Raw genomic sequence first — 124,712 nt, forward strand, 5'->3', positions numbered from 1 at the left:
ATGATCTACAGAGCTAAGATAAATAAGCCACAGTTGCCAGTACTTATTTTAAATTGGATTCCAGTAAACAAATAGCTATTAAAAATGTGTGGTCTCATTTTAAATCAATTTTTTAAAAAGCCTTTGGCAAGTATTTGAATTGAAAGTTTCGAAACACTTGGAGTTTAATCTAGAATGCTGTCTTTCCCGATGAAAATGTTTTATTTAAAGCTAATTATGGCAGCTTTACTAATGATTTCTGCTGCTTTAACGGATTCCTAATTTCTAAGCAAGCTTTGAAGGCACCAAGACTTGGGAAAAAATTTCTGATATGGGGAAAGATTAAAAAAATTACGCGAAGTCACATAATGACATCAGGCCTTCTTAGAAACCGGCAAAGAAGTTAACCCTTTCCATTGACAGCTGTTTTATACTGGATATTATTCATTTGGGTTTCTTAATAAAAGAAATGAAAAAGCAAGGATGGCAGCCAGAAAACTCACCTGACAGAGGAAATGCTGGAATAGTCAGAATAAGAATAGATAATCAAACAAAACAAAGTCAAGAGTTAGAAGCTAAGATAAATAAGCTGGAAGAGATAAAAGATAGTGCAGTGCACAGCCGTAGCAAAAAATGCAAAAATTGGAATTCCTCAAGCAGGGGATGTTTACAGACGGGCTAGGAGAAGCCCAGCAAAAATAATTAAGTTGGGATTTAGAGTGCAGGATGAAACTTTGGAGTGGGCAGAACACATAGAGGAGTTAAAGTCAGAACAACGGGAGAAGGTAGCTAAAATAACAGCAGTTATGTTAGCAGCAGAGACGAAGGGGGAGGAGACACACCCCTGCGCAGCTCCCCTGATATGTTTTAGCTGCAATAAGGGAGGAGGCGCAGGAAGGCAAGGCCCCCAACAGGCAAAGAAGGGAGCACCCTTCTGCAGTATATGAATGATATCCTGATTGCCTCCAGTACAGAACAACAACACGTACTAGCTTTAATTACAGTGCTAGGAGCTCTACAGAGCGCAGGATTAAAAATAAATCTTAGGCCGATGCAGGTGGGAAGGAGCGAAGTAACATCTAGGATACATAATTTCACAAGGGAAGAGACAGATGCCTAAGGACAGAAAGGAAGCAATTCAATCAATGCCCAGGCCAGGAACCATGAAAGGGGTCAGGCGGGTACGAGGACTATTCAACTACTGCAGAAATGCCGAGATCGGGAAATTGTGGTTGTAAGATTAAAACAAGCTTTCACAAGTGCTCCAGCCCTGGGATTACCCGACCAGAATAGGCCCTTCCACATCTATACCAACCACAGTAAAGATCATTACACGGAGAATAGGCATAGGCCAGTGGCATAGTAATGTTGGGACACATACACAGCATACCTTAATAGAATTGCTTAACGCAGGAAGGCTAAAAACGGTATCCGATGTACGAAGGGCAAGGTGGGAAGCAATGCTTTTATCCCCTAACGGGACGGTAACAATAATAAAAGACAACTGTACCAACCTTGCAGGGTGGATCATTATGGAGGGAAAAGAGCATCAGTGTAGCCCAACAGGAGAAGACGAGGGAAGTAGTCAGGCTAGTGAAACCCCACTTGAGGAGGCAGACATGGATCTATATGTAGATGGGTCTCGGCGCTATATCAACGGGACACCACAGACGGCATGGGCCGTGGTAGATAGCAGCGGACAGGTCAAAAGGGAAGGAAGGTGAGAAGGGGGCCTATCAGCTCCAGTGGCTGAATTAGTGGCTCTCACTGAGGCTCTGAGGCTGGCTAGGGGAAAACGAGTAAACATCTATACAGACAATCGATATGCTTTTGGAGTAGTGCATGGGGATACATGACCTCAGGAGGAGGGCCAATTAAACATGAGGAGATTGTTAAAAAATTAGTGGAAGCCTCCCTCCTACCCCGGGAGTGTGCGATAATAAAGGTCAAAGCGCACATAAAAATTACCGATCAATATCAACAAGGAAATGCATGGGCAGACGAAGCAGCCAAGCGGGTGGTGGAGACAGGTACACTGGCCGGGGTAGCCCAGGTCGGAGCATGTACAATACAAGTAGAACCAACATGATAAGCTTGATGTCCAGATGCTGGTGGTAGAAGGGAATGGGTAGAGATATAGAGGACCAATGTAGAAGCTGCGTGATATGCGCAAAATACAACCTAGGGGGGAAATTAAAGGTCAGAATGGGACCTTTCGTAATAAGGTGGATGAAGTTATTGCGCAGATAGTTGGTAACGGATATGATGTAATTGGGATTACGGAGACATGGCTCCAGGGTGACCAAGGCTGGGAATTTAACATCCAGCGGTATTCAATATTCAAGAAGGATAGACAGAAAGGAAAAGGAGGTGGGGTAGCTTTGCTGGTTAAAGAGGAGATTAACGCAGTAGTAAGGAAGGATAGTAGCTTGGATGATATGGAATCTGTATGGGTAGAGCTGCGGAATACCAAAGGGAAGAAAACGCTAGTGGGAGTTGTGTACAGACCACCAAACAGTAGTAGTGAGGTTGGGGACAGCATCAAACAAGAAATTAGGGATACGTGCAATAAAGGTACAGCAGTTATCATGGGTGACTTTAATCTACATATAGATTGGGCTAACTGTTATGTATGGAGAAAGAGTCAGACGAACACTGTGAGCTCAAAGTAAAGTGTGACCTTAGTCTTTTATTGCAGGTCTCCAAAGTGCCCCTCCAACCTGTGAGGCCTCTTTAAATATCTGTGCTCCCACGAGTTTATGGGATCCCTTGGGACTCCAGGGGATGAGCCCTCTGGTGGTTGTACAGAGTAAATACAAGTTTACATATATAACAACACTCCCACACAAAGTCAATAGTGTAACTATTTACAATTCGTGAGTCGATCTGGGGCCCTTCTTGCCCTGGTTGATCGTCTCGGTGTGAAAGCTGGTATTGTTGAATCATTTGTTGGGCCCTCGCTGGGCTGCTGTGCAGCTAGCCTTGCTGGGCCTGGTGTGTTGGGCCCTGCTGGGCTGCTGTGGATGATGGGTTCTGCGTCCTGGTCAACTGTGGTGCTGGTTGCCACTGGTGTGCATGTTGGGGGATCAAAACAGGTAGGGTCCAAGGTGAGTTGTTCAGGATAGTCCGTCAATCTGAGTTTGATTTGGTCCAAGTGTTTCCGGTGAATGAGTCCATTTGAAAGTTTGACCCGAAACGCCCTGCTCCCCTCTTTGGCCACGACAGTGCCGGGAAGCCACTTGGGACCTTGTCCATAATTTAATACAAATATAGGATCATTGATTTCAATCTCGCGTGACACATTTGCGCTATCATGGTATGTTCTTTGTTGAAGCCGCCTGCTCTCTACCTGTTCATGTAGATCAGGGTGAACTAACGAGAGCCTTGTCTTAAGTGCTCTTTTCATGAGTAGTTCAGCAGGTGGGATCCCAGTGAGCGAGTGGGGTCTCGTGCGGTAACTAAGCAGGATTCGGGATAGGCGAGTCTGCAGTGAGCCTTCAGTTACCCTCTTCAAGCCTTCCTTGATGGTTTGCACTACTCTCTCTGCCTGACTATTGGACGCTGGTTTAATTGGGGCAGATATGACATGTTTGATCCTGTTATGGGTCATGAATTCTTTGAACTTAGCACTGGTAAAACATGGCTCATTGTCGCTTACCAGGACATCGGGTCAGCTATGTGTGGCAAACATGGCCCGCAGGTGTTCAGTAGTGGTAGTGGACGTGCTAGCTGATATTATCTCACATTCAATCCACTTGGAGTACGCATCTACAACCACAAGGAACATTTTACCCAAGAACGGGCCTGCATAGTCGACGTGTACCCTAGAACACGGTTTGGAGGGCCAAGACCATAAACTTAGCGGCGCCTCCCTGGGTGCATTGCTTAACTACGAGCATGCATTACATCTGTGAATGCAGGACTCTCCTAAGTCTGCATTGATACCGGGCCACCACACGTGGTATCTGGCTATCGCTTTCATCATTACGATGCCTGGGTGGGTACTGTGGAGGTCATTGATGAAGGTGTCTCTGCCCTTCTTGGGAACCACTACACGATTGCCCCACAGAAGGCAGTCTGCCTGTATAAATATTTCATCTTTGCGCCGCTGGAATGGCTTTATCTCGTCCTGCATTTCCACTGGGACACTGGATCAGCTCCCGTGAAGCACACAGCTTTTGACTAGAAATAATAAGGGGTCCTGGCTTGTCCAGGTTTTGATCTGCCGGGCAGTGACGGGTGATTGCTCATTCTCAAATGCTTCCAGAACAATGGCTAAATCTGCGGGCTGCGCCATTTCCATTCCCGTGGTGGGCAATGGCAGCCTATTGAGAGCATTGGCGCAGTTTTCTGTGCCTGGCCAGTGGCGGATGGCGTAGTTGTATGCGGACAACATGAGCGCCCATCTCTGGATGCGGGCCGATGTGTTGGTATTATCCCTTTACTCTCGGAAAACAGGGATATGAGTGGCTTGCGGTCAGTTTCAAATTCGAATTTTAGCCCAAGCAGGTATTGATGCATTTTCTTTACCCCATAGACACACACGAACGCTTCTTTCTCAATCATGCTGTAGGTTCTCTCAGCCTTAGACAGACTCCTGAATGCATAAGCAACCAGTTGCAGTTTCCCGAAATCATTAGCTTGTTGCAATACACACCCGACGCCATATGACGACGCATCACATGCTAGTACCAAACGCTTACATGGATCATACAACACAAGCAATTTGTTTGAGCATAATAATTTTCTCGCATTTACAAAGGCATTTTCTTGGCTTTTGCCCCAAACCTATTCGTCCCCTTTTCATAGTAAGACATGCAGTGGTTCTAACAGTGCGCTGAGACCCAGTAAGAAGTTACCAAAGTAGTTCAGGAGTTCCAGAAACGACCGCAGCTCCGTCACATTCTGTGGCCTCGGTGCGTTCTCGATTGCCTCCGTCTTCGTGTTGGTGGGCCTGATACCGTCCGCCGCAATCCTCCTTCCCAAGAACTCCACTTCAGGTGCCAGGAAAACGCACTTTGATCGTTTTAACCTGAGCCCCACGCGGTTGAGTCGACGAAGAATCTCCTCCAGGTTCTGCAGATGCTCGACTGTGTCCCAACCTGTTACCAAGATGTCGTCCTGGAAGACCACGGTGTGCGGGACCGACTTCAGTAAGCTTTCCATGTTTCCATGGAATATCGCCGCCGCTGATCAAATTCCAAATGGGCAATTGATATAAATAAAAAGACCTTTGTGCGTGTTGATGCAGGTGAGGCCCTTCGATGATTCCTCCAGTTCCTGCGTCATGTAGGCTGAAGTCAGAGCCAGCTTCGTGAACATCATTCCTCCCGCCAGCGTTGCAAAGAGATCGTTGGCCTTTGGTAGTGGGTATTGGTCCTGCAGAGAGAAACGATTGATATTTACTTTGTAATCGCCACAGATTCTGATGGTGCCGTCTCCCTTGAGGACAGGATTGATTGGGCTGGCCCACTCCGTTGAACTCGATCGGTGAAATGATGCCCTCTCATTGCAGCCGGTCTAGCTTGATCTCTACCCTTTCTCTCATCATGTACGGTACCTCTCTCGCCTTGTGATGGATGGGTCCCGCCCCATCTTCACTTTTGCTCCTTGGAATATCTCAATGTCTGGTTCAAACAGCGAAGGGAACTTGTTTAAGACCTGGGCACACGAAGTGTTGTCAGCGGGCGATAGCGCTCGGACGTCGTCCCAGTTCCAGCGTATCTTTCCCAGCCAGCTCCTGCCGAACAGCGTGGGACCATCGCCTGGTATCACCCAGAGTGGTAGCTTGTGCACAACTCTATCATAAAAGACCTTTACGGTAGCACTGCCAATTACGGGAATCAGTTCTTTCGTGTAAGTTCTTAGTTTCGTACGAATTGGAGTTAAGACTGGCCTTGAGGCCTTGTTGCACCACAGTCTTTCGAAAGTTTTTGCCCATGATAGACTGGCTCGCGCCCGTGTCCAGTTCCATTGACACCAGGAGTTCATTTAGTTCAACATTCAGCATTATCGGGGGACAATTCGTGGTGAATGTGTGCATCCCATGTATCTCTGCCTCCTCGGACTGAGGCTCTGGTTCGTCGTGATCCTCCGTGGATCTGTCCTCCTCTGCAATATGGTGGTTTGCAGGTTTAATAGGGTTAGCAGCTCGCCTGCACATTCGTTGGAGGTGTCCCATTGTTTCACAGCCCTTGCAAACCTACCCTTTGAATTGGCATGAATGGAAATGATGATCACCCCCGCAGCACCAACAAGGTGTTAATGGCCTTGCATTCATCACACTTGATGGTGGACTCTGAGACATCAGTGGATGTGCAGCTGCAGGCATGTGTGACTTGCCCTGTATGTTGCGATTCAATAACAACATCACTTTGTTCACAGTACTTGTAGCAGCACTTGTGTGCTGAGAGATTTGCTTAGTATTGTCACTGGTGGCAATGAACACCTGGGCTATCGCTAGGGCCTTACTCAAGGTTGGGGCCTCTACAGTCAAAAGTTTGCGAAGTATGGTTTCATGGCCAATGCTAAGTACAAAAAAATCTCTGAGCATGTGCTCCAAATGTCCTTCAAATTCGCAATATCCTGCAAGGTGTCTTAGCTCGGCATCATAACTCGACACATTTTGGCCTTCAGACCGTTTGTAGGTGTAGAACCGGTACCTTGCCATCAGAACACTTTCCTTCGGGTTCAAATGCTCTCGGACCAGTTTGCACAAATCATCGCACAATTTCTCCGTGGGTTTCGCTGGAGTGAGCAGATTCTTCATGAGGCCATACGTTGGTGCCCCACAGATGGTGAGGAGGATCGCCCTTCGTTGGCAGCGTTCTCTTCTCCATCTAGCTCGTTGGCCACGAAGTATTGGTCGAGCCGCTCCATAAAAGTTTCCCAATCATCTCCCTCCGAGAATTTCTCCAGGATGACAACTGTCACTGCATCTTTGGGTTCGCTATCTGTATCTCGTCACCAGTTATTATATATGGAGAAAGAGCTAAAGTGTGACCTTAGCCTTTTATTGCAGGTCTCCAGAGTGCCTCTCCAACCTGTGAGGCCTCCTTAAATACCTGTTCTCCCAAGGGATTATGGGATCTCTTGGGACTCCAGGGGATGAGCCCTCGGTGGCTGTACAGAGTAAATACGTTTACAAATATAACACCAACCAAACTGGTAGCAGTACGGTGCAGGAGGATTTCCTGGAGTGTATTAGGGATGGTTTTCTGGACCAATATGTCGAGGAACCAACTAGAGGGCTGGCCATCCTAGACTGGGTGATGTGTAATGAGAAAGGACTAATTAGCAATCTTGTTGTGCGAGGCCCCTTGGGGAAGAGTGACCATAATATGTTAGAATTCCTTATTAAGATGGAGAGTGACACAGTTAATTCAGAGACAAGGCTCCTGAACTTAACGAAAGGCAACTTCAATGGTATGAGACGTGAATTGGCTAGAATAGACTGCCGAATGATACTTAAAGGGTTGACGATGGATAGGCAATGGCAAACATTTAAAGATCACATGGATGAACTTCAACAATTATACATCCCTGGCTGGAGTAAAAATAAAACAGGGAAGATGGCTTAACCGTGGCTAACAAGGGAAATTAAGGAACTGTTAGATCCAAGGAAGAGGCATATAAATTGGCCAGAAAAAGCAGCAAACCTGAGGACTGAGAGAAATTTAGAATTCAGCAGAGGAGGACAAAAGGTTTAATTATGAGGGGGAAAATAGAGCATGAGAGGAAGCTTGCTGGGAACATAAAAACCTTCTGCAAAAGCTTCTATACATATGTGAAGAGAAAAAGAGTAGTGAAGACAAACGTAGGTCCCTTGCAGTCAGAATCAGGTGAATTTATAATGAGGAACAAAGAAATGGCAGACCAATTGAACAAATACTTTGGTTCTATCTTCACGAAGGAAGACACAAATAACCTTTCAGAAATACTCGGGGACCGATGATCTAATGAGAAGGAGTAACTGAAGGAAATCCTTATTAGTCAGGAAATTGTGTTAGGGAAATTGATGGGATTGAAGGCCGATAAATCCACAGGGCCTGATCGTCTGCATCCCAGAGTACTTAAGGAAGTGGCTCTAGAAATAGTGGATGCATTGGTGATCATTTTCCAACAGTCTATCAACTCTGGATCAGTTCCTATGGACTGGAGGGTAGCTAATGTAACACCACTTTTTAAGAAAGGAGGGAGAGAGAAAACGGGTAATTATACACCGGTTAGCCTGACATCAGCAGTGGGGAAAATGTTGGAATCAATTATTAGAGATGAAATAGCAGGGCATTTGGAAAGCAGTGACAGGATCGGTCCAAGTCAGCATGGATTTATGAAAGGGAAATCATGCTTGACAAATCTTCTAGAATTTTTTGAGGATGTAACTAATAGAGTGGACAAGGGAGAACCAGTGGATGTGGTGTATTTGGACTTTCAAAAGGCTTTTGATAAGGTCCCACAAAAGAGATTGGTGTGCAAAATTAAAGCACATTGTATTGGGGGTAATGTATTGACGTGGATAGAGAACTGGTTGGCAGACAGGAAGCAGAGGGTCGGGATAAATGGGTCCTTTTCAGAATGGCAGACAGTGACTAGTGGGGTGCTGCAGGGCTCAGTGCTGAGACCCCAGCTATTTACAATATACATTAATGATTTAGATGAAGGAATTGAGTGTAGTATCTCCAAATTTGCAGATGACACTAAGCTGGGTGGCGCTGTGAGCTGTGAGGAGGATGCTAAGAGGTTGCAGGGTGACTTGGACACATTAGGTGAGTGGGCAAATGCATGGCAGATGCAGTATAATGTGGATAACTGTGAAGTTATGCACTTTGGTGGCAAAAACACGAAGGCAGAATATTATCTGAATGTTGGCAGATTAGGAAAAGTGGAGGTGCTGGGTGTCATGGTACATCAGTCATTGAAAATTGGCATGCAGATACAGCAGGCGGTGAAGAAGGCAAATGGCATGTTGGCCTTCATAGCTAGGGGATTTGAGTATCGGAGCAGGGAGGTCTTACTGCAGTTGTATAGGGCCTTAGTGAGGCCTCACTTGGAATATTGTATTCAGTTTTTGTCTCCTAATCTGAGGAAGGACGTTCTTGCTATTGAGTGAGTGCAGCGAAGGTTCACCAGACTGATTCCCGGGATGGCAGGACTGACATGTGTGGAGAGACTGGATCGACTGGGCCTGTATTCACTGGAGTTTAGAAGAATGAGAGGGGATCTCATGGAAACATATAAAATTCTGACGGGACTGGACAGGTTTGATGCAGGAAGAATGTTCCCGATGTTGAGGAAGTCCAGAACCAGGGGTCACAGTCTAAGGATAAGGGGTAAGTCATTTAGGACTGAGATGAGGCGAAACTTCTTCACTCAGAGAGTTGTTAACCTGTGGAATTGTCTACTGCAGAGAGTTGTTGATGTCAGTTCATTGGATATATTCAAGAGGGTGTTAGATATGTCCCTTACAGCTAAAGGGATCAAGGGGTATGTTGAGCAAGCAGGAAAGGGGTACTGAGGTGAATGATCAGCCATGATCTTATTGAATGGTGGTGCAGGCTCGAAGGGCCGAATGGCCTACTCCTGCATCTATTTTCTATGTTTCTATGTTTCTATAAGGTGTATCACCAGAGGGCAATGTGATGGGAGACCTGAGGGTTACCTGCATAGTTGTACAGGACTCAGTATTAAAGGCTGTCCACCATGCTTGTGCCTCACTCTGGCGTTACAATAAATGGAACTAACGTCACAACAGGTGAGGCGTGAGTCCGGGGTCGGACGCCTATAAAAGGCCGCGAGATGCGTCGGGAGTTCGGTGGTGAGGCGTGAGTCCGGGGTCGGAGGCCTATAAAAGGCCGCGAGAGGCGTCGGGAGTTCGTTGGTGAGGCGTGAGTCCGGGGTCGGAGGCCTATAAAAGGCCGCGAGAGGCATCGGGAGTTCGTTGGTGAGGCGTACTTGTGCAGCTACAGGGAGAAGGCAAAAAAGAAGTAGAAAGAAACAGAAAGGTGACATCACAGCCTAGGGGGTAAGTGATTGGTTGGTGATTGGTGAGTAGTTTTTCTTTTTCTTTTTATATTAGTCAGTAACTTTTAACATTGTTGTTGCCAATTTAAGTGTATCTAAGGGTTAAGTCATGGCAGGAGAGCTCGGTCAGGTGTTATGCTCCTCCTGTACCATGTGGGAACTCAGGGACACTTCCGGTCTCCCTGACGACTACGTGTGCGGGAAGTGTATCCGCCTCGAGCTCCTGACGGTCCGCGTTGCGGAGTTGGAGCTGAGGGTAGATTCACTCTGGAGCATCCACGATGCTGAGAATGACGTGAGTAGCACGTGTAGCGAGTTGGCCTTACCGCAGGAGAAGGGTCCACAGCCAGAAAGGGAATGGAAGACCAGCAAGAAGAGTAGTGCAAGGAAGGTAGTGCAGGGGTCCCCTGTGGTCATGCCCCTGCAAAACAGATACACCGCTTTGAGTACTGTTGGGGGGGATGACTCATCAGGGGAGGGCAGCAGCAGCCAAGTTCATGGCACCGTGGCTGGCTCTGTTGCACAGAAGGGCAGGAAAAAGAGTGGGAGAGCGATAGTGATAGGGGATTCAATGGTGAGGGGAATAGATAGGCGTTTCTGCGGCCGCAACCGAGACTCCAGGATGGTATGTTGCCTCCCTGGTGCAAGGGTCAAGGATGTCTCGGAGTGGGTGCAGGACATTCTAAAAAGGGAGGGAGGACAGCCAGTTGTCGTGGTGCACATTGGTACCAACGACATAGGTAAAAAAAGGGATGAGGTCCTACGAAACGAATTTAAGGAGCTAGGAGCTAAATTAAAAAGTAGGACCTCAAAAGTAGTAATCTCGGGATTGCTACCAGTGCCACGTGCTAGTTAGAGTAGGAATCACAGGATAGTGCAGATGAATACGTGGCTTGAGCAGTGGTGCAGCAGGGAGGGATTCAAATTCCTGGGGCATTGGAACCGGTTCTGGGGGAGGTGGGACCAGTACAAACCGGACGGTCTGCACCTGGGCAGAACCGGAACCAATGTCCTAGGGGGAGTGTTTGCTAGTGCTGTTGGGGAGGAGTTAAACTAATATGGCAGGGGGATGGGAACCAATGCAGGGAGACAGAGGGAGACAAAAAGGAGGCAAAAGCAAAAGACAGAAAGGAGATGAGGAAAAGTGGAGGGCAGAGAAACCCAAGGCAAAGAACAAAAAGGGCCACTGTACAGCAAAATTCTAAAAGGACAAAGGGTGTTAAAAAAACAAGCCTGAAGGCTTTGTGTCTTAATGCAAGGAGTATCCACAATAAGGTGGACGAATTAACTGTGCAAATAGGTGTTAATAAATATGATGTGATTGGGATTACGGAGACGTGGCTCCAGGATGATCAGGGCTGGGAACTCAACATCCAGGGGTATTCAACATTCAGGAAGAATAGAATAAAAGGAAAAGGAGGTGGGGTAGCATTGCTGGTTAAAGAGGAGATTAATGCAATAGCTAGGAAGGACATTAGCTTGGATGATGTGGAATCTATATGGGTAGAGCTGCAGAACACCAAAAGGCAAAAAACGTTAGTGGGAGTTGTGTACAGACCTCCAAACAGTAGTAGTGATGTTGGGGAGGGTATCAAGCAGGAAATTAGGGGTGCATGCAATAAAGGTGCAGCAGTTATAATGGGTAACTTTAATATGCACATAGATTGGGCGAGCCAAACTGGAAGCAATACGGTGGAGGAGGATTTCCTGGAGTGCATAAGGGATGGTTTTCTGGACCAATATGTCGAGGAACCAACTAGGGGGGAGGCCATCTTAAACTGGGTGTTGTGTAATGAGAGAGGATTAATTAGCAATCTCATTGCGCGAGGCCCCTTGGGGAAGAGTGACCATAATATGGTGGAATTCTGCATTAGGATGGAGAATGAAACAGTTAATTCAGAGACCATGGTCCAGAACTTAAAGAAGGGTAACTTTGAATGTATGAGGCGAGAATTGGCTTGGATAGATTGGCGAATGATACTTAAGGGGTTGACTGTGGATGGGCAATGGCAGATATTTAGAGACCATATGGATGAACTACAACAATTGTACATTCCTGTCTGGCGTAAAAATAAAAAAGGGAAGGTGGCTCAACCGTGGCTATCAAGGGAAATCAGGGATAGTATTAAAGCCAAGGAGGTGGCATACAAATTGGCCAGAAATAGCAGTGAACCCGGGGACTGGGAGAAATTTAGAACTCAGCAGAGGAGGACAAAGGGTTTGATTAGGGCAGGGAAAATGGAGTACGAGAAGAAGCTTGCAGGGAACATTAAGGCGGATTGCAAAAGTTTCTATAGGTATGTAAAGAGAAAAAGGTTAGTAAAGACAAACGTAGGTCCCCTGCAGTCAGAATCAGGGGAAGTCATAACTGGGAACAAAGAAATGGCAGACCAATTGAACAAGTACTTTGGTTCGGTATTCACTAAGGAGGACACCAACAACCTTCGCACCTTTTATGTGGCACCTTATCGAATATCTCCTGGAAATCCAAATGCACGATATCTACTGGTTCCCCCTTATTCACCCTGCTTGTTACATCCTCAAAGAACTCCAGCAAATTTGCCAAACATGATTTCCCTTTCATAAAATCATGTTGACTCTGCTGGATTGTATTATGATTTTCTAAATGTTTTGTTACTACTTCCTTAATAATGGACTCCAGCATTTTCCCAACGACAGATGTTAGGCTAACTGGTCTACAGTTTCTTGCTTCCTGCTACAGTGGTGCAAACCTTTCAATGATCTCAGTAGGTCACAAAACATTACTGTAGAGCCACACCTCATCCTGCTGTGCCACTCATCACATCCCCATCACTCTGCCTTCCCTACCCTACTCCTGCACATCCTTACACCAACTTATCTTGCACCTCCATCCACCCCTCTCCATCTACATTATCAGATTTCCATCTAATTAGCCACCCCTCACACTCATCCTCAGCCTAGTGCAAGCATACCAACTGACAGCACACGTGGATAGAAACTTGGGTGTTTTAGCCAATGTTCATGTAAAGTTTCTGTTAATGTGTTGTCAAACATTGACATATTTATTTTCAACACTTTGCCTTCTTGGACAGATTTGTATGCACCTTTGGAAGTGGCTTAGTGAGTTGCAGTGAATGGTGAGGCATAACGGTACCCCCGCAATGGTGAGTGCAAAAGGAATGGCTTGGGCGTTGTCGGGATGCACTATGGTATTGATGTGGGGTGGTGCCAACCTGGCACATAATGTGGCAGCCAGGTGTACAGTGTCAAGTGAAGTAACTGTGACCATGGTGAGGTCATCCCTGGTATCACGAGCAGCAATGTGGTTGGGTGCTGATGCCCTGTGTCCTGTGCAGCATCAGGTGATTGTGAAGAAGGTTGGTGTTGTTGTTGGTGCTGCTGGTGTGCCCGTGCTGTTGGTGTTGGGGTTGATTGTGGTGGGATTCTGAGGACCAAGGTGAGATAGTTTCAAGGGCACCGATGCTGATGTTACAGATGACAAAGTTCTGGCCTATGTCTAAATGGGACAGAGTTGGGGCAAAGGGATTTAGGAGTATAGATTCACATGTCATTAAAAGTAGCAGCACAGGCTTACAAAGCCATAGCAAGTGCAGACAAAGGACTTGTTGAAAGGGTGGGATGAAGTAAACTGGGAGGAGGCTCATGTGGAACATAAACACTGGCATCAACCTCTTGGGTTGAATGGCCTGTTTTTATGTTGTATAACTCTGTGATATTACTATGCTCTTTTATTTGTTATCTCTTGGCTCTCAGATTCCTTTGTCTCTGCCTTGTTTCTGCCAGTCTTATTTGCTTTCTGCTTGAGGTCGAGACTATCCAGTTTGGATTTAAAACCTTTGGATTTAAAACCAATTTCCAGAGGAATTGAACTAAAAAGTAGAGAGGTTATGTTAAACTTGTAGAGAACCTTGGTTAGACCACACTAGCAGCACTGTGCACAGTTCTGGTCTCCATTTTACAAAAAGGATATAGTGCAAACTAGAGAAAGTGCAAAATAGATTAATGACGATGGTACCAGAACTGAAAGTATAGAACTATCAGGAAAAAACGAACTGGCTGGGGTTCTTTTCTCTAGAATAAAAATATGAAGGAGTTTGATAGGGTACACATAGAAAATATGTTTCCGCTTGTGGGGAAATCCAGAACTAGGGGTCGTGAATATAAGATAGCCACTAATAAATCCAATAAGGAATTCAGGGGAAACTTCTGTGCTCAGAGAGTGATAAGAATGTGGAACTTGCTACCACATGGAATGGTTGAGGCGATTAGCATAGATGTATTTAAGGGGAAGCTCGATAAGTACATGAGAGAGAATGGAACAGAAGGATATGTTGAAAGGGTGGGATGAAGTAAACTGGGAGGAGGCTCATGTGGAACATAAACACTGGCATCAACCTCTTGGGCTGAATGGCCTGTTTTTATGTTGTATAACTCTGTGATATTACTATGCTCTTTTATTTGTTATCTCTTGGCTCTCAGATTCCTTTGTCTCTGCCTTGTTTCTGCCAGTCTTATTTGCTTTCTGCTTGAGGTCGAGACTATCCAGTTTGGATTTAAAACCTTGACCTGGAAGAGCTTCTTTACTGCTCCAGATTTTGTCACACTTCCAAGTGTCTGCTGGCTGCTGTTCTAACATATCTATTAAATGATCTCTCTTCTACTGATGTGTTCAGCTTTCCCCAGCAATAACTTATTCCACAAATATTTTCCTGACACCTTTTGTTGCTCAATTTTTGCAGAATCCTTGAATCTTATGCCTGCAGTTGTAATCGGATATGAAAGTGCCCTTACACTAGATTGTTTTTGTTGACTAAATGTTGGAAAATTGGAAGCATTAATTGTGAATTTCTTGTAGGCATGCTTTGCATCACTGGTCAGTCAAGACTATGTGAATGGTACTGATCAAGAAGAAATTTGTACAGGTGAGATTCCCTTGAAGAATGCATGTAATGATATCAAATACTTTGCACAACATGAATCCTTTATTTAAGTTAACAAAATCAGACTGTGCCCTTCATGAGTGTTACTTGCATAGTTTAACGGATGTGTGTTAAATTTTCTGTTCGAATCAAGGCATATTATTTTAAAAAGGAACTTGTGTTCAGACCTGAGATGCAGCGGTTGGATTGATTTTGAAAGCTCTTAATATAATATGTTACATTGTGGAAGAAACTCTTTTCAAAGCATTCTTGCATTATACCAAGGTGGCAAGAACTATTGTAACGATGATCTTAAATAGCCTTTTGCAACATAATGCTGAATATGTTATTTATATTCATATAATACAGGGGTCAACATCTACATTTTGACACTTATTAATGTAGCTGAATTATCTGATGTAACAGTGGCCTGATGATAGGCAAAGGGAGATATGACATGAAATATGACATTCACAGCCCCAGGTTACCATGCAGGTGACAAATTTGAAAATTACCCCCAATATTCTAACTGCAGCCGAACTAATGATTTGTACAGGTTTAGCATTACCGCTTTGTTTTAATACATCATATTTCTATTTATAAAACCTAGAGAGCCATTCATAATTTTACATCTCACACTACTGTCCTTACATTTAATTGAGGAGGGGTGTTCTTATTTATAATTTACACCTCAAAATAATAATTCATAACATTAAGTGTTAGATGTCACAGATTTATTAAGCATGTAATAATTAAACATATACTTAATGGTAGCACTTAAGATGAAACTTTGCGAGTTTTAGCCGGAAAATTCAAACACGTTACAATTCTGGGCTTGGTTTTTGAGGTTTATCAAATTCTAAAGTATCTTTTCCAGCACCCACATTTTATACCTTTTTCCTTACCCCTTTTACGTCGCAATTTGCATGTTTCATTGGGTTACCTAAGACAACTCCATAATTTTAATGAACTTGTCCCTTCAAGGCCTTCTTATAAATGAACAAATGAAGCTTCTCTGCCTGTATTAAATCACTGGAATGTCTTTCGATCAGATTTATTATGTAAACTAACGATTAAAGAAAGAAGGACTTGGATTTATATACCCCCTTTCATGACCACCGAATGTCTCAAAGCGCTTTTACAGGCAATGACATACTAAACATTGTCTAAACTGACTATTGCTTCAGTATTTCTCTTTTTCTCTTCACCAAAAAACTGGAACTTTTATTTTATCGAGTTGATGACAATCTTGGCTCAGTGGAGTCAGATGAGTTGAAGCCCAGTCCGGACGCGAGTACGATACAGCTCATAATCTCGTCTGACACTGAGGCCAGAATTTTGCCGGCGCTCATAGGACGGGATGGGTGGTAGGTCAGCTGTTAAATTTAAAATGATTGACAGCAGGTCGGGACCCCACTGTCAACCCACCACCACACTACTTTCCCAGATGTCGGGTCTGTCAATGCTGAACAGACCCAACATGCAGCAGTAGAGGAGGCAATTTAGGTCATTATGACCTTGTTAAGAGCCTATTAAAATTAATTTTGAGCTGAACTTACCATTTTACCAGGTTGCCCACAGGTAATATATAGGGGATATTATATTATTGCTACTTGGGCATCACGTCCAGTAAGGACCGAGAGAACTGTGTGACCATGATTTAATTTATTTACTTGACAGCTGCAATTGTGTTATAAAATCTCCCATTTCACAACTGTTCACTTTCCAAGATCAAAAGCTGTTGCTTACTGCATTTGGAAGGCACTTTGAGCTTTATGCAGGTTGCAAGTGTTCGGAGCAATCTCTCTATCCTGTGTTACCACATTGGAACAACCTCTCTCACAATGGACAGCTTGCTTCTGTCATCTCAAGTTCACCTGACATCTATTACTATCGCACCTTGTTCCTCAGAATCCCACCACAATCAGCCCCAACACCAGCAGCACCAGGCACATCAGTACCACCAAAAACAACACCAAACTTATCTGCAATCAACTGATGCAGCACAGGACAGAGGCCATCAGCACCCGACCATATTGCTGCCGGGATGGCTTCACCATGGCCAGATATACTTCACTTGATGCTGTACACCGTGGCTGCCACATGATGTGCCAGGTTGGCACCATCCCATCCCAACACCATAAAGCATCCCTACAATGCCAAAGCCATTCCTTTCACACTCATCACCATTGCAGGGGGTACTGTTATGTCGCACCATTCACTGCAACTCACTAAGCCACTTCCAAAGGTGCACACAAATCTGTCCAAGAACACAAAGTGTTGAAAATAAAGATTTCAATGTTTGACACGACATTAACAGAAACTTTACATGAACATTGGCTAAACACCCGAGTGCCCACTCTTGTGTGTTGTTAGTTGCTATGATTGGACTAGGATGAGGGTGAGTATGAGGGGTGGCTCATGAGATGGGAAAGTGATTATATAGATAGAGAGGGATGGGTGGAGGTGCAAGGTAAGTTGGTGTAAGGATGTGCAGGAGTAGGGTAGGAAAGGCAGAGTCACGGAAATGTGATGAGTGGCACAGCAAGTTGAGGGCGAATATGGCTTTGCAGTAATGTTTCTTGATCTATTGAGATCATTGAAATGTTTGCGGCATTGCAGCCAGGTCATCCTGACCACATCCCTGTGTGTGCCCTCCTCTGCAATGTGCAACCAGGCTGTATTGATCTCTTGGGGAGGTCTGTTCCTCCCATGGGAAGTGAAGAGGACCTCACTGAATGCTGTGGCTCCCTCCATAAGCCATTAAGGAAACCGGCTGATGACGCATCATTAAATGACATCACCAGACCTGCTTCCTCTAATTGGGCTAAATCCCCATGGGCGGGCTTAACAAGCACAATCAGGTGAAATTCATTTCAGAGGTTGGGATGGAGCCAGCAGCGGGGTCGGGATCCGCCACTAGCGCCATCCGCCACGGACCGGTTGAGGTTCATAAAATCGGTTCAGGTTCATAAAATCAAGGCCATTGTGAAATAGCAAATAGTGGATATACTGGATAGCATAAAAATTGATAGAGGAGGTACCAGAAAGGCTTAAAGTTGATAAGTCACCAGGATAGGATGGGATGCATACTAGGATATGAGGGAAGTTAAGGAGGAAATCGCTGAGATGCTGGCCATAATCTTCCAATCCTCCTTAGATACGGGGGTGGTTACAAATGTTACAACATTATTCAAGAATGGATGTAAGGATAAACCCAGCAACTACAGGCCAGTTAGTTTAACTTCGATAGTGGGAAAGCTTTCAGAAAGGATAATCAGGGACAACGCTATCAGTCACTTGGACGGGTTTGGATTAATTAAGGAAAGCCAGCACGGATTTATTGAAGGCAAATCGTGTTCAATTAACTTGATCTAATTTTTGGTGAGGTAACAGAGAGGCAATGCAGTTGTACATGGTGTACATAGATTTCCAAAAGGCGTTTGATAAAGTGCCACATAATAGGCTTGCCAGCAAAGTTGAAGCCCATGGAATAAATGGCAGCATGGGTGTTTTTCGGATTGGATGAAAGTATACAGTGGTGTTCCCCAGGGGCAGATACTAGGACCACTGCTTTTCTTGATCTATATTAATGACTTGGACTTGGGTATACAGGGCATAATTTCAAAATTCAGTTCAGAGAAAGTTCACTAGGTTGATTCCGGAGATGAGGGGCTTGACCAATGAGGAAAGGTTGAGTAGGTTGGGCCTCTACTCATTGGAATTCAGAAGATTGAGAGGTGATCTTATCGAAACGTATAAGATTATGAGGGGGCTTGACAAGGTGAATGCACAGAGAATGTTTCCACTGATAGGGGAGACGAGAACTAAGGGGCATAATCTTAGAATAATGGGCCGCCCATTTAAAACTGAGATGAGGAGAAATTTACTTTCTCAGAGGGTTGTAAATCTGTGGAATTCGCTGCCTCAGGAGCTGTTGGAGCTGGGACATTGAATACATTTAAGACAGAGATAGACAGTTTCTTAACCGATAAGGGAATAAGGGGTTACAGGGAGCGGGTGGGGAAGTGGACCTGAGTCCATGATTGGATCAGCCAAGATCGTATTAAATGGCAGAGCAGGCTCGAGGGGCCTTATGGCCTACTCCTGCTCCTATTTCTTATGTTCTTATGTTCTTATCATAGGCAGTACCTCGAAACAAGGATAGAAACATAGAAACATAGAAAATAGGTGCAGAAGTAGGCCATTCGGCCATTCGAGCTTGCACCGCCATTCAATGACTGAACATGCAACTTCAGTACCCCATTCCTGCTTTCTCGCCATACCCCTTGATCCCCCTAGTAGTAAGGACTACATCTAACTCCTTTTTGAATATATTTAGTGAATTGGCCTCAACAACTTTCTGCGGTAGAGAATTCCACAGGTTCACCACTCTCTGGGTGAAGAAGTTTCTCCTTATCTCGGTCCTAAATGGCTTACCCCTTATCCTTAGACTGTGACCCCTGGTTCTGGACTTCCCCAACATTGGGAACATTCTTCCTGCATCTAACCTGTCTAAACCCATCAGAATTTTAAACATTTCGATAAGATCCCCTCTCATTCTTCTGAACTCCAGTGTATACAAGCCCAGTTGATCCAGTCTTTCTTGATATGTCAGTGCCGCCATCCCGGGAATCAGTCTGGTGAATCTTCGCTGCACTCCCTCAATAACAAGAATGTCCTTCCTCAAGTTAGAAGACCAAAACTGTACACAATACTCCAGGTGTGGCCTCACCAAGGCCCTGTACAACTGTAGTAACACCTCCCTGCCCCGGAACTCAAATCCCCTCGCTATGAAGGCCAACATGCCATTTGCTTTCTTAACCGCCTGCTGTACCTGCATGCCAACCTTCAATGACTGATGTACCATGACACCCAGGTCACGTTGCACCTCCCCTTTTCCTAATCTGTCACCATTCAGATAATAGTCTGTCTCTGTTTTTACCACCAAAGTGGATAACCTCACATTTATCCACATTATACTTCATCTGCCATGCATTTGCCCACTCACCTAACCTATCCAAGTCACTCTGCAGTCTCATAGCATCCTCCTCGCAGCTCACACTGCCACCCAACTTAGTGTCATCTGCAAATTTGGAGATACTACATTTAATCCCCTCGTCTAAATCATTAATGTACAATGCAAACAGCTGGGGCCCCAGCACAGAACCTTGCGGTACCCCACTAGTCACTGCCTGCCATTCTGAAAAGTACCCATTTACTCCTACTCTTTGCTTCCTGTCTGACAACCAGTTCTCAAATCCACATCAGCACACTACTCACAATCCCATGTGCTTTAACTTTGCACATTAATCTCTTGTGTGGGACCTTGTCGAAAGCCTTCTGAAAGTCCAAATACACCACATCAACTGGTTCCCCCTTGTCCACTCTACTGGAAACATCCTCAAAAAATTCCAGAAAATTTGTCAAGCATGATTTCCCTTTCACAAATCCATGCTGACTTGGACCTATCATGTCACCTCTTTCCAAATGCACTGCTATGACATCCTTAATAATTGATTCCATCATTTTACCCACTATCGATGTCAGGCTGTTCTCTCTCTCCCTCCTTTTTTAAAAAGTGGGGTTACATTGGCTACCCTCCACTCCATAGGAACTGATCCAGAGTCAATGGAATGTTGGAAAATGACTGTCAATGCATCCGCTATTTCCAAGGCCACCTCCTTAAGTACTCTGGGATGCAGACCATCAAGCCCTGGGGATTTATCGGCCTTCAATCCAATCAATTTCCCCAACACAATTTCCCGACTAATAAGGATTTCCCTCAGTTCCTCCTTCTTACTAGATCCTCTGACCCTTTTTATATCCGGAAGGTTGTTTGTGTCCTCCTTAGTGAATACCGAACCAAAATACTTGTTCAATTGGTCTGCCATTTCTTTGTTCCCCGTTATGACTTCCCCTGATTCTGACTGCAGGGGACCTACATTTGTCTTTACTAACCTTTTTCTCTTTATATATCTATAGAAGCGTTTGCAGTCCGTTTTAATGTTCCCTGCAAGCTTTCTCTCATACTCTATTTTCCCTGCCCTAATCAAACCCTTTGTCCTCCTCTGCTGAGTTCTAAATTTCTCCCAGTCCCCAGGTTCGTTGCTATTTCTGGCCAATTTGTATGCCACTTCCTTGGCTTTAATACTATCCCTGATTTCCCTTGATAGCCACGGTTGAGCCACCTTCCCTTTTTTATTTTTATGCCAGACAGGGATGTACAATTGTTGTCGTTCATCCATGCGGTCTCTAAATGTCTGCCATTGCCCATCCACTGTCAACCCCTTAAGTATCATTCGCCAATCTATCCTAGCCAATTCACGCCTCATACCTTCAAAGTTACCCTTCTTTAAGTTCTGAAGCATGGTCTCTAAATTAACTGCTTCATTCTCCATCCTAATGTAGAATTCCACCATATTATGGTCACTCTTCCCCAAGGGGCCTCGCACAACAAGATTGCTAATTAATCCTCTCTCATTACACAACACCCAGTCTAAGATGGCCTCCCCCCTAGTTGGTTCCTCAACATATTGGTCTAGAAAACCATCCCTTATGCACTCCAGGAAATCCTCCTCCACCGTATTGCTTCCAGTTTGGTTAGCCCAATCTATATGCATATTAAAATCACCCAAGATAACTGCTGCACCTTTATTGCATGCACCCCTAATTTCCTGTTTGATGCCTTCCCCAACATCACTACTACTGTTTGAAGGTCTGTACACTACTCCCACTAATGATTTTTGCCCTTTGGTGTTCTGCCGCTCTACCCATATAGATTCCACATCATCCAAGCTAATGTCCTTCCTAACTATTGCATTAATCTCCTCTTTAACCAGCAATGCTACCCCATCTCCTTTTCCTTTTATTCTATTCTTCCTGAATGTTGAATACCCTTGGATGTTGAGTTCCCAGCCCTGATCATCCTGGAGCCATGTCTCTGTAATCCCAATCACATCATATCTGTTAACATCTATTTGCACAGTTAATTCATCCACCTTTTTACAGATACTCCTTGCATTAAGACACAAAGCCTTCAGGCTTGTTTTTTTTAACACCCTTTGTCCTTTTAGAATTATGATGTAGTGTGGCCCTTTTTGTTTCTTGCCTTTGTTTACTTGGCCTTCCACTATTGCTTTTTACCTTTCCACCATCTGTTTCTGACTCCATATTACTTCGCCCTGTCTCGCTGCATAGGTTCCCATCCCCCTGCCATATTAGTTTAAACACTCCCGAACTGCATTAGCAAATGTTACCCCCAGGACATCAGTTCCAGTCCTGCCCAAGTGCAGACCGTCCCTTTTGTACAGGTTCCACTTCCCCCAGAACTGGTTCCAATATCCCAGGAATTTGAATCCCTCCCTCTTGCACCACTGCTCAAGTCACGTATTTATTCTAACTATCCTGCTCCCTCTACTCTGATTAGCACGTGGCACTGGTAGCAATTCAGAGATTACTACCTTTAAGTTCCTTCTTTTTAATTTAACTCCTAGCGCCATAAATTCAGCTTGTAGGACCTCTTCCCGCCTCTTGCCTATATTGTTGGTATCTACATGTACCACGGCAACTGGCTGTTCACCCTCCCTCTCCAGAATGCTCTGCAGCCACTCAAAGACATCCTTGACCCTTGCACCAGGGAGGCAACATACCATCCTGGAGTTTCGGTTGCGGCCGCAGAAACTCCTATCTATTCTCCTTACAATAGAGTCCCCTATCACTATAGCTCTCCCACTCTTTTTCTCGCCATTCTGTGCAGCAGAGCCACCCATGGTGTCATGAACCTGGCTGCTGGTGCCTTCCCCTAGTAAGTCATCGCCCCCAACAGTATCCAAAACGGTATATCTGTTTTGGAGGGAGATGACCACAGGGGCCTCCTGCACTACCTTCCTGCTCTTGCCTTGTCTCTTGGCCACCCATTCACTATCTGTCCTAACCCTTACCTGCAGTGTGACCAACTCACTAAATGTGCTATCCACAACCTTCTCAGCATCGCGCATGACTTGCTTCCACGCCGAAAAGGGGTGAGTTCACAGCTGTTTCAATGAAGGTCCTAATATTCCAGATCCCGAACTACATCTTGAAGGGTGGAAGATGCCTGTGCGTGGATTTTTTTAACGTGTGGCGGCCGTTGCACACCAGCCACCACACGGGCTTGACAGAGCGAGGTCTTGCTCCAGTGGCAAGGATTAACCAAGATGACTGGAGACCAGCTCTGCTGCACGGACCTAGTGTGCACACATATCACAATGTGGGCTGGCCCATGCTGTCCCTGGGCCCTCGCCTCTTCTGGGCCTCGATCACATCCCTCTACGAACTCTTACCGCTCCTTCGCCCCGACCTTGCCGCTCCTGCTGTACCTACCCACACTGCAATCAGCCGTTGCCCTCCTGCAGCAGCACGCGCTGCTCCCTGAAGCTGCATGCCGCCGCACGCTGCTCCCTCTAATGGCCCCGGCAAGCTGATGGTCTTGCAGGCCAGGACCGCAACAATTTCCGGGTAAGTGTATAATGGAGAAAGGTATAAGCAGGATATGTTGATTGGGTTAGATGATGGAGGCTGGTAGGAATGCTTGTGTGGAATGAAGTCCTTACTACTAGGGGGATCAAGGGGTATGGCGAGAAAGCAGGAATGGGATACTGAAGTTGCATGTTCAGCCATGAACTCATTGAATGGTGGTGCAGGCTAGAAGGGTCGAATGGCCTACTCCTGCACCTATTTTCTATGTTTCTATGAACATAAACACCGACATAAATAAGATGGGATGATTGGTCTGTTTGTATGCTATAAATTCTATGTAATTCTACAAAGTTCCATTAAGGTTGCAAAAGTAGCAGGTCCCGCACTCTGGAATTACCTCCTTGAACCCCTTCCTTTAAGGCCCTGCTTAAAACTCATGCCTTTGATCAAGCTTTGGGTAACTCCTGCTAATATTGTCTCAGCGTACTTTTTTCTCTGATTACACCTCTAAATGCCTTGGGACATTCTTCCATATTAAATATCCTATATAAATCCAAGTTGTTGAAGAAAGAACTTAAAGAAATAAACAAAGACTTACATTTATATAGTGTCTTTCATGACCACAGGATGCTCCAAAGCACTTCACAGACAGTTTTTGAAGTGCAGTGGCTGTTGTAATGTAGGGAAACACAGCAGCCATTTTTTACACAGCAAGGTCCCACAAATTACAATGCGATAAAAGACCAATTAAACTCTCAGCTCCAAGTCACACTTGGACATTTAATGCTGTTGCTTCAGAATCGCTGGGTCAAAATCCGGGATTTCCCTATCTAAATTATTGTGGGAGCACTATCACCAAAAAGACTTCAGCAGTTCAAGCAAAAGGCCCGCCATCACTCTTTAGGGATTGGCAATAAATGCAGTCTGGCCAGTGCCACCTATTATGTAATGATGTGTGTATCGTCCCAGTACCTTAAATGTATTGCAAGTACTATGCCACACCACAGAGGGCGCTGCGGTGGGAAACCCTGGTAGTACCTGTAACAAAGGCTATATAAGGCTGACCACCACACCTGGGAGGCACTCTGGAGCTGAACAATAAAGGACGAAGGTCACAGCAGTTAGATTAACACCAGACCGTGTGGAGTCAGTGATCTGTGTGCTACATACACCACATTGGCAACGAGGAAGCGGACGAAGTCCACGCAACCATGGCTACTCTGGGCTCGCTAAAGGATTTTACCGTAGGCAATGATTGGGAGGCCTTTACGGAAAGGCTCGAGTACTACTTCACAGCAAACGATCTGACGGAGGACACAAAGGCAATGAGAGAGAGGCCTAAGGCGATATTGCTCTCAAGTTGTGGAGATGAGGTTTACTGTCTCGTCAGGGATTTGCTGGCACCTGGGAGCGCCAGGGACAAGTCATACGAGGAGCTGACTGAACTCATTCGTGACCAGTTGAAACTGAAAGAGAGCATCCTCTCGGCCAGATACAAATTTTACCATCACTGCAGACCTGAGGGCCAGGATGTCACCAAATATGCTGCAGACTTCAGGAGACTCGCGGCGCCGTGTGATTTTGGGGCACACCTTGACGAGGCTTTGCGGGACGTTTTCGTTATGGGGATTGGCCACGAGGGCCTCCTTCACAAGCTGCTGGCCACGGAACCCACGGTCACTCTGACAAAGGCCATTGCCATCAGCCGGGCATATATGACCTCGACTTGCAGCACCAAGCAAATAATCCACAGTCTCGAACCCGGCAGGCACTGTCCACAGGGTAGCGCCCACCATGGACAAAACTGCAGAACGTGGCTCTGCCCGGGGCCTCGGGATCCTGGAGCTCAGAGTCCGCCGAGGGGGGCCAATCAAGCAGCACCATGCTGGCGCTGTGGAGGAAGCCATGGGGCTCACCGGTGCAGGTTTGCGGAGTATACGTGCAATACCTGCCACGTTAAAGGCTACCTTCAGCGTATGTGTAAAAGAAATCGGACTCACCGTGTGGCTGAGGAGATGGGGGATGATCCACTGTTCAGCGAGGAGCAGGTAGAAGAAGATGAGGTGTTGGGACTGTATACGTGCACTGACGATTCGCCCCCAGTGATAAGTGAAATAAAATCAACGGAGTCCCAGTGAGTATGGAAGTGGACACAGGCTCGGGTCCATTGTTGATGAGTCGGAGAACTTTTGATAAACTGTGGATTAACCCAGCTGCACAACCCAAGCTGGTCCCGGTCACGGCGAAGCTGCGTACCTACACCAGGGAACTAATACCTGTTCTCGGCAGAGCGATGGTGCAGGTATCCCACCGGGACGAGACGCACGCTTTACCTTTGTGGGTCGTTGCAGGCGATGGGCCGACACTCCTCGGCCGGAGGTGGATGGGGAAGGTCCGTGGGAGCTGGGAAGACTTCATCACTCCACAGGCTGCTGCTCCCCAGGGTGCTGCTGTGCCCCGGGTCCCCAGAGAGCAGCGCCGACCGAGCTGGAGCTGCAGCCTCAATCCACCCACAGGCAAGCCCCAGCCCCGGACCTCACACAGAGACCCTGCAGCCTTAATCCCCACAGGCAAGTCCCAGCCCCGGACCTCACACAGAGACCCTGCAGCCCCAGCCCCCACAGGCAAGCAGCCCTGCACAGAGGGGCCCAAGGGGGGGGGGTGGGGGTTGAGCCGGCGGGGCGCTGCGGGCGGGGTGCTGAGGGATCCAGGGGCCGGTGGATCGGAAGAGCCCCGCTGAGGAGCTGTTAGTGTCGGGCGGCGGCAGCAGCTGGAGGTCGGGGGCTACGGAGGCCGCGGGGGACGCGGCAAGTGCGGCCGCTGGAGAGGCCCGACGGCCGCAGGAGAGGCGGCAAGTCAGGTGGCAGCGGAGGGGAGCAGAGGCTGCGACGGCGGAGGGCATCCGGAGCGACGGAGAAGAAGATGGCGGCGGCATCGTGTCGGAGCTGCAGAGCATCAAAGATGGCGGCGCCCAAGGAGAAGCCTCGTGGAATCCTCCTGCATCAAAGATGGTGCCTTAAAAAGGAAATGCACCCGGGAGTCTTAAAAGGGCCTTACAAAGAGGTGGTCCCCACAAAGGACTTCTGTTTGGCAGAGCGAGTCTAAAATGAGTTATGTTAATGTGAGATAGTGAATTTATAATAAGAATTACTCTTTTTTATGCTGAATGGCCACTGTATTTGTGTGAAATAATGGATGAAATACAATTAATGATAACGGCTAACAAGGAAATCAAGGTTCCGCTACCAGTCAATAACCAGTTAATGTACCAGATAAAATGTACCATACTAACGCACTGTCTATGCCCACCTGCCTTCCGTTGGACAAGTGTGATGTTATGTAATGATGTGTGTATCGTTGTCCTGCGTCCAGGTGGAGGGGGGGAGGTGATGGTGATGTTATGTAATGATGTGTGTATCGTCCCAGTACCTTAAATGTATTGTAAGTACTATGCCACACCACAGAGGGCGCTGCGGTGGGAAACCCTGGTAGTACCTGTAACAAATGCTATATAAGGCTGACCACCACACCTGGGAGGCACTCTGGAGCTGAACAATAAAGGATGAAGGTCACAGCAGTTAGACTTACACCAGACCGTGTGGAGTCGGTGATTTGTGTGCTACATACACCACACCACCCACATCCCACATACAAATATAAAAAAGGTCTTCAGACTGACGCGCACTGTCTAAATTTCTAAGTGAACGATAGACATCCATGCTTAAGCTAGATTTGTTTATTTATTGTTAACAGAAAGAAAATAAGCCAGACATACAATGATTATCCTAGATGTAAACAGATGCATTTTCCTAATCACAATGATGAAATTGAAAGCATTCTATATAAAGTAATAATGTTTTAGTAAAACAATATAAATCAGCAGAAGCTTTGTGATTTCCTTTATTCACTTCAGTGAAAAATCTTGTAACAGAACTTCTGTTCCCTGAATTGCAAACCTAGGATGAGTCACATCCTGTTAACATTAAATCCTTGGTATTGCAGTCTTCTCGCTTGCCTTTCTTCTGACATCTAAACTACTTAAGAAATCAAAATGAATAATAAAAAAACATTTCATAATGTGTCCATTTTATATGAAAAGTGCATCCACACTTAGTAAAATCAGGACCAAAAGAAAACAAATACAAAGATCACACCCACAGTAAGTAAAGCAAGCTTTGCCGTCGCTGTGGGAACTGAAAATTTGTAGCTATAAGTGCTCTTACAAGTTGTGTAAATCTGAGTTATCGGTTCACAGTCCAAAAAAGTGAATTCCATTGTTCAATAGGGAATGAGCAATTTCCAGCCTCCTAACAACTAAGTCCCTCTAATCTGCAAACTTTCAGTCTCTCTTGCCGTATAAAAATTAAAAAATCCTAAAGCAAAGCAGCTCAAAGGAAAAGTACATTCAATATAAAGTACTTCTAGCTAGTTCATATTTAAAATTCCAAACTTGGAAGAAATAATCGCAGTTTAAATCTTTTTATAGCATGTGATTACATCTAAGATTGCGGGTTTAAGTCCCACTCTAGGAGTACAGTACATAGTCTTGGTTCAGACTTCAGTGCAGTACTGAAAGAAAAGGCTTTCTCAGGAAAACTTGCGATGGGCAATAAATGCAGCCTTGCCACCATCGCCCACATCCTGAATGTGGCTCAAGATGTGGTTCTTGTACCCTTCAGTGCAGCGTCAACCTGAAAATAAATACATCCACTGTCAGTCATCATTGATAACATAATCTGGACATCGGGTGGGTGTTAACTATTGGTGCTGCAGGGAGCCTCGCCAACGGGCAGAGCAAATTGAAAATTTGTGCATGCACGACCTACAATTTTTCATCATTTGCGCTGACAGTGGGCGAAGCTCTCTGCCATTGTACAAATCTCACAATTTATGGGTGAATTCATATTGTTTTCTTATTGAGTGAGCAAAACTGTCTTCAATGTAACATGGATAATATGGGTAAAAATCTAGACTCATAATTGCCTGCTTATATAGAAAATGTAGGAAACAGAAATATTTAAAAAATCTTACTGCACTACAATTCCATTATTATCCACAAGTTAAAAAGATCGACAGTTAACATTATAATTTTCCTATTATTTGTTTATATGTTTTACACAACACACTTATTCCTCATCGTAAAACATTGCCCATGCTTCATAAATTTGAAGATGAGCAGATAATTGCTCCTGTGGCTTTGAGAATACCACTTTCTAACCTGCTTCAGGTGGCACCTCATTAACACAGGAGAATGGAGGTCCCATGAAGGAGGAACTACAAGATTTTGCCCTTCCCTCAATCGGCAAATTGCTTATGAATGCTGGCTCCACACTTGTAACTTGACAATGAGAAGCAAATGAGGAACAACTATCAAAATGGCTTGAGTCACTTGCTGACTCCTTCAGACAAATTGCACAATTGCTCTGCCAATAATGAAAATCGGCCTCATGACCTCCAGACAACATCTCTGTCAAACAACCCAACTGAATTCCATCTAGTGAGTCTCCATTATAGCAGTGGATCTTTGCAAAATTACTCCCTAGATTTAGAGCCTCCTTCACTTTCCCTATGAATTTCGGATTGAGTTTTAAAAATGTATTCTTTTGATGTGAGCATCTCTGATAAGGCCAATATTTATTACCCACCTGTAGTCATCCTTGAGAAGAACATAAGAAATAGGAGCAGGAGTAGGCCATTTGGCTCCTCGAGCCTGCTCTGCCATTCAATATGATCATTGCTGATCTGATCTTGGCCTCAACTCCACTTTCCTGGCTGTTCCCCATAACCCTTGACTCCCCTTTAGTTCAAAAATCTGTCCATCTCCGCCTTGAATATATTCAATGACTCAGCCCCCAAAGCTTACTGGGGTAGAGAATTCCAAAGATTCACGACCCCACGAGAAGGTGGCTCACAGATGCTGAAAGTCATCAAACAAAGATGATAGTATTTTTAAATACCATGAAACAATAACTCAATATATATATTTTACTTGCAGCAAATATGACCTCAGAGGTGCCATCATCATCATCATCATAGGCAGTCCCTCGGAATCGAGAAGATTTGCTTCCATTCCTGAAGTGAATTCTTTGGTGGCTGAACAGTCCAATACGAGAGCGACAGACTCTGTCACAGGTGGGACAGATAGTCGTTGAGGTAAGGGGTGGGTGGGACAGGTTTGCCGCACACTCTTTCCGCTGGCTGCGCTTGATTTCTGCATGTTCTCGGCGTTGAGACTCGAGGTGCTCGGCGCCCTCTCGGATGCACTTCCTCCACTTAGGGCGGTCTTTGGCCAGGGACCCCCAGGTGTCAGTGGGGATGTTGCACTTTATCAGGGAGGCTTTGAGGGTGTCCTTGTAACGTTTCCTCTGCCCACCTTTGGCTCATTTGCCGTGAAGGAGCTCCGACTAGAGCACTTGCTTTGGGAGTCTCGTATCTGGCATGCGGACTACATGGCCTGCCCAGCGGAGCTGATCGAGTGCGGTCAGTGCTTCAATGCTGGGGATGTTAGTCGGAATGATGTTGGTGTGCCTGTCCTCCCAGGTGATTTGTAGGATCTTGCAGAGACATCGCTGGTGATTTTTCTCCAACAACTTGAGGTGCCTACTGTACATGGTCGATGTCTCTGAGCCATACAAGAGGGCAGGTATTACTACAGCCCTGTAGACCATGAGCTTTGTGGTAGCTTTGAGGGCCTGGTCTTCAAACACTCTTTTCCTCAGGTGGCCGAAGGCTGCACTGGCGCACTGGAGGCAGTGTTGGATCTCGTCGTTGATGCCTGCTCTTGTTGATAGGAGGCTCCCGAGATATGGGAAGTGGTCCACGTTGTCCAGGGCTGCACCGTGGATCTTGATGACTGGGGCACAGTGCTGTGCGGTGAGGACAGGCTGGTGGAGGACCTTTGTCTTACGGATGTATGCATATTGTGAATACCAACCAGCAGGAAAGCTTAACATTTGACATCTACGTTGTCAGAAACCTCCATCCTGGAAGGATATGTTGATGGGGTTTGATGTAATAGGGTGGGAAGAGGCTCATGTGGAACATAAATAACTGCATGGACCCATTGGGCTGAATGGCCTCTTCCTCTTCTGTACATTATATGTAATTCTATAGTCTTGCTCACAGTGACAGCAAAAAATCCTCCAAACTTAAATGAAAATTCCACTGCCTTAGTAGTATTTTTGAGGCTGTACATTGGGTTATGATGTTTTAGCAATCAGCCATTATTCAACAAGTTTCCCGCTGGAATGGAACTAAACTACAGAACCAGTGGGAACCTGTTCAACCTTCGTTGTTTCCAGGCCAGGTCCAAGACTACCCCAACCTCTGTCATCGAGCTACTGTATGCGGATGACGCCTGCGTCTGCGCACATACAGAGGCTGAACTCCAGGACATAGTCAACGTATTCACTGATGCGTATGAAAGCATGGGCCTTACGCTAAACATCCGTAAGACAAAGGTCCTCTGCCAATCTGTCCTCGCCCCACAGCACTGCCCCCCCAGTCATCAAGATCCACAGCCCGGCCCTGGACAACATGGACCACTTCCCATACCTCGGGAGATTCTTAGCAACAACAGCAGACACTGACGACTCCAGTGCGCCAGTGCAGCCTTCGGCCGCCTGAGGAAAAGCGTGTTCAAAGATCAGGCCCTCAAATTTGCCACTAAGCTCATGGTCTACAGGGCTGTAGTAATACCCGCCCTCCTGTATGGCTCAGAGACATGGATCATGTACAGTAGACACCTCAAGTCACTGGAGAAGTACCACCAACGATGTCTCCGTAAGATCCTACAAATCCCCTGGGAGGACAGATGCACCAACATTAGCGTCCTCGACCAGGCCAACATCCCCAGCATTGAAGCAATGACCACACTTGATCAGCTCCGCTGGGCAGGCCACATTGTTCACATGCCAGACACAAGACTCCCAAAGCAAGCGCTCTACTCGGAACGCCTTCATAGCAAATGAGCCAAAGGTGGGCAGAGGAAACGTTACAAGGACACCCTCAAAGCCTCCCTGATAAAGTGCAACATCCCCACTGACACCTGGGAGTCCCTGGCCAATGATCGCCCTAAGTGGAGGAAGTGCATCCGTGAGGGCGCTGAGCACCTTGAGTCTCATCTCCGAGAGCATGCAGAAATCAAGCGCAGGCAGCAAAAAGAGTGTGCAGCAAACCTGTCCCACCCACCCTTTCCCTCAACGACTATCTGTCCCATCTGTGATAGGGACTGTGGTTCTCGTATTGGACTGTTTAGACATCTAAGGACACATTTTTAGAGTTGAAGCAAGTCTTCCTCGATTCTGAGGGACTGCTTATGATGATGATGATTACATTCCAAAACCCGCCTACTACTATAATAAAAGCAATTCCTTGCCACAGTCACAGAGAAATATTCACAGAATCACAATTACTATCATTACTCTTCTGTGCTTTTAAAAATAAAACAATAGTATCTCTGCACTATGTTTTAAAAATTGTTCTATTTACTTTGAAAAAAGTAACGTTAGGGACAAAAAAAGTCTGAAAAATGTTAACCTAAACTTAAAAGGAAGCACTCGTCAAAATATGATTTAACACTTTACTTTTTAAAATGGGTCAATTTCCTTATCTGCCAGAAGGCCTGTGAAATCAGGCTTCTGCTCTGCACTGGCGATCTATGATATCATCATGAGCAGCAACCCAGAGCAGCTCAATGGGAAACAACAGGAGGCCACAATTTCAGACCAGCCTGACAGCCGATCCAGGTCCGCAAGCTGCGGAAAATCACACTTCCTGCTGTGGTGTGGGTAAGAAAACTGGCACTTGGAAAAAAAAAGTCTAACCAATTTTAATATCATTTTTTCCTCAAATATACATTTTGGGAGCACTTTCACCTCTTCTCTTTTAAATTAGAACTTGTTCAGAACTGGGAAATAACATGGGAGTTTTTATGGCTTCAAGTGCCAAAGAATGCATTACAGTATTAAGAATTATACTACTGCAGGATTTGTTTTCAATTATTCTGAGTACAATAAGGTAAAAATGAAAAATCAATAAGGAATGAGGTAATGTTGTCAGTTTTTTTTCTTTTTACATTTCTACCCTTTATCCCTGCTCTCTATTACTTGACCTGGGTTATGGTTCCAAATATTGCAACCTTTCAGTACCTTACTCAAGTGATCATTCTTGATGTTTGAACCTGAATCATGTGGAGCTGAAAAAAATCAGCCTTTCCGACACACTCTTGCCGTAACTCAGGTGGGAATGTGCCAAAGGGCCAAAAATTAAGTACGGGTCAGGGCCTTAGATTAGAGGTCCTGTCAGGCATGTACAGCGCAGTACTTCCGACCGCCCTTACAAGACCAGTGGCATAGGAGAGGGGTCTTGGACATCCGGCGAGGGAGATCCCATGCCCGTGGCCTCTTAGTAATAGAGCGAATCACAGCTAGTTATCTGGTTGAAACAAGGCCGACTAAATAATGTGAGATTGACCTGGAGTCCAGGTCTGAATTGTGGCCTGGACATTTGAACAGTGAGTATACGAGGCCGAGGAGGCAGTTACTACCACTTTCTGGGGAGGGGGCAACACTCTTCCGCTGCAGTATGCAGCCTCTGGGGCAGGTGGGTCCCTGCTAGCAGCATTTAAATCAACGGGTCATAACTTGGCAGGGTCAGCGGCACAGATCCTTGATGGGAGCATCCTGTCGCTTACACAAGGCTGCATATCCTGGATTTTGGGGATGGTTCGCTATAGGGTCATTGGAGGCCTTCCTAATCCTATCTTTGCCTGAAATCGACACATGCACATCCAACAGGAGATGTTGATTAGTGATCGATTTTTCTCTTCCCTCACCTAGAAATAACGAGGACAATTGTGGTACCTCACTCGCACCTTGGCTAAAATTTGCCTTCAGCACAAACCAAGAATCAAACCTGGAACCTAATGATTTGCATTGCACAATGCACTCAGTGAATTTATATTCTGGGGCATAGGGTAACCCCATGCTCATTATTTTTATGGTGCGGATTTTGCGGTAGGAATAAATTGGATAGCAACTTCTGGCATCCCCAAATGCGCAGATAAATGTGGAAATTATGAAGTTGCATTCCAAGTTGCCCATCTCCTCTAGAAGGTGCGCTACACCAGTGCCACGCCGAGAGATTCGGCATTAAAGTACAGGAAAGGCGTGAAGTTGCGATATTTATCCACTAGTTACCCACTAAGCATGCCAGAAAAAGTCAGGGCTGGTGCATTCAGGTGCAAGTGAATTTTTAACGGCATGATAATTACTGTCAAACAAGCTCTCTGGTTCTGGAAATTTACTTTTACAAGTGTGGAATCTTACTCCTTCAGAACTTATCGTTGGAGATTTCAAAAAAATAAAAAAAATATATAATTTTTAATGTTTTCTTTCTGTCGCTTTTATTTCTCTCATATAATCACATCTTTCTTTCCCTCCTTTTATTTTGCTTTCTCTACATGCTTTTACATTGAATTAAATATTCTAATTTATGCTTCCTGATTTAGACTCTGCGAGGTGAATTTTAACCCCTAAAAACAGGTGGGATGTAAACACTTAACAACCTCAAACCTGATGCAAACCACTTCCAACCCGCCCACTTTCGGGTTCAACAATGGCGGGATGGGTAGATTTTATCTCCATTTTAAAGTTAACTAGTTACCTGACCGGCCTGGGTTTCCCGGGCCTTGGAAACGTGGCAGCTAATGGGAGGCGAGGACTGCTGCGAGGAGGTAAGTGGCTTTCCAGCACTACTTGTGGGTCAGGAGGAGCATGAGTGCTTCATTCCACCCTCCCCCAAGCTAACCTGCTTCCCTCCCTGCGATTTGAATCCCCCCTTGCCGTGATCGGACCCCCCCAATCACCGACCCCCACCAAATCAGCCCTCAATATGTCTCTGATCCCCGCGATCACCCACTGACCCTACAAACCATCCCCCCAACCCCCTGCGATCTCTAAGCAGGAAATCTACCTACTCCTGAGCTGCGGCCTTTGCTGCAGCATTCCCTGCCCGACAAGGAGCCAAGCCTGTCAATCAATTTTGAAAAAGCACGCACGCACGCAGTGGAGTCAAAATTCCAGTGTTCGAACTCCTTAACTTCGGCTTGGAAATCTCTGTCCAGTAAATATTGGGACCTGCAAGTCTCCGTAAGGATTCTTCAGTCTGATTGGTTGAAGAGATATGCTGTTGTTTTCTCTTTTCACACATGCCCTACATTCTCTATAGAGGGTGCCGCGCCGAAACGGATCTCTAATAATTGTTAGTTGCCATGCAAAAGCTGTCCGCAAAATCCGTGCCAGTATTTTATTTTGGGCTTACCCAAGTAAGAGATGTTAGTATTGTGGAACAGAATATTTTCCCCATTGTCAACATCATACATGAAAGGGCAATTGTAACACAGGCCAGCTGTAGAATAAAGCTCCTCCTACTTTGCTCCAACATTGAGGTTATTTCCAAGCTGGAATGGTATAAATGTTTCTACTTCATACTCCAGCTATCATTCGAACCAAAATTCTTCTCTCTTTTGGCACTGTAACTTCTAGCATTTCATTATATCGGTTGAATTACTAAAGAAGTAACTAATATCAATAGCTGGCATTGATATAGCTTCTTTAACATCGAAAATTGCCTCTTTACATTTTACAGAGGCACAATTGGACAAAAATCAACAGTGAGCCAAAGAAGGAGATATTAGGAGGGCTGATAAAATTTTGCTCAAAGAAGTAAGTTATAAGGAAGGTCTTAAAGGAGGGGGAAGTGGAGGGGTTTAGAGAAGGAATTCTAGAGCATAAGACCTAGGTGGCTGAAAACATGGCCACTGGGATTTGTAGTTTGAAATTAGATGCCTGTTGCTCCCTGAGCTGGAGTGAAAGTTTGTATTTTTTTTAATTATTCGTTCTGGGATGTGGGAGTCGCTGGCAAAGCCAGCATTTATTGCCCACCCCTAATTGCCCTTGAGAAGGTGGCGGTGAGCTGCCTTCTTGAACCGCTGCAGTCCATGTGGTGAAGTTACTCCCACAGTGCTGTTTGGGAGGGAGTTCCAGGATTTTGATCCAGCGATGAAGGAAAGGTGAGATATTTTCAAGTGAGGATGGTGTGTTACTTGGAGGGGAACTTGCAGGTGATGGTGCTCTCTTGCGCCTGCTGCCCTTGTGCTTCTAGGTAGTAGAAGTCATGGGTTTGCGAGGTGATACCAAAGAAGCCATGGTGAGTTACTGCAGTGCATCTTATAGATGGTACACACTGCAGCCATGGTATGCCAGTGTTGGAGGGAATAAATGTTAAAGGTGGTGGATGGGTTGCCAATCAAGCGGGCTGCTTTGTCCTGGATGGTTGAGCTTTTTGAGTGTTGTTGGAGCTGCACTCATCCAGACAAGTGGAGAGTATTCCATCACACTCCTGACTTGTGCCTTGAGATGGTGGAAATGCTTTGTGGAGTCAGGAGGTGAGACACTCGCCACAGAATACCCAGCCTCTGACCTGCTATTGCAGCCACAATATTTACGTGGCTGGTTCAGTTAAGTTTCTGGTCAATGGTGACCCCCAGTATGTTGATGGTGGGGAATTCGGCAATGGTAATGCAGTTTACTATCATGGAGAGGTGTTTAGACTCTTACTTGTTGGAGATGGTGGCACGAATGTTACTTGCCACTTATCAGCCCAAACCTGAACGTCCTCCAGGTCTTGCTGCATGTGGGCATGGACTGCTTCATTTTCTGAGGATTTGCAAATGGAACTGAACACTGTGCATTAATTAGCAAACATCCCCACTTCTACCCTTATGATGGAGGGAAGGTCATTGATGAAGCAGCTGAAGATTGTTGGGCCTAGGACACTGCCCTGAGGAACTCCTGCAGCGATGTCCTGGGGCTGTGATGATGTGACCTCCAACAATCACAACCATCTTCCTTTGTGCTTGGTATGACTCCAGCCAGTGGAGAGTTTTCCCCTGATTCCCATTGACGAACAGCCATTTCATACAACCCCTCTTCTTTAAAGATCTTTCTGTTCTGCTGCACATTTACAAATGCTTTATTTACAGTTCACTTTCTGGTAATTTTCAAAACATTCATTGGCTGCTTTCCTGTCAACATAAACACAGTACATGTTCTGTTCAAAACAGAAAATTCCGCCAGGCCCACTCAGCTCCAGACCTCATTACAATCTTGGTCTAAACATGGACAGAAGAGCTGAATTCCAGAGCTGAGGTGAGAGTGACTGCCCTTGACATCAAGGCAGCATTTGACCGAGTGTGGCATCAAGGGGCACTAGCACAAAGGAAGATGGTTGTGGTTGTTGGAGGTCAATAAATTCAGCCCCAGGACATCGCTGCAGGAGTTCCTCAGGGCAATGTCCTAGGCCCAACCATCTTCAGCAGCTTCATCAATGACCTTCCCTCCATCATAAGGTCAGAAGTGGGGATGTTTGCCGATGATTGCAGTGTTCAGTGCCATTCGCAACTCCTCAGATAATGAAGCAATCCATACCCACAGGAAGCAAGATCTGGAGGACATTTAGGCTTGGGCTGATAAGTGGCAAGTAACATTCACACCACACAAGTGCCAGGCAATGACTATCTGCAACCAGAGAGAATCTAACCACCACCCCTTGACATTCAACAGCATTACCATCATGGAATCCCCCACCATCAACATGCTGGGGGTCACCATTGACCGGAAACTTAATTGGACCAGCCACATAAATACTACAAAAGCAGGTCAGAGGCTGGGTATTCTGCAGCGAGTGTCTCACCTCCTGACTCCCCAAAGACTTTCCACCATCTACAAGGCACAAGTCAGGAGTGTGATGGAATACTTCCCACTTGCTGGATGAGTGCATCTCCACATCATTCAAGAAGCTCGACACCATCCAAGACAATGCAGCCTGTTTTGGCACCCCTTCCACCACCTTAAACATTCACTCCCTCTACCACCAGCACACCGTGGCTGCAGTAGGAACACCACCACCTCCAGGTTCCCCTCTAAGTCACACACTATCCTGACTTGGAAATATATCGGCGTTCCTTCATTGTCGCTGAGTCAAAATCCTGGAATTCCAGGGCAATTAGGGATGGGCAATAAATGCTGGCCTTACCAGCGATGCCTACATCCCAGGAACGAAAAAGAAGGGAAATAACAAGCCTCTTCAAAAACCCAAGCAAACCTCTCTGTCATATTAAGAACTCCCTTCCACATACAGCTTATCTTTAATGTGCAACATAAACGGGTGGAAATAATGCTGAGTGAGATTTCTGCCCAAAGATTTGGAAATCCTTCAATACTACTACAAGCCCTCATTAGCAAGTAGGATGCAAACTTAACTAAGCTCTCGCTCAGTTAAGCCACTAAAGGGATCAAGGGGTATGGAGAGAAAGCAGGAAAGGGGTACTGAGGTGAGCGATCAGCCATGATCTTATTGAATGGTGGTGCAGACTCGAAGGGCCGAATGGCCTACTCCTACTATTTTCTATGTTTCTAAGCAAGCATTCACTAGTAAATGAGGAAAGATGTCTAATTAAAGGATTAAGCCCAATCAGAAAATGAATGGGGTCGAATAACATCACTGGATGTTGGTTTTCCCAGTTAGTACTCACCCAGCTCATGATAGTAAGAGTGTTCCTACCAAGTGGAAATTTTAGCTCCAAATATGAAATTCTAACATACCATTTTGATCATATTGCTGAAGTCAGACTTTAATTTCATGTTTTGCTCAATTTCATTTATTTTGAATTCATTTTGCAGAGATGTGGTCACCAGCTGCCATATTCTTGGCTTTGGATTCTTGCCCTGAGTTTTAATCTTTCCTCTGAAGGACTTCCATCTAAAATGAAAGAAAATTTGATAGTTAGCATGTTTTACATAACGAAAGGAGAGCATTATAAAACACAAATGGGTGGAAAATTGCGGTCGGAGGTTTCCTTCATACGAACGCCTCCAACCCTCCAAAAATCTACGGAAGTACCTGGTGGTCCCGGAGGAATGTAGAGATCCCAGTTGGAGGCCTAGATTCGCTGCACAGCGCATGGGGCGATGCCTTTCAGGTACGTACGTACAAGCTGGAGTCACGTGAGCCTGGACCACCAATCACTATGCAGTATTCTCATTGATAAAATGGGAGCTGTTTGTATGGACTCCCATTATTATCAATGAGAAAACCTCTAAAACACCGAAACGTAGCATAATAAATAAATAAAACACCTCACATATTTAACATTAATTAAAATTAAATGATTTTGGGTGGGGTGGAGTCTATATGTTGTGATACACAAGGTATCGCAATTGTGTGGGACAGACTCAATTTATTGTTCGTATTCCATCGAGGAATTAATTGAAGCCTTGTATTGCCATGTGACTGGATACTTAAAGTTCAGCCTCTAGCAGTAGGAGCAGCTGATATTTGACTAAATGATGGCTTTCCCAAGGTACAGAAGGAATCATTGAGTGCATGAATATAATCATTAATCTATAGCATACCTAAATTAGAAGTCCTATTGTTACATAAATGTGGAAATAAGAGTGAAATCCACACAAGAAAATACTAAACATCATTGCAGTATGCATTGTCCCAGGACTACATATTCCCGAGGGGGAAGGAGGGTAGACTCCATGGGGCCAATTTTCCACGCTGCCGATTTGTGGCACAGTTGTAGAGGCACCCAGAAAAAGTTGCAAGTTTTGTCGGAATAAACTTTCATTTTGGAGTGGCGCAGATTGTCCTTAAGCTCTGTAGGTGGAGCTTAAGGTCTGTGCGAAAAACTGAGGTTGCCAGGGTAATGAGGGACGCTGAATTTATCCTGTAGTGTCATTGCTGATTTTTCTCTCCCTAAGAACTTCTATTTTCATTACAGGTGTAAGCATTCCAAGAGCCTAATTTTTAAAAATTGATTTGTCTCTTTGTAAACTCAACCATGACCCCATGATGTGAATATAATATAGAGGATGTAACGGGCCAGAAAGATATGGCAGAAAGACTGGTTGTGACATCTCAAAAACATCCCAGAGGTTCTCTTAATTACACCTGTAGTGCACTAATGTACCTAATAGTTTTCCTCAGTGGCTTATATAAATTTACAGTTAGAGTCATCGGTGCTGCTGCTATTCCGGGCCGAAAGGCCCCCCGTCCCCGGTGCCGTGTCTTCAGCTCCGCTAGAACAATAGCATCTTCTCTGCGCTGATTTTCTTAAGTTCAGGTAAGGTCTTTCAGAACGGTGCACTGCGCCGTTTTTGAAAAAATCCTAGTTGGCCAAACTCACTTAAATGGCCAGAAATGGCGCAGCCGGCATCCCCTGTGACGTCAAAAAATCGTGAACTAAAAAAAAATCAGCCGTAAGTAGTTTGGGATGGCGCAGAAACTTTGGCGAAACTTGCAGATTTTAGTCTGCTCCAAAAAAAACAGCGTACGCCAAAAAAATGGCGCAGAATGGTGGCAAAAATTCAGACCAAAATTTCCGCAGTCACCAAGAATGGCATCTTTAAACGAAAAAGGGGAAAAAGCATTCAACCCCTTTTTGGGGAAAAGAAGAAAATATGACCCTAAATTACATAATTTAGTTACACCGACATTATCTATGCTTCAGCATTATGAGCCATAGATGACATCCTCCCACCCGGCCCCCCAAATCCACTTTTCTCCCATGGATATAAATTGTAGGCTGAACTTTTTATTTCACTATTCACATACAGGAAAACCTTTTGTCACATGTAATTTTCGAGAGAGGAGCTTTAATCCCAAATATTCCACATAATATTTATCATTACTTGGTGGCAAACATTACTCTAATATTTAAACTTAGTATATAAAGACTTTGATCAAAAATAATATAATAGATTGATTTTAGCTTCACATTGCCAATTAGAAATGAGTATAACCGCTATTCCTTACCAGCAGAGGTTCTTACACATTTGTATCATTTTTAAATGGCAATAATGAAGAGGTCAGCAATCTGGATTTTCCAGCCATCGTTTCAATGCCTGGAGAATCGGAAGTGCACAAACTGAATGTGCTAACCTCCGTGCCTCATTCTCCAATCTGTGCTGCAATCATGTGAGACTCAATGCTGAGAGCAGAGCTTTCCTCTGAAAATCTGGTAATGTAAGAGACGATTGAAGGCTGTGATTGGGGATTTGTAAGTTTATAAGATGGATGAGATAAGGTGCGCAAAATGGCCGTCCTCATCAGTATTTACCTTGTGATTCTGGATTCTTACCTCTTTTCATGAAGGTCAAATTCAAGCTTGGACTTAAAAATTCCAAATGCTTTTGTTACAGTCGATTTAAGGTCTTTGGACACCTAAGTAAACAATAAGATGTAGGTTTCCAATAAAAGTATATTCTACACAACAAAACTACTCAGAACTTTAACAAAAGCAAAATACTACGGATGCTGGAAAACCGAAATAAAAACAAAGTATTGGAAATGCTCAGCAGGTCAGGCAACATCTGTGCAGAAAGAAAGAAAGTTAACATTTTCAAAAAGTCATCGACCTGAAATGTTCACTCTGTTTCTCTCTCCACAAATGCTGCCTGACCTGCTGAGTATTCCAGCACTTTCTGTATTTACTCAGTCTTTCCCCAACCAACATCCATATCACCTGACTGACACTCAAACTCTTCCTGTCAGGGAATCTGAAATGAAAATGTCAGCTGATATTCTGAACCAGTAGAAAAGGAATAATTTCAGTCAGCCTAACCTCAGTGGTGGGAAAATTATTGGAAAAAGTCCTGAAGGACAGGATAAATCTTCACTTAGAAAGACACGGATTAATCGAGGACAGTCAGCATGGATTTGTTAAGGGAAGGTCGTGTCTGACTAACTTGATTGAATTTTTCGAGGAGGTAACCAGAAGGGTCGATGAAGGCAAAGCGTATGATGTAGTGTATATGGATTTTAGCAAAGCTTTTGATAAGGTCCCACATGGCAAAGTAAAAGCCCATGGGATCCAGGGCAAAGTGGCAAGTTGGATCCAACATTGGCTCAGAGGCAGAAAGCAAAGGGTAATAGGTGTTTTTGCGACTGGAAGGATGTTTCCAGTGGGGTTCTGCAGGGCTCAGTACTGGGTCCCTTGCTTTTTGTGATATATATCAATGATCTAGACTTGAATATTGGGGTTATGATGAAGAAGTTTGCAGATGATACTAAAATCGGCTGTGTGGTTGATAATGAAGAAAGCTGCGCACTGCAGGAAGATATCAATCAACTGGTCAGGTGGGCAGAAGAGTGGCAAATGGAATTTAATTCAGAGAAGTCTGAGGTAATGCATTTGGGGAGGGCTAACAAGGAAAGGGAATACACATTAAATGGTAGGATACTGAGAAGTGTAGAGGAACAAAGGGACCTTGGAGTGCATGTCCACAGATCCCTGAAAGTGGCAGGCCAGGTAGATAAGGTGGTTAAGAAGGCACACGGAATGCTTGCCTTTATTAGCCGAGGCATAGAATACAAGAGCAGGGGGGGTTATGCTTGAACTGTATAAATCACTGGTTAGCCACAGCTTGAGTACTGTGTGCAGTTCTGGTCACCGCATTACAGGAAAGACGTGATTGCACTGGAGAGGGTACAGAGGAGATTTACGAGGATGTTGCCGGGAGTGGAGAATATGATCTATGAGGACAGATTAGATAGGCTGGATTTGTTTTCCTTGGAACAGAAGAGGCTGAGGGGAGACCTCTTTGAGGTATATAAAATTATGAGGGGCCTAGATATACTGGATAGAAAGGGCCTATTTCCCTTAGCAGAGGGATCAACAACCAGGGGGCATAAATTTAAAGTAATTGGTCGAAGGTTTAGAGGGGATTTGAGGAGAAATTTCTTCACACAGAGGGTTGTGGGGGTCTGTAACTCGCTGCCTGAAAGGGTGGTAGAAGCAGAAACCCTCACCACATTTAAAAAGTACTCGGATGTGCACTTAAAGTGCTGTAACCTGCAGGGTTACAGACATCGAGCTGGAAAGTGGGATTAGGCTGGATAACCTCTTGTTGGCTGGCACAGACACGATGGGCCGAAATGGCCTCCTTCTGTGCTGTAAACTTCTATGATTCTATGATTATTCTATGATTTGCAGGGTTGTGAGAAAAGAATGGGACAAATTGGATTGCTCTTTCAAAGAGCCAGCTCAGACACGATGACCCTGTGCTATATTACTCTATGAAAAAAATTTGTGATGGAATATATCAATTTAGGTGGTCTGATAAGGTTTTCACTGGTGCAAGTATTTAATCTGACATATTCTTCCAGTTCTACAAATCTGTACTGTCTCCATAACATCGTATGATTGAATTTTCCATGGCGTAGAAAAAAACTTCATGCATGCGTATATGATACTGGAACAACAGAAGTCGAACTGTTGGGCATTCTCTCTTCTTTTGCTAACAGCATCTGGAAATTGGGCAGACACAAAAACTGCCTGCCTCCAAATGAACAAACCCCGGTAGTCTCAATGTGTCGCACATGTCATAACTGGGTCCAGCCGCAAAATCCAACGTGCCCACTTAAATCACACCGCAAATGCACTGCAAACATTGCAGACTTTTGGTCCCAATCACATGCAAGTTCTTTCTTTGTCTCGATATCTGACAGCTATTAGTAATTGCAATCTTTTCCAATGTCTATCAAGCTATTAAAAATAGGAAGGAACTAATAGATGATAACAGAGGTAAACTATGACCAGGGGTGTGCTCTATACTCCCAGGCAATGAAAAAAGCCTTGATCTAGAACTGTGGATGAGATAAGGAAGGTGACTAGTCAGGGTCCAACTACAGTAGTTGGAGGTTTTATCTTACCAGAAATTGACTGGGACAATAATATCTCTACTGATAAGACAGGGAAGGAATTTCGAGAGTTAATGGAAGATTGTTTTTTGACTCAGTTTGTAAAAGAGCAAACAAGGAGAGAAAACATCTAGGATTTGATTAAGAGTAATAGGGATGATCAAATCTCCCACACAAAGGTGGATGAGGCTTTAAGTTCCAATGATCATAAGCAGGATGCATAAATACGGAGATCAGAGAAACATGTTGTAATGTATGCACCTGTGAGAACGCTCACAGGTTTGTAGTGCCTACGGCCATACTGGTCTGGGGGAGCCCGATCTCGGATGCTAAGTAGAGTAAGGCCTGGTTAGTACTTGGGAGGGAGATCGACTAGGAATACATAAGAAATAGAAACAGGAGTAGGCCATACGGCTCCTCGAGCCTGCTCCGCCATTCAATAAGATCATGGCTGAACTGATCATGGATTCAGGCCTGCTCCCCATAACCCCTTATCGTTTAAGAAACTGTCTATTTCTGTCTTAAATTTATTCAATGTCCCAGCTTCCACATCTCTCTGAGGCAGTGAATTCCACAGATTTACAACCCTCTGAGAGAAGAAACTGCAACGAGAGCCCCCATAACTGGGAGCATGTGGTGTTCTCAGAAGCCTTCCTTTAAGAGCCAAAGCCTTCCTTTAAGAGCCAAAGCCTTGCAAGCATCCTGCACCCCCGTCACACTTTAACAACTTTTAAAATTATTTACACCTAGCCACTACTCAAATAAAATGTAAATAAACCAGTACAAAAGCAAAAATCTAAACTTACCTGAAAGTTGCGTGTGTCCCTTTAAGAAGCGCTGGTGGTGGGTGGGGGGGGGGTCCTTCATACAGCTGAACACACATTCAGCTGTGCGTGCTGTGGAGAGGGCCTCAAACGGAGTGGCAACATCCAAAATGGCAGGTTGTACGTCAGTTCAGCATTGCACACTGATCAATGTCATTATCTGACTAATTACCGTATTTGCAGCGAGCACAGGCAACGGTAGCGCTGACAACCTGCCCAAAATGGCAGCTGCCGTGTTCTGTGCTAGAATTGAGCAGAAGCGAGGCGGCTGCTATTTTTTTTTACCTAAACTGGCCTCATCAGCCGGTGCTAAGAGGTCGAATTTCATGGCCAATAAGTCTAAAACAAATGAAAAGGAAGCGAGTAGAGTAATAGTCAGAAATTTTGCGTTAGGCACTACAGGTAAAGGGAAAACTGAAAGATGTAAAGTAAATAAATCACGAGCGAGAAATAAGAAACGTGTGAGACAACAACATTAGAGCAGGAGGACAGGTTACGGTGTACAGTACTTTATACAAGTAGAAGGAAAAACTTGAATGAAGTGCAGGCACAAATTCAACTTAGAAAGTAATGGTAGCCATTACTGATATATGGTTAAAATAGTCAGGACTGGGAACTGAATATATACCAGGTTATAAGGTCTACAGGAAGGATAGGAAATCTAGTGGAGATGGAGGAGTAGCATTAGTGAGTAAGGATGGAATTACTTCTATAATAAGAGACGATATAACAAGTGGTAAACAGACAGTGGAGATTTTATGGGTAGAATTAAGAAGTAAAAAAATGATTTAAAACTGTAGTGGAAGTCATGTATAGGCCCTCTGGTAGCAGCTGTGAAGTAGCGCAATGTATTCATAGACAGAGATTTATAGGCAGAGATTAGACAAACATGGAGTAAAGACAGTAGTTTTAATGGGGGGTTTTATCTTTCACATAGATTGGGATAAGCAGACTAGCACCTGAATTTTGTGAGTGAGTTCAGGGTATGTCCTCGAACCAACAAGGGAGCAGGCTATATTAGATTTAATATTGAGCAATGAACCAGATTTATTTAACAGCCTAACGATGCGAAAAAATTTATCTAATCATGATCATAATATGATTGGGTTCATTGTTGTGTTTGAAAGGAAGTAATGCGAAACAGCTACACAAGATTCTAGATTTAGCTAAGGCTGACGTCAGAGACAAAGAATGTCCACAGTAAATTGGGCAAATCTGTTAATGCGTAAAACGACAGAAAATCATTGGAAGTGTTCAAAATATTATTTCAGGTCGATGACCTTTCATAGAATCATAGATTAGTACAGAACAGAATGAAACCATTCGGCCCATCAAGTTTGCTCCAGCTTTTTCGAAGAGCAATCCAGTTAGTATCACTCACCCGTTCTTTCCCCATATCCCTGCAAATTTTTCTCTTTCAAGTATTTATCCAATTCTCTTTTGAAGGCTACTATTGAATCTGTATCCACCACCCTATCAGGCGTGTATTCCAAAACCTAACCACTGGTTGTGTAAGAAAGTGTTTCCTCATGTTGCCTCTGGATCTTTTGCCAATCACCTTAATTCTGTGCCCTCTCATTATCACTCCTTCAACCATTGAAAACAGGTTCTCTTTATTTAATCTGTCTAAATACTTCATGATTTTAAACACCATTATCTCCTCTTAGCCTTCTCTGCTCCAAGGGGAACATCCCCAACTTCTCTAGACTACCCTGTAACTGTATTCCTGGAACAATTCTAGTAAAGCTCTCCAAAGCCTTCACATCCTTCCTAAAATGTGGTGCCCAGAATTGGACACAATACTCCAGCTGGGGCCAAACTAGTGTTTTATACAAGTTTAGCATAACTTCCTGGCTTTTCGACTCTATGGGGCCGAGATTGCCCCTCGCCCGAAACGGGGCAAATGCATCGCATTTGACTGTCCGTTACCGCCGATCTGGATGCGGTGTTAATAAAATAGAAATTACGCTTTTTTCTGTCCGAAACGGAGCAGTGTTAATTCCCAGTGGTAAGGGCTGCTTTCAGCAGTGTGCCTGCGGAGTGGAGATTGCACCGCAAAATTCCCCTCCTATCCATTTGATGCACACCATCATGCTAACGATGCAGCTCCCTGGCTGCCTTAAAGGGCAGGTTTTGCAGCTGTGTCTTGAGTTCCTCGACCTTTCTTTGCCCAGGATTTCCGCTGCTCTGGAAGCTCAGAGTGCTCTCATGCACTCTGGGCAACAGGGCACGGAGCGTCTTACTGCTGTTGTCTCTGATGGCTTCCAGAGTGTGGCTGCTGTCATGCAGTCTCAGCTAGAGGCTACGTGAGATCTGACTGCTGCCATTGCGGCTGGGGCCACCCCGGTCCACCGGGGACCTAACGGTGCCACCCCACCTCACCGACCTGTGCTCCAGCAGCTTGGTGGAGGAGGTGGGGTGCTGCCCCGGGGGAGCAGCACTGGTTCCCCGGACCAGGATACCGATGTGGGCTCTCCAGTTCACAGCAGCCCTGAGTCGAGACCTGCCACTCCGCAATTGCTGCCAAGTATGGCTTCACCCCAGCCACTTCCGACTGAAGGCGCACAGGAGGATGCGGCACAGTCTGCAGCCAGCCTTCCAGGGCCAGAGCTGGTCGAGGGCGTCTGAGAAGGACATCTGCAGCTTCCTCTGCACACACACAGCAGTCTTCCCAAAGCCGTGAGGCAGTCACAGGGGAGACACTGCGGCGTAGTGTAAGGATAGGTTTGCGTAAGAGGAGTAATAAGGAGTTGGACAAGCGTGATAATGGATTAAGTGAGTGGTTTGGAGACCCATTGTTTGGGTTTTAATAAATATTTAGTGTTTGGAATTTGTGATCAGGTCTCTCATTTCAGTGTGCAGGAATAGTGTGTGAGAGAGCTCACAGGTTGGTCCATGGAAATGGCCAGATGCAGGCTTAAGTGGGCATTGACTTGTGTGAGCCGGGCAGCTATGAGACGGCATTGTGCTTCCCTTGCAAGGTTAGGATGGGGACGCCACCTGCTGCGTAGCTGCACACCCGCATCCTGGTTCTCCTCCTCCTCCGCAGGTGCCACTGCTGCTTCGTCCTCCGATGGCTGAGCCCCCATGATGGCCAGGTTGTGGAGCATGCAACATACCACCACAAATGTGGAGACATGCCCAGGCGAATACTGCAGCACCCCACTCTGAGCAGTCCAGGCAACGGAACCTGTGTTTGAGAATGCCAATAGTGTGTTCGATGATGGTCCTGGTGGCCGTCACACTCTCACTGTACGCGAGTTGCCCATCAGTTCTAGGGTAGCGCAGAGGATTCATGAGCCAAGTGCTCAGTGTGTAGCCCTGGTCACCGAGGAGCCAGCCGCAATCTTCATTGGGACCAGTGAAGAGGCGTGGCACACCGCTCTGGCACAGTATGAAAGAGTCGTGGCTGCTGCCAGGAAACCGGGCATCCACTTGCAGAATCTTGCGGTTGTGGCCGCAAATGAGTTGTACATTGAAGCCCTTGCGGTTTCTGAATTGCTCTTCAGCCTGGTGGGGTGCCCTGAGACCTACGTGGGTGCAGTCAGTGATCCCCTGGGCCCTGCAAGAATGCAATCTGGCGCTCCAATTGCTTCTCTCTGGGGCAGGAGATGTCGTCGGCCCTCCTATACAGAGCACCTGTCACCTCCCGTATCGCTGTGTGGGCTGCAAACTGCGAAATGTTGCAGATGTTCACAGTGGCAGCTTGAAACGAGCCTGTGGCATAAATGTTGAGGGCTACAATGACCTCGATGCCACGCTCAAGGCTGTCCTCACCCATGTCTGTGGCTCCAATTCTGGCTGCAGGAGATTACAGATCTCAGTGACGACGTCCTTCCGGAATTTCAGTCTGCGCAGGCACTGATCATCACTCATATCTGTCTTTGCGAATTGATGGCGGAAGACCCTTCCGCGATATGCCCTCTCACCCCCACTTCTGTGTGGCCGTCTTGCTATTGGCTGCTCCCTGCTGCTGTTCTGCCTCCTCCAACTCTGCAGGCTGCTGCTGCCCAGCATCTAGCTCCGCTGCAAGCTGCCTCCTGGCTGCTCATCCGTTATCTGGTGGTGGGGGGGGGGCGGGGGCGTAACTGACTCTCCTCCTTGGGGGAGGCCCTTGCTAAGGGCCTTCGTGTGGCACCTCTTATTTGCCCTCTGTGGCCATCCCCCTGGCCCTCTCCATACTGGTCCGCAACGGTGCCTGCGGCCCTTGCCCGCTGCCTCTGCAGCTGTTGCCCCCAGCGCAGCCTTCTCCTCTGTGCCTCGGCTTCACGCACAATGCACAGCAGGCGTTGGTCTGTAAGCACTGCCCCCATTTCAAAGCCCTCCACCAACACAGCCTCCCCGAAGTGGCCACCTTGTTCTGCAGGTGGAAGGTGCCTCCAGCACTCGCAAAGCAGCGCACACTGTAGCCTTGCACTGCTAGTCAAAGAATGCAAAAAAGTTGCTGACGCTAAATCCAATCAAATCACCAACCCTTTAAGGCAATCTGGCAGTGTGCATCAGCAACTATGCACCACTCGAAAAAAACAACTCTTGGCACCGCGAGCAGCCAGATGACTTTTGAAGGGCAAAGGGGCTTCCGGCCCAGCACCTCGGCGGTGCGCGCAGTGATGATGCGCTTAGGAGTGCTGTCCATCACCGGCAGGGAAGTGGTGCTAAAACGCATCAGGGCAATAGCGATCTCGGTGGCCATTTAACGTGAACTCGGCGGCCATTGCACTCCGCAGCATGGCCGCCGATTTGAGGTGCTAACAGACTTTAACGAGAGGGGCAATTTCAGCCCCTATGCCTCTACTTATAAAGCCCAGGATCCCATATGCTTTATTAACTGCTTTGTTAATCTGCCCTGCCACCTTCAAAGGTTTGTGCACAAGCACCCCCAGGGTGCTTCTTGCATCCCCTTTAAAATTGTACCATTTAATGTGTATGTTCTCTTCTTATTCTTCCTTCCAAATTGTATCACCTCACACTTCTCTGCATTGAATTTCATCTGCCATGTGTCTGCCCATTCCACCAGCCTGTCGAGGTCTTCTAGAAGTCTATTACTATGTTCCTCACCGTTTACTACACTTTCAAGTTTCGTGTCATCTGCCAATTTTGAAATTGTGCCCTGTACCCTCAAGTCCAATTCATTAATGTATATTAAAAATAGCAGTGGTCCTAGTACTGAACCTTAGAGAATACCAATGTAAACCTCCTATTCACTACAATTCTCTGTTTTCGATCCCTTAGACAATTCTGTATTCTAGCTTGGCAGAGGGATGAGAACCTGAGTGTAGATTCAGAAGGGAGAAAAACAAAGCTGGAAATGGAAGGCAGTAAATACGTAAGTGAGTTTGGAAAGCAGAGAAAACAAAGGCTAGAAAATAGACAACAAAGGAGTTTGACAGTTCTTAGTGGTATATACTTCAAAGCAAGGAGTCCAGTGACTAAGGCAGATGAGCTGAGGGCATAGCTAGACATATGAAAGTATGATATCATAGTTGTTGAAACATGGATGAAAGAAGAGCAGGAATGGCAGCTCAACATTCCTGGTTATAGGGCTTTCAGACAAGTTAGAGAGGGCGATAAAAAAGGAGGGGAGTCGCAATATTGGTTAAAGAAACAATTACAGCTGTTAGCAGGGATGATATGTTAGAAGGATCATCAAATGAGGCTATATGGATTGAACGGGAGAACAAAAAAGAGGCAATTACACTGCTAGGAATGTACCCCCAAATAGCCAGAGGGAGATAGAAGAGCACATATGTAGGCAGATTTCTGAGAAGTGCAAAAACAATAGGGCAGTAATAGTAGGCGATTTCAACTACCCAAATATTAACTGGGATAAAATCAGTGTAATCGGTACAGGGGCGCAGAATTCTTAAAATGAAAAATGCATTCAGGAGAACTTTTTGAGCCAGTATGTAGTAAGCCCAACAAGAGAGGGAGCGGTTCTGGACTTAGGTTTAGGGAATGAGGTGGACAGGTGGAAGCGGGTGTCAGTGAGAGAGCATTTGGTGGTAGTGATCATAATTCAATTAGACATAGCATAGTTATGAAAAAGGACAAAGATAGATCAGGAATAAAAGTTCTCCAATTTTACTAAGCTGAGATGTGATTTAGCAAAAGTGTACTGGAAACAGCTACTTGAAGGTAAATCAGTATCAGCGCAGTCGGGGGCATTCAAGGAGGAGATAGTGAGGGTTCAGAACAAATATGTTCCCACAAAGCAAAGGGGTGGGACTCCCAAATCTAGAACCCACTGGATGTCAAGGGGAACACAAGATAGGATAAGGCAAAAAAGGGAAGCTTATGTGAGATACCGAGAGCTAAATACTGCAGAAAGCCTAGATGAGTATAGAAAGTGCAGGGGTGAAATTAAAAAGGAAATTAGGAAAGCAAAGAGAGAGCATGACAAAATATTGGCAACTTAAATGAAGGAAGGCACAAAGCTGTTTTACAAATACATAAAGAGCAAGAGAATAACTAAAAAAAAGAGTAGCGCATATTAAAGACCAAAAAGGAAGCTTGTGTACGGAGGCAGAAGAAATGGGTCTGGTTCTTAATGAATACTTTGCATCTGCCTTCACAAAAGAGAGGGACAATGCAGACATTGTAGTTGAGGAGGAGTGTGAAATATTAGATGGGATAAACATAGTGAGAGCGAAAGTATTAAGGGGTTTAGCAACTTTGAAAGTAGATAAATCACCAGTCCCGGATGAAATGTATCCCAGGCTGTTAAGAAAAGCAAGGGAGGAAATAGTGGAGGCTCTGACCGTCATTTTTCAATCCTCTTTGGCTAGAGGTGTGGTACTGGAGGACTGCTAACATTGTATCATTGTTTAAAAAGGAAGAAAGGGATAGACCGAGTAATTTCAGGCCAGTCAGCCAAATCTCAGTGGTGGCCAAATTATTGGAAAAAATTCTGAGCGACAATATTAATCGTCATTTACAAAGGCACAGATTAATCAAGGAAAGTCAGCATGGATTTGTTAAAGGAAAGTCATGTCTGACTAACTTGATTGAATATTAGATGGGATAAACATCTTAAGTTGCCAAAAAGTGTGGGGCGGAGCGGTAAGGGAGGTGTTGCACACCTCTCTTAGGGCGCTAGGCCGGCTGAGCATGTGCAAATCCCGAGCTGAGCAGCCAGCCTTGGAGCGCTGTAAGAGGCGCCTGGGGAGAAACAAAAACATTGAAAAAAAACACCAAAAACATTCTCAATAAATAAATCAAGCCACCACAACATAAATCGCAAAAAAAATAAAATCAAAAACAACCACACTTACCTGAGGTCAATAATACTTACCTCACTGCAGTCACTAAAGCTTGGACCACCTGCTTTCAAAAGCGATCCCAGCACGGCGCTCTACACAGCGCTACGGGTTGGGTGGGAGCTAAAAATGGAGCCGGTGTCGCCAGGAGTGGACCAGGGGTGTTGCCTTCCACCCCGCCGAAATTGGCCCCGAAAGTCCCGGATCGGAGCTGGAAGCTGGCTGCCCACCCAGAAGAGCTTATCACTGCCATTGCTGCCTCTCCGGCCAAGCTGAAAATCCAGTCCAGATGGTTCAGCAGGGATGGATGTTCAGCCCAAACAGTTTCACAGAAGAACATTCTTAACCTACATTTATTCAGTAAAGTGGTGCAAATGCAGTCCAAAAGATAGGAGTTTTAATGATGATTGAATACATTTACTGGCAATAATTTTCATTTTCATTAAATTAAAAGCAATGCCCACGTGCTCATGCTGTGCCATGACCTACACCACTCGAAGCTAGCACGAGCTCAGCTGTACAGGCTTTGGAGCAACTTACAGAGGGAACAATGGGTGAGTCACTGATCACAGGTGTGGAAGGTTAGGATCAGTGGCTTGGGGTTATGCTCTGTATTGGCTGGACTTTATAAATAAACTATTAAATAAGAAAAATAAACAATTGGCCTTAGTTTTCCTGCTAGGTGGAGATCAGCCAGGGCTCCAGAAGAGAAAGGAAAGAGAGGCTTTGCGCTAGATAAAACACTGCTGTAGAAGGCACAAGGGATATCACAAAGCTAAATGAGAAAACTAGGAAAAATAATATGGGTTAGTGTTCCAAAAGATTGGAGTCAAGTTTGAATAAATGTACATGAAAGCACAAATAATTCATAACAAAATTGGAGATTTGGGAACATAAATAAATATGGATCAATACTATTTATAACGGATACATAAAGTGAAATAATGGAAATAGATGTTCATGTTCCGCTACATTCAATACATACAAGATGAAAGAAATAAATACCTTTTCCTTCATTTCCTCAAGATTTTTCATCCGGTAAACTTGCTGTAGAAGTTGTTTCAGAGATTCTACAAGTCCTTCCTGGAACAATTTGTGCAGTTTTCTTTCAGTAAATGGAAGCCTTTCCTTGCCCATGTACCTTTAAAAACAATACGATTTGTTATACAGAGTGGAAAGATTGGCAGACAGCTGAAAAAAAAATCAACTTTTCTCTAGGTTTGGAAAGAGATGATCTATCTGACTACCGTTGTAGAATTTTAGAAATGACAGCACAGAAGGAACGCCATTTAAGCCAGTGCCAGTAATAGTGCCATCGGAGCAGGCCGGGGAGCGGAAGGAGCAGCATAACACTCCAGGGAGCAGCACGTGCTGGAGCAGGAGAGCAATGGCAGTGAAGAGGGACATCATCAAGGTCCAGGTCGGTGATTGGAGTGTGGGCAGGTACACCAGGAGCGGCGAGGCTGGGGCGAAGGAGCGGTGAGTGATTGCAGAGTGATGTGATCGGGGCCCAGGAGAGGCGTGAGTTCGGGGCCAGAGGCCCAGGGGCAGCACGGGCCAGCCCACACTGCGATATGTGTGCACACGAGGCCCGTGCAGCAGAGCAGGTCTCCACTCGTCTTGGTTAATCCTTGCCACTGGATCAAGACCTAGCTCTGTCAAGCCCGTGTGGTGGCTGGTGTGCAACGAGCACCACACGTTAAAAAAATCCATGCACGGGCATCTTCTAGCCTTCAAGATTTAGTTCGGGACCTGGAAAGTTAGGTGCTTCATTGAAATACCCGTGAAGTTTTTGACGTGGAAGCAAGTCATCCTCGATTCGAGGGACTGCCTATGATGATGATGAGTATTAGATCTACTTATCTGATTTTAAATGATGTTATAGACTCTGCCTCATAAACTATTTGTGGAAAGCATTCCATGTTCTAATAACCCGCTGTGAGCACCATTTTCTTTTAACTTTTGCTCTTAGTTCCTCTATTGATAATCCTGAATGTATCCTCCTTTGTCACCGACCCTGATATGACACCTACCCTTTGCAGGCGAGTGGTTGTTCTGCTTTATTCAAATGAGGCCTGGGAGTTTAAATGGCTTGAGCCTCATGCCGAGCTCCCCACGGGGAGGTTCCCTCCAGCCCCACGCTAATCTCCCCACCCCCAACCTCACCTCCATTGGGTGAAGCAAAGAGCATAAAGGAGCCAAAGGAGCAAGAAAGGGAAGAGGAACCTAATTTTGCTGAACAGAACATTTGTACTTCAGCTCTATTTACCTGCCTTTGTTATTATCCCTTGATATCCTTACCCAACAAAAATCTATCGATCTCAGTCTTGAAAATGTCAGTTGTCGCAGCATTCACAAGGTTCGCCGCGATCCAATTAGATTAATTAATTCAAATTCGATCCGTGGTCAGGGACAGGAGGGTGTGACTACGAGTGAGGAAGGTATGGGGATTCAGGATGGAGGGATTGAGGAGCCTCGGCCCTTGCTCTTGTCCACAGGTTCGAGGCTCTTACTCCCTGTGTGGATGAGAGCAGGGACTGCAGGGAGGATGAGCAAACTGACCACAGCACCATGGTATAGGGGTCATTCAAGTGGGGGGAGTAAAAACAAATGTTGTAGTGGTAGGGGACAGTATCATTAGGGGGATAGATAGGGTTCTCTGCAGCCGAGAGCGTGAGTCCCCAAGGCTGTGTTGCCTGCCCGATGCCAGGGTTAAGGACATCACCTCGGGGCTGGAGAGGAACTTGGAATGGGAGGGGGAAGATCCAGTTGTCGTGGTCCACGTGGGTACCAATGACTTAGAAAGGACAAAGAAAGAGGTTTTGCTGAGGGAGTATGAGCAGCTAGGGGCCAAATTAAAAAGCAGAACAAAGGTAATAATCTCTGGATTACTTCCTGAGCCACGAGCAAATTTGCATAGGGTAAATAAAATCAGAGAGTTAAGCACATGGCTCAAAGACTGGTGTGGGAGAAATGGGTTTTGGTCGTGGGACACTGACACCAGTACTGGGGTAAGAGGGAGCTGTTCCATTCGGACGGGCTCCACTTAGACCGTGCTGAGACTGGGGTCCTGGCGAATCAAATAACTAGGGCTGTAGAGGGGGCTTTAAACTAATTAGTGGGAGGAAGGATTCAGGTGAGCGAAAATTAAAAAAGTCAAAGAATAAGGAGAAGGCAATAGCAGCACTGGGGGAAATGAAAACCTTCATATTGATTGAACAAAGCAAATTGGCCAGGGTAGCCTTGAAGAAAAGTTAATAGATTGTATCCAGTATAGTTTCCTTGAACAGTATGTTGCGGAACCAACCAGGAAGCAGGCTATCTTAGATCTGGTACTGTGTAATGAGACAGGATTAATAAACAATCTCCTAGTAAAGGATCCTCTAGGAATGAGTGACCATAACATGGTTGAATTTCAAATTCAGTTGGAGGGTGAGAAAGTTTGTTCTCAAAGCAGTGTCCTAAGCTTAAATAAAGGAGACGACAAAGGTATGAGGGCAGACTTGTCTAAAGTGGACTGGGAAAATAGATTAAAGTGTGGGACAGTTGATGAGCAGTGGCAGACATTTAAGGAGATGTTTCATAACTCGCAACAAAAATGTATCCCAATGAGAAGGAACGACTGTAAGAGAAGAGATAACCATCCGTGGCTAACGAAATAAGGGATGGTATCAAATTGAAAACAAGGGCATACAATGTGGCCAAGACTGGTGGGAGGCCAGAGGATTGGGAAACTTTTAAAAGCTAGCAAAGAACGATTAAAAAAATTGAAAAAGAGAGGGAAGATAGATTATGGGCCCATGTTTCGGTCTGAGTTGCTCCTATTTTTTTTGGAGCAACTCGTTTGAATGGAACATCTTAGAAATTACAATTCTCGGCATTTAGTTTGTTCCAGTTCTAGTGAGTTAGAATAGTTTCATTTTAGGACAGATTTTTTTTCAAAGTGGGTCATGTCCAGCCATTTATGCCTGTTTTGCAAGTTTAGGCAGCGAAACTAACTTAGAATGGAGTAAGTGTAGATCTTTTACGATCAGAAAAACCTTGCCTACACTTATAAATCAGGCGTAGGGAATGAGAGATACGGGGGTGGGGAAGGGGGTTTACAAACATTAAACACCACTTTTACAAATAAAGAGCCATCATCAATAATAAATGAAAAATAAGTCAATAAATCAATCAAAAAAAAAAATCAATCAAATAAAAAATTAAGTTTCTACTCACTGACTGCAGCACTGGGAGCCCTCCAACAGTGTGCTGGGATGGGGCCCACCCAGTGTCTCTCTCTCTCTCTCTCTGTCAGTGTCTCTCTCTCTCTGTCAGTGTCTCTCTGTGTTTCTGACAGCGAGGGGTGGGGGGAGAGAGGTGGGAGGGGGGAGGGAGGGGGAGGGGGAAGAGGAGGGGGAGGGAGGCGGGGGGAGAGGAGGGGGAGGGAGGCAGGGGAGAGGAGGGGGGAGGGAGGGAGAGGAAGGGGAGGCTGAACAGGAGGGGGGGGGGAGCGAGAACTGAACGGGAGGGAGGCCCGAGTCCGATCTTCACCCGGGGAGCCCATTCGGCCAGGGCTAGGGGCGCTGTGCTTTGGGCCCCTCCCACGCAGCCACGGGGGCGAGGAGCCACTGCTCATGCGCGCACATCCCTTATGCTGTGCCACGCCAAGCACGAAGATGACCTGAGGAGCTCGCAGAATCACAAGGTAAGTTTTCGGTGCCCTTTTTATTCCAGAAAATCGGCGTACCTTATGGAGGTGCGCCGTTCTTACAGAGGGCGGAAACTTGGGCCCTATGAAAGTAAACTAGCACGAAATATAAAAACAGATAGTAAGAGTTTCCACAGGTACATAAAAAGGAAGAGTGGCTAAAGTAAATGTTGGTCCCCTAGAGAATGAGACTGGGGAATTAATAATGGAGAACAGTGGCAGAGATGTTTAACAAATATTTTGTATCGGTCTTCACGGTAGAAGACACTAAAAAGATACCAATAGTGCATAATCAAGGGAACTTAATACAATCACTATCATTAATGAAGTAGTACTTGGTAAAATAATGTGACTAAAGGCAGACAAGTCTCCTAGGGTCTTAAAAGTGACTGCAGAGAAAGTGGATGCATTGGTTGTAATCTACCAAAATTCCCTGGATTCTGGGGGGGTCCCAGCGGATTGGAAAACCGCAAATGTAACGCCCTATTTAACAAAGGAGGCAGACAAAAAGCAGGAAACTAGAGACCAATTAGCCTAATAGCTGTCTTTGGGAAAATGCTGGAGTCCATTATTAAGGAAGCAGTAGCAGGACATTTGGAAAAGCATAATTCAATCAAGCAGAGTCACCATGGTTTTATGAACGGGAAATCATGTTGACAAATTTGCTGAAGTTCTTTGAGGATGTAGCGAGCAGGGTGGATAAGGGGGAACCAGTGGATGTGGTGTATTTGGAATTCCAGAAGGCATTCGATAAGGCACCACATAAAAGGTTACTGCACAAGATAACATTTCACAGGGTTGGGGGTAATATATTAGCATGGATAGAGGATTGGCTAACTAACAGAAAAGAGAGAGTCGGGATAAATAGGTAATTTTCCGTTTGGCAAACAATGACTAGTGGGGTGCCGCAGGGATCGGTGCTGGGTCCTCAACTATTTACTATCTATATTAATGACTAAAATGAAGGGACTGAGTGTAATGTAGCCACGTTTGCTGATGATACAAAGATGTGTGGGAAAGCAAATTGTGAGGACACATAAAATCTGCAAAGGGATATAGACAGGCTAAGTGAGTGGGCAAAAATTTGGCAGATGGAGTACAATGTGGGAAAATGTAAGGTTATCCACTTTGGCAGAAAAAAATAGAAAAGAAAATTATAATTTAAATGGAGAAAAATTGCAAAGTGCTGCAGTACAGAGGCGATCCTTGTGCATGAAACATAAAAAGTTGGTATACAGGTACAGCAAGTAATCAGGAAGGCAAATGGAATGTTGGCCTTTTTTGCAAGGGGGATAGAGTATAAAAACAGAGAAGTTCTGCTACAACTGTATAGGGTATTGGTGAGGCCACACCTGCAGTACAGAGTGCATTTTTGGTTTCCGTATTTAAGGAAGGATATACTTGCATTGGAGGCTGTTCAGAGAAGGTTCACTAGGTTGATTGTGGAGATGAGGGGGTTGACTTATGAAGATAGGTTGAGTAGGTTGGGCCTATACTCATTGGAGTTCAGAAGAATGAAAGGTGATCTTATTGAAACATATAAGATAATGAGGGGGCTTGACAGGTGGATGCAGAGAGGATATTTCCACTCATAGGGGAAACTATAACTAGGTGGCATAGTCTCAGAATAAGGGGCCGCCCATTTAAAACTGAAATGAGGAGAAATTTCTTCTCTCGGAAGGTTGTAAATCTAAGGAATTCTCTGCCCCAGAGAGCTGTGGAGGCCGGGTCATTGAATATATTTAAGGCGTAGACAGATTTTTGAGTGATAAGGGAGTAAAGGGTTATGGGAAGCGGCAGAGAAGCGGAGCTGAGTCCATGATGGGATCAGCCATGTTCTTATTAAATGGTGGAGCAGGCTCGAGGGGACAGGTGGCCTAATCCTGCTCCTGAGGACTCTGATCGCTGGGATGCTGCTTTGAAAAGAAGAGTGCTTCACGGTGTCTGCCGTGGCTCAGCGCTATATAAATGCAAGTCTTTCTTTTCTTTTGTGAGGATCACACATATGACGAGGCACTGAGAATGTTCTCCCAGCACATGCAGCAAGTAGCAGGGTTACTGGTAGAGTCCACTGCCATCTTAAGCTGCACCATAAGGGAACCATATTAGCACTGTAGTACCCTTGAGTGTGTGGCAGCTCCTTACACATCTACAGCTGTCTCTCCCTGCAACATAAAGGCCCGAAGACCAGTGAGTGTGTACTCCATGGATGCAGAGACAGCTGGCCTCGACGCTTCAGAGGCCAAACTGCAGCACAGTGTCTTCTGTCCACAACCCCATGGGGCTAGGGCGCAGAGTAGCATATCTCAAGATTTCCAGGATCATACTGGAACCATTAATTCATAGAAACATAGAAAATAGGTGCAGGATTAGGCCATTCGGCCCTTCGAGCCTGCACCACCATTCAAGATCATGGCTGATCATTCCCTCAGTACTCCTTTCCTGCTTTCGCTCCATATCCCTTGATCCCTTTAGCCATGAGAGCCATATCTAACTCCTTCTTGAATATATCCAATGAACTGGCATCAACAATTCTCTGCGGCAGGGAATTCCACAGGTTAACAACTCTCTGAGTGAAGAAGTTTCTCCTCATCCTAAATGGCTTACCCCTTATCCTAAGACTGTGTCCCCTGGGTTCTGGACTTCACCATCATCGGGAACATTCTTCCCGCATCTAACCTGTCCAGTCCTCTTATAAGTTTCTATGAGATCCCCTCTCATCCTTCTAAGCTCCAGTGTATAAAGGCCCAGTTGATCCAGTCTCTCCTCATATGTCAGTCCCGCCATCCCGGGAATCAGTCTGGTGAACCTTCGCTGCACTTCCTCAATAGCAAGAACGTTCTTCCTCAGATTAGGAGACCAAAACTGAACACAATATTCCAGGTGAGGCCTCACCAAGGCCCTGTACAAGTGCAGTAAGACCTCCCTGCTTCTATACTCAAATCCCCTAGCTATGAAGGCCAACATACCATTTGCCTTCTTCACCGCCTGCTGTACCTGCATGCCAACTTTCAGTGACTGATGAATCATGACACCCAGGTCTCGTTGCATCTCCCCCTTTCCTAATCTGCCGCCATTCAGATAATATTCTTCCATTCAGGTCATATTTTGCCCCCAAAGTGGATAACCTCACATTTATCCACATTATACTGCATCTGCCATGCATTTGCCTACTCACCTAACCTGTCCAAGTCACCCTGCAGCCTTTTAGCGTCCTCCTCACAGCTCACACCGCCACCTAGTTTAGTGTCATCTGCAAACTTGGAGATATTATACTCAATTCCTTCATTTAAAACATTAATGTATATTGTAAAGAGCTGGGGTCCCAGCACTGAGCCCTGCGGCACTGCACTAGTCACTGCTTGCCATTCTGAAAAGGACCCATTTATCCCGATTCACTGCTTCCTGTCTGCCAACCAGTTCTCTATCCACGTCAGTACAATACCGCCAATACCATGTGCTTTGATTTTGCACACCAATCTCTTGTGTGGGATCTTGTCAAAAGCCTTTTGAAAGTCCAAATACAACACATGCACTGGTTCTCCCTTGATCACTCTGCGAGTTACATCCTCAAAAGATTCCAGAAGATCTGTCAAGCATGATTTCCCTTTCATAAATCCATGCTGACTTGGACCAATCCAGTCACTGCTTTCCAAATGCGCTGCTATTTCATCTTTAATAATTGATTCCAACATTTTCCCCACTACTGATGTCAGGCTAACGGATCTATAATTACCTGTTTTCTCTCTTCCTCCTTTTTTAAACAGTGGTGTTACATTAGTCCATAGGAACTGATCCAGAGTCGATAGACTGTTGGAAAATGATCACCAATGCATCCACTATTTCTATGGTCACTTCCTTAAGTACTCTGGGATGCAGACTATCAGGCCCCGGGAATTTATCGGCCTTCAATCCCATCAATTTCCCTAACACAATTTCACACCTAATAAGGATTTCCTTCAGTTCCTCCTTCTCACTAGACCCTCGCTCACCTAGTATTTCCGGAAGGTTATTTGTGTCTTCCTTCGTGAAAACAAAACCAAAGTATTTGTTTAACTGGTCCACCATTTCTTTGTTCCCCATTATAAATTCACCTGAATCTGAATGCACGGGGGGCCTACGTTTGTTTTCACTAATCTTTTTCTCTTCACATATCTATAGAAGCTTTTGCAGTCAGTTTTTATGTTCCCAGCAAGCTTCCTCTCATACTCTATTTTGAGTAATTATAGACCGGTTAGCCTGAATTCAGCCCTACAGCTGATCATTGACCAGCCAGAAACAAGACCCTCTGTGGCATGGCAGGAGTCTGCTCACTTGACGTCTCAGGTAACACCACATTGGAGCCCTCCAGCCAGCCCTCTCAGATACCTGCACACGCAGGGAGCGGAGTCAGTTTTCCCAGGCAGCAGCAACAGAATTGGAACCTGCAGTCGGTCCTTCCCAGGACTCAGTTGTCAGAGATGAGAGCTCTCTCATTGTCCTAGTTTGTAACCAGTCACTTCTTGCACCTTGGCCCTCAGAGAGCACCTGGAAGGAGCGCCACATTATGCAGGGGCACCAACAGAAAGCAGGCCATTAGGATAGAGTAAGCCCCCACGATAGGGGTAATGCTGATAAACATTTAAGAAATGTCCTTTACTAGTTATGTCTAATAGCATCTATGTCAGCTGGCTGAATTTGGAACAATCCAAGAGAGTGCATCCTGCTGGGACAACTAGGCAAGAGCAAAGGGGCGGATCAATTCATTTGGTCTGCTTAGGCAGTCTGCAGTTGTCAATCAACAGAAAATGTCTTCATAGTAATCTGGGTGTGGATTGCTTTTTCAGCCAGTTAGATAGTTTGTCTGCCTCCTCTTAGCGTTGCTGCTGCTCTGTATAATGTTGGTTGTAACTGGTGCACCTTTTTCCTCATAAGCATTGATGGCTTCGTACCACCCTGAAAAGATCCAGGGCAAAATAGTTCAGGGCTGAGGTGGCTGTAGCAGTCATTGGGAGAGCAGTTTGAATTGTGGAGGTTGACAGAGATCATCCAAGATGTCCTTACTGAAGTGTAGCCTTTTGATGCACAGCTCCTGGATATGTACTTGCTGTGAGCACCAGGGTCTGTACATTCAGGCTGCTGAGTACAGGGAAGATTGTTTCACCCTCTTTGTATAATATGTTATTTGCCTTAACTTGCTACATTTCTTCTCTTCTTACTGTCATAAATAATGGGACTCTATTGGGGAAACTCATGTTGCTGCCTTTGCAGTGGCTTTAGGTGAAAATTAAATTTAGACTCCAGAAATTTCTGCAAAGAAGCAGAGTGAAGGCCGGGTCAGTAACTATCGAGTAGACAAAATAGTTCCAAATTGGGGCTGAAATGAAGCAGTGGCAAGCAATGTTTCAATCCAAGAATTGTCGTCTAAAAAAATATCACTTCCACCGTTATCAACTGACCCTGGCAAGCAAGTAGCCAAATAGTTGAAATGAACCAAAATCAGGCAGGCTGTGTTACGGACGTGCATCGTGCATTCCTCTCCACCTAATTTTATTCTGCGTGCTCTGCCCAGATAACATTTTACTCCCAGGCGGTAAAGGTAAAATCTATTCCAGTATGTGGAACAGGAAGAAAGAGGAGCAGCAGGAAATACCTGAAAGAGTGGTAATTTCACCAAAGAGAAAATAAATTGAAGATGAAACTCCTTAAATTTGCAATTCATTCAGAGTTCCAGACATTAAAAATAATCTGTTTTTGAATGCACTTACCAGCCAATGGCTCCATCCAACTCTGCTTCAGCTGCCTGGCGCACAAGGATTTGCATTTTTTCAGTGTCTTTTTCAAGATGCAGGGCAAGAAAGTTGCCAAGATCCTTAATGGCACATTCCTGTAGGCAAAAAGAGCTTGAACAAGTTCTGTAAAATTATATCGCAATGGTTAAAAAAAAAGAAAATCTTTGAAGGCTGAGATAAAACAGAAATGACTCGAATACACACAGCTCCGTCAACGTTGGAATAGAGATGGGGCAGATATTCGTGTTGCTGCAAATGTTGCTAGGTGGTGTGTGGACAGTGTGCAAGGTTGCACTGTCAACTGGTTGGGACAGGCATGATGGTCTTCATGGTCTTTTCTTCCTCTTTTCTGATGTTAATATGTTGGAACTGATAGAAGGCGGCAGGAAGAACCAATCCTTCGTTCATTTTTGTGATATTTTCACAGAGCACAAGCACACACAGCTTTCTAACATGGCAGGCAGCTCTCTCGGAAGTCTCCGGAACCTGCTGCTTCAGTTTAATTATTAACTCTGTAGTTGCAGTACACAATACATCCACATCCACAGTGTGGAGCTACAAACATTGCAAGCTTACAGACATTACAATTTTTTTGACTTGATATTGACTCTCACTGTAGTGCTGTTCCATGGTCACTGGTCACCCTCCAGTACATTGCTTAAGCTCAAGTAATGTCATGATCCATTCGTGAGCCTTGACAGTGAGTGCTTGTAGGTTGTCCAGTCGTGGAGGATAACACAGCACAGCTCAATCTTGTTTGTACCCAGTGTCCACACATGTAAAACATTTGCAGTAGCGGTCACTGCACAGCAGTCAGGAGTGGGAACATGTTGGACATTCTCCTCTCCCTAACCCAGAGGCCAAGCAGAGAATTATAATGCTACTACTGCTTCTCCCACTGAAATAACATAGACCAGAGGGTGAATCAGGCACCTTCTTGGGCTGTATGGTTCAGAGACTTTACACAGTGACAGCTAGGAGAGCCCTTTTATAGATCAAAGAGAGATGGGAAAAATAATGTGTAATGGTCAGAGTATTACATAAAATATAAATAACAGAAACAGACCATTCGGCCTAACTACCCTTGTTTATACTCCACATGAATCTCCTCCCATTCTATCTACCTCATCTCAGGCTTTCAGCATATCTTTCTATTCCGTTTTCTCTCATGTACTCATTTAATTTCCTTTTGAAAACATGCATGTTATTTGCCTAAACTATTTCCTGTGGTAGCGAGTTTCACATTCTAACCACTCTGAGTAAAGGTATTTCTCCTTATTTCCCTATTGAACTTATTAGTAACTATGAGACTACTATCAAATTTCTTCATTCAGAGAGTTGTGAATTTTTTGAATTCTCTACCCCAGGGGGCTGTGGAAGCTCAGTTGTTGAGTATATTCAAGACAGAGATCGATAGATCTTTGGATATTAAGAGAATCAAGGGATATGGGAATAGTGCAGGCAATTGGAGTTGAGATAAAAGATCTCATTGAATGGAAAGGCTCGAGGGGCTAAATGGCCAATTCTGCTCCTATTTCTTATGTTAGTTAAGTATGGTTTAACCTTTCGGAATCCATACTGACTATTTTTTATTATATTTTCGGTCTCTAGATGCTCTTCTGTCACTTCTTCCAGTATGTTTCCTATCACGGACTGTAAGCTGACTGGTCTATAGTTCCCAGGTTTTGTTCTATCTCCTTTCTTCTATATTGGAAATACATTACTGTCCGCCAATCCTCTGGCACTACTCCCACCCTTCTATGGAACTTTTGTATATATATAAACTAGTGTGTCTGCTATCTGCTCCCTAGTCTCCTTGAGTATGTGTGGCTGCATACTGTCCACACCTGGGGATTTATCCTCTTTAATTTTGCTAGTTTGTCAATTAGTTTCTTCCTTTCTATCCCAACTGTATTAATATTTATTTTAAGCTCATCCTCTAGTGATGTGTCTATTTTGTTATTTTCTTTAGTAAAAACTGAGCCGAAGTAGTTATTCAATACTTCTGCCATTTTTCTGTCATTACCAATGTTCCCCCTAATTTATTTTTGGTGTGCGGACTTTCTTCCAGCGGCGGCAGCTGGAGAGTAGCTCGCACTAGACATCCCGATTGGTGTGTGGCCAATGACTCCTTACCTGGGAGATTATCTTGCTCATTCTTTAGTGGCCTTATCCTTACTTTAATTTTAATTTTGTTGGTTATGTGTCTATAGAACACTTTATTATTTATTTTTATATTCCTTGATAATCTGATTTTGTAATTTCTCTTTGCCTTCCTGATGGGTTTTTTAAAACTTCCCTCCCAAGTTCTTTGTATTCTTTTGTCCTCCTCTCCTTTAGTACCTAAGTACTTCTTATATGTTTTTTTCTTCAGATTCAATTTCCCCCGTTAGCTCTTTATTCATCCACGGTGCCCCATAATTAGCTTGCTTGTTTTTGGGTTTTAGTAGAATACATTTCTCTTGAACTCTATTAACTATCCTTTAAAAGATTTTTTAAGATTTTCTCCAAGTTTACTTTCTTTAGTTCCACCCTCATTTCTTCATAATTTGCTCTTTTCCATTCTATTACATTAGTCTTTCTCCCACTAATGTCACTCTCAATCCTAATTGTTGTGTTCCTAACACAGATGAGACTGCACACAGGGAAGTTAAAGTAACAGTGACCTCAGTCTTTATTAAGACACTCCAGAGTGAGGAACAGGCCTTAGGGGCCGGCTTATATACATTGCTCCCAAGGGATGCTGGGATCCCTGGTGGCGCAACATGGGAGTGCATGCTTTACAGATACACAACATCACTCCCCCTCAAAGTCAAAGTGAAAACTATTTACAAGGTGAGGCGGTCGGGAGCCTATCATTCCCTGGTGGACCGCCTCGGTACAAATGTCTGTTCTGGTGTGTTGGCTTGCCCTCGCTGGGCTGGCGTGTTGTTGGCCCTGCAGGGCTGCTGGGTGAACCTAGCCTTGCTGGGCTGTTGAGCGTGATGGGTTTGATTTCCTGGTCCGGCGTGGTGTTGTTAATCCTTTGGATGTGTGTTGTGGGCTCGAAAAAGGTGGTGTCTGCTGTGGGTTGTTCAGGGCAGTCTGTGAACCGCAGCCACGTTTGGTCCAGGTGCTTTCTGCAAATTTGTCCATTGTCTAGTTTGACTACAAACACCCTACTCCCTTCTTTAGCTATCACCGTGCCCGCGATCCGCTTGGGACCATGTCCATAGTTTAGCACATACGCAGGGTCATTCAGATCAATTTCCCGTGACAGTGGCGCGACCATCGTTTACATTTTGTTGCTGCCGCCTGCTCTCTACCTGACCATGCAGGTTGGTGTGAACCAGCGAGAGTCTGGTTTTAAGTGTCCTTTTCATGAGTAGCTCAGCCGGGGGCACCCCTGTGAGCGAGTGGGGTCATGTGCGGTAGCTGAGCAGTACTCGGGATAGGCAGGTTTGGAGTGAGCCTTCTGTGACTCGTTTAAGGCTCTGTTTGATTGTTTGTACTGCCCGCTCTGCCTGCCCATTGGAGGCTGGTTTAAATGGGGCTGAGGTGACATGTTTGATCCCATTGCGGGTCATGAATTCTTTAAATTCGGCACTGGTGAAACATGGCCCGTTGTCACTGATCAGTATGTCAGGCAGGCCGTGGGTGCCAAACATGGCCCTCAGGCTTTCAATGGTGGCGGTGGCGGTGCTTCCTGACATTATTTCACGTTCAATCCATTTTGAAAAAGCAGCCACCACCACCAGGAACATTTTACCGAGAAGCGGGCCTACATAGTCGACATGGATCCTCAACTATGGTCTGAAGGGCCTGGACCACAAACTTAGTGGTGCCTCTCTGGGCACGTTGCTCAACTGAGCACACACACTGCATTGCCGTACGCAGGACTCAAAGTCAGAGTTGATACCGGGCCACCACACGTGGGATCTGGCTATCGCTTTCATCATTACTATACCTGGGTGTGTGCTGTGGAGATCCGAGATGATCGTGTCCCTGCCCTTTTTGGGTAGCACTACGCGGTTACATCACAACAGGCAGTCTGCCTGAATGGACAGCTCGTCCTTTCGCTGCTGGAACGGCTTGATTAGATTTTGCATTTCAACGGGGATGCTGGCCCAGCTCCCATGCAGTACACAGTTTTTTACTAGGGACAGCAGAGGATCTTGGCTGGTCCAAGTCCTAATCTGGTGATTTATCATTTTCAAACACTTCCATGACCATCAACAAGTCTGCAGGCTGCGCCACCATCAACAAGTTTGCAGGCTGCGCCATTTCCACCCACGTGGTGGGCAATGGTAGCCGACTGAGAGTATCCGCACAGTTCTCGGTGCCTGGCCTGTGGTGGATGGTATAGTTATACGCTGATAGCGTGAGTGCTCACCTTTGTATGCGGGCTGAGGCATTAATATTTATCCCCATGCTTTCAGCGAACAGGGATATGAGGAGCTTGTGATCGGTTTCCAGCTCAAATTTGAGACCAAACAGGTACTGATGCATTTTCTTTACCCCGAACACACACGCTAAAGCCTCTTTCTCAATCATGCTGTAGGCCCTCTCGGCCTTGGACAAGCTCCTGGAAGCATAGGCGACAGTTTGCAACTTCCCCGCAACGTTAGCTTGTTGTAATACACACCCGATTCCATACGACGACGCAGCACATGCTAGCACAAGTCTTTTACACTTGTTATACAATACAAGCAGCTTGTTGGAGCATAAAATGTTTCTGGCTATTTCAAAAGCAATTACTTGGGTTTTTACCCCATACCCAGTTCTCACCTTTGTGCAATAACACATGTCGGGGCTCTAAGAGGGTGCTTAACCCCGGTAGGAAGTTACCAAAATAGTTGAGGAGTTCCAGGAACGACCGCAGCTCCATGACGTTCTGTGGCCTGGGTGCGTTCCTGATAGCCTCTGCCTTGGCGTCTGTGGGCCGAATGCCGTCCGCCGCGATCTTTCTCCCCAAAAACTCCACTTCTGTTGCCACGAAGACGCATTTCGACCTCCTCAGCCGCAGCCCTACGCGATCCAGTCGCTGGAGGACTCCTCCAGGTTTTGTAGGTGCTCGACGGTGTCCCGACCCGTGACCAATATGTCGTCCTGAAAGACCACAGTGTGTGGTACAGACTTGAATAGGCTCTCCATGTTTCTCTGGAAGATCGCTGCAGCCGACCGAATTCCAAACGGGCATCTGTTGTCGATGAACAGTCCCTTGTGCGTGTTGATGCAGGTGAGGCCCTTCGAAGACTCCTCCAGCTCCTGCGTCATGTAGGCCGAAGTCAGGTCGAGCTTGGTGAGTGTCTTGCCTCCTGCCAGTGTCGCAAATAGGTCATCTGCCTTAGGTAGCGAGTATTGGTCCTGTAGCGAGAAACGATTAATAGTTACTTTATAATTGCCGCAAATGTTGGCCGTGCCATCACTTTTGAGTACTGGAACAATCGGGCTGGCCCACTTGCTGAATTGCACTGGGGAGATGATGCCCTTGGGTTGCAGCCTGTCCAGCTCGCTTTGCACTCTATCCCTCATCATGTGAGGTACCGCTTGCGCCTTGTGGTGAATGGGTCGTGCCTCTGGGACCAAGTTGATCCACACCTTCGCCCTGGAAAAGTTTCCAATGCCTGGCTCAAAAAGGGAAGGACATTTGTTAAGAACCTGGGTACATGAGGCCTCATCGACATGTGATAGTGCTCGGATGTCATCCCAGTTCCAGTAGATTTTGCCCAGCCAGCTCCTTCCAAGCAATGTGGGACCATCGCCTGGGACAATCCAGAGTGGCAGTTCGTGCACCATGCCCTCGTAGGTGACCTTGACCATGGCGCTGCCCAAGACAGTGATGAGCTCTTTGGTGTACGTTCTCAGTTTCGTGTGGATGGGGTTCAGGGCTGGTCCGAGTGCCTTGTTTTTTTTTTATTCGTTGCCAATCTTTCCAATTCTTTGTCAGATCACCTTGTCAGATTACAAACGCCAGAGGTCACCTTGCACACATCAAGGATCACTCTGCGCCAATGCTCTTAGCCAAAAGGCCGAGAGCCACTGCACCGTTCCTGGAAATACTGCAATACCAGGTTCGTGCCATGGAGGTGGATGGGTCAAACCACCCCACCCACCTCCTATTTCCAAAAAGCATAGGAGAATCACCTTCCTGATCCAGGGAGAACCACGTTGGGGTCATGGTTACTCCCCTGTCAGGTCAGTTACGCATGATCTTAGCCAAAAGGCCAAGTCTCTCAAACATCTTTTTACTCATGATGGATTGGCTAGCACCAGTGTCCAGTTCCATGGCTATAGGTAAGCCATTCAATTTTACGTTTAGCGTTATAGGTGGACATTTCGTCGAAAATGTGTGCACCCCGTGTACTTCAGCATCTGCCTCCTCTCTCTGAGGCTCAAAATTGCTTCGATCCACCATGGACCGATCTTCCTCTGCCACGTGGTGGTTAGCAGCTTGCAGCTCGTCTGCAAGCTCGTTGGAGGTGCCCCATTGTTCCACAGCTCTTGCAAACGTACCCTTTGAAACGGCATGAATAGGCTGAATGGAAGCCTCCACAACGCCAACAAGGTGTGAATTGCCTTGCATTCATCCTTTGTTGCGGACTCTGAGTCATCTGGATCACCTGAGGCCTGCTGGCAGTTGCAGACTCGCGGTTTCTGCCCTGTACATTTCTGCTCGCAAACACAGTTCCAGTTAATTTATGAACATGTGTGCTGAGAGATTTGTTTGGTGTTATCACTGGTGGACATAAACGCATGTGCTATCACAATGGCCTTACTGAGGGTCGGTGTCTCTACAGACAAAAGTTTTCATAGGATAGTCTCGTGGCCAATGCCCAGTACAAAAAATGTCTCTGAGCATTTGCTCCAGGTAGCCATCAAACTCACATTGTCCTGCAAGTCACCATAGCTCGGTGACGTAGCTCGCCAATTCCTGACCTTCAGATCGCTGGCACGTGTAGAACCGATACCTCGCCATCAGCACGCTCTCCCTCGGGTTAAGATGCTCCCGAACCAGTGTACACAGCTCCTTATACGACTTATCTGTGGGTTTCACCGGAGCCAGAAGATTCTTCATGAGACTGTAGGTCGGTGCCCCGCAGACTGTGAGAACGCTCTCCTTTTTGCAGCGCTTCCTTCTCCGTCCAGCTCGTTGGCTACAAAGTACTGGTCTAGCCCTTCGACATAGGCTTCCCAGTCCTCACCCTCCGAGAACTTTCCAGGATGCCCAAAGTATGCTGCATCTTTGCGTTGGATTTGTATTCTCGTTGCCAGTTATTGTGTTCCTAACACAGATGAGGCTGCATACAGGAAGGTTAAAGTAACAGTGATCTCAGTCTTTAATAAGACACTCCAGAGTGAGGAACAGGCCTTCGGGGTGGGCTTATATACAGTGCTCCCAAGGGATGCTGGAATACCTTGGGACTTCAGGGGATGAGCTCCCTGGTGGCGGAACATGGGAGTGCATGCTTTACAGATACACAACAAACCTAATATTCCAGATCCCGAACTACATGTTGAAGGGTGGAAGATGCCTGTGCATGGACTTTATTAACGTGTGGTGGCCGTTGCACACCAGCCACCACCCGTTGCACACCAGCCACCACCAGTAGGCAATGAAACACGAAAGACAGACACTAATGGATTGCACAAGGATGATTAGTTGATGTTGTTATGTAGTTTCGATTAATTTATAAATTATGTTTGGAATGTTTGTTTTGTGGTGTCTCACATTTCAGCTTTGAGTCAGAGAGGGATGTTAAGGTGGGGAACTGGTGAGCAACAGGGATCTGGGGTTTCTTTCATTGGAACCGGATTCTGATGAAGCGCTTACGAACAGTGCGTTGGAATGAGGATCTGCTGCCTACCTCCTCCCTTCTTCCTCCTTCTCTTCCTGAGGTGGTCATGGAACCCATGGTGGCAATGGCTGCACTTTCATTATGGACAAGTTATGGAGGATGCAGCAGACCACCACTAAATGGGACACCCGCTTCAACGAGTACTGAGGGCTCTTCCCGAGTGGTCAAGGCAATGGAACCATTGCTTTAGAACTCTGATGGTCTGCTCCATGATGTTCCTCATTGCAGCATGGCTCTCATTATATGAGCGTTGGCTACGAGTAGTGGGGTTGCAGAGGTGAGTCATCTTTCAGGTGGAGAGAGGACAGCCCTTGTCTCTCAGCAGCCACCCTCGGGTTCGATGTGGTGGCTGGAAGATTGCTGGCACACCATGATGTGCTGGGAGTGGTCGCGTACCAACTGTACATTAAATGAGTGGTAGCCTTTGCCGTTATGGTACATCTCAGGATTGATATGTGGTGCCTGCAGAGCCAGGTGTGTGCAGTTGATGGCGCCCTGCACCATGGGTAAGCCCTATATCCTGGAAAAGTCTCATGCGCACTCCAACTGCTCTCTGTTCAGAGAGAAGGCAATGAACTCCCTTTTCCTAGAGTACAGAGCTTCTATGACCGAAGGGTGTGTTGCTTACCAGTTGCCAGGGTAAGAGACATTTTGAAACAGCTGGAATAGAATCTGGAAAGGGAGGGGGAGGATACAGTTGTGTGTTCCATGTCAGAACCAACACTATAGGAAAGGTTAGGGAAGAAGTCCTGCTAAGGGAGTATCAGGAGTTAGGACCTCACCGATAATAATGTCGGGGTTAACACCCAAGTCACATGCAAATTTGCATCGGGACAAACAGATTAGGAAAGTCAAGACATGGGTAAAGGATTGGCCTGAGAAGAAGGGGTTCCATTATCAGGGGACACTGGCACCAGTACTGGGACAGGAAGGAGCTGTACCTTTGGGATGGGCTACATCTGAACCAGGCTGGGACCAAGGTCCAAGCGGAAAGGATAAATAGGGCTGTAAATAAGACTAATTTAAACTACTAACATGGTGGGGGGGGATGTTGAGGCTACTAGAAATGGCAGAAACCTAACAATAAAAGAATCAGGAAGAGAGAGTAAAGGACAAATTAAAGGAAGGAATAAGAATGACATGAATGGCCAGAGATCAGATAAAGTCATAGAGCATAAAGGTTAAATAACTACTAAAAACAAAGACAGAGGAATAATAAATACAATTTAAATGTATTTCAAAGCAAAATGGATGAACTGGAGGCAATAATTTGTGGAGAGGATCTGGATATGGTGTGCATGACTGAAACATAGCTAAGATAAAGGGAAATACAAAGGTCTTCTGTGGGCATATTAACAGTAAAAGGGTTGTCAGAGGAGCAGTGGGGCCAATTAAGGACCAAAATGGGGAACTATTGGCGGAGGCAGAAGGTATGGCTGAGATACTAAATGAGTACTCTGCATTGGTGTTTACCAAGGAAGAGGATTTTGGCAAAGCTATGGTAAAGGAAGAGGTTGCTGGGATACTGAATGAGATTTAAAAAATGATAGAAGAGGTGCTACACAGGCTTATGGTAATTAAAGTGAATAAGTCACCCGGTCTTGATAGGATGCATCCTAGGTTGCTGAGCGAAGTAAGGGTAGAAATTGCGGAGGTGCTGCCCACAAGGGGATTGAAAATGTTACTCCCTTGTTCAAAAAAGGGGAGAAGGATAAATTTGGAAATTGCAGGCCTGTCAGTTTAACGTCGGTGGTGGAGAAGATTTTAGAAACAATAATCCGAGAAACAATTATAAGCCACTCGGACAAGCATGGACTAATAAAGGAGAGCCAGCACAGATTTGTTAAGGGCAAATTATGTTTAACGAATCGTATTGAGTTTTTTGATGAGTTAACATCATCATCGTCATCATAGGCAGTCCCTCGAAACGAGGATGACTTGCTTCCACGCCAAAAAAGGATGAGTTTACAGGTGTTTCAATGAAGGACCTAATATTCCAGATCCTGAACTACATCTTGAAGGGTGGAGGATGCCTGTGCGTGGATTTTTTTTAACGTGTGGTGGCCGTTGCACACCAGCCATCACACGGGCTTGACAGAGCTAGGTCTTGGTCCAGTGGCAAGGATTACCCAAGACTAACAGGAACCTGCTCTGCTGCACAGACCGAGCGCGCACACATTTCGCAGTGTGGGCTGGCCCTTGCTGCCCCTGGGCCCTCGCCTCTTCTGGGTCCCGAACTCATGCCTCTCCTTGACCCCGGTCACTTCCCTCTATGGACTCTTGCCACTCCTTCACCCCTCCTGCTGTGCCTGCCCGCACTGCAATCAGCGACCTGGCTTTGTAGCCGTCGCCCTCCTGCAGCAGCACGTGCTGCTCCCTGCAGTGGTATGCTGCCTCACACTGCTCCCTCCAATGGCCCTGGCCGGCTGATGGTCTTGCAGGCCGGGACTGCGCCGATTTCCGGGCAATACTGTATATACTTGTGAAATGCACACCTTGACCACAGGGGGTAAACTTGTGGGAGACACTCCTCACCTGGTCATCCAGGTATATAAAGGGAGGTCCCACGCAGTGTCATCACTTCTTGGTCCTGTGAATAAAGGTGCAGGTCACAGAGTGACCTTGTCCATAGAATGTGCCTCATGTGGATTGTGCTATTGTGTAAGGACTTTACAGTGGCGACGAGAAACGGGAATCAACGACCCACGAGAATGGCTACCGGTAGCACAGAGGAATGGTACTGTGTTGGTGAGGACTGGGACGATTTCATTGAGCGGCTTCAGTAGAGCTTTGTCACAAAGGACTGGCTGGGAGATGCAGCGGCCGACAAGCGAAGGGCTCATCTACTGACCAATTGTGGATCTAAGACTTACGCACTCATGAAAGACCTGCTAGCACTCAAGAAGCCGGCGGACAAAACCTTTGAAGAGCTCAGCAAGCTAATCAGTGAGCACCTCAAACCGGCGAGCAGCATACACATGGCCCGACACAGATTTTATACCCACCGACGTCGGGAAGGACCGAGCATACGGACTTCGTTGCGGTCCTCCGGCGCTTGGCCAGCGCCTGCAGGGGGGAGATGCTAAGGGATTTCTTTATTGAGGGCATCGGTCATGCCGGAATTTTCAGAAAGTTAATCGAGACCAAGGACTTGACCTTGGAAGCGGCGGCGTTGCTGGCTCAGACTTTTATGGCGGGGGAGGAGGAAACCAAGATAATATACACGTGCAACTCTGACTCCAACATGGCGATGGATCAGGGGGTCAATATCATAAACGCGACTCAGAACCTAGCAGGCAGGCAAAGGCAGTTCGACACACCCCAGGCAGCAATAGACCCCAGAACAGGCTTTCAACACAGACAATGGCAGGCTGAATGGACATTTACGCCATCCCAGTGGACAATGCGTTCTGGGATGGGGCCATTGACACCCACTAACAGGGTGCTCAAGAGCAGTCAAAGGGACAATCAGCGAGGAATGCCTGGTAACAGCTCTTTTGTTCACAACAATGGGAATCTCAGTTCATGCTGGAGGTGTGGGGGCAGACATGCTGCCAGGACTTGCAGGTTTCAACAGTTCGCCTGCAGAAATTGTAACCTCACTAGCCATTTAGTTAGAATGTGCAGGAAGCCTGTGACCAGGCTAATTTATGAGGCGGATGTACCAGAAGAGGGGTCTGTGAGCAGGATGACGCATGGGGCAAATCAATGGACGCTGAAGTTCAGCGGGTTCATGTGGCAAATATTCACAGCTCATATACCAAAACGCCACCTATGATGATGAAGGTCCTATTAAACGGCATCCTGGTATGCATGGAGCTGACACGGGGGCCAGCCAGTCACTCATGAGCGTTCAACAATTCGAAAAGCTATGGCCACTCAAAACCAGCAGACCCAAACAAGAACGCATTGAAACTCAATTACGAACGTACACCAAAGAAATCATTCCAGTGCTAGACAGTGCAATGTTGGCTGTCACACACAATGGATCAGTGAACTGGCTGCTGCTCTGGATTGTCCTGGGCAATGGTCCCGTACTGTTGGGGAGGAGCTGGTTAGCTGAGATGAACTGGAAATGGGGGGATGTGCACGCAGTTTCATCTGTGGAGCGAAGTTCATGCTCACAGGTCCTACAGCAATTTGAGTCGCTATTCCAACCAGGCGTCGGGATGTTCAAAGGTACCAAAGTAGTGATTCGCATCACCCCGGACGCCAGTCCAGTGCACCACAAAGCCAGAGCTGTGCCGTATGTGATGCGGGAGAAAATTGAAAGCGAATTGGAGCGTTTGCTGAGAGAGAGCATCATCTCACCCGTTGCATTCAGCGACTGGGCGAGCCCCATTGTTCCCGTCCTAAAAGCGATGGCTCGGTCAGGATCTGTGGCGACTACAAAGCCACTATCAACCGGGTGTACCTACAAGACCAATACCCACTTCCGAGAGCGGAGGATTTTTTTGCCACGCTGGCAGGTGGCAAGCTGTTCACCAAGTTGGACCTCACTTCAGCCTACATGACCCAAGAACTGGCCAACGAATCCAAACTACTGACCACAATCACCACGCACAAGGGACTGTTTGTTTACAACAGGTGCCCGTTTCGCATTCGATCAGCGGCCGTGATCTTTCAAAGAAACATAGAAAGCCTGCTCAAATCCATTCCGGAAACAATCGTATTCCAGGACAATATCCTCATCATGGGTTGGGACACCGAGGAACACCTCCACAACCTGGAAGAGGTGCTACGCCGACTGGACTGGGTAGGCCTGTGACTCAAGAAGCCTAAGTGTGCGTTTTTGGCTCCCGAAGTCGAGTTTCTGGGCAGGAGGGTTGCTGCAGACGGGATTCGGCCTACCAAATCCAAAACAGAGGCGATTCGACGAGCGCCCAGGCCCTGCAACACATCGAAGTTGCGTTCATTTCTGGGACTCTTGAACTATTTCGGGAACTTTCTGCTGAACTTAAGCACATTGTTGGAGCCGCTACATGTGCTCCAGCGTAAGGGTTGCGATTGGTTTTGGGGCGACTGTCACAGTTGGCTTTTGATCGGGCGCGAAACCTACTCTGTTCAAATAAGTTGTTGACCCTGTACAACCCTTGTAAGAAATTGGTTCTGACATGTGATGCATCGTCCGATGGGATTGGGTGCGTGTTGCAGCAGGGCAATGCTGAGGGGTAACTCCAACCTGTGGCTTATGCCTGCAGGTCGCTCTCTCAAGCAGAACGGGAATATGGGATGGTTGAGAAGGAAGCACTCGCATGTGTCTATGGGGTGAAAAAGATGCACCAGTACCTTTTTGGCAGGAGGTTCGAATTAGAAACGGACCACAAGTCATTAACATCCCTGTTGTCAGACAGCAAGGCTGTCAATGCCAATGCTTCAGCTCGCATACAGCGATGGGTTCTCACGCTGGCTGCGTATGACTACACCATCCGGCACCGGCCGGGCATTGAAAATTGCGCTGACGTGCTCAGCAAGCTTCCACTAGCCACCACTGAGGGGGCAGCGGAGCAAAGCGCTGAGATGGTCATGGCCGTTGATGCCTTTGACAGCGCAGGCTCCCCCATCACAGCCCGCCAGATCAAAATCTGGACCAACAGAGATCTCCTATCTTTAATTAAGAAATGTGTCCTGACTGGGGATTGGGCGCCCACACACGGAGCATGCCCTGAGGAGGTCAGACCGTTTCACAGGCGGATGGATGCGCTCTCCATCCAAGCCGACTGCCTCCTATGGGGCAGCCGGGTAGTCATGCCCCAGAGGGGCAGGGGAGCTTTCATCAGGGAACTCCACAGCGAGCACCCAGGCATCGTGCTGATGAAGGTCATTGCCCGGTCACACATTTGTGTGATGTCTGTAAGTGCTGTAAGCTTGTAATGCTTGCAGCTCTATACTGGGATGTGGACGTATTGTGTAGTGCAGCTGCAGAGTTACAATAAACAGACAGGCAGCTTCCAGTAGCTTCCGGACTGAGAGCCTGCCATCTTAAGAGCTGTGTGTGTGTGCTCTGTTAAGATATCACAGTTGGCGACTGAGGATGGGATTTTTTCGGATGTTTAAAGCTTAAATTTTGTTGATGAAGGATTCAGCCAGCCGACAGAAGACTTTGGAAGTTTCTGTCTTTGAAAAAAAAATACAAAATCCGAGGTAAACTACAGCACAGGTGAGAACAGCTAGAGTTTAAACATGGCAGGTGTAATCGGATATTTGGGTGAATATAGACACAACCAGGAACATTTTAAAGCGTATGTGGACCGGCTAGAAATGTATTTCACTGCAAATAACATAATCAAAGTTCCAGACAATGCAGTCCAGAACCAGGCTGTATTGGAACGTAAGAAAGCGATTTTCTTATCGGTGGCGGGTCCGGCATTATACGAAACCCTTGTAAATTTGCTTGTGCCTGACGAGCCAAAGGACACAATGCTTAAAGAGATTTTAATGAAGCTGGAGTAGCACTATAACCCCAAACCGTTAGAAATTGCTGAAAGCTTTTGTTTCGGGATATGGAATCAAAAGATTTATGAAAGTATCAATGATTATATCATAGCATTAAAAAAACTATCGATGCACTGTAATTTTGGGAACTTTCAAAACCGAGCATTACGGGATCGTTTTGTTTGTGGGGTGAAAATTGATGCGACCAGAAGGAAGTTATTGACGACGGATGACTTGACTTTTGAGATTGCTTGTCAGACAGCGAGGTCGATGAGCATGGCCGAACAATATTCCCGAGAATTAAATAATGATTACGGTCGTCAGTCAACCGAGGTAAATCATCTGCAGGTTCAAAGTAAAAGACGGCCAGGGCCGAAAGTCTCAGAAACTGGAAATTCTAACAGAACGTCAAAGTCGTGCTATAGGTGCCTGGGACAACACATTGCTAAAAGTTGTCCATATGTGAAGGCAGAGTGTTTCTTCTGCAGAAAGACTGGGCATCTTGCGAAGGCATGCCGACTGAAGGGTAAACCAACTTTTAAAGCTATGAGTCCAGCGTTCAAAGCTATGCGTAGTAATCCAGAGACTGCATGGCTTGGAAGAACAACAGTAGGGCGAGATGTTAGAATTACACGTCATCAGGAACACGAGGTTAATGGACAGCGATTCAGAAAGCATCAAAATCCACATAGATGTTGCGGAATTCAAGATACCAACGGAAATTGACACGGGTGCCTCCGTGAGTGTAGTCCCGGAGTCACTATATTGCGACAAATTGCGTGATTTCCAACTGGAGAAATCCAAGATAGAGCTGCGAGGCTACTCGGGAGAGAAAATTCCTGTAGTAGGCCGTATCACCGTACCGGTGAAATATAAAGATCAATTTCAGAACTTGCCTCTAATAATAGTGAAAGGAGACAAGACTGCTTTACTAGGAAGAAATTGGTTAAGCTCACTGAAGCTGGATTGGAGTAAGGTCTTTTCTGTGGAAGCGAGATTTTCATCAACGGATGAGGTTATCAAACAGTATCCGAAGGTGTTCTGTGAAACGGGCAGTCCGATCCAAGGCTTCAAGGCGAGTGTCAGGGTACAGAAGGACGCTAGATCGGTTTACTACAAGCCAAGTTCCGTACCATATGCACTCAAAGAGAAAGTTGAGCAAGAACTCAAAAGACTAGAGACTGAGAACATTATTTGTAAGACAGATCGATGTAATTGGGCTACACCCATTGTTGTTGTACCTAAGTCTGATGGTAAAGTAAGATTGAGTGGTGATTATAAGGTAACCGTAAACCAGGTTCTAGAGAGTAATGTCCCAAATACATTGCCGAATATAGTAGATTTGTTCACAACACTAACAGGTGGTCAGATCTTCTCAAAACTGGATCTTACGAATGCTTACTTACAGCTTGAACTAGATGAAGAGTCCAAGTCATGTTTGATTATAAACACTCATCTAGGCCTATATCAATTTAATAGACTACCGTTTGGAGTGTCTTCCGCCCCTGCCATATTCCAAGGGGTGATGAACCAGATTTTGCAAGGTATTGAAGGGGTAGTATGTTATTTGGATGACACACCAATTTCAGCACCAAATAGGAAAATTCATCATAAAATATTGAATGAAGTCCTCAAACGGCTAGAGAAGCACAAAGTACGAGTGTCTGCTTATAAGTGTGACTTATTTAAAAACTCAGTGGAGTACTTAGGGTACAGAGTAGACAAAGATGGTTTACATCCGACCAAGGCAAAATTGGATGCAATTAGAAATGCACCTACTCCCAGGAATGTCACTGAATTTCGTTCATTCTTGGGTCTTTTGAACTATTATGGGAAGTTCCTACCAAATTTGGCTACAGTATTACATCCATTAAATGAACTTTTGAAAAAACAGGTCCAGTGGAAGTGGTCAAAAGAATGCGATACAGCATTCAAGGAGTGTAAAAACAAATTGGTAGAGAGCACCATGTTAGTTCACTATGACATATCTAAGGAAATTAAACAAGCATGTGATGCCGCTCCATATGGAGTTGGGGCAGTGATCTCTCATGTATTAAGCAGTGGGGAGGAGAGACCAACTGCTTTTGCTTCACGCACTCTCAGTGTCAGTGAGAGAAATTATGCGCAAATTGAAAGGGAAGCTTTGGCATTAATTTTTGGGGTCAAGGAGTTTCACAAATACTTGTATGGTCGTAAATTTACCATCGTTACGGACCATAAGCCCCTAACAGCAATCCTCCATCCAAAGTCCCCAGTTCCAACATTAGCTGCAGCCTGAATGCAGAGATGGGCTTTGATTTTATCAGCATATACATATGATATTGAATAAAGACGATCAGCTGATCACAGTAATGCTGATGCAATGTCTAGATTGCCTTCCCCATCACAGGGTACACCCGATAGGGAAGAAGTGTTTTATTTTTCATACATTGATAAACTGCCAGTCACAGCTGAAGAGATTGGTAGAGCAACCAAACATGACCCATTGATGTCAAAGGTGTATGAGGAGATTGCAACTGGATGGCCAAACCAGGGAACAGACAAAGATACACATCCATTCTTCATTCGTAGGAATGAATTATCAGTCGATAAAGATTGTATCATGTGGGGTGCAAGAGTGGTTATACCAAATAAATTCAGGTCCAAATTATTAGGAGACCTCCATGACCAGCACCTGGGAATGTGCTTGACCAAGAGTTTTGCACGCAGTTATTTATGATGGCCAGGTTTTGATAAAGATATCGAGTACATTGTGAGTCAGTGTACGACATGTCAATCGGTAAGCAAGCAACCACCACCAGTACCATTACAGCCATGGAAATGGCCTTCCAGGGTGTGGCAAAGGCTACATATTGATTTTGCCGAGTTAGATGGACAACAATTGTTCATTGTAATTGATAGCCATTCAAAGTGGGTTGAGGTGTTTCCAATGTGGAAAATAGCAACAAATAAAACATTGGACATTTTACGAAAATTATTTTCTGCATTTGGCCTCCCTGAAGAAATTGTTTCTGATAATGGACCACAATTTCGCTCAGAAGAATTTGCACAATTCACAAGCAAAAATGGTGTGAAACATACCAACGTTCCACCATACCACCCTGCTTCGAATGGTGCAGCAGAGCGCACTGTACAAATTGTCAAACATGCCCTCATAAAATAAATGTTAGATCCAAATCCAAGAAAACGGCAGTTGTCATTGGATCACAAATTGGCTAATTTTTTGATTACATATCAAAATACTCCTCATACAACTACTGGTAGAACTCCAGCGGAGTTGTTTCTCAAACGACTGCCATGAACCAGATTCTCATTGTTAAAGCCAAATTTGGCACAGTCTATAGAAGAGACACAAATCAGACAAAAAGAGAATCATGATAGAGGTCGAGTAAAAGAGAGAAGAGTGAAATTAAACCAGAAGATGAGAGTGAAGAACCATCACCAAAAATGTTTAAAGTGGTTACCCGGAAGAATGGTGAAGATATGTGGTCCTCGCACATATTTGGGAAAGATGTTTGATAATGGACAGGTTAGGTTTGTCCAGATTGATCATATTTTACCTACAGACATGGAAAGAGTTGAAGGTGGGAATGATTCAATTATTTCTGACTCATCAGATAGTTTTAATATACCAATAGCAAATCCTAAATCCAATGTACTGGAAACAAATCCAAGAGAGAATCAGAATGAAAGTCTGAGTCCGAGTCAGGGAAACAAAGAGCCTGAAGTTAGAGGGAGTACAAATGAAAATCAAGGAAATTCCATGGAGGAAAATGTTCCTCAGGATGACCCTCCAATGAGTGTGAAATCAACACCATGTTTGGAAGGTTCTGTTCGAGAGCGAAGGTATCCTCTTCGAAACAGAAAACAAGTCGTAAAGTTAAATTTGTAAATATATATAAAAATGAAGTTATTTATGATGTTTGTTATGATGGTTTTTTCATTAAGAAGGGAGAACTGTGATGTCTGTAAGTGCTGTAAGCTTGTACTGCTTGTAGCTCTATACTGGGATGTGGACGTATTGTGTACTGCAGCTGCAGAGTTATAATAAACAGACAGGCAGCTTTTGGTAGCTTCCGGACTGAGAGCCTGCCATCTTAAGAGCTGTGTGTGTGTGCTCTGTGAAGATATCACAGTTTGGTGGCCGGGAATTGATTCAGACCTGGAACACTGTGCTCACAGGTGTACAACGTGTGCTCAGCTGGGAAATGTCCTCTGGGAGGCCCCGCTCAGCCCGTGGCCCTGGCCCACCAGGCCATGGTCACGCATTCACATAGACTACGTGGGCCCGTTCATGGGGAAAATGATTCTCATCGTGATTGATGCGTACTCGAAATGGATCGAGTGCATCATTTTGAATTCATACACGACATCCACCACTGTGGAGAGTCTACGTGCGGTCTTTGCGACCCACGGTTTGCCGGACATCCTTGTTAGCGATAATGGCCCATGTTTCACTTGCTACGAATTCCGGGAGTTCATATCGGGTAATGGCATCAACCATGTCAGGACAGCAACGTTCAAGCCGGCCTCCAATGGTCAGGCGGAACGTGCGGTCCAAATCATAAAACAAGGCATGCTCAGGATTCAAGGTCCCTCCCTTCAATGCCGCCTATCGCGCCTCCTGCTGGCCTATAGGTCCCGACCCCACTCACTCATGGAGGTCCCGCCTGCAGAGCTCCTTATGAAACGTACACTCAAAACGCGGCTGTCCCTCATTCATCCTGTCTTGTCCGACATTGTTGAAGGCAAGCGGCAGTCCCAAAATGAGTACCATGACCGTAATTCAAGGGGGAGATGTATAGAAATTGGTGACCCCGTATTTGTTCTCAATCACGCTTTGGGGCTCAAATGGCTTGAAGGTACTGTAATAGACAAAGAGGGGAATAGGGCTATCGTGGTTAAGCTTAACAATGAGCAGATATGCCGCAAGCATCTGGACCAAGTAAAAAAAAGGTTCAGTATGGACTCTGAGGAACCTGAGGAAGATCATGAGATGGTATTCACACCACCGCCAGTGAACGAGCAACAAGAGCATTCAGCAGCATGCACAGTCCCTGCGGTCAGCCCGGACAGGCCGGAATCACTACAGGGGACAGACACACAGGCCAAGGCTCAACAGCCAGAGCCCCAACTGCTGCGCTCCACGAGGGAGCGCAGACCACCCGAAAGACTTAACCTGTGATCCCAATAAGACGTTGGGGGGAAGGTGATGTCATGTATGTAACCTTCATGTAACAACACTGCAATACTGTATATACGTAAGAAATGCACACCTTGACCACAGGGTGTGAACTTGTGGGAGACACTCCTCACCTGGTCATCCAGGTATATAAAGGGAGGTCTCATGCAGGGTCATCACTTCTTGGTCCTGTGAATAAAGGTGCAGGTCACAGAGTGACCTTATCCATAGAATGTGCCTCGTGTGGATTTGTGGTATTGTCTGAGGACTTTACAACACACACACACACACACAGAAACACAGACACACAGAAACACACACACACAGACACACACACACACAGACACACACACACACACAGACACACATACACACACACAGAAACACACGCACACACAGAAACACACACACACATACACAGAAACACATAGACAGACACACACACACACAGAAACACACAGACACATACACCCACAGTGAAACACACAGACACACAGACACACACAGAAACACACATACACACAAACACACACACACATACACAGAAACACACACACACAGAAACACACAAACACACAGACAGGCACAGACACACACACACACAGAAACACACACACACAGAAACACACACACACAGAAACACACACACACAAACACACACAGAGAAACAGACACACACACACAGAAACACACACACACATACACAGCAACACATAGACAGACACACACACAGTGAAACACACAGACAGACACACACACAGAAACACACACACACACATACACAGAAACACACACACACACACACAGAAACACACACAGACACACACACACAGAAACACACACACAGAAACACACACACACACAGACACACACACATACACAAACACACAGATAGACACACACAGACACACACACACACACAGAAACACACACACACACAGACACATACACACACAAACACACACACATACACAGAAACACACACACACAGAAACACACAGACACACACAGACACACACAGACACACACACACAGAAACACACATAGAGGGTGGATGAGGACAGTGCCGTTGATGTATATATGGACTTGCAAAAGGAATTTGATAAAGTACCACATAATAGGTTCATTAGCAAAATTGAAGCCCATGGGATAAAAGGTGCAGTAGCAGCATGGATACAAAATTGCCTAAGGGTTAGAAAGCAGAGAGTTGTGGTGAATGGCTGTTTTTGGATTGGATAGAGGTTCCTCAGGTTCAGTACTACGACCACTGCTGTTTTTGATACACATTAATAACTTGGACTTGGGCGGTACAGGCACAATTCCAAAATTTGCAGATGACTCGAACTTGGAAGTGTAATAAGTAGTGAGGAAGATAGTAATAGTCATAGGCAGGTTGGTGGAATTGTGGGACACATGGCAGTTGAAATTCAACGCAGGGATGTGTGAGGTGATACATTTTGGTAGGAAGAAAGAGAAGAGATAATATACACTAAATGGTACAATTTTAAAGGGGGTGTAAGAACAGATAGACCTGGAGGCTGGGTCATTGAATATATTTAAGGCAGCGATAACGGAGTAAAGGGTTATGGGGAGCGGGCAGGGAAGTGGAGCTGAGTCCATGATCAGATCAGCCATGATCTTATTGAATGGCGGAGCAGGCTCAAGGGGCCAAATGGCCTACTCCTGCTCATATTTCTTATGTTCTTATGTTGTGCACAAAGGTGGCAGGACCGGTTAACAAAGCATTTAATAAAGCATATGGGATCCTGGACTTTATAAATAGAGGCAGAGTACAAAAGCCAGGAAGTTATGCTAAACTTAGTTCGATCCCAGTTGGAGAATTGTGTCCCAATTCTGGGCACCACATTTTAGGAAGAACGTGAAGGATTTGGAGAGGGTACAGATGAGATTTAGTAGAATGGTTCCAGGGATGGAGGATTACAATTACATGGATAGACTGGAGAAGCTGGGGTTGTTCTCCTTGAAGCAGAGAAGGCTCAGAGGAGATTTGATAGAGGTGTTTAAAATCATGAAGAGTTTAGATAGAGTAAATACAGAGAAACTGTTTCCAAAGGCTGAAAGGTTAATAACCAGAGGGCACAGATTTAAGGTGATTGGCAAAAGAACCAGAGGTGACATGAGGAAAAATCTTTTTACGCAATGAGTGGTTAGAATTTGGAATGCACTGCCTCATAGGGTGGTGGATATAGATTCAGTAGGAGCCTTCAAAAGGGAAATCGATAAATACTTGAAGGAGAAAAAAATGCAGCGATATGGAGAAAAAGTGGGGAAGTAGGACTCACTGGATTGCTCTTCGAAGGGGCTGGCGTAGGCTCGATGGGCTGAATGGCCTCCTTCTGTGCTGTACTATTCTATGATTCTATGATAGGGAATCGGATTGGCAACTAAATATTGCCTGCTATAACACATTTAGAAAGAAAAGAGAAGAAAGGATGGGAGGTGGAGTAGCTATACTAGTTAAATATAACATAATGGCAGTAGAAAAGAGTGTAAATAGCAGTAATACAGATACAGAATCCATATAGATTGACGTAACAGATAAAAAGAGATCATCACCCTAATAGGAATATACTGTAGACCCCCAAATAGTGAAACGGAAATGTAGGAAGAAATACGTAGGCAAATTTAAGAGGTGATTAGCAGGCATAGAATAATAATCGTGAGAAATTTCAACTACCTTCAAATAAACTGGCAGGAAGATGTAGCAAAAGGAGACAAGGGAATTACATTTTTACAGTATATACAGGACTCCTTTCTCACTCAGTATGTAATAAGTCCAACAAGAAAAGAATCACTGCTGGATCTTGAAATAGGGAATGAACCAGAACAGATAGGAGAAGTAAGAGTAGAGAGCATCTTAGTAGTAGTGATCACGACATCCGAGCGCTGGCCTCATGTACCCAGGTTCTAAACAAATTTCCTTCCCTTTTTGAGCCAGGCATTGGAAACTTTTCCAGGGCGAAAGTGTGGATCCACTTGGTCCCAGAGGCACGACCCATTCACCACAAGGCGCGAGCGGTACCTCACATGATGAGGGAAAGAGTGGAAATCGACCTGGACAGGCTGCAACGCGAGGGCATCATCTCCCGAGTGGAATTCAGCGAGTGGGCCAGCCCAATTGTTCCAGTACTCAAAAGTGATGGCACGGTCAGCATTTGTGGCAATTATAAAGTAACTAATCGTTTCTCGCTACAGGACCAATACTCGCTACCTAAGGCAGACGACCTATTTGCGACGCTGGCAAGAGGCAAGACATTCACCAAGCTCGACCTGACTTTGGCCTACATGACGCAGGAGCTGGAGGAGTCTTTGAAGGGCCTCACCTGCATCAACACGCACAAGGGACTGTTCATCGACAACAGATGCCCGTTTGGAATTCGGTCAGCTGCAGCGATCTTCCAGAGAAACATGGAGAGCCTACTCAAGTCGGTACCACACATGGTGGTTTTTCAGGACGATATATTGGTCACGGGGCGGGACACCGCCGAGAACCTACAATATGTGAAGGAGGTCCTCCAGCGACTGGATCGCATAGGGCTGCAGCTGAAGAGGTCGAAATGCATCTACATGGCAACAGAAGTGGAGTTTTTGGGGAGAAAGATCGTGGCGGACGGCATTCGGCCCACAGACGCCAAGGCAGAGGCTATCAGGAACGCGCCCAGGACACAAAACGTCACGGAACTGCGGTCGTTCCTGGGACTCCTCAACTATTTTGGTAACTTCCTACCGGGGTTAAGCACCCTTTTAGAGCCCCTACATGTGTTATTGCGCAAAGGTGAGAACTGGATATGGGGGAAAAAAATCAAGTAATTGCTTTTGAGAAAGCCAGAAACATTTTATGCCCCAACAAGCTGCTTGTATTGTATAACCCGTGTAAAAGACTTGTGCTAGCATGTGACTCGTCGTCGTACGGAGTCGGGTGGGTATTACAACAAGCTAACGTTGCGGGGAAGTTGCAACCTGTCGCCTATGCTTCCAGGAGCTTGTCCAAGGCCGAGATGCCCTACAGCATGATTGAGAAAGAGGCATTAGCGTGTGTGTTCGGGGTAAAGAAAATGCATCAGTACCTGTTTGGCCTCAAATTTGAGCTGGAAACCGATCACAAGCCCCTCACATCCCTGTTCGTTGAAAACAAGGGGATAAATATTAATGCCGCAGCCCGCATACAAAGGTGGGCACTCGCGTTATCAGCGTATAACTATACCATCCGCCACAGGCTAGGCACCGAGAACTATGCGGATGCTCTCAGTCGGCTACCATTGCCCACCATGGGGGTGGAAATGGCGCAGTCTGCAAACTTATTGATGGTGGCGCAGCCCGCAGATTTGCTGATGGTCATGGAAGCATTTGAAAATGATAAATCACCTGTGACGGCCCGCCAGATTAGGACTTGGACCAGCCAAGATCCTCTGCTATCCCTAGTAAAAAACTGTGTACTGCATGGGAGCTGGGCCAGAATCCCCGTTAAAATGCAAGAGCCAATCAAGCCGTTCCAGCGGCAAAAGGATAGCTGTCCATTCAGGCAGACTGCCTGTTGTGGGGTAACTGCGTACTGCTACCAAAAAAGGGCAGAGAGACATTTATCTCGAATCTCCACAGCACACACCCGGGTATAGTAATGATGAAAGCGATAGCAAGATCCCATGTGTGGTGGCCCGGTATCGACTCTGACTTCGAGTCCTGTGTATGGCAATGCAGTTTATGTGCTCGGTTGAGCAACGCGCCCAGAGAGGCACCACTAAGTTTGTGGTCCTGGCCCTCCAGACCATGGTCGAGGATCCATGTCGACTATGCAGGCCCGTTTGTCAGTAAAATGTGCCTGGTGGTGGTGGATGCTTTTTCAAAATGGATTGAATGTGAAATAATGTCGGGAAGCACCGCCACTGCCACCATTGAAAGCCTGAGGGCCATGTTTGCCACCCACGGCCTGCCTGACATACTGGTCAGTGACAACGGCCCATGTTTCATCAGTGCCGAATTTAAAGAATTCATGACCCGCAATGGGATAAAACATGTCACCTCGGCCCCATTTAAACCAGCCTCCAATGGGCAGGCAGAGCGGGCAGTACAAACCATCAAACAGAGCCTTAAACGAGTCACAGAAGGTTCACTCCAAACCTGCCTGTCCCGAGTACTGCTCAGCTACCGCACGAGACCCCACTCGCTCACATGGGTGGCCCCGGCTGAGCTACTCATGAAAAGGACACTTAAAACCAGACTCTCACTGGTTCACCCCAACCTGCATGATCAGGTAGAGAGCAGGCGGCAGCAACAAAATGTAAACGATGGTCGCGCCACTGTGTCACGGGAAATTGATCTGAATGACCCTGTGTATGTGCTAAACTATGGACATGGTCCCAAGTGGATTGCGGGCACGGTGATAGCTAAAGAAGGGAATAGGGTGTTTGTAGTCAAACTAGACAATGGACAAATTTGCAGAAAACACCTGGACCAAACGAGGCTGCGGTTCACAGACTGCCCTGAACACCCCACAGCAGACAGCACCTTTTTCGAGCCCACAACACACACCCAAAGGATCAACGACACCACGCCGGACCAGGAAATCGAACCCATCACACCCAACAGCCCAGCAAGGCCAGGCTCACCTAGCAGCCCTGCAGGGCCAACAACATGCCAGTCCAGCGAGGGCATAGCCAACACACCAGAACAGACATTTGTACCGAGGCAGTCCACCAGGGAAAGAAAGGCTCCCGACCGCCTCACCTTGTAAATAGTTTTCACTTTGACTTTGGGGGGGTGGGGGGAGTGATGTTGTGTATCTGTAAAACATGCACTCCCATGTTCCGCCACCAGGGAGCTCATCCCCTGAAGTCGCAAGGGATCCCAGCATCCCTTGGGAGCACTGTATATAAGCCGGCCCCTAAGACCTGTTCCTCACTCTGGAGTGTCTTAATAAAGACTGAGGTCACTCTTACTTTAACCTCCCTGTGTTCAGCCTCATCTGTGTTAGAAATAGAATAAGGTCCTTCATTGAAACACCTGTGAACTGATCCGTTTTTGGCGTGGAAGCAAGTCATCCTCGCTTCGAGGGACTGCCTATGATGGTTGCCTACTCTAATGCTCCTAACGTAGTGCTACCTCAGTGGCTGCTGCATGGCTGGTGAAAGGCTGCTGAATTTCTATGGGGGAGATTGCAGATGGCCTTCCAGGACGACCCCAAGCAGCTCTGGCTGTAGAAGGCCCTGCTGTAACTGCACCACCTTAGCATGGGCGGCAGCAGTCTGGATAGGCTGGCTGACAGGCAGCACCAAGGGCACTGGCGGAGTGGCAGTGGTGGGAGTAGGAATGTTACCATCCTGAGAGAGGACCGCAGGTTCTTGTCCCACGGAGCCACTGCCACTCCCCCGGGGTGGCACCTCAACATTCTTAGCCATCGGTTGGAGGACATATTGCTGGACCTCTGAGAGACCCTGCAAGCCCCTTTCCACACTTGTAAACCCAGCCATGATAGCAGCAGTCTGAGTTTGCGTGGCAGCAAGCTAGCAGTCTGAGCTTCCACTGCAACGCTCAGATGTTGGTCGATTCCGCTTGTGCTGCAATGGAAGCTGCAACATCGGCCATCACACCCAGCATCACGGTTAGATCCACGTGCCCTAATGGAGTTGGCCATTACTTTCATCCTGGAAATCATGGCCTCCAAGCACCACACAATGCCCCATGCAATGTTGGAGCTCTTTGATGCTGACAAGAGGCTCTTTGGTAGGCCTGCCATTGCTTCAAGCATTTCTGAATGCATGCCCATCACCCTTATTCTGAAGGCCACCCCATCGAAGTCACCATCTGAGTCCTGTGTAGCAGAATTCATGAGCGAACTCGGCAAAATATTATTGGACCGTAGACTACACCTGATATTAGTCCACCTCTTGAGCGCTAAATCAACCAATAGTGCATTTAGTGCTGAGTTCAGGGTTCCAATCATGTAAATGAGCATACAGCATGAATTTTACGTGCTGCCTGCAGCACTTTGAATGGACATGGGCAGATCATGCTTCACGCTCACCGCGCCCGTTTTTGAACCTAATCGAATTTCATCCCTTCCAAACATATAACGGGATTATCTAGATACTTACCTATATGCTTATGAATGTGTCTATTCACAACACCAAAGTTTTTATTAGTCTCCTTAGATGACAAGATGACAAGACCGGATTGCTCATTCGTCCTTTTGGACAACAAGACACATCCAGCAGTTTCCCTGGAATGTGTATTAATTAGATCCTCCTTGCCTACGTAATCAGTGACTTTGTTTGGCCCCCTTCCTCATATATTGCACTGTGCAAGCACGACCGGATTGAGTGTGCATGCACAGTACCAAACAAGCGCGCGTGCACAGACGGAGTCAAAAAATGCCATGCAAATAATCACTTCGTAGATTTATACAGTGCACTTGTACATTTCTGGCATTTTCTGCTTCTTATTATAGAACTAAATGTTTTTTCCCAGCACAAAGCTTCACTGGTCAGGGCAACTTGGAGAATCAATATGGAATTCCTGACTCATGCCTAGACTGCATTTTGGGAAACTGCCGATTGCCAGTCCATGATTTTCCGACCCATTAATTTTAATAGACAGAATATCTCGGGACTGGGGATGTCCAATTTCATGATTTGAGCTCTGGTCATGCGCAGGGAGTGCATAACTGGAAAATCTACCCATAATTTTACAGCCATGAAGGACTGGATTTTCCTGACTCCACCTCTACAGGTTTGGGATGGGACTTACCCCAGCCATCATGTCCCCGCTATGATCCCAGTCCAGTTTCCTGGACTGTACACTTATGCTCATTTGACTTCTTTTGTAATTTTAAGAATCATGACATGAAACCACATTTAAATTAGAATGTAAGACATAAATACCTTGTATTCCTCCATTATCTTTCTAATTTCATCCAAAAAGTTTGTGAAGTCAGGCATCTTGAGGTTTCCAAATGCAATATCATACAGCTTTAACTGTAAAGACATACAAGTTAGCACATGTAGGGTTGTATTTTTACTCATAATTACCAGATTTACCTTTGGTCTATGTCTGTAACATCTTTCAAAGGAATCACTGCTAAAATGAGGCTTCAGAGGTGTCAAATAACTACTTATTGGTTAGTTACCAATCAAATATCTGATTGATTATATCTAAATTAATTAAAAGCAGCCAAATTATAAAATGATGAAGAATTAACCAGCAGGAAGTAATCTCTCCATTTTTTAAAACTATTTTTCGCCAACCAGCATGTAGCACAAAAGTGACCAATTAAGTCACTCAAATAATTTCTTCATGCTGTTGTTGGACACAAATTTTCATTTTTCACTCAGAATAGGCTAGAGCCAGAAATAACGTAAAATGAAATACACCCATAAATACTAGCTAATTAAAAAAAATAGTATTTAAATTGGTTATTTAATGTTAGAAATGCCTTCAGAAATATTTCTCCACATAGGTCTGACCTAATGTTTGCTGGAACTGAAATGTAATCTTTGTGCCGAATTCTTGGGTGCCGGGAATTTCTCGGTACCATGGTTAAACAACGGCGAAGGATCTACAAACTTAACTTCTGGCTCCAAAGCTATGGAGAGTTCAGGTCGCGGGCCTCGAGGCATATGCCTACATGAAGGCCCATGGATCCCAAAGACGCAGGCGATTCGGAAGTGACCCTGGGATCACGTGGGTCAGGTCCTCCAATGAGAAAGGAGGATTCCATTTCTGAACGGAATCCCCATAAACCCGATTGGAATCCCCAAATAATTAAACAATTTAGACAACTGTAATAAATATAAATGTTCTGATTTTCAAATTTAATTAAAAGTCCTTTCATTATAGTGAATACAATAAAAATTAAATGTTTTGAAAAACAGTTTAAATCATTTAGCTTGGGGCAATATTTGCATAAGCTAGTTTTAAGTGTTTGTGTATCATTTTGTATTTCTTAATTTTTAACAAGATTTATAATAACTGTTACACTAGTGAAAGCCGTAAGAGGTTTGTGGGCAATTGATGGGCAGTAATTGGGCAAATAGCTCAACACTGCACCAGCAAAAGTGATTTTATAGTGGGTTCAGATATGTCAAGACGTGCCTTGACAGATCGCAAGTTCCGGGTTTTCGTGCATGCACCTGGAACTTGCAGGGCTTTTCAGAAGACCGTAAATCCTGACCCTTTGAAAGGGCAATTATAAGTCTCAAGAGTAAGAGTTATTATAAATCTTAAATAAAAAATGTTAAAATAAAAAATGATGCACAAACTCTTAAAATTAGTTTATTTCTGGGTAAAATTAGCATTGGCCTGGGATAAAATATTTAAAATTAATTTTCAAAAAATTAAATTTTTATCCCATTTGCTGTAATGTGTGTGTATGAGAGAGTTGTATCATGGGAGTTGTAGTTTTAACCTTGCTCATGCAGAACTACAATATGTAGAGTGTTCTATTTCACATGAAAAATGAGAGGCAAAAGTTTCATTGTGCCATTTTGGTGCACAAATAGGATTGCACACTCCCAACCTACGATACTGCAACCAGTAAAGTTAATCGATAAAAATTGCAGATTGGGAGTGTACTATTTTGTGTTATGCATCCTGGCACATGCCAGGAATGGCACAGCAGACATTTTACCCATAAGCAAAAAAAAACAGCGGGGGAAGTTATAGCTCCTGGTGATAGATCCTGTGCACGTGAGAGCAAGTGATGCGTCGGAAGAGCTGTAGTTTTCACCCTGCATCTGTGGAAATACAATGCTGAGAATGTGTCACAGCAGTCCACATCTCTTGGCAATTAGGCAGAAATGCTAAAGAAATACAGCTGTGAGTTGTAAGTGGTAGGAAAAAAAAACACCAAAAATGGAAAAGGTGTTCGATTTTTCAGCATTTTATATAGTTTCAGCCATAAACTATCAGATTCCTTGTCAGACATCAGTTTGATCTTATAGAAACATTTAAAATAAGGAAAGGGATAGACAAGATAGAGGCGGAGAGGTTGTTTCCACTGGTCGGGGAGACTAGAACTAGGGGGCACAGCCTCAAAATACGGGGGAGCCAATTTAAAACCGAGTTGAGAAGGAATTTCTTCTCCCAGAGGGTTGTGAATCTGTGGAATTCTCTGCCCAAGGAAGCAGTTGAGGCTAGCTTATTGAATGTATTCAAGTCACAGATAGATAGATTTTTAACCAAAAAGGGAACTAAGGGTTACGGGGAGCGGGCGGGTAAGTGGAGCTGAGTCCACGGCCAGATCAGCCATGATCTTATTGAATGGCGGAGCAGGCTCGAGGGGCTAGATAGCCTACTCCTGTTCCTAATTCTTATGTTCTTATGTTATGTTCTTACTTCCAGTCTTGGATGAGTCTTAACTACCTCAGCTAAACATTGGGGAGTTATGCCATTGACTTTAGCTTCCCTTACAGACTTCCCTTTCCGGCCACTATTTCAGGTTGAATCAGATTGTTCCCAACCTCAGAGTCCTGTTTGACCCCAAGCTGAGCTTTGAACCTCATATCCTTTCTGTTATGTATGTAAACCTGTAAATACCATGTCTAACCACCAGAGGGCTTATCCCCTGGAGTCCCAAGGGATCCCACAGTCCCTTGGGAGCACCTGTATATAAGGAGGCCTCACAGGCTGGAGAGGCGCTCTGAGATCTGTAATAATGGTCACACTTACTTTGAGCTTGCAGTATCTAGTCTGACTCTTTATTCAAGACTTAACAACTGGCGAACCCCACCGCAACAATGCAGAGAACTGTGGGCATCCTGGAGAAATTTTCGGAGGGAGATGATTGGGAAGCCTTTGTGGAGCGACTTGACCAACACTTCATGGCCAACGAGCTGGAAGGAGGAGTGAACGCTGCCAAACGAAGGGCGATCCTCCTCACCGTTTGCGGGGCATCAACGTATGGCCTCATAAAAAACATGCTCGTTCCAGCGAAACCCACAGACAAGTCGTACGATGAGTTGTGCACATTGGTCCGGGAGCATCTAAACCCGAAGGAAAGCGTTCTGATGGCAAGGTATCGGTTCTACACGTACAAGAGGTCTGAAGGCCAGGAAGTGGCGAGCTATGTCGCCGAGCTAAGGCGCCTTGCAGGCCATTGCGAATTTGAAGGACGCTTGGAGCACATGCTCAGGGACTTCTTTGTACTTGGCATTGGCCATGAAGTAATACTTCGCAAACTTTTGACTCTAGAGATCCCAGCCTTGAGTAAAGCCATAGCGATAGCCCAGGCGTTTATCTCCACCAGTGACAATGCCAAGCACACTAATGCTGCTGCAAATATTGTGAACAAAGTCACGTTGTTTTTGAATCGAAATGTACATGGCAGGACTTACACGCCTGTAGCTGCACATCTGCAGATGACTCAGAGTCCGCCATCAAGGGTGGTGAATACAAGGCCATTAATACCTTGCTGGCGCTGCCGGGTCGATCATCGTTTCCATTCATGCCGCTTCAAAGGATATGTTTGCAAGGGCTGTGGAACAATGGGACACCTCCAACGCATGTGCAGGCGAGCTGTAAACACTGCGAATCCTGCAAACCACCATGTTGCAGAGGAGGACAGATCCATGGTGGATCATGACAAACCAGAGCCTCAAACCGAGGAGACAGAGGTATATGGGGTGCACACATTTACCACAAAGTGTCCCCCGATAATGTTGAAGGTTGAATATAATGGACTCCCTGTGTCCATGGAGCTGGACACGGGTTCAAGTCAGTCCATAATGAGTAAAAACTTTGGATAAGTTGTGGTGCAGCAAGACTTCAAGGCCAGTCCTGACTCCCATTCGTACCAAACTTAGAACATACACAAAGGAACTAATTCCCGTAATTGGCAGTGCTACCATAAAGGTCTCCTACGATGGAGCGGTGCACGAGCTATCACTCTGGGTGGTACCGGGCGATGGAACCACGCTGTTCGGCAGGAGCTGGCTGGAAAAGATAAGCTGGAACTGGGATGACATGTGAGCGCTTTCATCTGTCGACAACACCTCATGTGCCCAGCTCCTAAGCAAGTTCAGAATGGCAGGCAGTGACTAGTGGAGTGCCGCAGGGCTCAGTGCTGGGACCCCAGCTCTTTACAGTTTACATTAACGATTTAGATGAAGGAATAGAGTGTAATATCTCCAAGTTTGCAGATGATACTAAACTGGGTTGCGGTGTGAGTTGTGAGGAGGACGCTAAGAGGCTGCAGGGTGACTTGGACAGGTTAGGTGAGTGGGCAAATGCATGGCAGATGCAGTATAATGTGGATAAATGTGAGGTTATCCATTTTGGGGGCAAATTCACAAAGACAGATATTATCTGAATGGCGGCAGATTAGGAAAAGGGGAGGTGCAACGAGACCTGGGTGTCATGGTCATCAGTCACTGAAAGTTGGCATGCAGGTACAGCAGGCGGTAAAGAAGGCAAATGGTATGTTGGCCTTCATAGCTAGGGGATTTGAATATAGGAGCAGGGAGGTCTTAGTGCAGTTGTACAGGAACTTAGTGAGGCCTTACCTGGAATATTGTGTTCAGTTTTGGTCTCCTAGTCTGAGGAAGGACGTTCTTGCTATTGAGGGAGTGCAGCGAAGGTTCACCAGACTGATTCCAGGGATGGCTGGGCTATCATATGAGGAGAGACTGGATCAATTGGGCCTTTATTCACTGGAGTTTAGAAGGATGAGAGGGGATCTCATAGAAACGTATAAGATTCTGACGGGACTGGACAGGTTAGATGCAGGACGAATGTTCCCGATGTTGGGGAAGTCCAGAACCAGGGGACATAGTCTTAGGATAAGGGGTAGGCCATTTAGGACAGAGATGAGGAGAAACTTCTTCACTCAGAGAGTTGTTAACCTGTGGAATTCCCTACCGCATAGAGTTGTTGAGGCCAGTTCATTGGATATATTCAAGAGGGAGTTAGATATGGCCCTTACGGCTAAAGGGATCCAGGAGTATGGAGAGAAAGCAGGAAAGGGGTACTGAAGGAATGATCAGCCATGATCTTATTGAATGGCGGTGCAGGCTCGAAGGGCCGAAAGGCCTACTCTTGCATCTATTTTCTATGTTTCTATGTTTCCCCTCGCTGTTCAAACCAGGCATCAGGAAGTTCCAAGAAGCAAAAGTGCAGATCCATTTGATTCCAGGGGCACGACCCATCCATTACAAGGCGAGAGCTGTACCGTACACGATGAGAGAGAGGGTGGAGATCGAGCTGGACAGGCTGCAACAAGAGGACATCATTTCGCCGATCGAATTCAATGAGTGGGCCAGTCCAATTGTTCCAGTCCTCAAGGGAGACGGCACCATCAGAATCTGTGGTGATTACAAAGTAACTATCAATCGTTTCTCGCAGCACGATGAATACCCGCTACCAAAGGCAGATGACCTATTTGTGATGCTGGCGGGAGGGAAAGCGTTCACGAAGCTGGACTTGACCTCAGTCTACATGACGCAGAAGCTGGAGGAATCCTCGAAAGGCCTCACCTGCATCAACACACACAAAGGTCTCTTCGTTTACAACAGATGCCCGTTTGGCCGTGGCAATATTCCAGAGGAACATGGAAAGCTTGCTGAAGTTGGTCCCGTGCACCGTGGTCTTCCAGGACCAAATCTTGGTTACAGGTCGGGACACTGTCGAGCACCTTCAGAACCTGGAGGAGGTTCTTAGTCAGCTTAATCGCGTTGGGCTCAGGCTAAAACGCTCGAAGTGCGTTTTGCTGGTGCCTGAAGTGGAGTTCCTGGGGAGAAGAATTGTGGCGGACGACATCAGGCCCACCGATTCGAAGACGGAGGCAATCAAGAATGCACCGAGACCACAGAACGTGACGGAGCTGCGGTCGTTTCTAGGGTTCCTGAACTATTTTGGTAACTTCTTACCGGGTCTTAACATATTGTTAGAACCCCTGCACTCTTTACTGCGTAAAGGAGATGAATGGGTATGGGGTAAAAGCCAAGAAAATGCCTTTGAGAAAGCTAGGAAGCTGTTATGTTCAAAGAAATTGCTTGTGTTGTACGATCCATGTAAACGTTTGGTATCAGCATGTGATGTGTCGTCGTACGGGGTCAGGTGTGTATTGCAACAAGCTAGTGAATTTGGGAAATTGCAATCGGTTGTTTATGCATCCAGAAGTCCTACAGTATGATCGAAAAAGAAGCATTAGCGTGTGTTTATGAGGTAAAGAAAATGCATCAATATCTGTTTGGGCTCAAATTTGAATTGGAAACTGACCATAAGCCGCTTATATCGCTCTTTTCTGAAAATAAGGGGATAAATACGAATGCATCGGCCCACATCCAGAGATGGGCGCTTCCGTTGTCCGTTGCGGATGGCATAGTTGTATGCGGACAACGGATACAAAAAACTGTGCCGATGCTCTCAGTAGGCTGCCATTGTCTACCACTGGGGTGGAGATCGCACAGCCCGCAGATTTAGTTATGGTAATGGAAGCATTCGAGAGTGAGCAATCACCTGTTGCCGCCTGACAGATTAGAACCTGGACGATCCAGGACCCCTTACTGTTCTTAGTAAAAAAAACTGTGTGCTCCACAGGAGTTGGTCTAATGTCCTGTTAGAGACGCAGGAATAAATAAAGCCGTACCAGTGGCGCAAAGATGAAATGTCTATACAGGCAGGCTGCCTCCTATGGGGTAATCAGATAATTGTGCAAAAAAGGACAGGGACACTTTCATTAGTGATCTTCACAGTACCCACCCAGGCATTGTGATGATGAAAGCGATAGCCAGATCCCACGTGTGGTGGTCCGGTATCGATGCAGACTTAGAGTCCTGTGTGCACAAATGTAATCTATGTTCCCAGTTAAGTACTGCACCCAGGGAGGCGCCACTAGGTTTATGCGCCTGGCCCTCCAAACCGTAGTCTAGGGTCCATGTCGACTTTGCAGGCACATTCTTGGGAAAAATGTTTTTAGTGGTTGTAGATGCGTACTCCAAATGGATTGAATGTGAGAATAATGTCGGCAAGCACGTCCACTGCCACCATTGAAAGCCTACGGGCCATGTTTGCCTGATGTTCTTGTAAGTGACAATGGGCCGTGTTTTACCAGTGCTGAATTTAAGGAGTTCATGAACCGCAATGGGATCAAACGTGTCACATCTGCCCCATTTAAGCCAGTGTCCAATGGTCAGGCAGAACGAGCAGTCCAAACAATCAAGCAGAACTCGAAAAGGGTAACTGAAGGCTCATTGCAGACTCGCTTATCCCGAGTCCTGCTTAATTACCGCACAAGACCACACTCGCTCACCGGGGTCCCTTCCACTGAACTGCTCATGAAAAGGACACTTAAGACAAGGCTCTCGTTAGTCCACCCTGATCTACACGAACAGGTAGAGAACAGGCGGCTTCAAAAGAATACATATCATGATCGCGCAAATGTGTCACGTGAAATTGAAGTAAATGATCCTGTATTTGTGTTGAACTATGGACAAGGTCCCAAGTGGATTGCTGGCACTGTTTTGGCCAAAGAGGGGAGTAGGGTGTTTGTGGTCAAATTCGCAAATGGACTCACCTGCAGAAAACACTTGGACTAAACCAAACTCAGATTTACAGACTATCCAGAGCAACCCACAATAGACCAACCACCCCCAGCAGCCCAGCAAGGCCGGCTGCACAGCAGCCCAGCGAAGGCCCAACAAACGACTCACCAACACCAGCATTTGCACCGAGACGATCAACCAGGAAAAGGAAGGCCCCAGATCGACTCACACTGTAAATAGTTTTTGACTTTGTGGGGGGGGGGGGGGGGGGGAGTGTTGTTATGTATGTAAACCTGTAAATACCATGTCTAACCACCAGAGGACTTATCCCCTGGAGTCCCAAGAGATCCCACAATCCCTTGGGAGCACCTGTATTTAAGGAGGCAGTCTGAGAACTGTAATAAAGGACTACGGTCACACTTACTTTGAGCTTGCAGTATCTAGTCTGACTCTTTATTCAAGACTTAACACTTTCCATCACGAAAATCATCTTCATAGCATCGGCCACCTCTTCCCCTACCTCAGCCCGTCTTCCATTGAAACCTACATACATGCTTACATCACTTCCACAATTGAATACTACATAGTTTGCCTGAATGCCCTCCCATCTTCCACCCTCCATAAACTACAGCTCATCTAAGTCTCTTCTGTTCATATTCTATCCCACACCAAGTCCTGCTCACCTATTTCCCATATACTTGCTGATCTGCACTGCTCCCAGTCTCTCAAAAACCTTATAGGTAAAATGATTGTCCTTGACATTAAATCATTCCATGGCCTCGAACCTCCCTATGACTTTCTTGACTGGGAGAGAAGTTGGACAAGACTATTTATGGAGTAGAGCAAGGATTGTGGCATTGAACCGCTCTTCAATGAGCTGCTCCTGAAGAGCTGCAGGCAACTGTTTGCCCTTTCCTTCTTTCAGTATTTTGTCAGTGTCAGTGGAAGCACTTGTGATTTATGAAGGTAGTGAGCTTGTCTGAATGAGGTTGCAGGGCAATGTGTTCAGTCACTATGTGAGATCCTGGACTTGAGGGATTTGTGATATCTGTGCAAACCCCACATCATTATCGTTCTGCTTCTGGCTGTTCAGAGGGAAGGGGATAAAACTTTTTGCTCCAACAAACAAGTCATCAGTCACCTCGTCAATGCAAGCATGCACAGCAGACTGACTGATGTTTCTAATATCCCCTGCGACAGCCTAGAAAGAGCCAGAGGCAAATAAGGTACCTAGAGAAGTGAAGCCTCCTTATGCACTGCTCCTCACAGAACAGGAGGTAGGTTGCATTGGACCTATTCACTCCGTTGGGAGGGTAAGGACTGCAACAAGCTTAGAACGTAAGAACATAAGAAATAGGAGCACAAGTAGGCCATTTGACCCCTCGAGCCTGCTCTGACATTTAATAAGATCATGGCTGATCTGATCATGGACTCAGCTCCACTTTCCTGCCCGCTCCCCATAACCCTTTATTCCCTTATTGCTCAAAAAATATGTCTATCTCCGCCTTAAATATATTCAATGACCCAGCTTTCACAGCTCTCTGGGGCAGAGAATTCTACAGATTTACAACACTCTGAGAGAAGAAATTCCTCCTCATCTCGGTTTTAAATGGGTGACCCTTATTCTGAGACTTTGTCCCCTAGTTTTAGGTTCCCCTACGAGTGGAAATATCCTCTCTGCATCCATCTTGTCAAGCCCCCTCATTATCTTATAAGTTTCAATAAGATCACCTCTCATGCTTCTGAACTCCAATGAGTATAGGCCCAACTTACTCAACCTATCTTCATAAGTAAACCCCCTCATCTCTGAATTAACCCAGTGAAACCTCTCTAAACAGCCGCCATTGCTAGTATATCCTTCCCTAAATAAGGAGACCAAAACTGTACGCAGTACTCCAGGTGTGGTCTCACCAGTACCCAGTACAGTTGTAGCAGGACTTCTTTGCTTTATTACTCTATCCGCCTTGCAATAAAGGCCAACACTCCATTTGCCTTCCTGATTACCTTACTTACTGTACCTGCATATTAACTTTTTGTGTTTCATACACAAGGACCCCCAGGTCCCTCTGCACTGCAGCACTTTGCAATTTTTCTCCATTTAAATTATAATTTGCTTTTCTATTTTTTCTGCCAAAGTGGATAACCTCACACTTTCCCCATTATATTCTATCTGCCAAATTTTTGTCCACTCACTTAGCCTGTCTATATCGCTTTGCAAATTTTTTGTGTTTTCCTCACAATTTGCTTTCCCACCCATTTTTGTATCATCAGCAAACTTGGCTACATTACACTCAGTCCCTTCATCCAAGTTATTAATATAGATTGTAAATAATTGAGGCCCCACCACTGATCCCTGCGGCACCCCACTAGTTACTGATTGCCAACCAGAAAATGACCCGTTTATCCCGACTCTCTGTTTTCTGTTAGTTAGCCAATCCTCTATCCATGCGATATATTATCTCAACCCCATGAACTTTTATCTTGTGTAGTAACCTTTTATGTGGCACCTTATCGAATGCCTTCTGGAAATCCAATTACATCACATCTACTGGTTTCCCTTTATCCACTCTGCTCGATACATCCTCAAAGAACTGCAACAAATTTGTCAAACCTGATTTCCCTTTCATAAAACCATGCTGATTCTGCTTGATTGAATTATGCTTTTCTAAATGTCCTGCTACTGCTTCCTTCATAATGGACTCCAGCATTTTCCCAACGACAGATGTTAGGCTAACTGGTCTATAGTTTCCTGCTTTCTGTCTGCCTCCTTTTTTAAATAGAGGCGTTGCATTTACGGTTTTCCAATCCACTGGGACCTCCCCAGAATTCAGGGAATTTTGGTTCGATTACAACTGATGCAACCACTATCTCTGCAGCTACTTCTTTTAGGACCCTAGGATGCAAGCCATCAGGTCCAGGGTACTTGTCCGCCTTTAGTCCCATTATTTTACCGAGTATTACTTCTTTAATGATAATGATTGTATTAATTTCCTCCCTCCCTATAACCCCTTGAGTATCCACAATTGGGATGTTTTTAGTGTTTTCTACTGTGAAGACTGATTTTGTTCAAAGTCTCTGCCATTTCCCTATTTCCCATTATTACTTCCCCAGTCTCATCCTCTATGGGACCAACATTTACCTTAGCCACTCTTTTCATTTTTATGTACCTGTAGAAACTCTTACGATCTGTTTTTATATTTCGTGCTAGTTTAATTTCATGATCTATCTTCCCTCCCTTTATAATTTTTTTAGTCGTTCTTTGCTGGCTTTTAAAAGTTTCCCAATCCTCTGGCCTCCCACCAGTCTTGGCCACTTTGTATGCTCTTGTTTTCAATTTGATACCATCCCTTATTTCCTTAGTTAGCCATGGATGGGTATCCCTTATCTTACAGTCCTTTCCTTCTCATTGGGATCTATTTTTGTTGCGAGTTATGAAATATCTCCTTAAATATCTGCCACTGTTCATCAACTGTCCCATACTTTAATCTATTTCCCCTCATCCAGTTTAGCTAACTCTGCCCTCATACCTTTGCAGTCTCACTTATTTAAGCTTAGGACACTGGTTTGAGATCCAACTTTCTCAGCCTCCAACTGAACTTGAAATTCAACCATGTTATGGTCACTCATTCCTAGAGGATCCTTTACTAGGAGTTGTTTATTAATCCTGTCTCATTACACAGTATCAGATCTAAGATAGCCTGCTTCCTGGTTGGTTCCGCAACGTACTGCTTAAGGAAACTATCCTGGATACACTCTATGAACTCCTCCTCAAGGCTACTCTGGCCAATTTGCTTTGTCCAATCAATATGAAGGTTAAAATCGCCCATGATTATTGCCATTCCTTTTTACAAGCCTCCATTATTTCTTGATTTATACTCTGTCAAACAGTATAGCTACTGTTAGGAAGCCTATATACTATGCCCACTAATGACTTTTTCCCCTTATTATTTCTTATCTCCACCCAAACTGATTCAACATCTTGATCTTCTGAGTCAATATCGTTTCTCACTACTGCACTGATCTCATCCTTTATTAACAGAGCTACCCACCTCCTTTTCCTTTCTGTCCTTCTGAATTGTGAAATATCCTGAATATTTAGTTTCCAGCCTTGGTCACCTTGCAACCATGTCTCTGTAATGGCTATCAGATCATACCCATTTGTATCTATTTGTGCCATCAATGCATCTATTTTGAATGAATGCTGCATGCATTCAGATAAAGAGCTTTTAAGTTTTTTTTTACCATTTTTTCCTGCTTTGACCCCAATTTCTGATTCACCATTATATTTGTACATTCTGTCCCTTCCTGTCACGCTCTGCTTTTCTTTTCCCCCAGTGCTACCCTGCTCTATTGACTTCCCCTTATTCTTTGACTTTTTAAATTTTCCGTCACCTGAACCCTTTTCCCCACTAATTAGTTTAAAGCCCCCTCTACAGCCCTAGTTATTTGATTCTCCAGGACCTTAGTCCCAGCACGGTCTAAGTGGAGCCCGTCCGAATGGAACAGCTCCCTCTTACCCCAGTACTGGTGTCAGTGTCCAACGACCAAAACTCACTTCTCCCACACCAGTCTTTGAGCCACGTGTTTAACTCTCTGATCTTACTTACCCTATGCAAATTTGCTTGTGGCTCAGGTAGTAATCCAGAGATTATTACCTTTGTGGTTCTGCTTTTTAATTTGGTCCCTAGCTGCTAATAATTCCTCAGCAGAACCTCTTTCTTTGTTCTACCAATGTGGACCACGACAACTGGATCTTCCCCCTCCCACTCCAACAGCTCAATTTTGGCCCACCCCTTTTTTCGGTGCACTTACCAGAGATGCGCCGCTTTTCTCCGTTGATAAGTGCGCCGAAAAAAATCTCTTCCCATTTTGGCTGCTGTCTGGCCTATCCTCGGTCGTCGCACAGCGTGGCCAGTCGAGTTGGGGGCGGAGCCAGCATCCTGCGCTGAAAACAGTGCCGGGCCGTCTGCATGTACGCATTGGAGTCGTGTCGTGATGTCCGCGCATGCGCAGTAGCGTCGAAATTTAGCAATCGGCCATTTTTAAAAGGAATCGTAGCTGCTTGTGTTGAGAATGACGTGAATAACACGTTTAGTGAGTTGGTCTGACCGCAGGTCAAGGGTACACAGCCAGATAGGGAATGGAAGACCAACAGGAAGAGCAGTGCAAGGAAGGTAGTGCAGGGATCCCCTGCGGTCATCCCCCTGCAAAACAGATACACTGCTTTGAGTACTGTTGAGGGGGATGACTCATTAGGGGGGGAGCAGCCAAATTCATGGCACCATGGCTGGCTCTGCTGCACAGGAGGGCAGGAAAAAGAGTGGGAGAGCAATAGTGATAGGGGATTCAATTGTAAGGGGAATAGATAGGCGTTTCTGCGGCCGCAACCGAGACTCCAGGATGGTATGTTGCCTCCCTGGTGCAAGGGTCAAGGATGTCTCGGAGCGGGTGCAGGACATTCTGAAAAGGGAGGGCGAACAACCAGTTGTCGTGGTGCATACAGGTACCAATGACATAGGTAAAACACGGGATGAGGTCATACGATGCAAATTAGGGAGCTAGGAGCTAAATTAAAAAGTAGGACTTCAAAAGTAGTAATCTCAGGATTGCTACCAGTGCCACGTGCTAGTCAGAGTAGGAATCACAGGATAGCTCAGATGAATACGTGGCTTGAGGAGTGGTGCAGAAGGGAGGGATTCAAATTCCTGGGACATTGGAACCGGTTCTGGGGGAGGTGGGATCAGTACAAACCGGACGGTCTGCACCTGTGCAGGATCGGAACCAATGTCCTAGGGGGAGTGTTTTCTAGTGCTGTTGGGGAGGAGTTAAACTAATATGGCAGGAGGATGGGAACCTATGCAGGGAGACAGAGGGAAATAAAATGGAGTCAGAAGCAAAATATAGAAAGGAGAATAGTAAAAGTGGAGGGCAGAGAAACCCAAGGCAAAAAACAAAAAGGGCCACATTACAGCAAAATTCTAAAGGGGCAAAGTGTGTTTAAAAAAAAACAAGCATGAAGGCTCTGTGCCTCAATGCGAGGAGTATTAGGAATAAGGTGGATGAATTAACTGCGTAGATAGCAGTTAACCGATACGATGTGATTGGCATCACGGAGACATGGCTCCAGGGGACCAAGGCTGGGAACTCAATATCCAGGGGTATTGAGCATTTAGGAAGGATAGACAGAAAGGAAAAGGAGGCTGGGTGGCGTTGCTGGTTAAAGATGAAATCAATGCAATTGTAAGGAAGGACATTAGCCTGGATGATGTGGAATCGGTATGTGTGGAGCTGCGGAATTCCAAAGAGCAGAAAACGCTAGTGGGAGTTGTGTATAGGCCACTAAATAGTAGTAGAGGTTGGGGACAGCATCAAACATGAAATAAGGGATGTGTGCAATAAAGGTACAGCAGTAATCATGGACGACTTTAATCTACACATTGATTGGGCTAACCTAACTGGAAGCAATGCGGTGGAGGACGATATCCTGGAGTGTATTAGGGATGGTTTTCTCGAACAATATGTAGAGGAACCAACCAGGGAGCTGGCCATCTTAGACTGGGTATTGTGTAATGAGAAGGGACTAATTAGCAATCTTGTTGTGCGAGGCCCCTTGGGGAAAAGTGACCATAATATGGTAGAATTCCTTATTAAGATGGAGAGTGGCAAAGTTAATTCGGAAACTAGGGTTCTGAACTTAAGGAAAGGTAACTTCGGCAGTATGAGGCGTTAATTGGCTAGAATAGACTGGCAAATGATACTTAGTGCATTTGGAAAGAGGTGACATGATAGGTCCAAGTCAGCATGGATTTGTGAAAGAGAAATCATGCTTGACAAATCTTCTGGAATTTTTGAGGATGTTTCCAGTAGAGTGGACAAGGGAGAACCAGTTGATGTGGTATATTTGGACTTTCAGAAGGCGTTCGACAAGGTCCCACACAAGAGATTGATGTGCAAAGTTAGAGCACATGGGATTGGGGGTAGTGTGCTGACATGGATTGAGAACTGGTTGTCAGACAGGAAGCAAAGAGTAGGAGTAAACGGGTACTTTTCAGAATGGCAGGCAGTGACTAGTGGGGTACCGCAAGGTTCTGTGCTGGGGCCCCAGCTGTTTACACTGTGCATTAATGATTTAGATGAGGGGATTAAATGTAGTATCTCCAAATTTGCGGATGACACTAAGTTGGGTGGCAGTGTGAGCTGCGAGGAGGATGCTGTGAGGCTGCAGAGCGACTTGGATAGGTTAGGTGAGTGGGCAAATGCATGGCAGATGAAGTATAATGTGGATAAATGTGAGGTTATCCACTTTGGTGGTAAAAACAGAGAGACAGACTATTATCTGAATGGTGACAGATTAGGAAAAGGGGAGGTGCAAAGAGACCTGGGTGTCATGGTACATCAGTCATTGAAGGTTGGCATGCAGGTGCAGCAGGCGGTTAAGAAAGCAAATGGCATGTTGGTCTTCATAGCAAGGGGATTTGAGTACAGGGGCAGGGAGGTGTTGCTACAGTTGTACAGGGCATTGGTGAGGCCACACCTGGAGTATTGTGTACAGTTTTGGTCTCCTAACCTGAGGAAGGACATTCTTGCTATTGAGGGAGTGTAGCGAAGGTTCACCAGACTGATTCCCGGGATGGCGGGACTGACCTATCAAGAAAGACTGGATCAACTGGGCTTGTATTCACTGGAGTTCAGAAGAATGAGAGGGGACCTCATAGAAACATTTAAAATTCTGACGGGGTTAGACAGGTTAGATGCAGGAAGAATGTTCCCAATGTTGGGGAAGTCCAGAACCAGAGGTCACAGTCTAAGGATAAGGGGTAAGCCATTTAGGACCGAGATGCGGAAGAACTTCTTCACCCAGAGAGTGGTGAACCTGTGGAATTCTCTACCACAGAAAGTTGTTGAGGCCAATTCACTAAATATATTCAAAAAGGAGTTAGATGAGGTCCTTACTACTAGGGAGATCAAGGGGTGTGGCGAGAAAGCAGGAATGGGGTACTGAAGTTGAATGTTCAGCCATGAACTCATTGAATGGCGGTGCAGGCTAGAAGGGCCGAATGGCCTACTCCTGCACCTATTTTCTATGTTTTCTATGTTTAAAGGATTGACGGTGGATAAGCAATGGCAAACATTTAAAGATCACATGGATGAACTTCAGCAAATGTACATCCCTGTCTGGAGTAAAATTAAAACTGGGAAGGTGGCTCAACCATGGCTAACAAAGGAAATTAAGGATAGTGTTAAAGCCAAGGAAGAGGCATATAAATTGGCTAGAAAAGGCAACAAACCTGAGGAGTGGGAGATGTTTAGAATTCAACAGAGGAGGACTAAGGGTTTAATTAAGAGGGGGAAAATAGAGTACGAGAGGAAGCTTGCAGGGAATATAAAAACTGACTGCAAAAGCTTCTATAAATATGTGAAGAGAAAAAGATTAGTAAAGACAAATGTAGGTCCCTTGCAGTCGGATTCAGGTGAATTTATAATGGGGAACAAAGAAATGGCAGACCTATTGAACAAATACTTCGGTTCTGTCTTCAAGGAAAAGAAGATATAAATAACCGTCCGAAGGTACTAGGGGACAGTGGGTCTAGTGAGAAGGAAGAACTGAAGGATATCCTTATTAGGCGGGAAATTGTGTTAGGGAAATTGATGTGATTGAAGGCCGATAAATCCCCGGGGCCTGATAGTCTGCATCCCAGAGTGCTCAAGGAAGTGGCCCTAGAAATAGTGGATGCATTGGTGATCATTTTCCAACAGTCTATCGACTCTGGATCAGTTCCTATGGACTGGAGGGTAGCTAATGTAACACCACTTTTTAAAAAAGGAGGGAGAGAGAAAACGGATAATTATAGACCGGTTAGCTTGACATCAATAGTGGGGAAAATGTTGGATTCGATCATGAAGGATGAAATAGCAGCGCATTTGGAAAGCGGTGACAGGATCAGACCAAGTCAGCATGGATTTATGAAGTGGAAATCATGCTTGACGAATCTTCTGGAATTTTTTGAGGATGTAACTAGCAGAGTGGACAAGGGAGAACCGGTGGATGTGGTGTATTTGGACTTTCAGAAGGCTTTTGACAAGGTCCCGCACAAGAGATTGTTGTGCAAAATCTAAGCACATGGTATTGGGGGTAATATACTGACGTGGATAGGGAACTGGTTGGCAGACAGGAAGCAGAGAGTTGGGATAAACGGTCCTTTTTAGAATGGTAGGCAGTGACCAGTGGAGTGCCGCAGGGCTCAGTGCTGGGACCCCTGCTCTTTACAATATACATTAACGATTTGGATGAAGGGATAGAGTGTAATATCTCCAAGTTTGCAGATGACACTAAACTGGGTGGCGGTGTGAGCTGTGAGGAGGATGCTAAGAGGCTTCAGGGTGACAGGTGAGTGGGCAAATGCATGGCAGATGTAGTATAATGTGGATAAATGTGTGGTTATCCATTTTGGGGGCAAAAACACGAAGGCAGATTATCTGAATGGCAGCAGACTAGGAAAAGGGGAGGTACAACGAGACCTGGGTGTCATGGTTCATCAATCACTGAAAGTTGGCATGCAGGTACAGCAGGCGGTAAAGAAGGCAAATGGTATGTTGGCCTTCATAGCTAGGGGATTTGAATATAGAAGCAGGGAGGTCTTACTTCAGTTGTACAGGGCCTTAGTGAGGCCTCACCTGGAATATTATGTTCAGTTTTGGACTCCTAGTCTGAGAAAGGACGTTCTTGATATTGAGGGAGTGCAGCGAAGGTTCATCAGACTGATTCCAGGGATGGCTGGAATATGAGAAGAGACTGGAATATGAGGAGAGACTGGATCAACTGGGCCTTTATTCACTGGAGTTTAGAAGGATGAGAGGGGATCTCATAGAAACATATCAGATTCTGATGGGACTGGACAGGTTAGATGCGGGAAGAATGTTCCCAATGTTGGAGAAGTCCAGAACCAGGGGACATAGTCTTAGGATAAGGGGTAGGCCATTTAGGACTGAGATGAGGAGAAACTTCTTTACTTAAAGAGTTGTTAACCTGTGGAATTCCCTGCCGCAGAGAGTTGTTGATGCCAGTTCATTGGATATATTCAAGAGGATATGGCTCTTACGGTTAAGCGGATCAAGGGGTATGGAGAGAAAGCAGGAAAGGGGTACTGACGGAATGATCAGCCATGATCTTATTGAATGGCGGTGCAGGCTCGAAGGGCTGAATGGCCTACTCCTGCACCTATTTTCTATGTCTATGTTTCTATGTTTTCTGAAGTGGCCACATACGCTGGCCTAAGTAGATTTGGAGTAACTATTAGCTGGCCAAAGTGGCCTAAATGGCCAAAACTGGCATAGTTGGCTGGTAACGCCCTCTTTTGAGCAAAAAAAACTAAACTAAAAAAATCCTAACTAACTCACTTACACTGGCGCAAATTGAATGTGCAAAATGGGGATTTTTAAGATACTCCAGAAAAATCAAGTTGCTCCAAAAAAAACGGAGAAACTCCTGGCCAAAATTGAGCCCCATGTTCCTCTCGAGCCCAGAGGAGATGTCCTTAACCCTGGCATCGGGCAGGCAACACAGCCTTCGGGACTCACGCTCTCGGCTGCAGAGAACAGAATCTAGCCCCCTATTGATACTGTCCCCTACCACTACAAAATTTATTTTTATTCCCCCCACGTGAATGACCCCCTGTACCACAGTGCTGTGGTCAGTTTGCTCATCCTCCCTACAGTCCCTGCTCTCGTCCACACAGGGAGCAAGAGCCTCGAACCTGCTGGTCAAGAGCAAGGGCTGAGGCTCCTACACCATTACATCCTGGATCCCTATATCTTCCTTACTTGGAGTCACACCCTCCTGCACCTAACCACGGACCAAATTTGAATGAATTAATCTAATTGGTGTGACTAGCTCCTGCTATGCAGCGTCCAGGTAACTCACCCCCTCCCTGATGTGTCGTAGTGTCTGCAGCTCAGACTCCAGCTCATCAACACGGAGCCCAAGTTCCTCGAGCTGCAGACACTTGCTGCAGATGTGGTCGCTGTGGACCTCAATGGGGTCAACCAGCTCCCACATGTCACAGCAGAAACACATTTCCTGCCCTGCCATCCGAATATATTTAATTAATTACGTTTTTGGGTTTTGTTTATAGTCCCAGCTTTTAATTCAAACCAATGCCCCAGAAAAGAGAAAAAAACTCGCCAACTAATCACTTCCCTTCACTTTGAATTTGGTTATTTCTACTTCTTGTCTTCAGCTGGGTTGGTGTTTGGGCCCCGATCTACCACTCCCTTTATGTCCCGCTGGGCTCTGCTGCTCTTTTTAATTGGCCTCCCTGCGACTGCAGTTGTTTTCTCCTTTCTCCTGCTCCTCTTCTCCTCCTCCTTTTGCCAGAGTGGAATTCCAAAAAAGACCCCCATGAAGAAATAAGTGAATTGCCAGAAGGCCCTTAAGAGTTCAGAAGGCCCAGCAGCAACAACAAGCACGTTGAAATAATCTAAATTTCAAAAGGTCATTATCTGATGTAAGCAAAATGTCTCCCAAAACTTTCTACAGCTTTGCCAGAGATGAAAATGGTGTAGAGGTGTAACTATGTCATTTGTTCCGATTTCCATTTATTAATGAGACCACCTGGCTCAAGATCATTTTTCAGTCTCTGCTCACCTGACGACCGGCACTTCCTACTCCCACCCATGAACCATGGAGGGTACAAGTCAGGAGATGGCCATTTCCAGCAATATTTAAAGGAATCCTCAGCGGTTCTAAGCTGGGAGTTTTCTTGCTTGAGAATCTGCAGGAAGGTGGGGTGAGAAGAAGCCAACCTCCCTGCCCAAGACTGGAAATAGCACCTACATAGCAGCTCAGCAAGTAGCAGTACCTGTTTTTTTATAAAGGAAGTCTGCCTCTGATCTGCACCCTGCCACCTGACATTCATTTGTATGTAATTCACATTGCTGTGCCCTCTTCATGTGCAACCACCAGCCATACAGCTTTTTGTGGGTAATGCTATACAGGTGCTGGACAGAAGTGAAACATGAGCACCCATTTTTTCTGTGCGGAACACTTGTTTTTCAGATGATATTTGAGTGCTAGATGCAGGAAAATCCGTCTTCAGATCACATTTTATCAGATTTTCATGCTGGAAAAATGCTTTAATCGCATTGATATAATCTGGGTCACCACTCATTCAAGAACCTCAATTTCATTTAAATGGTTATTACTAGCAATAATAATTGCAATTATGAAGGTTCCCCAGTATGAAAGAGCTATTGTTATATTCATAAACATATAGGTCATAAGTTATTAACTGAAACACTGACTGATACATACCTTGTACGCAGGATGTCTGCCATTAAAATATGGGTTGAATATACCGATTGTGTTGATGAATGATTTATTATTGTTCCATTCTTCCATAGCTTTTTCTGCTGCTTCTTTCAGTGAGGGTTCAATCTACAATATTGACAGATTATCAGGCATATTGTTGAAGTAAATAGTAGTTTCTGCAAACCATATTTGTTGCCTACATCATCTTCCATACCTACCGTGTTTGAAATAAGCTGATCTCTTGCTATCTTCAGTTTTTCTAATGTGTTTTTCAAGACTTGTTCATGGTTTTCACTGGCAGAGGATAAAAGTAATCCCATTGACCTGAGGTACAATTAAAACATTGATAAGATTTTTAAATATGGGGTTGGTTTTGAAATTAAGAATAAAGGATGGGTCTGTCGTGGCAAAGATTCCAGGAGGACACTTATGCCAGGATGTTCGGGGCTAACGGTATAAGGTAGAAATAAATAAGCAAAATAATTTCTTAAAGCTGGACCGAGGAGTAATTTTCCACTTTTGGGGCTCCCGGTACAAAGCAGCACACATGGAGAGCACACACTAAGAACGCTCACTGGAACACTGGAGTAAAGATCCTGTGCCCATTACACAGCACGCCTGATTTTTAGTCCATGGAAAATTTACCTTTAAAGGATGAATCAAGCCATATGGGCTAAAAGACAGTTTTGCTCCTACGTTTCAATGTTCTTCAGCATAAACAGAGAGAGAAACAAAAGGAAAAAATAATTGGTTCTTTATGCATCTACCTCAATTTGCCAATATTCCTCCAGCTGAATGAAAATTTAGAAAATGGTATCTCTTTCAATAGGTACTTACTCTTTGTTCAACAAAACTTTTTGTATTTTTTCCACAGTACTTCTTTTCCAGTCATAAAACTTCAAATACTGTTCCGTTCTTTGTTCCAGTTGGCAAAGCAAATCTTTAATCTAGATTATATGAAATATAAATTCTGTGTTTAGTTGAATTTTGTAAATTTATTAATATACATTGATTCTCAGGACCTCCACAATACATGGTGGAAACTCAGTGAGAATCATGGAATATATAGTTAACTCTATGGGGCAGATTTTATAATGTCATGCAGGCCTGAACTGTTAATGAGTAAACCTACAAAATAACAGTGGGAAGTATTCAATGAAGTAAGTAAGATACAAAAGATAAAAGGCAAAGGCTCCACTTTTGTAGTTAAATAATCATGAGCAACAAATGAAGAGACAGTAGCAAGCTAAAAAAATGCAAGGAAAAGTGGAAATCCATCAGACTGTGAAAGTTATAAAAAGCAACAAAGAGATACAACAAAGTAATGAGGTGCAGAAAGTGAGTAAGAAAAAAAACTTGCAAGGGTTATCAAAGTTAACAAAAGCTTTTATAAATATATAAAGAGAAAGGGATTGGTAAATGCGAATGTGGGCCCATTAAAGACAGATGCAGGCGAGACTATGATGGATATTAAGAGACTTGGTAAAGCAATGCTTTGCATCCGTTTTCACAGTAGAGGAAGAGCACAAAATACCAGCAGTACAGGAGAAGCTAAATATAAATCAAGGGAAGGAACTTAGTGGATTTAGTATGTAGAGAAAATAATAGTTCTTACGATAAACAAATCTCTAGGACAGGAAGGCTCTCATCCCAGAATACAAAAAAAGATAGGTGAGGAAATTGCAGATGCATTAGTCATAATTTTCCAAAGCTCTCCAGATTTAGGAATTGTGCCTATGAATTGGAAAATTGTAAATGTCACTCCATTATTTAAGAAGGGAGGGAGAAACCAGGTAACTACAGACCTGTCAGTTCAGCATCATTTGTGGGGAGGTTACTGGAATCTATCATCTCTGGGATGGTTTTCAATGTACAGACACTCTGGGAGTGGGGGACCCGAAGAGCATGTGAAACCCAGAAATATGTTAAGCGCATCTGTCAGTGGCTTTTTAATGCAGCTACTTCTTCAGCATTTTATTTCTGGATTTCTGTCCAAAGATGACCCACATGACACGATCTCAACTTCAGTATTTAAAGCGACAATCCAAACATGTAAGTTGAAGCAGCTGAAGTTGGGAAGAGAAGAGTAAGGTCAAAAATGGAAGTGAAATGGTCCAAGGGTGCATCCTGCTTCACGGATGTCTTCTTGGCTGTGCTGCTGGGGGCTGTGAGGACTGGGAGGAAAATACTCTTCCTTACCAATGGTTGGGAGAATCCTGCTGGGGAAAACAAGATGGCGGGGTTGGAGGTGGCAGAAGAGGTCAGCAGCATGAGCGTAGTGCCACGCTTCTGAATTCAATGCAGGAAGTGGCTTAATGACATAACCAGGACAGGAAAGGTGAGAGCAATGACACGTTCACCAACATTCTGATGTGCATATCATTCAAACCCCCCTCACTCTGCCTTTTCGAGCCTACTGCAACACATTACTCCTCACAGCCACTTACCCTGCAGTTGCACCCATCCCTCTCTGCCTATGCACTTCCTCACATCCCCATCTATCCACTGACACTCACCCTCATCGTTATATAGTGTCATGCCTCTCCCTCATAGTCACCAATGTGGAAAGATAGAAAAAGAGCAACCATAGATTGCAAGGCTTGCTGGGACATTATATTTGGTCAACCTAGGAATTAGAGCTTACTTCAGCAAACAAGCTGTCAGCAGTTGAAACCACGGGTTGCAATACCTCACAGCAGCTAAGGTCATCTGTCTTCTCTGTCTAATTATAATCACAAATAGGATGTGATAACCAAAAAAAACAGACAGTGTGTACAGGGGGCAAGGAAAGGTTATCCCAAAATAAGGAAAGGGTAGCTAAGACAATTATCCATTGGATAACACTGATGAGGTAATTAAATTAACTGCTAGACTCTGCACTATTACAAAAAAAAGAGGAACCATCACATATGATAGGAGTTGTTTACTTGGGTGTATAAATATGTTCCAATTTCAGTGTATTACCGGAGTTGGTACCCTGTCTAGGGCACTCTCCCCTTGTATACAAGCAACAATAAACTAACAATCTGATGGTCTGCTTGTGTTAAGAGTCTTATCTTGAATCGGTGTCTTCGACAGAATTCCTTGGAGGTTCCACCGAGATCGCAAACTACGTGCCGGTGAGTAAACGGACAAGAACACGGTGACTTTCTAGGGAAGGACTCTAACTGGCCAGTTATTGGTGACATTTATGTTACTAAAGGAGCCCTTCCTTGGAGAGAGCGCGAGTGTAGTCTGTTTGTCTCGGCAGAAGTGCTGCGATCGTAAGACTCCTTTCAGGATTGAGTTACATGTTTGTAATCACTTCCTCTTTCAGCTTGACAGTAAGAGGAGGCAGATTCCGAAAAGCAAAAAAATTCAGCCCTGAAGCGGGCCGGCAGATTGTAAAGGGGGGAAGGTAAGAAAAGACGTCATTAAAAGGTCCCTGTTTCTTGTGTGGTAGAAACAAATACCCTTGTGTGATAGGGAGAAATAAGATGGGACGCGATCCTTGTGTGATAGGATCATTGAAATTAGTGATAGGATAAGTCATCCTTGTGTGATAAGATGAGGACCTTTGTTTGATGGGGTAATTTAGAATAAGTTAAGGACTCAGTCTGAAGGAGCGTACAACGCAGACTGAGAATTGATTATTTGTTTAGTTAAAGCATAAGGATTATGATCTGTGCACCCCTTTGGGTTTTTGCGTTTTTTATTGTCTTCATAATATTGTTATAGAAACATAGAAACATAGAAAATAGGTGCAGGAGCAGGCCATTCAGCCCTTCTAGCCTGCACCGCCATTCAATGAGTTCATGGCTGAACATGAAACTTCAGTACCCCCTTCCTGCTTTCTCGCCATAACCCTTGATCCCCCGAGTAGTAAGGACTTCATCTAACTCCCTTTTGAATATATTTAGTGAATTGGCCTCAACTACTTTCTGTGGTAGAGAATTCCACAGGTTCACCACTCTCTGGGTGAAGAAGTTTCTCCTCATCTCGGTCCTAAATGGCTTACCCCTTATCCTCAGACTGTGACCCCTGGTTCTGGACTTCCCCAACATTGGGAACATTCTTTCTGCATCTAACCTGTCTAAACCCGTCAGAATTTTAAACGTTTCTATGAGGTCCCCTCTCATTCTTCTGAACTCCAGTGAATACAAGCCCAGTTGATCCAATCTTTCTTGATAGGTCAGTCCCGCCATCCCGGGAATCAGTCTGGTGAACCTTCGCTGCACTCCCTCAATAGCAAGAATGTCCTTCCTCAAGTTAGGAGACCAAAACTGTACACAATACTCCAGGTGTGGCCTCACCAAGGCCCTGTACAACTGTAGCAACACCTCCCTGCCCCTGTATTCAAATCCCCTCGCTATGAAGGCCAACATGCCATTTGCTTTCTTAACCGCCTGCTGTACCTGCATGCTAACCTTCAATGACTGATGTACCATGACACCCAGGTCTCGTTGCACCTTCCCTTTTCCTAATCTGTCACCATTCAGATAATAGTCTGTCTCTCTGTTTTTACCACCAAAGTGGATAACCTCACATTTATCCACATTATACTTCATCTGCCATGCATTTGCCCACTCACCTAACCTATCCAAGTCACTCTGCAGCCTAATAGCATCCTCCTCGCAGCTCACACTGCCACCCAACTTAGTATCATCCGCAAATTTGGAGACACTGCATTTAATCCCCTCGTCTAAATCATTAATGTACAATGTAAACAGCTGGGGCCCCAGCACAGAACCTTGCGGCACTCCACTAGTCACTGCCTGCCATTCTGAAAAGTACCCGTTTACTCCTACTCTTTGCTTCCTGTCTGACAACCAGTTCTCAATCCACGTCAGCACACTACCCCCAATCCCATGTGCTTTAACTTTGCACATTAATCTCTTGTGTGGGACCTTGTCGAAAGCCTTCTGAAAGTCCAAATATACCACATCAACTGGTTCTCCTTTGTCCACTTTACTGGAAACATCCTCAAAAAATTCCAGAAGATTTGTCAAGCATGATTTCCCTTTCACAATCCATGCTGACTTGGACCTATCATGTCACCATTTTCCAGATGCACTGCTATGACATCCTTAATAATTGATTCCATCATTTTACCCACTACTGAGGTCAGGCTGACCGGTCTATAATTCCCTGTTTTCTCTCTCCCTCCTTTTTTAAAAAGTGGGGTTACATTGGCTACCCTCCACTCCATAGGAACTGATCCAGAGTCAATGGAATGTTGGAAAATGACTGTCAATGCATCCGCTATTTCCAAGGCCACCTCCTTAAGTACTCTAGGATGCAGTCCATCAGGCCCTGGGGATTTATCGGCCTTCAATCCCATCAATTTCCCCAACACAATTTCCCGACTAATAAAGATTTCCCTCAGTTCCCCCTCCTTACTAGACCCTCTGACCCCTTTTATATCCGGAAGGTTGTTTGTATCCTCCTTAGTGAATACCGAACCAAAGTACTTGTTCAATTGGTCTGCCATTTCTTTGTTCCCCGTTATGACTTCCCCTGATTCTGACTGCAGGGGACCTACGTTTGTCTTCACCAACCTTTTTCTCTTTACATACCTATAGAAACTTTTGCAATCCACCTTAATGTTCCCTGCAAGCTTCTTCTCGTACTCCATTTTCCCTGCCCTAATCAAACCCTTTGTCCTCCTCTGCTGAGTTCTAAATTTCTCCCAGTCCCCAGGTTCGCTGCTATTTCTGGCCAATTTGTATGCCACTTCCTTGGCTTTAATACTATCCCTGATTTCCCTAGATAGCCACGGTTGAGCCACCTTCCCTTTTTTATTTTTTACGCCAGACAGGAATGTACAATTGTTGTAATTCATCCATGCGGTCTCTAAATGTCTGCCATTGCCCATCCACAGTCAACCCCCTAAGTATCATTCGCCAATCTATCCTAGCCAATTCACGCCTCATACCTTCAAAGTTACCCTTCTTTAAGTTCTGGACCATGGTCTCTGAAATTACTGTTTCATTCTCCATCCTAATGCAGAATTCCACCATATTATGGTCACTCTTCCCCAAGGGGCCTCGCACAATGAGATTGCTAATTAATCCTCTCTCATTACACAACACCCAGTCTACGATGGCCTCCCCCCTAGTTGGTTCCTCAACATATTGGTCTAGAAAACCATCCCTTATGCACTCCAGGAAATCCTCCTCCACCGTATTGCTTCCAGTTTGGCTAGCCCAATCTATGTGCATATTAAAGTCACCCATTATAACTGCTACACCTTTATTGCATGCACCCCTAATTTCCTGTTTGATGCCCTCCCCAACATCCCTATTACTGTTTGGAGGTCTGTACACAACTCCTACTAACGTTTTTTGCCCTTTGGTGTTCTGCAGCTCTACCCATATAGATTCCACATCATCCAAGCTAATGTCTTTCCTAACTATTGCATTAATCTCCTCTTTAACCAGCAATGCTACCCCACCTCCTTTTCCTTTTATTCTATCCTTCCTGAATGTTGAATACCCCTGAATGTTGAGTTCCCAGCCCTGATCATCCTGGAGCCACGTCTCCATAATCCCAATCACATCATATTTGTTAACATCTATTTGCACAATTAATTCATCCACCTTATTGCGGATACTCCTTGCATTAAGACACAAAGCCTTCAGGCTTGTTTTATTAACACCCTTTGTCCTTTTAGAATTTTGCTGTACAATGGCCCTTTTTGTTCTTTGCCTTGGGTTTCTCTGCCCTCCACTTTTCCTCATCTCCTTTCTGTCTTTTGCTTTTGTCTCCTTTTTGTTTCCCTCTGTCTCCCTGCATTGGTTCCCATCCCCCTGCGTCAATTGTCTATGAGCTCTTAGGAAGACATAACAGGGAAATCAACAGGGGAGGTTGTGTTTCAGAAACGTATAAATTAGTTGAGACAAAACAGTGATCGGTTGATCAGCAGCGAGTGACTCGTGTCCAACAATATCTCAAACACCCAGACTGAGGCCGAATTAAGAACCCAAATGGGTCACGTGACGGCCAGGTGAATTGGGCATAGGGTACTCGGTTGGAGCGAGAGGACTGTGATACAGAGAACTGTGATATCTCAACCAGTTAAATATGGATGCCGGAGCAGGCAAACCACCACCAAAGGGCACACCAGCCTTTTTCATGCTCCAGAATTGTGGTCAGTCTTCAATTGACCACCTAAAAGAATGGGTAAAATGGACTAAGGATGGAAACAGGCTATTTCCACCTGATGGTTCATTTAATTTAGAGAGAATAACGTGTCTTGAGGAATGCCTTGTGGATACAGACCCAGGTAGAAGGGGTAAAAAGAAAATAAATTGGTCAGCTTTCAACGATCGGAAACGAGAAGCCGAAAGATGATGCGAAAGAAGCATAGAAGCTAGTAATGAAGGAGGTAAAAAAGAAAAAGAAACAGAAAGTTGAAGAGGGTAAAGGGGATGTAGAAAGCCATAAACAAATGGTAGTTAGGCAGACTGAGGGACACAGACCAAGTGCCCCTCAGTGGACACAGGAGGACGAGGAAGAACTGCAACAAGAATTAGATAACTCTTATGCACCACCGCCATGTCTGCCAGTACAAAGCCCACCACCAAACCCAAATGCTAATAATAATCAGGGCCAAGTAGGCGACCCCCAGCTAGATGGTCTACCCCTGCCCGTTCATGGTCCCGTTAATAATCAGCCAACAGACCAACAACCTCAACCAGGAGGAGGAGGAGGCGGTGGTGAGGCAGTGGCGCCCCCCCAGGAAGCCTCAGGGGGATCGCCAGCTGACAATACTAGACTCCAAACAGCACAGAGACAAGTTCAATTGCAGGATATAGCAAGACAGCAGGAAGTGGTGAGAGTGGCACAGTTAGCAGAACAAGACAGACAACAGAGAGAGCAGGGGCTGCAGGAACTGACTCGTCACTAATACAAGCCATGACACTTAACCCTGACCTACATGGAATGTATTCTCTCCGATACTTCCTAGATCCTCAGGGTGGAAACCCAGTGGCGGTTCACCAGCCCTGGACTCCATCCGAATTAAGGACCATGATAGGCAGTCTCCCAGACCCCAGAATACAGTTGGACATGGCGCTGGATGAATTACGTACCATAGTCCTGTGCCATGAGCCAAGTATTATGGAGACCACACAGAAAAAGGATGAGGATGTGGAGAACTATGTAGAAAGAATGGGGGAAATCATGGATCAATGTTCAGGAATGACTAAAGAACAATACCAAGCACCAATGGTCAGTGCGGTAGTAAATGGTCTACGACCAGAACTTAGAGACCCACTGAAGTTAGTATGCCTCGGGTGGCGCCAAAAGACCCTCCCGCAGTTAGTATCCACTCTTAAGGATTTACAGGAAAGAAATAGGGAAAGTAAAGGCAAAACATGTATACTCATGGAACAACCCACGGAGCCCGTAATAGACTTCCAGCAACCAACTCAATACCCACTAAACCCACAACAATATCCTCAATATTTTCAACAAAGCAGAGGGAGAGGGCGTGGAAAAAGGAGAGGATTTGGCCGGAGAAATAGGGGTAATATGAACCGTCCAGGGCAAGGGCAGAATTATAGTGGGAACTGCTATAACTGCAGACAAACGGGACATTGGGCAAGAAATTGTCCGTCGCAAGGAACCCAACAGTTCCAGCAGAATTGGCCCCCACAACAAAGTGGAGGTCGCGGTAATAGTAATACACAAATTCAGGTTTCCACCAGGCCTCAAGCAAATTTTACTACCCAACACCCGTGCTTTCACATCCCTTAAACAGTCTCTTATTACCATGCCGGCTTTGGGACTTCCAGATTATGCAAAACCCTTTAATCTATTCGTCCACCATAAGTCAGGCTTTGCTCAGTCCGTTCTTACTCAGATACACGGGGACAGACAGCGGCCCATCGCGTATTTTAGTACACAATTGGACCCAGTAGCACGAGGTTTGCCGAGATGCCTTCCTGCAGCTTACTATGCTGTTCAGCAGGCTCAAACGATCACTTTAAATCACCACACCGTCTTGCACGTTCCACACTCCGTTGAGATACTACTCACTAAATGCGCCACTCAACATCTCACATCAGCCCGCACAACTAAATATGAGGTAGAGCTACTATCAAATGCCAGCTTAACGATTAAACATTGCACGACCCTTAACCCAAGCACGCTTCTTCCAACTGCTGAGGATGGCACCCCTCATTGCTGCGGGACTGTGACTCAGTTGGTCACCAAGCCACGCATCGACCTAAGCGAGACACCCTTCAACAATCCAGAATGAGTCTATTTTGTCGACGGATCAGCTCTAAGAAATGAACATGGCCAGTGCCGCGCTGGTTACGCCGTTACCTCATGCCACTCCACTGTGGAAGCGGCAGCCCTAACAAATACGTTTTCAGCACAGCAGGCGGAGTTATTTGCCCTCACACATGTATGTATACTGGCAACACAATGGGTCATTAATATCTATACGGACTCACGATATGCATTCGGAATTGCTCATGATTATGGACAGATTTGGAAACTCAGGGACTATTTAACCTCTGCGGGCTCAACGATTAAGAATGCCGAGCAAGTAAAAAACCCCTTATGTGCCTTACAATGTCCACAAAGAATTGCAGTAATTAAGTGTCAAGCACACACGGGCCACCGAGACGACATTGCGTTAGGCAATGATGGAGCTGATAGGGCTGCTCGAAATGCCGCCATGTCAGACACAGGACTTCAGGTGTCAGCCTACGTGCTTCAACGTACAAAACCCATTGATACGCCGCCCACAATTAATGATGTATTGGCCTTTCAGTCACAGGCCACTGCTGAGGAGGTGTTAACCTGGGTACAGAATCAATGCGATAAAACACCTGAGGGAGTATGGGTTCACCATGACGGCCGCATGGTGGCACCCAGAGCTTTGCTCCCATGGATTGCCCGCTGTGTTCATACTTTCACACATGCGGGCAAAGGGGCGATGGCAGACTATATTTTAAAAACATGGTATGCGCCAGGTATTTCTGCAATTGCAAAACAAATTAGTGAAAAATGTGTTATCTGCCAAACCATGAATCCGGGAAAAACAGAAAACAGGCTGCCTCCCACCCAAATCCAACAGGACCTTTTGTAAATTTGCAAATGGATTTTATTGAATTATCCCCATGCATGGGATTTAAGTATGTATTAGTAATTATAGATGTGTTTTCTAAATGGGTTGAAGCTTTTCCATGTAAAAAGAATGACGCAACTACTGTCGCTAAGCATTTGTTAAAAGAAATTGTGCCACGATTTGACATACCTGTACAACACTCAAGTGACAATGGGTCACATTTTACTGGGACAGTTGTGAAAGAAGTGTGTCGAGCGTTACAAATCGACCAATATTTCCAATGCAGTTATCACCCACAGTCAGCTGGATTGGTGGAGAGATACAACGGAATGTTGAAGAATAAACTAGCAAAGTTATGTGATGAGACTGGACTCAAATGGGTCGAACTGTTACCTTTGGCAGTAATGGTAATGTGATCAGCAACAAATAGAACGACAGGATTATCACCACATGAAATCGTCATGGGACATCCCCAACGTTTGCCTTTTTCTGCACCGTTTACTGCTAAACAAATGGATGTCCACAAAATGGAAGAAAATATGCTAAACTATTGCATTGTTTTAACAAAATGTATTGCTTTAACAAAATGTATTTCTAGCTTTCATTCCCAGGTAAAGGAAGCCCAAATTGATCCTGCTGAAGGAAGATCCCATAGTTTGGAGCCTGGCGAGTTCGTGTACGTGAAGGTGTTCAAGAGGAAAAATAGTCTTCACCCAAGATTTGAAGGTCCATTTCAGGCCCTGTTGACCACCAATACTGCCCTGAAGATAAAGGAGAGACCAACATGGATCCACGCCTCACACTGCAAAAGAGCTCCAGGACACGAGGAAAAGGAATCACCAACCCCATCAGTAAAGGGAAATGGATATTAGGACTATGTTTCCTTGTGACACTTATAATACCTGTAATACCCGAATTGCATGTAAACACCTTCTTGTATATGTCCCACAAATACGCTACGGAAAACAACAAAGAAGGAGGTTGTTGGATATGTACCCAAACCTCTCTCCACTGTAAGGGAGGGATTCCTCTTAGACCTATCCCACTTCATCTGTCAGAAGTAGTAGAATGGTATATCTACCAGAACGGCACACGCCAATTCCCTAGGATGATAAGAGTTGCATCTGGTAGTATACCCACCATTGGGTGACGGGAAGATGATGGAATCCTCTAGTTTATCATTTTACCCCATATCTGCAGAGCCCTGGGAAAAGGAGGGATATTGTCTGAATACCTTTGAAGGGTGGTACCAACCGAGGTATGACCACTCCCAACAGCCTCCCTTCCTCACCCTTACCAGGGCCACAGATATGGGAAGGCCGCCGGGGACAATATGTTTAGTAAGGAACTTGGCCGGGGGAATATTCGTAGGCACGAGTCGGTGTGAATATAATTTTACAGTGATAGGTACTCCTGATGAGTTTCCCCTTTATACGTCCTCTCAGTTTTATGGTTGTACATTGAATGTCCCATACGCCAACCAGATAGGTACTTTCAACTATTCCCTGGTATCTGCAGGGTTTGATGTGGATAAAACCACCTCGTACAATGGAACATACTTTGTTTGTGGCCACAAGGCCTACCCCTGGTTGCCAAGGGGCTGGACAGGATCATGTTACCTGGCATATGTGGTACCATACATTCGTCACTTATTCTCTCTAGCAAATCACCCGCATTATCGATCCAGACGAGCCATTACAGAAACACAACGATTCTTTTCTATCCTTGTTCCCCCTCTAGAAGTAGCATTTGCCATAAGAGAAATAAGAAAAGTGGCTAGAATATTAGAAGAGGTAGCAAACGACACTGCAGAAGCTATATGCAAATTAAACGATGAGATGGTGGCTATAAGAACAGTAGCTTTGCAAAATAGAATGGCTCGAGACTATCTGCTGGCAGAAAAGGATGGAACATGTGCACTAATAGGGTCCAAGTGTTGCACGTACATTCCTGACAATTCTGAAGAAATAGGTAACTTAGTGGACCACGTCCGGAAGGAAGTTGAAAAGTTAAAAAAAACAGGTTCCTGGGGCATGTTTGATTGGGCAGGCGGATGGTTCGGGCCTATAGGTCAAACCATAGTACAAGGGCTGATCATATTCCTGGTCATTATCTTTGCTCTATATTTGGTATTTGTCCTGATAAAATATTGCTGTGCGCAACTAGGGGTTACAGCCGTACCAGCGGGGGCAACCACCATGATGGTAGCCACAACCCCAGAAGCCTCAGAGAAGGCAGAAACCATGGAGATGGAGAGACTCTGTAAACTTCAGTTGGACTAATAGTTATTGTCCCTATAGGGACAAAAGGGAGGAATGTGGAAAGATAGAAAAAGAGCAACCATAGATTGCAAGGCTTGCTGGGACATTATATTTGGTCAACCTAGGAATTAGAGCTTACTTCAACAAACAAGCTGTCAGCAGTTGAAACCACGGATTGCAATACCTCACAGCAGCTAAGGTCATCTGTCTTCTCTGTCTAATTATAATCACAAATAGGATGTGATAACCAAAAAAAACAGACAGTGTGTACAGGGGGCAAGGAGAGGTTATCCCAAAATAAGGAAAGGGTAGCTAAGACAAGTATCCATTGGATAACACTGATGAGGTAATTAAATTAACTGCTAGACTCTGCACTATTACAAAAAAAAAGAGGAACTATCACATATGATAGGAGTTGTTCACTTGGGTGTATAAATATGTTCCAATTCTGTGTATTACCGGAGTTGGTACCCTAAGGCCTTTGTCTAGAGCACTCTCCCCTTGTATACAAGTAACAATAAACTAACAATCTGACGGTCTGCTTGTGTTAAGAGTCTTACCTTGAATCGGTGTCTTCGACACCCTCAACAAATGCTCTCCAGCCATCGGGTGAACACATGCCATTACACTCACTCAAAGATGTCTTCTTTCCCTCCTTGCAGGAGAAGAGAGCAGAGAACACTAGGGAGAGACAGTGAATCGGAGATGGCCATTGGACGATGGCCAAGAGCATCTTAGGTGTCAGGGCAGGGATATGAGCAGCTTACAGAAAGTTAGCATGCAGGTATAGCAAGCAATTAGGGAGGCAAATGGCTTGTTGGCCTTTATTTTTGCTGATGCCTGCTGATTTAAATTAGTGCAGTGCAAAACATGCGGTGTAACGCACTGTTTCAGGCAGTAGTCTCAGCATGAGGCCCGTGTAGCATGATCATAGCAGCCCTGGAGCAAAGCAGCATTCTCTTAAAGCTAGCTGGTCATTTCAGAAAGCAGCGTTGAGCCCTTAAAGGGGAAACATCTTCTAAAATGAAAAAAATAAAAGTGATTTAAAAATAGACAGTCTATAGCTCTTAGGAGCTCAACTGCATTCTGAAAAATAATTAACATTAAAAATAATTCCGAAATGGAGTCTTCAGCTCTTAAAGCTGAATTGCCTTCCACATGTAAAATAAATTGTAAAAGTGCTTCAGCACTAACACAAATTGCTCAGTAAGCTAGGGAAGGGGCACCTAGGGTCCCGCACGTAGCGTCCAGCTTTGTGCAGGGGTTCAATACTGCAAGGTCCTCTACCCACAGGGGCCAGGAGGCCCGCCAGAAAGAATGATGTGGGGCCAGATCACCAAGGCAGTTATGCCTTCTAAAATGGAAGTGTTGACCCCACGACCTGGCTAAGTTTCATGACTTCAGACAAGTGGTCAAGGTCAGTAAATGTATGCTCAAAAGCCATCTGCCAGCAACTGCACCACGAGCCTCACGCACTGCTTATTGCACGCAGCCCCCCCCCCACCTTCATCACTCACTTACCAACAATCTGTATCAAATACGATGCATACCTCCCATTCCCAGCCTCACCTCAGTCTTACGTTACCCTCCTTCTCACATCCCACTTCCCCATTATCCCACAATATCTTCCAAGTTACAAAGTGTGCAGGTTGTAAGCATGCAGCTCTTGCTTTCCAGGCCTCCTCTTACCAGAACTCTACCCTTGTGCCTTCCTCATTTCAGACACCAAACAAATCCAACCTGCCCAGCTAGTGGGTGACCAAGAAAAGGGAGAGGGAGAGGGAGGAAGAGGGGAAGGGAGGTGGGGAGGGAGGAGGAGAGGAAAGGGGAGGAGGAGTGGAGGAGAGCTAGGAGAAGGAGGAGGTGGGGAGGAGTGATGAGGAGGAGGGAGAGGGAGGAGGGGAAGGAGGAGAGGGAGGAGGGGAAGGAGGAGAGGGGAGGAGGGGAAGGAGGAGAGGGAGGAGAGGAAGGAGGAGAGGGAGGAGGAGGAGGATGAAGGATAAGGAGGAGGGGAGGAGAAGGCGGTGGGGAGCAGGAGGGGAGGAGGAGAAGGGGGTGGGGAGTAGGAGGGAGAGGAAGAGGGATGAGGAGGAGGGGAGGAGGAGAAGGCAGTGGGGAGGAGGAGGTGGAGGAGGAGAAGGTGGTGGGGAGTAGGAGGGAGAGGAAGAGGGATGAGGAGGAGGGGAGGAGGCGAAGGCAGTGGGGAGGAGGAGGTGGAGGAGAGGGGGAGGGGTAGGAGGAGGGGGCGGGATGAGGATGAAAAGGGATGGGGAGGAGTTGAAGAGGAGAGGTTGGAGGAGGAGCCTCAATTTGACACTCCCAGCCACCAGCTCCTCAAGAACCAGCAAGGCCATCTGCAATGTCCCCCACTGAAAGTCAGCAGCCTTCCACCAGCCATGCTGCAGCCACTGGGCTAGCACTGCAAGACATCAGTAGGATAGGCAAAGACACACGCAAGACACAGGGGTAAATAGTTGATTTCTTGCGGCTAGAACCTCCAATTATTTTGCTTGCTTAACGCCCACTTTACTGCTGAAATGACATATGACACCCATATATTGCCCATTTTGGCACAAAATTGAAACTGACGGGCATTTTTAGGAAACTTATCGCCGAGTGTTACTTTTCCCATTTGCTTAATGCCGGGAAAAAATATTACCGCCCTCCCACTTTTTTTGGGCGGGATCATCAGAATGGGCGGAATCAACGGCCATAATATCGCCCAGCGTTACTTTCCGCATGGAATTAACGCCGAGATTCAATAATATTGCCCACCCATTTTTTTTTTGTCTTAAATGGGCCATTTGGCAAAACTAACGGCCAGGAGATCGGCCACCACCACTTTCACCACCTCGCACACATATCACCCACAATATCGCTCGCCCAAAAAACCATCCAGAAAAAGTGGAACTATTCTGAACCAACGCCAGCAGTGTGGCTGCCATTTTTAAAATCGCAGGTCGCTTCATTCAAAAGGCTGCTTCAACTTCGGGGGAGTTTGTATTGACTCTGGAATTCTTCTCAGGTGAAGTGACCATCTCAACAGACATATTTTCAGACTCTCGACTATTAGGGGTTTGTATTTTAGTGAGGAAATCATTGCTTCTGATCAATCATTATTATACTTTCAATGCAATGGGGCCACCAAATAATAACTGCTTAAGCAGCGCTTCAGATGTCTTGACCACTCAGGAGATGAGCTACAATACAACCCTGAGCAAGTAGCTAAATTTGTGGTTGTGTGCTCAATGCTGCACAACCTGCCTATCAGGAGGGGCCAAGAATTGCCAGAAGGCACTGATGCTCCACCTCAGGAGAGAGAGGAAGAGGAGGACGAGGATCTGGACGCTGACCGAGGGCCAGATAATCAGACTGGCTATACAACCATGCCCACGACCCCCCCAAGACCACAGGAAAGGGCCCGTGGTGGCTAC

The 124,712-nt window shown here is 45.5% G+C and overlaps 1 protein-coding gene and 1 non-coding gene across 2 annotated transcripts; both read right to left on the minus strand.

Moving 5' to 3' along the window:
• Positions 1-27,116: 27,116 nt before the first annotated feature.
• Positions 27,117-117,086, minus strand: LOC139256594 (uncharacterized). Its single transcript, XM_070874265.1, has 10 exons — positions 117,027-117,086; positions 109,792-109,901; positions 109,173-109,278; positions 108,958-109,080; positions 89,052-89,144; positions 61,675-61,793; positions 52,240-52,375; positions 40,594-40,676; positions 38,051-38,207; positions 27,117-28,075 (listed from the first exon to the last, which is right to left on the minus strand). The coding sequence occupies exons 1-10, from the start codon at positions 117,027-117,029 to the stop codon at positions 28,037-28,039; spliced, it is 969 nt and encodes a 322-aa protein (XP_070730366.1). The 5' UTR covers positions 117,030-117,086; the 3' UTR covers positions 27,117-28,036.
• LOC139256595 (U2 spliceosomal RNA) lies at positions 67,715-67,912 on the minus strand. Its single transcript, XR_011592190.1, has one exon. It is a non-coding gene; the product is annotated as a U2 spliceosomal RNA (small nuclear RNA).
• Positions 117,087-124,712: the final 7,626 nt, after the last annotated feature.

This window comes from Pristiophorus japonicus, unplaced genomic scaffold (genome assembly GCF_044704955.1).
Source record: "Pristiophorus japonicus isolate sPriJap1 unplaced genomic scaffold, sPriJap1.hap1 HAP1_SCAFFOLD_743, whole genome shotgun sequence".
In the NCBI taxonomy this organism is placed as follows: domain Eukaryota; kingdom Metazoa; phylum Chordata; class Chondrichthyes; family Pristiophoridae; genus Pristiophorus; species Pristiophorus japonicus.

Coding starts and splice junctions, on each gene's coding strand:
- LOC139256594 (XM_070874265.1), bottom strand. Junction 89,145..108,957: donor GCAGACATCCTGCGTACAAG/GTATGTATCAGT, acceptor ATGTCTTTACAG/TTAAAGCTGTATGATATTGC. Junction 52,376..61,674: donor TTGGATGGAGCCATTGGCTG/GTAAGTGCATTC, acceptor TTGTTTTTAAAG/GTACATGGGCAAGGAAAGGC.